The sequence below is a fragment of the Anas platyrhynchos genome, chromosome 13, assembly GCF_047663525.1.
Source record: "Anas platyrhynchos isolate ZD024472 breed Pekin duck chromosome 13, IASCAAS_PekinDuck_T2T, whole genome shotgun sequence".
In the NCBI taxonomy this organism is placed as follows: domain Eukaryota; kingdom Metazoa; phylum Chordata; class Aves; order Anseriformes; family Anatidae; genus Anas; species Anas platyrhynchos.
Window position 1 is genome coordinate 624610 of NC_092599.1, and position 109194 is coordinate 733803.

The following is a 109194-nucleotide window of genomic DNA, read 5'->3' on the forward strand; positions in this document are numbered from 1 at the left end:
GGGAGCTGCCACATCTGGTCAAGCAGCTGCGCCACTGAAGTCCCCTCAGTCTCAGCACCGGGTTGGCTGCACCAGACAAAAACTGGAGGGCAGGTCCATCTCCTCTCACCTCTCCACTGTGCTTCCCACGGCTCTGGGCCAGAACAACGCTACGGAGCACTGCTCGGAAACACGGCGCTAGCGCATCGCCTCTGCCAGGGAGCACAGCGCGGCGGTCACCGGAGCTGTGCCAGCTCAGCCAGGTGCCAAACCACAAAGGTGCACTGCCAGCACAGCAGCCCCCAGAGCTGACAGGATGCCCGCAGTCCTGGGAGCTATCCCACCAGCTTAGTAACAAAGCAACTTGCAGCACCTACAATTTTCTTCTCGGCAGATGAAGAACTCTCCTACCCTTAGGTACAGAGGAGGAACTGTGAGAAAACAGTGGCTGACTGTGAGCCCCCGGCTGCTTTGGTGTTCCTCCCTGTCAACCCGACGTATTTACAAGCACACAAACACATTCCGTTTAGCCCATCAGGTCAGTGGTTTTTCCTTCATTAAAGGCAAACATGCTAAAGTTACCAGAAACACACGGGCTGCAGCAGACAGATGAGGAACTTACATCTGGGCGTTTTTGTTACCATGAAATGGACACTTCCATACAGAACCTGTCATGTGGGTTTTAACAGGCATGAATTCTACATAGGTTAAAAGGAGATTCTGAGACAAACAGTACTGAAAAATAGTCCCATTTATTTGAAGTTCTGACAATAACAGGTACATATTAAGGAACAAATTAAGTCCTAACACAAGTTGGAGTAAAAACAATTACTTCTAGTCTGAACTTGACCCTAGGAACCTTCCTGTAAAAATCCGTGGCACTTCAGCTGCTTGTCTGGGAAATGTAGGGGACAGACATTCTTATTTAAAAAAGGTAAATTTCTTCAACTCAGTTCCACTCACATACAAAAGAGAACAAGATGACAACTAAGTTGTTAGGAAAACCATGAATCTAATGAGTACTTTGCCAAGTCAATAGGGAAGTCTCTCAGTTGAGGTATCGGATTGTTCTTCTTCATTGGTTTGACTCATCTATTCTCCTTCGGCAGAATGGACAACAGTTATGCTGGAGCACGAGAAGCTCATAGTCTTCTGTGTGGAACATCTAAGAATTAGGAACAAATTGAGGGACAAATTAGCCTGTGACTAGATCAAAGAAAATGCAAACTGAGCTCAATGGATTTTCTGACACATTCTGAAGCTATTACACAAGAATTGGCCCTCTTACCTTCAACTGCCTGTGAGAGCTATAACCTACAACAGAGCAGCATTTTGCAGATCACTGCCAGTGTAGCTGAAGATGCACAAAACAATGAATTACTTTTAGGAAGGATGAAAATTAGAGTTTGTGTAATCTACTGTGACTGAGTTCCAGTATTCCAAAAAGCCATTCCTGAGAAGGGAAGAAGGAAAAGAGGGACTGAACCACAAGCTAACTTAGTTTACTGACTGATTTTCCGTGCTAGAACAGGCTGAATGTCAGAGAGGCAGACCAAAAAGGAATAAGTACAAATCAGCATTTGTTGTTCAGCTGAGGTTTGCTCCACAGGTTCTGACTATGATTACTGTCAGTGCAGCTTCTCAAAGTTTTCTTCCCAAACTCAGCTACGTCAAGGTTTTCAGAAGACAGCTGTTCCTCTGTGCATCACAGTGCTTATTGTTTCATTGCTTCTCTGTCTCTACATCATTCAGGAATTTACTGAATATATCTTACAGTATAAAGTTATCAATGATTTGAATTGCTTCAGATAATTTCTCAGTATTTTCTTAAACCTCTCTATGAAAACACTACCTGAAAACACGATGGACACATGGTAATGGAGGCATCTGGTAGCAGGGAACGGTAGTACTGCCATCGCAACGGCTTTGGCCAGCGTTTAATCAGAACGTCCCTCCGACTCAGTGACTGGAGAACAGCACGATTCACAACCACTGGAACAAATTCTGAGCCTCCTTGCTGCAGGTGAGCAGATTTAGAAAGAAATTGTTACCAACTGCAAAGTCCTCTGAGGATTAATAAGATCTTGTAAAATGCAAAGTACAATTCAGCAGGAAAAGACAATATACAACTGGCCTGAGTCTGATCCCACCAAACTCACTGTCAGTTTTATCAACGTTACCAGTGACAACAGCATCCAGCTACATCTTTATCTTCTTCTCAGTGAGTTTCTATTACAGATGTTAACACAGCTCTTTGTAAAGAATACCCATGCCCACAGGCACGTATTAAAACCTCACAGTAATGACTGTTTTATAGTAATACCCACAGAAGACAACCCCACTGCATGATGATAAAACCAAATTCCAGAAACAGTTACTTTAAGATCTTTTTATATACCTTGGGGTTTTGTTTGTTTGTTTTTTATGATTTTCCCAGCAAACTTTTTTTTTAATTATTATTTTTTTTATTTTTATTTTTATTTTTTAAGAGAGGAGTTATTATCTGGTAAACCCCTTTCCCTCCCTAGTTCCATCTCTCTCAGCCCCCTGATCTGTATCTCTCTTGTAGTAGTCTACATAACACATTCACACTAGCAGAGCAGCATGAGCTGCAAGTCAAGATTTTCTATTGATTTTTATTGGGAGCAAGAAAGAAGCCATGGGAAGGCACTGGTAAGGCTCTTACCTCAAAGCTCAGTTTTGCTGTAAAGGGATCATCTTCAATAATGTCTGCATTGTCATCAAGCCTCAAACTCTGTGCATCTAAAGACATTTCTTAAGGAAGAACCAGAGTTTCTATAAAATTGGCTGTTCTCACTGTAGCTAGCACTCACAGAATAAATATAAAAACCATTCTAGCAGGACTGGTATTCTTGTTGCTCCAGAGGGTTAAGGTATTCTACAGTGCCTAGGTTATTACAGAAAGTACTAGAGAAGGGGTTACTCTGAGTACAGTAACTGGGGAACTTTACACTTGCAGCAGCTGTAGGCCAGCAAAACTGACTACAACCAAATATGACATCAGCGCTGCCTGATTTCCTGTCTGTCCACATCTGACATTGCAAAAAGCAAGTGAAGCCAACCCTTTAAATTACGTTTAAGTAGTTATAATCAGAGATTATGTTTTCTTATGCATTACTCTGCACCTAGCATTATGTGGCCCCCACAGCAACTGGGAGCTCTGGGTGCCAAAACATTACAAAAGAGATTCCAACAGGAATGGTCATGAAGAAAGTCCGTGCTGGTTTCCCTTGCTTTAGAAGAAAGCAGCCTCTAAAGCAAGCTGTTACTGGAAGTGAGTAGCACACTTCAGATTCTCCCCACTCTTTACTGAAAGCAGTTACAACAGAATAGGTACAGCATGGCATTCCACTGTTAAAATGAACAGATAATTAGAAACAAGGTTTTGTGATGAGAAATCTTTATAAACGTATTAGGTTTAACTAATATATCACTGTTTGTTATACTAACTTGAAAAGGAAACAAAATCATACTTGCATCAGTCGTATGACAAAAAAAATTAAACCTATAAAAAAATCAAAATTGCTTATTTATTCCTAAGAAAGGGACTGGAAACAGTATTTGATCAACAGGATACTGTCACTCATCATCTCTTGCCATTTATTCTCTCTCTTATTCAATCTTGGAGCTTCAAGATCAATGAGAGCTACAGCTTCTTCATCTGTGATGCCGTCTTCCAAATAGAACTCAACCAGATGCAGCACTTCTAAAGGGGTGTGAAAAACAAGGAGCATGACCTACAGGATCTCAGAAAAGGCCTTCTAGAAAATACTTTGCCCTTTAAGAAGTGAACATCCTCTGGCTTCTCCCCACACGTTCTCATGAAGGAGAAAACAAAGCAAAACAAAAGCAACCAAACAAAAAAATGCCTCAGCTTCTCAAAGGCTGACATCTGTGTTCACTGAACACTTTATACACTTGTGTTTCATAATAAAGCAATGCTTTGCTGCTGCTGTCCTGCAGTGAAATCCAACCATGCCTGGGACAAGAAGCAGCCTCTTAGGCAAATGTAACAACACTGAAAGGGAAGATTTGCTTGTCCAAGTAACATAGCAAAGGGAACACAGCAAGTGCTAAGGTATTCTGTCCAGTTTAACATTTATCTACATGAAAAGTACAACAAAGGATGATATTCCAACGCACCATAGGAGGACGCGGAGAAGACGAAAGGTTGTCTGCAATTAATGCAGACATTCCCCAAGTTATTTAGCAAAGGGTTGTTGGTAGAGCACCTGTAACACAAGGGTACAAGCTCCTGCAAAGACACATACAGAGCACAGTAACCATAAACAGGCCAGCATATCTGGTACACTTTGGTTTCAATTAAACAGGGGTTCCTTAGGTTTACGCCACTGATATTATATCAGCCCTAATCGGAAGAAATATTGCTGTGAAATCAGACCCTTAAACATCTGAAAACGCTTTTCTTTTTTAATAAAACAGCACGCTTTCACATTAAAAAATAGCTGTCTTCACCATGCCAGCAATGATATTTTCACCTTGCCTTCACAGTAACAGAAGCAAAATTTTGAATCAAATACATAGTACTAAAAGAAGTTGAAGGGAAGTTTACTGAGATTTTTTTTTTTTTACTGAGAATTTTTTTTCTTTGCAGGTTTGGTCAAATTCAAGTTTTCCAATTAATTCATTTCTCTTCTTTTCAAGAGCACAGTTATTTTAGGCAGTTCTTAAGACTGTGTTTCTATTATTTCAGGTAGCCAGGTGCTTGTTCAGTGCACAATACAATTTATTTTTAGTGAGTACTCCATGAGACGTGGCTTTATAGAGCACTGCAGAAATTCAGGCTTCAGTTAAAGAAGAAAAGGTGATAAAATAAGACTTAAGGAAGGAAGGTCATTCAAGGGATAGGGGGAGGAGGGAAGGAGTGCTAGGAGTTGGGACAAATGAAAGTGACCTCCAGCTGCAGAAAGTCATAAAGACCATGGTGTAATTGCATGTGGATCAGAGAGAAAAAGGCTTGAAGGAATTAATAGGCAGAGAAGAAGGTAGACACAAGACAGGAGAGGGAGGACAGAAGCTGCCTATCAAGAAAGAACTGATTTTAGTTTGTTCTCAGGAGCAAATGGAAGCCTGACGTGAAGAATAACAATAAAAGGACTGCTTCCAGTGGAAATATAATTTTACCACAGACCTAGCAGAATGTATTTCAGACTTTTATGCGTAAGGCAACTCAGATTCGTGGATTAGACTACTTATTAATGATTAAAAGGAAACAATGCAACTTACTTCACTGTCATGAAATGGCTTGGATCGGATTGTCAGGCTGCCCAACTCAATTGATTTCTGGAACCTAGCTGGAATCTGCAGTCCCTGTAACTTGTCATAGGCATGACGAGCCAGTTTATATGCACCAAGAGCTTTACTCTGTTTTGCCAGGGCAAATAATGTATTACTACAATTAAATTAAGGAATAAAAATACATATGGCATTTAGTAAAAACTACAGTGCTTTTTCCAGTCACAGAAAGTGTGCAACGAGGCATATTCTACAACAGCAGTTCAAATAGGCCTTAACAAAATACATATATATATATACACATAACTATATACTTAACTCCATTTAAATAAACAAATCTGAAAGGACTATCGAAGTGGCTGGGGGCAATTTTTAGTGAGGTAAGGAACTGCCCCTTGTCCTGGTTTGGCTAGGACAGAGCTCCTTTCCTCCTAGCAGCTGGTAGAGTGCTGTGTTTTGGCTTAGGATGGGAAGAGTGCTGATACCACCCCGATGTTTTAATTGTTGCAGAGCAAGCCAAGGACATCTCAGCTTCTCACTCTGTCCTGCCAGCAGGAGGGGACAGATCCAGGAGAGCTGACCCAAACTGGCCACAGGGGTGTTCCATCCCATCTGGGGTCACGCTGAACAATAAATAGGGGGGCTAGCCAGGATGGGGGGCGGCTGCTTGGGGATAGACTGGGCATTGGTCAGCGGGTGGTGAGCAACTGCATTGGGCATCACTTGTTCGTGCACGTTCTTAGTAGTAGTACTGTTAGCATTATTATTATTTTCCTTTCTTTTCTGTCCTAATAAACTGTCTTTATCTCAACCCACAGACTTTCATTTCTTTCTGACTCTCTCCCCCAACCCAGAGAGGGAGGGTGAGCAAACGGCTGTGAGGTGCGTGGCTGCCGGGTGGGTCAAACCACAACAACCCTACATTAATATTGCTTGGGTTAAATTTTCTGACTCTGTTTTGAAGTTAGTTTTGGAGTGAATGGATTTTCCCGTCCAAACTTTACATATATGGAGAGACAGACAGCTATGAACACCAGGCAATGCACTGCCACCTACTAAATGTACATCATCTTACTGGAAAGAACTCAGCGCATGCTGTGGCAGTGACCAAGGGGTGTCTCTTTCATGAGCATGTAACAATGACTGCTGTTTAGAAAGCTACCAATCCTCATGGGCACAAGGAATGTTACGAAAGACTTTTTGAAAGATCATTCCTTTGTAAGTGAGGAAGTTACTAAAAGGAAAGCAAACATCCCACCCAGAGCCACAACGGAAGCAAACCCAAGAATGTCACGCTTTCCCTAGGGCACCTGCTGACCCTTTTTGTTATTTTTTACGGACAGGTGCATTTCTACAGTGTTCACACAGGCCATTTATGAAGTATTTCCAGAAGATGCAATATGCACTAACAAAGCTGTGCAAACGTTATCTTGATAGACACTACACAGCTATACCAGCCTCATATGAAGCAAAAGCGCCTGTTTCTCCCCTCCCTCCACCACCTCCTGTCTCAGTTCAGTCTCCTTGCAGCAACACTGTCAAGATTCAGAGCCAACATCCTGTTTCGATGACTGGTATCCTAGAACTTGCTTCCCTGACAAAGGCGATGCATCAGACTGGGTGGGTGGCTGAGAATTACATGTTGGTTGATTTTTACAGCTCCCAAAGACTGGAGGGGGAAGGTAGTGCAGTTAAACACAATGGTTTGAAGGTGCTGATTATTTCCTTAGGGACACAAGTCAATTTCCATTAACTGTAACCAACAGCTGAAACTGAACATACCCTACAGTGGATCTCTGCATTGTGGGTCAGCTTCAATTATTCTTTTCATGCATTTCAGCCTCTAGATTCTGTGCTGTATTGGAAGGATACACTTTTGAGATCCCCAAAGGAGTCTCCTTTGTTAAGCTGTGAAGCAGAAACCTGGAAATATTGAAGAGTGTTTCGGGCAAGTGGAAACTGAAAGGCTCCTCCTGCAGTATTAAAAATAAACAGACATTTCTAAGCTGGCAAACTAACAATCTCTATCACTAAGCATCACAACACTAGGCATCTCAAGTACTGTGTCTCTTACATACAGTTGCAAAAAGAAGAGGTGCTGACAGAATATACCAAGTAGGTTTTACATGTGTAACACTGATGTTCATGCCTGCTACACACAGAAAGACAAAAAGAGATCCAATCTTTAACAGGCTATCTAAAAACAGGACCACTATTGGTGTGAAGTCTCCACCATTTATGGGCTGAAGTAGTCTGACCAGCACAGACCTCAACTGCAGAGAGTCTTCTTTTGCATAAGGGCATGGATCGAGGGTTCTCGAATGTTTTACAGAAGATGTTTTCACCAACAGTGGTGGTAACATTACTGTAACTGCTGGAAGCAGAGGGAGCTCCCTCCTCAAGACTGTCTATCATTCTGGAGTAATTTATAAATATCATTACTGATACAAGTACCACACTGTGGGAATCTCTAAGCTCGTTGCCTTCTGTTCAGAACTGTTTTCCATGATTAAAGAGCCTACCACAGCCAGCGCAGGACTAGAGACCCAGTCACTGGAACCAAGTCAATACAGCTAGCAAAAGAAGGACTGGGGGAGGAAATTCAACCGTTGTCATATCCTTCTGCCCACATTGAGACAAACACAGATCTGCTAAAATTGCACTGCAGCTTTTAGGAACTAAGACAACAGAAGTTCTTGTGCAGTACAATGGAAGGCAAAGAAATAAATTACTATACAGTATAATTGGTAAGTCATTAAATACCTCTAGTTATTCCTGCACTCCTAAAAGAAAAATGCTCATAAAGCATAAATACACAACTTCTAAGGTAAATACCTTACCGTGTATCTTTGAATATAGTGATAGACATGGTAAACTTCTGCCAAATGCTGGAAGTGATGAAACTTCTGTAACATTTCAGTCTTCTGTTGTTCATTCTCTGTGGGATGTAAAGGCATAAGTCTAAGTCTCCAAGATGAGTTTACGAGACTCAGTGGGGAGAAAACGATGTATTATGATACTAGTGCCAGCATTTCCAAAAGAAGTGCATGTCAGTCCAGGTGTGTCCCATCTACTTGTGCAAAACACAGGTTAAATAGACTTGCTGATTTTGTGAGCAAGTTTCTGCTTTAAAAAAGCATGGTAAAACACAACAGATAAAGCAATAGTTTTAACATAGCTAGAGGCTATGGCAGACTTAAAGGCAGAAAACAGTAGCTGTGCATCACTGGGAACTTCATTCATAACTTCAGAGTTTACAAGTAAAATGAGTTTTGAAACATTTGTTTCACAGATATTAAATACACCACTAAAAATGTGGAACAATTTGCATTCCCATACAATAACTCAGGGGTAATATGTCAGCACTATCAAGCAACAGCTGAACTAAAAAATGTACTTACAGCACCAGGCATAAGACAGCATTATCAATCTTTGTATTCGTTACCAAGCTACATCTCTTAACCACTGGCTCCGCCCCTCTCCCACTGCAGAAGAGATTATAGCTAATAACCAGGTTTTTATTTGTTGTCAAAAATAGTTTGTAAAGCATCTCCCCCAGCCACATTCAAGTACTAGGCAGATCTTATGCTCCAAGGCCACCTTTTAGTTACTAGTACTTTAACCTGCCACTCAGTTCTCTAGCTGAAGTGTGTTGAGGGAAGGTACGTGAGGATACAGGATCCCAGGAGACACTATTTCAATTCTAGCCAGATTTCAGAACGAGGCCTACACATGCCGATGTTGTTGTTTTGCTCATCTGTTTTAAATAAGCACATGGGAAAAACAGGGGACTACAAAAATAGCACAAGCCAGAGCTGCATACAGCACAAAAGAAGAAAAAAACATCAGTGAAGTAGTTACAGCAATTCTATCACAATTCACTAGTTGTTTACATGCACAAGAAGGTAACAAACACGAACTTCCTTTCAGTTACTTACCTTGGGCTATATCTAAACACTGCATGGAAAGCATCCAATAATAATAGGCTGCATCATTAAATCGGCTTTCAACCACAGCATTGTGTGTTAGCTGCTCCAGCACTCTAACAGCTTCACTCTGCCTGCCAGCCTTGTGGAATGCTATGAAGAAGGCCAAAACAAAGAGGATTTTACAGTGTGATTATATCAATTAACTGAAATTAATGTTTTTAAATTAAGAGCAGCCTATTCAGCCAATATCAAATCATCTACTCAGAGAGGATGAAAAGGATTATACACTCGTATTTTTCTCCTTGAAAGCAGCAATACTAATGGAACATGAGATGGATCTGTAGGTATTTTATGGCTTTTGCACTGTCTCAGGGGCTCTTGAGCTGACAGACATTGTACAATGCCGGGTGTTCCGTTTTTTTATTTAAATACAGAAAAGAGTAAAACCACAATGATCTTTTAGATTCATATACAAGCAAACTCTAAACACCACAAATCACACTTGCATTCAAAACTACAATAAATTGAAGTTAGTGCTCTAGTTTGCAATGCTGATTTTTTTTAAAAGATTATACCATTTACTATATCATTCTAGCATTTATTAAAAGCATTTCTTTAACTGAACCTCAGAAACCAGTATAAAGTTAGATCCTGAATTCTCACTTGATAAAAATGCATTTGGCAAACACTGCCTTCATATAGAGTAATAAAGGGAAAAAAATAAATAAAGATAGCACAATTGCCTCCTGACTTTAGGTAGTTTCGATATAACCAAATTCTCATATATACATACACAATGATCTCTAGCTCACCCCATTTGGGGGAATTTATATCAGCCAAGAAACTTCAGCAGTCCTCTGTGGAACTAACTGTGAACAATACACCTGTATGTGCAGAGCTCTATGTGCAAACTACTAAGCTGCCCTAAAAGCAGATGCTCAAAGGTTTACTGCTGAGACATATAAACTAGTTTTGTACAGACAGCTCACGTCTGGCATGTTCACTAGCTTGGCCCTTATATGCAAATGCAGTTATACTCTTAGATCCGAGCTGGCTCTGGAAACAGCAGATGCAACAGTCACATGGAGCTGCACCTGAGAAAAGGAAGTATACTAAAAACATGCTGGCTCCACATGGAGCTTGCTTCAAATCTCTTCTTATCCCTGGAACAATTTACGAATAAAATTTTGAAGCCTGTCCACATGATGGAAGGTTGACAGTTCTCTTTAAAGGTAATTTTATAAGCCTAACAAAAATCTAGAAAATTCTTAAAGAAACATGAAGATTTTACTTGTACAAAACTAACATTATCTAAACATAAGGAAAACAGGTCTTTCCACTCTGATCTGCAAAGTACTTGCTACACTTTGAATCTTATTGTGATGAAAATATTAATTAGAACAGTTCAGATTATATGCCAAATACCTGTAGCCACGTGTCAATCTCAGCTATGCAATGAGATGGAAAAATCTGGAACTATATTTGGATGCTATCGCTTCTGACAGATCCATAACATCTTCTAATTAATAGAGAGCTCCAGCTACTTTTCTTTAAGACTGGTCTGAAAACATGGTTTCTATTTGGTTTTGAATCTCACTGATAAGAAACCCTCGAGGGCAAAGACTGCATACTCTGTGTTGGAAAAGTACAGAGGACATTTTGAGTGTCCAGTGGTCTGTCTGCAAGTCTTACCTTTTTGGGCTTCTTCAAATCTATCGTTCTCTGCTAGCCACTGAGCATAAGGGACATAGACATCATCTTTGAATTCAGGATGCTTTTCACTCAAAGCAAATGCCTGAGGTACATAATAAATTCATTTTTAGCATACTGCGCGATTTAAACAGTTAAAAGGTTTAGCATACTCCACGGGATCAATCTTTTATTTCCGAGTAAATTCACAATGAAAATACATACACATAATACAGATTATATCCATCTTTTCTCCAGTATGAAACTAATGTATTTTAAAATAAAAAGCAATCACCAACAAAAGAAAAGCTAAGCATAGCAGCAGTCTGGATTATGAGTTAGGGAAACGTGAAAGTGTATCTAGGAAATTTAGTAAATTTCACAGCAGGAAACATGAAATGTTTTCATTTTTTTACTGAATGTATCTTCTAAAGAGACTGAAGCAACACTGTAAACAGGGTTTGCTTCCTAAACTCACTAACTGGTCAACAGAAGAATAAACATACAATTTTCAAAAGCACCTATATAATTTACAGGGGGGGGTAAGTGTCAGTTCTAGTGGCACTTCGAAAACCCTGAAGTTACACCTATCAAAATCTCAATTTGAAGAAATATGAACAGGTAACCCCAGCTTTGAAGTATGCGATACTGGCAGACTCATGCTTCCATGGAAAAACCCACTGAAGACAGCAAAACTTTACCTAATCATAAGCATAAATCTAGCTTATAAAGTGGGGTTCACACAGCATACATTCATCAGATCTACATCATACATATGCTATTCTCACTCACACATGTCCAAGTTATAAAAATAATGCAGCTCAAAACAGAATTTCCCTGATATTTCCCCTGATATATTTTATATTTATTCTAATGGGCTAGAAGCATCTTAAGGATTTGCATAGGAAATGGGCAACTATACCTCAACACGCAAAAAAGGTGTTCAGAAATGAGACCAAGAAATGTTCAGCTAGGACACTTAAGAAAACAAAAAAACACACTACACCAAAAAAAACACCAAAATCACCCATACACAAAATCAAAGAAAGAGCAATGAGCATACAAAATTAACCTGAGTACTCAGAATCACATTCTGTGGAAGCCTTCACCCTCCCTGCTTCCCCCTTCCCTCCAGTGGTGGAGGAACCAGACATTTATCTCCCTCCTTCAACCAGAGATAACAAGTAGCAGCAATTTTGAACAAAGGAACCAAAAGCATGCTTACTTCTTCCCAGCGAAGAGTCTCCACGTAGAGATGGACCAATGCTTTCAGGTCACCGACCTTCATGTATGTTTCTGCTGCATAGCCAGGGTTATCAAGTTTCTTAAAATAGAAGGCACATTTTAACAAAGGCTCACGCTCAGCTTTATCCAGTTTCCGAGCAACTTCTATTAACCTAGACACCATAAAAAGATGACAAACATTCCAGGTTCAGCTGCTATTTAACTATTGTAAGAACTTCACTGTTAATCGGCTATTATTTAATACTGTAACAGTAGTATCACGTGACCCACTGTTTGAACACTTACTGAAAGCTGTTTAAAACTCTTTTTATCTTTTACAAGCTCAAAACCTGTTCCTACAATCCTTACTAATGCACACAATTCCGTATCACAACAAACTGTCCTCAGAGGGTTTGCTCAGTCATGGACAGAGGGAAGCAGTAGGTCCTCCATCACTAAGTCACATGGGACACGATTCCTTAACTCTGACCTAAAAAAACCCAAACTCATGAATAAACATTACTCCATTTGCCACAAGGGAAACTGAGTCAAGGGAATGCGGAGTCACTTGTCCAAGTTTTTATGTTAACTCAGCAGAAGACCCGAAGTATGAATTACTGTGAATCAAGAAGTATTTGACCAGCAGAAGAGTTGCCCAAGAATTTATGTCTAGCAATTCCGTGCTCCAGTTCTCAGTTGCAACAGTTTAAAACATAAACAGGCTACCAAATACAGTCACTGCTGTGACAATTACTCTGAAATGTTTAAGGCATGCATATTTTAGAAGACAGCCCCATAATACTGAGGAACCCAATTTATTACTGTAACACAGTTATTTTCATAGCATAATGCCCCTATGCTCTTAACATTTAATGCAACTTTTGAAACATATTAAATTGTAGATGTGCTTCAAATACAGCTTATGCACCTTTGTTTATATCATACTGAGTGTATCAAACGGGTTTTGTCCTATTTTAAAGTTATGCAGAATTCACTCAAGTTTCTGTTATACAGTAACTCTGAGATGGAATTAAAACCTACGTATCAACCCAGCCATGGTCCCCGCTGATTTCTATGGCTTTCATGTGCTCGCCTGCAGAAAGGTACATCTCCACTGCTGCTTTGGGCTCATTGATATTCTTGGCCCAATCTGCTTGCTTTTTGATTAGCATCTTTGTGTCTTTGGGATCTCCAGACCTGAGAAAATCCTGAAATAGCACAGTACAAAAAAAGTTGGCATTACTTTCTGGTCACAAACACTGTTACATTCTGAATTCTAAAATACATAAGGGCTTTTTTGATTAATATTGTTATGCCTTCTAAGAAAAAAAACAGTGCATACAGAGCAACAGAAATCGATCCAGCTTTCAGCAACTAATCAAAGGCCAATGTTCAGTAGGAAACAATGGCAAGTCTCCCCTCTACACAGGTAAATTAAAAAACAGATAAATGAAAGTGAGAGATTCTGTGAGGGCTATGAGCAGAATGACAAAGATGCCTCAGAGGTTATCAGTAGCTTTCCAAGGAATCAAGCTGGGAGGTTTCCCCTGTTGAACCTGTTTAAGTAGATATAAACTACTTTTGTAGTTTTGTGTTTTGTCTTTTTTTTTTTCATAGATTTCTGCATGCCATCTAGGAACACAGCTTTCTAAAACAAAATGGTATTAATCTTAAAAGGAGAGAGAGAGAGAGAGAGAGAAATACCAATTTTAAGTTTTTTTTTAAGAAAGTGCTCTTTCATTCTCAAAGATGACTCAACCCTGTGCTTAGGTAACACCAGTACATCCACTTAAATTATACATAAGCATCAGGATGCCCCAAAAATCAATTAAAGACTGAAATCTCATTTTCTGCAAATACCCTTGATAATTGTCCTACCATATATCAAAGAAGTTCTGTAAGGATGGAATGACAGCTGCTCAAGAGAGCTACAACTACTGGCTGGACTTCTGCACAGTAAGGCAAACTGCAAGTCTGGATGCTGCAATGATGACCGTTTTGAAACTATTTTTAATAGTTTGTTCAGCTTCTGCCAATACCAAAGCCCTGGCACCATATGGTTCACATCTGTGACATCATGCAGCAGGAAAAAAATTGTACTTCAAAACTGGAAGATCAATTAAAGGCAATTTTGGCTGTTAAGAGAACAGACTACTGTTCTTTAAAACAGCTTTTACCAAATGAAAAATTGGAACAGAGGAGGAATGGAAAACTACGTAGATAGGAAAGATACCTGATCCTCAAGGTTTCTATTAAATTCTGTTTCAGATTAAAAAACAAACAAGACCCACAACACAAAAAACACACATAGCAGAACTGTTCCAGTATCACAGCTCACCACTTTCCCTGATGCAGATAGTCAGCAGGTACAGAACTACAACCAGATGTCAGCTCTTAACACCAGAACAAAATCCTATGTCAAGTTCATTTAACTACTGCAACACAGCCCTGATTCAGGAGACTAACTGTACAGATGTTGTGATAATCTTCTAACATGAAAAACTGAAGACAAGGAATCAAGTTGAACAACCTTTGATACAACTTCTGTTTGCCAGCATAGGTCATCAGAGATAAGTCCAAAATCAAAAGCTCAGCTTCTTCAAGTATAAAGAGGGTTTTATTTTGTGAGTTCTCAGTAATTTGTGATCTGGTACTGTGATAATGAGCCTATGACCACATATCAAAGGACTTCCTGACCTCTGCCTTTAGTCTGGTCTCTCTAGCTGGAACTAATCAAAGTTAACCTCAAACACAAGAAATCAGACTCTGAAAGGGTCTCTTTGCTTAATTCTGGCAACATTAACCCCCTCCTCCCCCCTCCATCTATCTCTCCTTGGAAAAAATACCTGGCACGCAAGGGTGTTTCCCATGTTCTTCCATGCATCATGCACTCCCTGCACAAGAGGCTTCCTTCAAATGCTAATAAGTACCTTTAGTTTCTTCTGCATGGAATTACTCTCAAGGATAGGAGGCACAAGACCTTTTGCTCTCCACTAAATATAAATGTGACTACTGCCAAGAATTAAAAGATTCTAATGAAGGCTTATGGGAAAATTTTCATCCATGAATTACTTTATGTTCAAGAAGAGCCAAAACACTGAAGCTAACGAAGACTCATCAGCCAAAAATAGCAGCAGTCCAACTTACATCAGCCAAGTCCCAAAGTATTTATATATTAAGCACTTGGAAGAAAAAGCTCTCTGTAGCATAATTCAGGAATCTATGCTAAAACAGTTCATATGCATGTCATGGTAAAGTCTTTGTCCAGTACTGGTCAGAATAAGGCTCTGACAAGCGATGAACAACACTGAACACTGCATACGTTCTCAGTGATATTCAGATGAAAACACCATAGAAGACAAAAGGTAAATGATGCTTTCTTATCACCATATAAAAACATCACTTGTTAAAACGGTATTCAATTTATTTCTACTTGGGGACAGAGTTAAGAAAAAATGCCAAGACAGATTGATTCTTGGGAAGCAAAATCTCTAAGGAACAAAAATATACTAGTTCAGTATATTACACAGTTTATAAAATATATTAATACAGACTTAAATGTTTAAGTTCAAACTATGAAAGAAAAATATTTTTGTTGCAATAGGGAAGTGAATTAAACACATGGCGCACATACCTCACACCTCCACTTCAGAAGCCAGTAAATAAATAAAAAGGATTCTTGAGCAACCAGTGGGAAAGAAACCACTATGAAAACTAGATTTTTAGTTTTTGAAGAAGGGAAATGACTATGGATGACACTCTATAACCAAAATCCCAAAGTCACCCCTGGTAGTGCCTATTAAAAAGTTCACTGAAAAGCCACGAGCCACATGGATACGCTTGGGACTACACAATACACAATCTGCTACCTTGGTTACAGGCTCTGAAGAAAAATGCCACCATTGCTTATAGAAACAGAAGACAGACGTTTTCCACACCTGTAAGCCTAAATGGACTTCAGCCAACTAAAAGAGAAAGTTGGAATGCAAAACCCGCTCTTCATCCTGTCCTTTTACAGAATCACAGTTTGAAAACATTTACAGGTACCTGTTAGTATTTCTGCATTTAAATTCTCAGTTGCAAACTATTACCTTTGCATAGTCAAACATGCGTAAATCAGAGTACATATCCAGAGCTAGGTTCTCATGCCCACTCTTTTTGTACAGCTTCGCTGCCTCGTGGAATTTTCCCTGGTAGGCATAAACATCTGCTAGGAACAGTTCATTGACATTTTCTCCATGCTTCTTCCGCTCCTGGAAAAAAGAAACAACAAGATGTAGAACATTCTAGATGATCAAGACCCAGGTGAGAAACAGGCATTGACGGAGCTGGATTTTCAAGCTCAGATTTTAGCTGTTAATAAAATCCTGTAACATGATACGATGATTATGCTTCTCCTACATTTTTGGTGAATTTATAATTAAACGATTCAATCTCTTTATTAAAATTAGGAAGAGCAAAATTAAATGTCACTACACAAGCCAAACTGTTGAAAAAAATCACTTCTCTTGATTTCATATAGGAAAATGAACAGACACTATCATTATGCTATTTAAAAAGAAAGTATCTGACGGGTTCCTTATTTTCTCCCATCAAAACTCACTAGCATATAGTTCAGCTAAATTAACAATATGTGAGGGTGGGGAGAAAAACAAACATGAAAATAACTGTTAGCAATAAGCAGAGTCACAAAGTCATCAAGCACAGTGCCACTGACTCTGTCACCACATACAAGAGCTCGGGAGGCATTCAGAGCGCCTGCACATGTTCTCCTGCAACCTGGAGGGGCTTGTTCCGTGCAGGAAGCTACCACACGTGCCAAGCATGTGCAGTGCCACAGCCGCCTTTCTGCAGATCAGGCAGTGCAGCAATGCCATACACACTGCACGCAGACAGGCGTTTGTTTTACCCCGTATCTCAGACATGCATCAGTGCCCGGCTTTGGATAGAATTGTTACTGGTCTACCCCATATGAAAATACGTAGCTATGAACTAAATTCAACAAAAACTGCACTAAAGAGGCAAAAGCATTCCACATGCACACACATTTGAATCTCTGCTGCCAAAGGAGACCCTCACCACCACTGCTTCCAGTCCCATTTATTGGTAAGGGCTGTTGAAAGTTCCCTTTTAGAATTTCATTAAAATAACAATCAGAGGAATTGTTACGCCATTTTTGAAAGATTTCACATAATCTTGCCAGATAAAAAGATCTGGCAGCTATGTTTCCTACTGTCATCAATTAGAAAAAAAGTGTCATTACCAAGAGAAAACAGTCATATTAATGAAATGTGTGCTTAATTACACCCTTACAAGCCTGAAAAGGAATCCAATATACCACAAGCAACAGTAAGCAACGATGCAGAACTCTCAATTCAGAAGAAGCATCTTCAAGAAGTCTGAAAGTTTCTGCTGATTTACAAGGGGAATCTTAATAATTAAACAGACTACAACATTATAGTAGCAGAATATTCTCAGCAGATGCAGATCTGGAGAAGCATGGGTAAAAAAGAAAGGTTATTATTGGTGAGAGAATGCTCCCATCTACTTATTTACCCTTTAAGAAAAAAAAGGTGGGGTGGGGGGTGCTCCTAGCACAGAGCTTGTCCCATGTTAGACACCAAGAAAAAAGTTAACTGCAACCAACAAATGGCTGACATTTTGACAGAACCAGGACGGCTTTGCAAGGAATGGAAGGCAAGGGACGTGTTCTTGCAGAGAAGGTGCAAATCTATTTAGCATGAGATAGAGGAATCCCCTTTATGCCACCTCAACACAGATCTTCAAACCAAGCATTATCATCAAGTGGTCTCTGTAAAAGGACAAGAGAGCATGTCTTTTAATGTGCTCATGACAGACAGTTATTGTCAAGTGAAATTCTATCAAGAAGTGTGAAAAGAATGAGAAGTAGTGATTAGAACACAGCATGGAAGTAAGGAATCCTAAATTCTATTTCCAGTTGTCACAGACTTGTCATGAGACCTTGAGTTTGTCATTTTATTTCTCTGGGCCTGTTTCTGGTTCTGCAAAGAGAAGATAGTAGTAATTATCTACCTCCAGGGGGTAAGGAAAGGCTTAATTAACTCATGTTTATGAAGTATTCTGTACTAAGATCTATTAGCACAGTAGTATTCTACCAACTATTAGTTGAATATTTTTCCAGTTTTCCTGAATGCTTCTAAGTTCTCATACAGTGCACTGTCCCACAACTGCATTTTTCTCCCAGTTAAGTTTCAGCCCCATGACCAGAATTAGAGTCATCCCTGCTAATCAGGATTTCTCACTCTGAACACAAATCCAACAGGCAGAAGCACTGACTGAACAGACATCTCTCCAACACAGAAGGCACGTATTTCAGCACAGCGTGTTTTCTTACACTATCTTTAACATTCTCTTACCTCAATACTGCTGATCAATTCTAGATATCTAAGGTCTCTTATTCTGGTAAATGCCTATTGAAAAGAAAAAGAATAAAAGGAGTTTACTTGAAAAGCCAGGAAACCAACAAAATGTTGTTACACATAAATCAAGCTGTCTTTGTGCATGTAGGACAAACAGCAACACGCCGATTTTTGTGTCTGGGCAGCACCCAACCTGGTGGGCTCTTACCACAACCAGGGCCCCTCAGCCACTACAATAAATATGACAAGGGGACAGCTCAAATGGCTGAGCACTGAAAACAAGCGGTGAAGGTAGGGACTAGTAGTTGTATGCATGTCAGTCTCACAGGAAATGCAAAATACCTTGTAAAATGTTACATGCTTTTATTCTGGCTATTTTACAGCATTTCTACTTTTCTGTTAGACGTGGTACACACTAAAATTTAAGGAGACTATTACAAGTATAACATATAAATGACTGTATTGCTGAAACAATACACATATGCTTATGGTTTTTATACCATTCTTAAAATTCAGTATAGAAGCAGCCCAGGGAGAAGACAGCAAGAAGGCAAGACAGAAGTACTGGGAGACGGGGTAGTATCTTTGGCGAATGGAGATAAATGCACAACCCAAAGTCCCAAGTGGCAAAGTCACGTGCAAGTTACAGCAGCTTAGCACTTCTTCTTGACAGGCATCAAAAAATAGAAATTTAACTCTTTAGACTGAATGTTCAAGACGTGCAGCCAAACTAGTGCTTAAGAGGGCATAGAATATTCTGCTTACACCAGATCGGACTAGGAACTACGAGAGCCTTTAATGTCAAGAAGCTGCTTTTGTTCACATTAATCCGCTCTAATTCTAAGAGGGCACTACTTTAAAATTCCAAGGAGGCACTGAAAACTTCTTTTTAAGAGTATCTATTTGCATAAAACCATATATGAAACTGGAATTATTCTGATGCTTCCACCTCATGAAAAAAAGAGAAAAATAAAGCATTTAACGTCCTAAAAAAAAATAAAAAACCCCTGTTATTAAAAGATGCCTATCATTGCAGGCCATTCCCTGCATATTTTTAGAATGCTTTGTCTTTCATACAATATTTATGGCATTGAACTCAGTTTGCCCTCTCTTATTTGAAAAAAGATGCTGAAGGAAAAATAGGGAAAGTATTTTATGCCAGAGAAAACTGTGTTCTTTGGTATATGCCCACCTACATAATACTCCCCAAAATGAGACATCCCTGATAGAAGGTGACTAAAATGATGACATGCCACCATCACCATCCTCAAAGAAAACTAACATGTAAGTAAAAAACAATGAAATCTACACATTTAAACTGAGGTTCTGAAACACTTGGGGTGGAGGACACAAAGAATAGATTTATAGGCTGGGGGGAGGCTTAGCTGGGAAATTCTTTGCTGCCACCTGGTGGTGAGCAGCACCACTGAACAACTTCCCAGTTCGATTTCTCAAACTCATCAGCTCATTTTCCAGCAGATGTAAGAAGCTTTTCTTTATATTTAGCACTTATTTAGAACATGGCATTTATCTAGAAGAAAAAAAATGGATCCCTGTTTAAAATCTCATCTCCAGATCTTGTATATAACACAGACCACGCCTAGGACAAGTCAGATAGTAACAGAAACACCACTTCATGTTCCAGCAATTAAGAAGAAACAATGACAGCAAAATAAATAAATAAATAAATAAATAAATAAATAAATAAATAAATAAATAAATAAATAAATAAATAAATCTGCTAATCAAGCTAATAACTACTTTACCTTTTTAGCTGTTTCAAACTCCAGTCCTTCTAAGGCTTCCATGGCCAGTTCTTTCCAGTCAGCATCTGTCACTCCTAAACATGCAATTTGATACGCTTCTTTAAACATTTTCCGTTCCAGATATTGATACATGGGCGCAGACTGAGGATTTCCATTGGAAAAATGTGTATTAGAAAGCATAATACTGAGGTACATTTGTGAAATTCTCTATACAGTCAGAAAAAAATTACATTCCAATCACAACTTTTATGAAATTCCACAGGGAATAAATGTGTGTTTTTGTACAATGTGTAGAATAACATTCTGGGGGAATTATCAGTGTATCTTCAGAGCAGCTTGGTTAATTATATTCCAAACACATCCACCTTGAAGTCTTCACTTCCCAGCACATTAGGAAGTAGTTAATGAATTCTTCTGATTCCTCTGAGCACTGTACATGCTAGATATTATGTATGAAGGTTTTTTGTTGTTCTGTTTGTTTTTAAAGAAAATACTATGAAGACAGAGCAAAGGAGGGAGTAGTTTGTTCTCGGAGGCTCCCAGCATGGCAGGTTACCCAACAGACCAGGACAGAGCATCCCTAGAAATATTTAAACCAACAGCAAGGGGCATCGTGAGGAAGTAACTCCACTGTGCCAACCTGATGATAAAGCTGTTTTACCAAGACTGAAACTATTAAGCCCAGAAGATGCTGACTCTCCTAAGGACCTGCCCTAAAAGCAAATTAAGGAGAAACGCTGTCAACTGCTGCAGGCTGATGCAAACAGAACAAGGCTCAGGGACCTGCAGCTACAGTTCAAACCCTCTGAATGAGCACAGGGTGCTGCTGCTTCCTTAATTCTGGGTTTGCAAGTAAAGAAAGGATGCATATTGACCTCCATGTTACTTTTACCAATTTATCTCAAAACCTTATACTTTTTGATCCTCTCTCCCACCAAAGTACACTTTTGAATAACCTGCCTAAAGCATTCCAAAGAAGCACACTAGGCTTGGTATATCTCACAGCTACCAACCGTACTGGACAATCCAGACTTCAATTAAGGGGTCTAATTACTTAATCAGCGTAACATCTACAGAGTAGGCAGGGATCTAACACAGGATATCCATTAGTTCAACAAAAGCACATAGCACATTTGCCTTCTTCGTTGACCTTGAATTGCAAATCTTGCACAAAAATGTGGGTCAGAAGTGAGTCACAAACCGTTTTTTTTCCTTTTTTGTTTGTTTCTTAGACTGCTTTGTACTCTTCCATTGCTTCCCATAATATAGAAAATAGCATTTTGTGGATGGCAATTTATAAACTTGGCATATAAAGACTACGCGTACATGATACAGTCAAACTAAAGCATGCAGCTTAAATATTACCTAAATACACTTAGATGATGCAGTATTTGTTGTACTCATAAGGAAAATAAAATGAAAACTTGAAGAAAGATACACAAACTACATTAAGAATACAGGAAGAGGTAACACCCGCACCATAAATTTAAAAGCAAAGGTGACTATAAGTACATTTGCAAGTAGGGAAGTAGGAAGAATCAACAGCAAAAAGGAAATTAGATTCATTATGATCAAATAAAAATAAAATAGATCATGCAATGTATCTTATATGGCAATAAAGAAGATTTGTAATTGCAATCACTACGGTAACAGAATACTGGTATATTTCAGAAAAGCTTCTTCACTTCTTAAACACTGGTGTTTACGAAATGTAAAGCAACACTTAATGAGATAAAAGGATTACCTGCGGAACTTCAACAGCTGACATAGAAAAAACATGAAGACAGAAGATCTTGGAGCCGTTGTAACCCACAACAAAGCCTTGAAGTTTTTGTTGATGGACAGGGAAGTTACTAGCTTTGATATTGAGGTAACCCCCTCCAGAAAAGCAAAGCATGTCCTCACACTGTGTATTCCATGCCACGCTGTTAGCATTGGGTTCCTAATGAACAAAATAACTGATGATTACAACAGATACAACCACATAATCTTTCCTAAGAAATATGCATCCTTCAGATAGAACATTTCATCTATTATAGCCTGGCATGTGCACACACACACACACACACATGTATTTATTATTTACATTTGCAATAATCTAAAGCCTCATATATTACTAAACGGATTTACAGAGCCATATTTTACATTTCAACAGCTATAATTGTCTTTTTTTTGTTTTGCATTTGGTAATTATCTATACTAGCAAACTGTAGAACGTACTATTCCGCAATAATAAACTGTTTGCTAGCTACCGCACTGAACTGATCATTTTTGTGCCTGTAACTCAAAGAAAGACCTTGTCTTTGTAGCACTTCATACTTTCTATACAGTATTCTCTGAAAATACTTCAAATGAGTGAACGCTCAGAGGGACTGTTAAGCTTTCAATAAAGAGAGAATTATTATTCATGTTATAGTCTGGGAATACATAACAAACAAGTTTAGGCTTTGTGTTCATATTATGATAAAGCCAAAATTCTTGTTAACATTAATACTTGAAAAGGAACCAGGACAGAGCTCTGAATTAACCCGAAAGGGTCACTTGTTACAGTGTTCTTCATTCAGCTGTTGCTCACACATCTCCTGTCTTCTAATTCCTCATCTACCAACCCTAAAACAGTAGTTTTCACTGAGATATAGTTACTTTCTATAAACAGAAATTAATGGTTTAAATAAGTTACTCAAACTTAAAACTTTTGTTATGTTCTGTGTTCTCAATCTCTTCCTGCCCCACCCCTCCCTTTTTTTTTAGGGATTGAGAACAAGACTAAGTTTTACCTGAAACAGCAACTCTTTGGTATGAATATCATACACTAAGCAGGTATCATTTTCATCAACCACTGCGAGCTTGTTTCGAGATGCACTCATATCCAGACAGCGCACAGCTGTGGATTGCTTCAACAGGACGATCGCAAAGACATTATCAACAAATATCTTCAGAATCTAGACATATTTGAAACCAAAGTCAGTCAAGTTTTTGTTCCTAGAACTAGAAATCACACTGAGTACAAATGCTAATGCTGTATAAAGCACGCAATTGCATTTTTTTTTCTCAGAGAAATTGTAAAATAAAATTAAAAAAAGGCTTCCAGTCTGAGGTATCTTGAAATTCAAGACTTGTTTCCAGACATACTCTAGCTTGCAAGCCCACACAAATAGGACATTTGCTAAGCATCCTGAAATTTTTAATCCTCCGCTTTAACAATTACATTAATATATGACTAAAGGAAAGTATAACATTGATACAGAAGACACTAAGGATCTCAAATTCCTTTCTACTTCTGTCCTTAACATCAGTATCTGTGGGCTCCAGTTTGCAGCTCTCTGAGGACACACACACACACACCACCACCCCTCCAATGACAAATGTTCTCCCAGTTCACCAAGACCTCTGTTTTTGTCAGTTGTTCTAGCAACATATGGGCTTAAAAGTCAAGCAAGTTTGCATAAATTTTGTATCCAGAGAAAATGAAAGAAAGAAGCAAGCATTTTTAAACACAAGATGAGATTCAGTCAAATAAAATTTTAGGTTATGAGAAAACATGCTGCTCTTAAAGGTCTCCCCCAAAGAGCATGAAACAGGTTTTATTTTCAGTGAAAAGACACATACCAGACGTTATGTGTTACCTGACCATTCTTTAGACCAACTAAGAGGCCTTCTCTTCCTGGAGGTCCTCCAATTACTTTAATGTAACGAATAAGAGATTCCATCAGCCATTCCCGTTCTTTAACGCCACTAAATGAGAGGCACTGCAATCTTTTCTCCTAAAGACACAGTAATGTACACAATACTGCATAAAGAAAAAAACTTTGTGCCTCTGAGGTTTTGCATTTTTACCTATACTGGGTGTGCCTATTTCACAAACAAAAAAATCAGAATGTCAGCCAATTTAACAGAGTGAATTCTTTAGGGCTTCTTAGTGCTATGAACAAACAAACACGCAAAAACAACAAAAAAAAAAACACCTGGTTTTGCAGCTCACCTTTGCCCAAAGGTTTCCCTGCATTGGGTGCTACAGTTCTCTATGGCAACTGTTTTACTAAAGCAGAGCTGCCTGCGGCATGCCACAGGCATAGCTGACGATGTGGGCGCTGTACATGGTAACAGCACTACACGTTGTATTGTCTAAGAGTGCAAACCCGTACAGTTCTTCCCCTTAAGATATCAAACTTTTCCTACCAGCTCTTTGGAAAGCTACCTTCAAGTCTGAATATACCCCAAAACTACTTTTAATTTTAAGGCACATACCTGGCATAAAATTATGTGATCTGAACATACAACCAGCAAGTTGCATTCAAATTTCTTTACTATTTTTTCCTTCACCCGATAATACATATCTGAAGAATCATCTGAGTATAGCTCATAAATCAAGATTTTCTCTGGCATCTGGATGGCTAATCTGTTTTTGTAGATTGCAATTTTCTTTACAAGCTCTCTGCCTTTTATTCTAACTAGAGGGAAAGAAAAACAAAGAAAACATAGTATAGGCTGACATGAAATAACAGACTAAGTCAGAAAAAATCATTATGAAGATAAAATTTATTTTTTCTGAAGCACCTACATTTAACAGCAGATTGCTGCTAGGATATGTTTGTTTTTCTGCATCTATATAAATTGTTATGTGGATAGAAGGTCATCTTCCTCCACTTTTTTTTTTTCAACTGCACATTCCTGACCAGTATTTGATCCCTTCCCATAAAAAGCCAAATTAGCACAAAAATAAAAATCAGCACAAACTGTTGAGGTTGCAAGTAAAAACAAAACAAAACAAAACACAATATAAATATATATATATATAGGTATTTTTATCTCATTTGCACAGATTAAAATCTTATCTTAAAAGCTTCTGCCCCCTCCCATCATCCTTTCAAATCCCCATATCTTTCATTAAGCTTGTCAGCACTAATCCTCCAGAACCCAAGTTTGCACTCTCATCCTGCAAAAAGGATCCTCAATTTTACTGTGAAAATGCCAACAATCTAACTGGTAGATGAAGCATGTATTCCAAGTGTTCTGATGGATATTAAAAAAAAAAAAAGTAACGAGATTGAAGCTTTGGCCTGGAAGTGTGAAATTACCTTTTTGTTCAGTGATGAGGTGTTGGACAATAACATCAGTCATGCTGTCTCTGTAAGCATAGCGATCTTTATAAAGTCCATGAACAGTGCTGAAAATCAACTGATAAAAGGATATTGTTCCATCCTGGCACCCTACTGCCTGAACACGAGGAGAAAATAATTTTAGTTAATTGGTACATGTAGGTAAGAATTGGCAAAACTTGCAGTATTTATGAGCATTATGTTCCTTTTCCTGCATAATGTATAGACTGAAAGCAATTACAGGTTACTTGTACTAAAACAGTGTCAGAAACGCTGTTGACCTTTGTAGTGCAAAGCAAGGACTGATGCTATCATAGACTTGATTTATGTTTTGGGTTGTTGTTTTTGTTTGTTTTCTTATGGTGGTGGTTTTAGTGTTTTTTGTTTGTTTGTTTTAAATCTTCTCTGCATCTCTTAACATTTGTGTATTAGCAGACTGCAGCATTTATGACTAACAGTTGCCCTGCTGGTATTTTCCACAAGGTATAAAGCTAGAAACTCTAAATAGAAACAGAACTCAAACATTTTCTTCCCATCATAGAACTAGATTTGGTCGACTTAGAAGTCATTATCATTTTTTTCCCCTCCTCCTTCTCCTCCATTCCCAAACCCTCCTCTTTGTAAATCAAAATGCAGCAAATGCTTACCATCTGAAAGCAAGAATGACACTCATTTACTGCCATACTGCAGCCCATGTTTTACTTCTGCAGGATATTTTTAATTTCAGTGTGAGCTGAAATATTTTAGGAGCTCACTAAACAGTGTTTAGGTTCTGTTGTCTCACTAGGGACATACAGAGTAGACAAATGAATTTGAAAATGTATGGCCTTGCCTTATGGCTCACTGTCTGTGGAAATACCAGTAAAATGTACCTACTCACCACATAGTTGGAGTCTGGTTTAGCTTTGCACGTCCACACCCAGCTACTTTGCTCTCCTATGGTTCCAAGACGCACACCATCCTTCGTGAAGAGTGAAACTTGTTTATCGGAACCTCCCAGTAAAATATACTCTCCCTTAGTAAAATAGCTGACACAGCAAGGGTCAAAATTGAGCACTCTGTCCTTCCCAATCTAGGAGGGAAAATAAAAATACATAAGTAAAAAATATTAACAAAAGGATCGTTTCGTATCTTCCCAAGGCAGCAATAACAGGTGAATATCAACGCAAGGATCTTTTTCTTAGTGGCAACTGCTGTCTAAGACCGTTCTCCTCATCTCTCCAGCCACGCACAACTTTTCAATACTTATTGTCTATCTTAATATTCCAAAAGGCAGTTCTAAATTACATCCAAAAGTCACACAAGCTGTAAAGGCATTAATACAAGAATTTTAAGACAGTAGCTGAGTTGCCACAGGAGACACAAGAGCTAGAGAAAAATCTGGTTGGGGGCGGGGGGGGTGAGGTGGTGGGGAATGACAGATTCATTATAGGCCTGGAGAGCAGAAAACATTTAATGCAGCTAATAAAGCTTTAATACAAGTATTTTGTATACAGTACACAAAGCAGAATCAGAAATACCATACCACCTTCCAAAAACATACCTGTTTGCCACTAAGTTGATAAAAGGAAAGCTTTTGACCCCAATCGGCTACAGCTAAAGTATCATTGCGTTCATCTCTAAGGACAACAAAAAAAGTTAATGGCAATTTTTATCATAACTTACTTGTAAATTTCTTAGAGCAACAGAACCAAGTAATAGGATAGCAGAATATATTTCAAATTACTCAAAACAAACAAACAAAGCAGTAACAAAAACCTACAACCACCAAATGAAAGTACAGCAGAGAAATCTTACCATTTAAAACTGAGGAAGACAGCTTAGAGACAAAGGAGAAATCAGTCTCCTTTACAGGAATAACTGAAAAGCTTGATTCTGCTATGTAAGTAGCAGGTACAGTGAAACTAGTGGTCCTTTTAAACAAATGAAGCACCTGGGCCCAGATTCTGACCTTAGCTACAGTAGTGTAAAGTCACCATAACGTCAAAAACAATACAGCTTAGCAAAACAACTACAGCTATGAGAACACAAGGCAGAAAAGGAAATTGTTCCTGCCAGACCAGCAGCATAGTGAGGAAAGGGTTCAGTACCAAATTTGTTAACTTTGGTACTCTGACACGATCTGTGCAGCTTGGAACAAAACGTTAGAGTCACCTTCTCTACAGTCTTGCTTAGGAAGAAGGGAGATGGAAATCTGAGCATTCTGCTGCAAATAATGCTTCTAACCCTAAGCTGAAAAAAAAAAAGAAAACAAAAAAGCTCCTGAAAAGCTAATGTTCGGTAAGCCTTCCCTTTGCTCAATGCGCAAGGTATGCATTTGTGAGAAAAAACAATCTGCTATCACACGCTTAAGAAGTATCTCACAATGAACACGTACTGGCAGAATAAATTAGTACTGTACCAGCAACTCGTAATCCTGGATTTCCTAACTTTTGAATACCTGGTTTGCAACCTGCATAAATACTCTTTGCCTTTGCTGCTTTTTGTAAATCACTCTACTGGGTAATACAGATGGATGTATCTGTATGTATGTATGTATGTGCCTTTGTAATTTCACTCACAAGCTGAAATCCACAATGTAATTTCACTCACAAGCTGAAATCCACTTCTTCCTGCTGGTCTTCTACCTGTGTCTCACTACAGTGTCTATTGCCAGGCCTGGATTTCAATTCTGGTATCTCCTCTACATGGCTGTTATCTGACTCCTCTTGTTGATCTGCTCTGCTCCAAAATCTCTCCCACCTACTGCAATAGCAATTGTTTATTCACATATATGTCACAGCATTGCCTCTGAATTGAAGTGCAAACAGGTTCTCCCCTCCCTCCCCCAATCCAAGCAACAAAGACAAAAGAAATGTTTATGATACCTAAGCAGAATTTGTTCCCAGTTTATCCATGTAATTAAACACTGGCAAAGACAAACCCCAATACACAATCACTAAAAAATAAAAGAAGTAACATATTTGCCATTAATCTGTTCCAGCAGGTTGAAAGTCAAGCCTTCCTGCCATCAGTCTACCTGCTATCAAGAATTAGCTGGTCAGCATGAAAAAACAGGAAGAATTAAATTATTTACCTGGATGGATTCCAACAAATTGACCATATTGGAGATGAAACGCCCCCTGTTCGCTCTATTTTAACTTTCTCTTCACCATTTTTATTCCGTATGCTGACAATGCCATTGAACATCCCCAAAGCAAGGTACTGGCCATCATTTGTCCAGCTGATAAAACATACACATACAGAAGAGCAAACTACTAAAAACAAGCATCAGGAAGGTAACATGGTACAGCATACTCAAATAGGGACAATAGATTGAAATATATTTCTAAAAGGGAGATCTGGGATATAGCCAGTAATCCTTACAATTTGTTTATGCACCTAAATCCCCATTTACGGCACCAGCACGCAGTTCACAGCAAGAACATTTTATTACACACACAAATAAAGCAGAAAAAAAATAAAGATACCATCTGCTTGCCATACTTCTATGGTGCTAATTAACACATACATTTTTGAGAATGAGATCGTTGACGGTAGACCAGACTTTTAAAAGCTACATTTAGAACACGGAAACTGCATGGTGCTGGGTTACAGGAGACCTGCTTCTATGCTTGTCTCTACTGTAGTAAGCTGGATGACTTTACACAAATTAGTATAGCCTTGCTTCTGGTTCCCCACGAAAGTAGTATCACCTTCTGCAAATACCAACAACACGGAAGACGAACAGCTCTGCAAAAAAGTGTGTAATTATCTTTCCTCCAACTTCCTTGTGCTGTTACTGCACAAGTTGGCTAAACAGATGGAGAGAGAAATTAAGACACCAGCTCAAAACCAGAGCACCTCCCTGGTACTTTCTGACAGGGTTTGTTTTAACAGTACCAAATAAACCTCCCAGACCATTTACTATTTAAAGTGAAATAAACAAACAAAAAAAGCAGCTCTCTGAGAAGACAACACAAGAAAGAACAACTCATCTTTGGTGAGTATTAGTCTTATTTCTACTGGAGCATTCTACATACCATTAAAATATTTTAATAATGAAAATGGCAGAGCAGCATAAAATACGCAATGCTACTACTCAGCAAGCTGGGAGAGCCCCTCTCATACTGGGTGCTCTGTCTTGACAAACATTGAACTACTTTGCTTGAACTTTTTTCCTTTAAGCTTGCAGATTATTTGAACCATTTGTACTGAAACTAATGCAAATGATACAGGTAATTATTAAAACTTACCTACAGCAAGTAATCTTACTGCTAGCTTTATGTTTAGAGACCGACTTCTGTTCAGGAGACCACAAACCTTGATAAAAACAAACAAGAAGCCAAAGTAAATTATAGGTAAGCTTTTACCAGTCTTCAGATTAGAAAATACTATTGTCAGAAAATTCAGTTTGGACTTCAAAGTCATCAAAGTCTCAATCACTGTTAGAAGGACATTTAAATACACATTATATAATCAGTAAAGGGGGAAATACCTAATAGAGGAAGGGTTTCTCTGGAAAAATCACAGTAAAAGTACATTTTATTCTAGGACATGTTACTACATAGTCCTCTCCAACTGATTTTAAATGATATAATTAAGAATCTAACGTTACTTAACTTTAGCTAACATATCTCTCCTGGACAGAAAGAGCCATACATATCTGTGGTTAGCTTAGTTATACAGCTTTTATGGAATTCAGTGACTTAATGGAAAAGTGAGAAGACATACCAAAATCACTGGAAGAGCAGGATGCCAACTGATGAGTAAGAGGATTGTATGAAACGCACTGTATAGAGTCATTATGCCTAGAATGAAGTTACAATCGCATTTCAGTAAGTCACTCTTAAGTGCCTTTTTCTGACTTTCAGCGAGATAGCAGCAAGGCTCACCAGATGGCAGAAATAACTTGATCAGCTTGTATTACATCAAATTAATCTGCAATTACTGTAAACTAAATCCATAATAAAACCTGAAAAAATTGTCTCTGCATGGCACGATTCACTGCGTTTCATCGAGATCAGCTAAAAACGTATGTAGGTGGTGGTTTGTGAGATGTGATTAAAGGTTATATCCAAACCCTAAGCATGCTTGGGTATGCTCCGAACTAGTGCAGTCGCTCGTGTATAATAACTAGTAATAATTGTACACACACATTCAGAAACAGAATTTGAAGATGTAGCTTAAAAGAGACAGCATATTAAACATAGCAAGAGAAATATGGAAGTACACTGAGAAAAAAAGTACCAAACCTTACCTTCAGTTTGGTCTTTGACCTAGTTCTGTATTAAGTTGGTTTATTACACAGATCAGTTATATTCCATTTCATTTCATCTCAACCTACAAAGTTTCCCTAGTTCTTTGCCAGCTCTCTAAATTGAGAGATTAATCTAAGCCTTCCCGCCCTCTATAATGCCTTTAATTGCTTTCCTGCCTCATTCAGGTACTTTGACTATTCTTTTCCTCTTCCCTCTCCCATTAGCCACTGGCATTTTCTCTGACCTTAGTTAACCTTCTTCCAACTCTCTCATCACTTACTCTTTGACACCAGGGTGCATAATCAGAGGCTGTATTTGAGGCGCACAGAATTAAAAGGCATCACTTACGTGTATTTCAGAATTCCTTCTAACTTTGAAGTCCAAATTATCACACTTTTATCAGCTGAGCCAGACGCAAAACGTTTGCCTAGGAATTAAATATAATTTAAATCGCATACACAAGAATCCTTTGCACTCCGAGTATTCAACCAAATAGAGAGCAAGATGTTCTTGAACTGGACAAGGCTCAAATAATAACGGACCTAACACTGTAAGTGTCTTGATGTGGCTGCACTTCTCTATGTGAAATTCCAGTGGCTTTATTTTGATACTCCTTCGGAGACTGCCTCATTAAAGCCCAGTAATGCAAGCAAGGAGATGGCCTTTCCAACGCTGCCAGTCACACATTGAAGATTTGTTACCAGTGTCAAGAGAAATGTGACATATTTTCAAAGGCATTGGCTCTAACTTAAATATTAGTATTTGAGAGTAAGTCCTTCGAATCCACACGCAGTACTTCCTCACGGAATGAGCACCAGAAGCAATGAACAAACTAGAAGCGTAAGGTGACCTGTACTGAGCATGCTAACATACGAAGGATCAGAAGATTGGGAAGCTTTGGGAGAGGAACTGCTGGAACAAAAATTCAAGGCAAGTGGAGTACTAGAAAGGGGGATCTCTAGGGTAAGCCTTCTACTGACATTACCTCAGGAGGTGTCATGGGAGGGGAGGTGGGGACTACAGCTCCTGGATTAACAGGTAGCCTTACATGTAAAAAAAGAATCGTTCCTTCTGCATGTAGCATTTGTGAGGCATTTCAAACTCCCGATTAAAAACAAAGAAACAAAACGAAACACCACATGCACACATGTTCAAAACGCTGTTACTAGAACAACCCTGAATTCGTTACCAATTTGCGGTAAGAAATGGGAGATAATATGCACTTTACAAAACGAACTAATGCTATCCTAAAAAAGGGGTATTTACCATCTTTAGCATAAGCCACACAGTATACCGTGTCCTTATGACCTTTCAAAGGTTGAATTAAGGTTCCATCAGAAGTATCATATACCTGTATAAACAACAGGAAAAAAAGTTACCTTCCAAATGAGGACTATGGCACTAAATTACCTAAGATCAACAAAATTGTATCTGCTTTTGTTTTTTTTTTTTTTTGCATGCAATACAATTCACACAAAACCAGGCATTTTAAAGTGGAAAAGCAGTTTTCCTTAATGTAATGCTTCTCTTCCAACATTTTGAAAGAAAAAACACTAAGCATTAGGAAAACACACGCACAAATGAAATTTCCAAACGAGTCGTTTGTCCTGTCCACCTTACTTCGTCCCCTTCCTTCCTCACATTAGGAATGTTTAAGCACAGTAAGCTGCTGGGAGGACCATCGCTAAGTGCACTGTTCTGTGAGTGCTGGGGATTCAGGAGCCTGCCTTCCTTCAGCTCCAGCCACCTCTCGGCAGCTGTGCAATCCATCCCGCCACCCCGGCCGGTCTCACACCCATCCCACCCGAAAGCTTTGGGGGAGACGGTGAGCAGGTCTCGCTGAGGGGCGAGCGGCAGGCACGCTGAGCCAGGGAGCGTGCTGGGAGCCCTGCTTGAGGCCGCTCTCAAGGCACGGACATAAATTTGCGTTTCAGAGATTTTCACGTGGGAGCAGAGCCTGCACGGCACACTGCCCGGGTCAGCGGGTCGCCAGCTGCTCCGTGAGGTGTGAGCACCAGATGCCATGAGCAACACGGGTCCGTTACTGTGCGAAACCGAGCCTGCAGCCGGGCAAGACACGGTAAGGAGCCTCGGGACGCTCTGCAGAGCCCGGTTAATGCACTGCAGGCCCCGGGCTGCAGCACCAGGGGGCAGGGGGTGTGGGGGGGCGGAATCCTCGGGTGCCGTGTGAGGGATCGCGCTCGTGCAGCCCTGACTGCGGGGAACGGGGCCGCAGCCGCTGCCCTACCAGGAGCCTGTTCCCAGCAGCGATTATCAGCTGAGTGCCGTCGGGCTTGAAGGCCAGGTCATAAATGCTGCGGGAGAGACAAACAGCGCGGGGTGAGCAAGGGGCGGCCGGAACGGGCCCGGGGCCACGGCCCGGCCCGGCAGCACCACCCCAGCGGGCCGTGGCCGCGGGGCCGCTCACCAGTGCTCCGCCTGGTCGCGCCAGGTCAGCGCGGCCCGCATGGCCGGGAGGGATCGGGCCGGGCCGTGCCGGGCCGCCGCCCGGTGCCCTGGCAACGCGCATGCGCAGTGAGGCCCGGCGGGCGGCAGGGGGCTGCCGGCGGCCGGGCCGCAGCGCGCAGGCGCGGCGAGAGCGGGGCCGCGGCGGGAGGGGGCGTGGCGGCGGGGTCACGTGACCGCGGTGCCGAGGATTTCCCGCCGCCGCGCGAGGGCGGGGCCCGCATGGCGACGGGCGGCGGCGGCGTGACGTCACAGCGCGCGGAGGCTGCGAGCGGCGCGGGCCCGGGAGCTGGGGCCGGGGCCGGGGTCTCGGTGCGCGCCGCCTCCGTGCCGGGCCCACGCCGAGGCGCGCCCGCGGCTGTCCCGGGAGCGGCGGGGAGCGGCCGCGGGGCGCGCTGCGATGAGGCCGGTGGCGCCGAGCCCCAGGGAGGAGCGGCGGGGCCGGGCGGAGGCGGGCGGAAGAGGAGCCGGGCCCGCAGCCGCGCTGCAGCGGGGAGCCCCGCCCGGGCCGCGGGGACGCGGAGCCTGAGGCCCCGGGGGCGGCCGGGCGCGGAGCACGGCCCTGGCGGGGAGCCCTCTGCAGAGCCCAACACGGGGAGCGGCCCCGCAGCGCCGCCAGGTACGGGCATGGCCCTGCCCCCTGCCCCGGGGGGCTCCGGGGCCGCGCAGAGCTGCCCGCAGTGACCCCGAGCTGCTCCTGCACCTGCACCCGGCCCACCTCTGGCCCCCGCAGGGAGCACAGCCGGGCCCGCTGCCGGCCCCCCCGGCTGCACGGGGCGCTCCCGTCCCCCCCTGCACCGACCCCTTGGTGCCCCTGCCCCGCTGCCCGGTTTGCTCCGTGGAAGCGGCTGCTCACAGCCGGGCTGGTGCCGCAGCGTGCGGGCAGTGCTTGATTCTTGGCTGTAGTCTGAGCCTGGCTTCCCAGGCTGCAGCAGGGCGGTGTTTATTGCTGCAAGGCTTTTCTCACACCTGCAGCACGGGAGCGCTGCGGGGAGCCTGCAGCACGCTGCTCTTGTGCACCCCTGCCTGAAACCCTCACGTTCCCATCACAACTGAAAGGAAATGTTTTGTGAGGCATGATAGCAAAAGAGGTGCTTTTCTTTCCCATGGTAATGCTGAGGCATTATTTCTTTCCAGAAGAGCCTATCCCCCGAACACAGGTGGAGAGGAGGAAAACAAGCCCGTATTTCTCAAGTAAATACAGTAAGGAAGGTACGGTGCTCCCCAGGGAAACAGACCCTGCTCTGGGGGGAGGGACAGGCTGGCTCAGGACGCGGTGTGTCAGGAAATGTTCCCAGTTTCAGGCTGGCCACACGCAGTGGCAGCAGGGCTCTGCTTTCGTGATAGAGGGAGGGCCTCTTCCAAGGGAGCATACACAGCACGGCACACGGGGCCGTGTGGGCAGCCCCGGTGCTGTGCCAGCGCTGCAGTGCGTGTGTTCCCGCACAGTTCTGCAAAAGGGAGCGTGAGAGTCACCCTGCTGCACCCGCACGCACTGCCCCACTGTGCTGAACCTGCTGCACAAGTGCATTTTTGTAATTATTTTCCTTCCAGTGGGTAATTCCATCCTTTACTGCCCAACACATTTTCTTCTGTTGCCTTTGTGCGCAGCTCCAAGCCCGCCTCGAAGGAAGGCGCTCAGAAAATGGACTCCTCCCCGTTCTCCTTTTAACTTGGTCCAAGAAACGCTTTTCCACGATCCGTGGAAGCTGCTCATTGCAACCATATTTCTCAATAAGACGTCAGGTAAATGGAGTAAAATGGTTTCGTGTTGTATAAATGTTGGGTGGTGTTATCATAGGATCGGGACAGCTGCCAATTTTTTGTGGCATTAATGAAAGAATAAATATAGATTAGCTTGTGTTGAGGTTAAAAGCAATCTTTAATATGCGTCTCCTGCCTCAGCAGAAGCTCACTTCAAGAAATGAGCCTAGATAATCAAAGGAGACGATTTCTTTGGGTAGGTAAAATGGCGATCCCTGTGCTCTGGGAGTTCCTTGAGAAGTACCCTTCTCCCGAAGTAGCCAGAACCGCGGACTGGAAGGAAATGGCAGAGCTGTTGAAACCTCTCGGCCTCTACGCACTCAGAGCGAAAACCATAATCAAATTTTCAGGTATATTCCTAGAGAAGTCTGTGGAATGGTGAAAATCAGACTAGCAAGAAAACCAGCGTTATTCTCAAACTGTGCCTTGTGATGTTTCTCCTTGCTGAGTGTGGGTGGTGCTTTATCTCAGGCAGCCTTGGGGTGTTTTGGTTGTATGTGCAGAGCTGTAATCGTATTGTCTTAACTGAGTGACTTGTACTGCTAACCTAGCCATGGTTTTTATTTAAAATATTGCAGAATGGATGTGGGGTAATAGCCCATTTTGTTTAGACCTGCTCTCTAGGATCTGTGTGCACGTGGTGAGCTGTGTGGCTGTGTTCTAGATGAGTACCTGACCAAGCAGTGGAAGTACCCCATTGAGCTGCACGGAATTGGGAAATACGGGAACGATTCCTACAGGATCTTCTGCGTCAACGAATGGAAAGAGGTGCGTGGTGCTGCTGTTCTGCTGGGGCTTGGGCTGGGGTGTGCTGCAGGTGGGGGGAGTCTGTCCTGTCTGTGGGACTTTTACCTATGTACTCGCTTGGATTGAAAAATCAGAGAGCGATTTTTCTTCTGAAGAGAATTGGTTGAACTCCCATGAATGTACTCTTTACAAGTCTGAGACTTTAAGTCAAGGCTGGTATCACCTTCATTTTTTTTCTGTAATTCCCTGTTTTTGCTGTTTTATTTCCACACGGTGGGGGTGAGGTGCAGCTCCCTGCTGCAGGGTCGGGTTCTTACACTTAACGCCAGCAGGGTCCTGCCACCCCTCTGAGGCTTTGCTGTGGGGATGCTGTTGTTGGGGGTGTTGAGGGGAGGGAGCGTTCTGCTCTCTGTCACGGCCTTTCTGCAGTCCCTGCAGGCTGTCCCGGCCGGCCAGGCCGCGTGTTGGGCAGCAGGACCGGTTACCCGGAGGCCTGCTGCCGTGCCGGGGCTGCCTCGTGCGGTGGGTGGGAGCGGGGCGGGGGCTGGCCCAGGCCCTGTCTCAGGCCGTTGCGTGCCGCAGGTGCAGCCGCAGGACCAGAAGCTGAACGTGTACCACGCCTGGCTCCGGGACAACCGCCAGCAGCTCGGCGTGGGCTGAGCGGGGGCACCCCGTGGTGGTGAGGCGCCCGGCAGTGAACGTTTTAATAATAAAAACATCAATAAATCAATCAATAAATCAATCAGTGACCGCCGCTCTCGCTGTTGTTTTTGTTGTTGCCGCCCCCGGGGCCCTGCGGCCGCCACCCCCCGGCGGTTCCCTGAGCCGGAAGTGGAGCCGCGCTACGTCACTTCCGGCGTGCCTCACGCGGCAGAGCCGGCACGCGGCGGGGGGGGGGGGGGGGGCGGGCTCCAGCTGCGGCCACGCGTATGCGCCGCTAGGGGGCGCTCCCGGGGCAGGGCACGGGCGGGAGCGGCTCGGGGCAGGTCCTGGCAGCTTCACAACCCGCGGGCAGGCGGCGGGGGGCGCGGGGCGGCGCCGAGCCCCTCTCCGCGGGCGTCTCCCCCCGGAGCGAGCCCCCCGTTGGCCCCTCCCGGCGGCGGCGCTGAGCTTTGCGTGGCCCCGCGAGGGGGCGGTGCCCGCCCCGTGCACGCGCGTGGCGGTACCGCCCTGCCAGGACCTCCCCCCCCGCCCCATAAGGCCCCGCGGCGGCGCCGCCTCCCTCTCTCGGCGGGCCCGGCCGCGGCAGCGCGCACGGTGAGGCCCGGCCGGGGCCATCCGCGCCCATCCCCCGCGGCCCGGGGCCCCCGGGCCCCCCGCCCGCCGCCAACGGGACCGGGGCGCCCCGAGCGGGGCCGGGAGCTCCCCGGCGGCACCGGGCGGCGGGGACGGGGCTCGGCCGTGAGGTGGCGGGGGACGGGGGGTGGTTGGGGGGTGTCCGGCGGTGCTGGCGGTGCTGGCGGCGGGGGGAGCCCGGGCGGGGGCGGGGGCGCGGGGCCCTCCCCGGACCGCAGCTGGGGAGCTGCCCGTGCTCCGCCGGCCTCGGAAACGGGAGGCAGAGCGACGGCAGCGCCGCGCCCATTCCCCCGCGGGCCTCGCGGTGGCCGGCGGGGGAAGACGGCCCTGCCACAGCCACACGCGGCACCACGCGGGCGGCGCCTCCGCGCTGAGGCCCTGCTCAGCCGCCTCCCTCTGCCCCTGCCCCAGGCACCATGCCGGCCCTCAGGCCTCTCGTGAAGCCCAAGATCGTCAAGAAGAGGACCAAGAAGTTCATCCGGCACCAGTCTGACCGCTATGTCAAGATCAAGGTAAAAGCTCGCGGCAGCTCCGTTTGCTGAATGGCTTCGGGGAAATCGGCTGGGGCTGCTCTCAGGGCTGGGGAGGGTTAGGGCCGGGTGTTGGTGCTGTGGGTCGTGCTGTGGGGTCGGTAGCTTTGGAGGCCCATTTTGGCTAAAGCTGCTATTCCCGTGTGGGTGCTTCCAGACTGATTTGGTTTCTGAGCATCATTTTTTTCCCTATTCCTTCAGCGCAACTGGCGGAAACCAAGAGGTATCGATAACCGAGTTCGCAGGAGGTTCAAGGGTCAGATTCTGATGCCCAACATCGGTTATGGGAGCAACAAGAAGACGAAGCACATGCTGCCCACGGGATTCAGAAAGTTCCTGGTCCACAACGTCAAGGAGCTGGAAGTGCTCATGATGAGCAACAAGTAAGTCTGCGGTGCCACCCCGTAACGGTGCTGGGGGGAGGCAGAGGGGAGCACGGTCAGGGGCAGATGTACAGGGGAGACCTGGGAGGCTGCAGCTCCCAGAGCACAGGGGCTGCCTCAGTTTCCTAAGGGCTGCCATGCACTGGTGGGAGGCGTACAGAAAGCTGCTCGGGGCTGGCACGTTCACACCTGGTGAAAACACCACGTTAAAGTGGTGCTGACAGCACTGGTTTGGTAAAACAGCATCAGCTGTGGCTTTGCATCTGTTAGGACACCAGCCGAAATGTCCTGCAGCCATCTACTTGGAGCACTGCTCCAAAGCAAAGTACCAGGTAATGCCGTTAGATCGCAGTGACTCCATTCAAGGCTAACGAGGCTGCTCCGCTCCCTGCAGGTCATACTGCGCAGAGATCGCTCACAATGTGTCTTCAAAGAACCGCAAGGTGATTGTGGAGAGAGCAGCGCAGCTTGCCATCAAGATCACTAATCCAAACGCCAGACTGCGCAGCGAGGAGAATGAGTAAACAGCCTCCTGCAGCTGGGATGTATTTAATAAAGTGTGAACACAAACTCTGCTGAATGTTGTCAATGCTGCAAGGGGAGGCTTTGGTTTGCCAGCTCCTGGGGGCTTGGCCAGCAGAGCTGTGGCCCCGCTCACACCCACAGTTGGTGCCCGCCTGGCAGTGGGGTGGCAGCAGTGCACGCTGCGCAGCTCTTGCTTTAAGGTACGGGGGCACTTGTACCTCAGGTGGGCTGGGGCCAGCTCCCCTTTCTGAGCATGGCCAAGGGGAAGGAACGGAATTCCTTTTGGAGCCTAAGGAAAAGTCACGTAGTGCTTTTTTTCCTTGTGCTTTAGGCTCCTGGTAGAATTGGTCAGAACGCATTGTCACTATGGCTAACAAACTGAGGAATGCACACAGCTCCACAGCTACATTTTTATTTTCAGATACCACTCAAACAGAAGGGATGTTCTTTCACACTGCACTATAAATACTTTTCAAATCACCCACTGCCAGAAATGGAGAAATGAAAGCTTGTTACAACTCCATGGCTTCAAGAAATGTGTCGTGGTAGTTTTGTTCTCTAATTTTCTGTTACATCCTTTCTGCCTCTTAAAGCTTTTTCCCTGTGCAAAGCTGCATTTGAACAAAACAGCCACTTTAGAGAAGGCTTTCAAATGACAGAAGAGTTGCTGTGACCATGTTCTGGAACCTGGCAACTGGTCTTCATCTCTTCTGCGATACGAGAATACTTCTGTGAACTTTGCTGTGAATGCTTCTGCTGCTGTGTCGTTTCGTGACCAGCGTTCACAGTAGATCGGTGCTTTGGTGGCTGTCAGGTGAGAGAAACACCGAGCTGCTCCACGGGGGAAGAGGTCGGTGTTTCAAGTAAAGAAAAGCTCAGTGGGTGATTTATTGTAATACAATCAAGTAGTCTCTTTTTGGAAGACAGCTCGTTGAGGTATTGTACAGTCAAAACCAAGAAAACATAAGCAAGGTAGTTTCATATCACAAAAACACTGCAGAAATACTTAACTATCAGTACATATTTTACAAATTTAGCCCTGTGTGGGAAAGCTACAGCGCGATGATCAACTGCAGCTCGTGCAGCTCAGCTAATGCAGATCTCCTGCCTCTTTTTCAAGCAGGCCCTACCTCTGCTTGATGCTCATCAATTAGACATCTAGTTTTTAGCCAGCTTACTTAGTGAAACAATACAAATACATTCTTCAGGCAACTGGGGAGTAAAAAGTGCATATGCAGTGGTTTAAAAAATAAAAACAACAAAGGCTTTATTTCTCTGTACTGCAGTAGGGAAATACTGCAGGAAGTGGTTTCCATTTTTCATGGAACCATTCTGAATTCAGGTTGCTTCATAAGCCCTCTAAAAGCTTGCTGAAGACGTAACGTAGGTGTCTTCTCCCTCCCCTCCATACGGACACGCTTCCCTTGCTCTCCCACACACAAATTCAGCCAGATGTCCCATGCTTTCAGCTATTTTCTCCCATCAGCACTCAATGACTTCCAAGGAAGGGGCTGTTGCAGAAGCTGACGTTCTCAGCCCCGTGTGGTGTATCTGCTGGGTTACTGCATGGTGAGGACAGGAAGGTGACGGAGCAGATGAGCAAAACCTTAGCTCGTGTCCATCGATTCTGTGGCGGGTAGAGAAGCAGAATCCTTCTGAATACTTTCAAAAAGTGATGCCATTTCTGGATTGGATCTGATTTGAGATGAAAATTCAGCCATGGCTGGACTTTTCTCTACTTCGGGGATGGTCAGGAGTGCAGCCACTGCTCTCATTGCTGATCTCTTCAGTTCATCCTGCTTTTCAAACTCCTGTTTCACTGAACCAGCTTTTACCTAAAAATCCAAGGCCCCATTTTTAGCTGGGATTTAGAACAGGCACAGATACAGGCACAAAATTGAACACCAGCAGGGACAGGGACAGGGTTTTCTGACCAAAGGAACGTGGGACGAGGCTGCTCGGAAGCAGTGACAGTAACAGCACAGGTGGCAGAACCCACCCCTAGTGCGTCACTCTCTGATCTTACCTTTGTGGAGCACGTCGCTCGGAGCGGTTCGATCAGTCGCTCGAGCCTTTGCAGGACTGCATTAGGACAGAGTGTGGAGAGCCGAGCCAGCATGATGAAAGTCAGCATCTAGACAGAGGAGGGAGAAGAGGTGCTGCTTCACTACGCCCTCCAGTCCCCGACACAGCAGTGAACGTGCATCTGCTTCACCTGGGGTGTCACGCTGCCTGCTGCTTCCAGGGGTTTTAACAAGCTTTTGGGCATTACTAGAAACGCACCTCTGAGCAGCCAGTGCACAACAGTAACCAGTTAGACTCTGGTCTCAGTTGTCCTCCTCTCAGGTGTCTGTAGAGCACTGACAGCTTTTGAGAGGCATTCACCACAGGGATTGTGCCACTGCTGCACCTCCTTAAGTGGAGGTAAATTAAATAGAATGAAAGGATATAGTGCTTCCTATATGCAACCATCAACAACACCTCTATTTTTTTGTATAGTATCACTGGCTGCACTAAGTAAATGCCAATTCCTGATATTCTAGACTTGGGTAGATTTCCTGTAAAGCCAGCTACAGCAGGGTTGCATTTTCAAGGCCACGACAGTGAAACTAGGGCTGGAAGATATCCAGATGAAAGCTGCAGCAGACATGGCAGGCACACTCCATGCCATGGTGACACATCAGCTCAATTTAGGCCCCAGTTCCCAGGAACTACCATCATTTCCTTTGCTGTCCTCCAGCAGTTCTGGCAAAGCCTCTACCCACCCGAATGTCATAGTGATCCTTCAGTCCATCCTCCACGTGGTTCAGATACTCGTAGATATCCAGCCGGTCAAGACAACTTTCCAGCAGCGTGTACATGCATTCAAAAGCAGCTTTCCTCACGTCAAGGCCATCGTCCACTGTGTGCTTGAATGGCCCCATTTCTACCTTAAACAAGAAAACAAAATACAGCTGTAACCTAACAGCAGACTGTGACAGCTCCATCTCAGCTGCACGTGCACCGAGTCGCTGCCGTATCGCACTCACGCCGCACTAAGGACATACCTCACGGATAAGTTCCCTTCTGACCTTTGTTTCACTATACAGGCTGGGGAGAACTGCATTTAGTAATTCCCGTATTAAAGAAGGTTTGTTGTGAGCAGCAGAATTAAACATGGCTAAAGCCACGCGTCGAACGTTCAGGTCTGAATCCTCAAGAGTTTTCAAGAAGTCCCCTGGGGGATACAAACACACCAGTTAGTCCTGCTGCAGTGTTTGAGAAGCGCTCGCAACTGACCCAAAGCCACGACAACGTGTTTTTGATGGAGCCTGGATATGACACATCTACGCCAAATAACTCTAGGGGCACAGTCTAACAAAGACATTAGAGATGCTTTCATCTGGGATATAGTAAAGGAAAGAAACAAGACGTTTCTGTATTTGGGCATAAAAGCAACCAGTATGATTCTAGCTACCACAGACCTCATCCTAAAGTCAAACCAGAAGCTTCAATATTCACAGAAGGTGTTCCTTCTTTCTTGCCCAGATCTAACTTGCTCAAATTAGACTTCTCTGAAACCCAGGGCCCAGTTTTATAAAACAGATCCAAGATCCAGGCTCCCTAGCTATAAGGCCGTTTTAATGTAGGTTACACTTCACAAGATCCCTGTCTGCATGATGCTGGAACCCTAAGTTTGAAAGTGTGGGGATCCTATGTTCCCTGAAAATGTCACCAATGGAACATGCCCAAGAGCGTTTAACAAGGATCCATGACAGTCCTGAATGCCAAAAGCAGAGAAACACAGAGGAAAATTAACTGGATTAGACGAGGTTCAGATAGATGGGAAAAATCCCTGAGCTGCTACACAAAACCAGCACCTGTTTCCAGATTACACTGTGCTTTGCACTAGCCTACCTATGCAGCTTTTCAGGAGAGCATCAATGGGCTGAGGCTGATCTGCAATTGTGAATTTCACTGCAGTTACCACTGTGCTCCGGGCATGTGGAGAGCCTGTGATGAAGATGGAAAGAGAAAGACTGTGACAGGTCAATGGACAAAAATCACTACTGTAATTTTGTAGCATACTCTACTCTCAGTCTCATTACAAGCACACTGAAAACAGAAGAGAACAGAGGATTTGCCTTAACAACCCCTTTACTTAAAACCAGTCCCAGCACAATCTCCATGTGCAGTCCCTGTTGCCAACACCCTCCTGCATCCCATGCAACCCAGTGTTCCCTTTGATCTCCCTCGCCAAGATCCCTCATTTCCTCCTCACCTCTACAGACTGGCTTTGCTCCCTGTTGTACCCACCAGCAGTTTACAAAAGAACTTTACAGGAAAAAAAAGGTATTTCCCTACTCTCAGCAGTGCTCCTCGTCACACTACCTGATGACAGCTGTTTTTTCAGCCGGGGCAGCAGCTCAGAAGGATTCACCAGAGTCAGCTTCCCCAAGCATTCAGCCACCACGTTGCGCGTCCCTTCTTCCGTGCACTCACAGTGCTTGAAGAGCAGAGCCCAAATGTCCTCCACGTATGGTTTGAGGCCGTCGGCTGGAGAGGAGCTGATGACTTCCTTTAGAGAGTGCAGCAGGAGGTACTGCCTCTTGGGCTGGCTTCCAATCTCTTTCAGCATGAAGGGAAGATACTCCTTCAGATTCCCAACGCTGATGTTCCCCAGCGCGTAGGAAGCTGCAGATTTCACCTCTTCGCTGGGAGAAGTGAATGCCTCCAGGATGACAGTTTTGAGCTCTTTCTGAGCACTAAGGTTCATCGTGCGCCCCATCTCTGCCAGGGCAAGGAAGGCTAGCACTTTTACAGCAGGGCTGGACTTGGGGCTTTTTACATCCTGGATAAACTGGTTCAGTATCCCAGGGGCTTCTTTGGGGCAGGCTGAGGAAAGGGCTGCCACACACTTCGCGACAGAGTAATACGCCTGCTTGTGTAACGTCACTGACGCCCCAGCTGACCCCGAGGAGTAAATTGGTGCAGTCAGCTGCTTCATCAGCTCCGAGCAGCCCATGGCGGCTGTCTTTGTCAGCACCAGCGCCTGGAAGAAGTCTATGATAGCGTTCAGAGCCCCTCCTTGAAGCAAAGGTGAGTGAACAAGCTGAAGGATTTCAGTAAGAATGGAACCACTGATCTTAGAGATACAGGATGGATAGACTTTAGCTAAAGTAGTAAGGAATGTGATTGCCACCTGGGAAACATGCATGTCGTTCTCACTAATTAAAGCGGGGAGCTCCATTAGCACAGACTCTATCATGGCAGGCTTGAGGCTGTCACTGTAGTTCTTCACCAGGATATCCAGAGCAGTCAGAGTGCTCAGTTTCAAGGCACGTTGATTCTTTCTCAAAAAGGAAGCTAAAATGGGGAAACCGTCCCCTAAAATAGGTCTCAAGTCTATTTTAAGTGGAGAACTGGCAATTAGGGTTAATGCTTTGACTGTTGTCAATCGGGTAATTTCATTTTTGAGCCTCTCCAGAAATATCTTCAAAGTTGGCTGGAGATCAGTGCTTAAATGATCTCCCAGATTGTAAATGATTTGTCCCATGCACGAGATGGCGCGCTCCTTCACCTCCTGGTCAATGTCAGCTGCCTTCAGTCGCTTCAGAGTACCAGGGAAAAGGTCCTTCACATATGGCTTGGCATCAAAAGTGCAAGATTTGCCCAAAGGCCTGATAACTTTCACAAGTTGCTGAGTAACCAGCAGAGCCTCTGAAGTGATCTTATAGAAGGAGTCTCCAATACAGGCCACAACTGGAGGTAACAGGCTTTTGATATGAGGATGAAATACCTCTGGCTGGTGGTTGCAAAGAAGAACATGAAGGAAAGATAGCGTATCAATTCTCATGTTGGAGGAGCTGGATTTATCAGCCAATGAGAAAACAATACCTGTGCAGAAGAGACAAGAAAGAATGCTGCCTTATTTCATTAAGTGCTCTCAATCAGAACAAATAAACAAGCAAACAGGAAAGGAACACAATTGGAATCTGTTTTCCTTCCTTCCTCTGCTCACACAAAAGGTATGTACCATTAAAGAGAGCTACTATCCTTACAGTCCTTTTTCTTTCAGGGAAGTGGCAATTCAGACATAAATATTCTTTGTAGCAGCCATGGAGAGCTGGCTACACAACCATTTAAAATTCTGTTAGAAAAGTTATCCTGGGCTGAGATGAGGAGGGGTTGCTAGTAAGGTACAAATAAACAGGAGAAAAGTGGCATGAAATTAAGACTGGGAAAATCTAACTTCAACAGGCACTCCATACAGCTGTAATGTCCTTTCATGTTTCTTTCCTTTACTTTTCTGTGGGAAGTGTTTTGATTTTTTTTTCTTTTTTTTTTTTTAAGGAAAAAAAAGAGGCAGGGACTTTTACTTTTCTCTGGTTCAATAGATCGACTGCCTCTGCAGAAGTGACATACTTGCAAGTCCATTTTCTATGGCCCGTATTTATGTTTCCTTAAAGACTTAATCAGGAATGTTTACAACAGCACTGTTTGCCATCCCAGAAGTTATGCTTGACTCTTGGTTTGAATGCTTTTTGCAATCTATTAATTCATGAGAGAGGTGCATGGCTTGGGCCCAGGAACAATCACAAGAGACCTTTTCCATATTTACTAACACAGACAGTCCAAAAGCCAAGACAAAACCTCGGTATTGTGCGCCTTTCAGCAGCCTGGGTTGCTCCATGAATCTATGGGAAAGGAAAGCTCTGTGGAAAATACGGGGGTGCACATAAAAGCTTCAGTCAATACATTTTTTTTAACGCCACTCTATTTTGTAAAAGAAAATGGCACGTGTTACTGATTTCAGCATGCTAGCAGTGTAATCCCAGCTACTTTCAAAGGAGGCTGGAACAGGCCCTCCTAAAGGTGTCTCTTCTGGGGACTGTGGCAGTGAACCTGATATCCTGTCTGTCAGCAGTCAACAGAAACAAGAATTTATCTGGAAACTGTTTAGTGTATCAACAAGGAGCAGAACTTGATGTGTATGCCTTGAAACTGAACAGAGACAACAGCGAGGAACAAAACACGCACCTAAGAAGAATACAGGTTACACTATGAACTAACAGAACCAACCCCACTCCTCCACCCACAAACCACAGATAAGCTTTACCAGGCACCAGTGCAGGGATGTGATCCGCCAAGCAACCAGGAAGAACATTGGCCAGTTCTGTCAGCAGGCTGAAACAACCCTGTCTTGACTTGATGCTCTTTTCTTTAAGCTGCTTATGCAAGGCCTTGACAATGTTGGGGACCTGCAATTTGGAAAAGTAAACCAGAAAGAAGCACATCAGTCATCCCAGCTGCCAGGGCACAGAGCTACGCCGTCAGAGCAGCTTGCTCAGCTGAGCCAGGGGCACTAAAAGCAACAGAACTGAACAGAGACAGCAAGAAACAACGCAATTGCTCGTTAGAGGAGAATGGACTAGGTAGGGAAAGATTACAAGACAGTTCATGTGGACTAGAGATACATGAAGTAATGAGCAGGAGGGACTTTATTCTACTCTTCCACATTCTACAAACTGAATCATGAAGTTGGTGTTATCCCCTAACAGAGAAGATTGAAGAAATACAATAAGATCATCATTTTACCGCAAGATTAATGTGTCACACAGTCTGCAAATGTGTCAGAGGCTACCCGGGGGGGGATCATGGAGATTATACCTCAGTGCTCCTGCACTGGCTCAATGCTCTCTCCCCAGGAACAGTGGGAAAAACCATGAACTATTCACCCCTGGGATCTGGTCCCCTCTGGTTGTGTGCCAAAGGGCTCCTTCAGCTGTGCTCTACAACTTGCCTGCTAGGCATACTCATCAGTGGCACAGTATCTACTTCTCTTTATTGCTTTCTGATTTAATGCAGCCCACCACCTCCTCACGCACCTGGTTCTGAAGCATCGTCAGGGGAACATCGTCTTTGCCAGAGGCATCTGCAGCATGCCGCCAGCTCTGGGTGGGCAGCGTTTGTTTCAGCAAGGCGATATAAGCACTGAAGATGTCAGCTTTGACATTCTCCTCCCTCTCCTTGAACCTGCTTATCAAAACTGGGGAAAGCGTTTTGTAGAAATCCTGAAGCAGATCGTGCCTGCTGCTGACAATGGCCTCCAGGCACTTGGCTGCAGCCCTGCGGACCTTCCAGCTGATGTCATCATCATCGCTGTACTCGTCGTCGCTTTCTGGAAAGAACACAAGGGAGAACAGGATGCACCATGAGGAGAAAATCAGAGCTAGAGGGTCACTTGGTGCCTCCAAGCTTCCCTCTCCAGCCATCAGATACCAGTAACTCACACATATCTGGGAACACGGAACTGTCCAGAGTTGCCTGCCCATACAAACATTACAGACAGCAGGTAGGACTCGGGACTGCCCTGTGCTGGTGTCAGGTTCTTCTGTCCCAAGTAAGAGCTGACAAAGAGCAAACCTCAATATCACTGCACTTACTGGTGAAGCCACTCCGGCTCAGGCATCAGGGCTTTTGTTCTGAAGGAAGAACGAGGTTCCCACATTTTTAAAGCCAGAAATACATAAATATTTGTCTTAGCAATCCCTGAATGGCACAGAGCGGCATAACAATTTACAGTGCAATTGGCAGAACACTCTCCAGGCAGACAGCCAAGACTGTGCCCAATTAGCATGAAAGTAAACAAAAATGCCTCTCTTCCAGGGAACTGGTTCTAGCTGTTGCCCTTAGCTGTCACACTTTATGCAGCTATAAATAGCAACATGAAATGCTCTCTCCAGCTAACAGGCTTTAAACACAGACCTCTCATCTCACCAAGTCTGGATATCCACCTCAAACTGAACAGTCTGAAAATAAGCAAAAGACCCCTTTTAAGACGGTTATCAGAGTGCTTTCGCTGATGAGTGATGTTTTTAAAGGTGACACCTTCAAGAGTTCAGGACTGTAGCTTTGCTTTTTTCTGCTACAAAGTAGTACAAAACAGTTACCTTATAGTACAAACAGAATTGTGTGGCTAAAATATTTGTAGGCTGAGTTACTGCACTGAAACTCTTAGATTGAAATTGCAAATAGCTCTGTATCTCTTCTTGCCAAAAAAAAAAAAAAAAAAAAAAAAACACACCAAAAAACAGTCTCACAAAGAACAGAGCTTCTGTAGCCTCCAGCTGACTGCAAAGTGAAGCGTTGGCTGCCCGCTGTTTTCAGGAGCAGCGTGTATGTGCTGAAAGCAGCCTAGCAGATGCAGAAGCAAGAGGAAGCAACCCAGAAACCAAGTAAAAGCTCCACATTGACAAACCTGGCAGGGGTGTCGGCTGCAACAGCCTGGGAGCAAGGAATGCTTGCCTGACCTCCCCTGTGATCAGGGAAAACAGGAGTTTGTCCAGCCTTGTAAATAAGTGAGACTGCACCAAAGACACCCAATGCCTTTTGGAACTCAAGTAAGCTGCAAACGCTGGCTGGTGCCTGGTTAAAAGGGCTGCAGCTGAACTTGGTGCCACCAGCGGAAGCTCAGAACCAGAGAGCCTTCAAGAAGGACAGCCCCTGCAGGTCACACAGCAGCCTGGAGCAGCAGCCCGAGGCTGCCACCTCGCAGGGCACGAGGAGTGCCTCCAACGGTCAGGATGGCCGAGCTGCTCCTCGGGATCGCCGGGCACCAAACCTGGCTGCTTGCTGTGCGAGCTCTGAGACTGCTGCAGCCAGCAGGGACAGGAAAGGCAAAGCTCCCTCCACCTAGCTCTCCACTAAGCTAGTTCAGAGCACTGGTTTCAGAGCTTTCCCTGTTTCCTAACACAGGTGAAGACCTGAGGTGCTTGGCAGAAAAAAAAAAACAAACTATCAAGTTCAGAATTGTTGTTGGAACTTTGCACCTACAGCTATGTTATCCCCATTGGTAAACTGAAATAACCCATTCAGCACAACTGCCTGGACACAGATCTTAAAGGAAACATCAGAGAGGGGGACAGCACACAGGAAGGGGAGAAATGTTAACCAGTGTTCTGCTGAGCACAGCCATCCTCACAAGCAGGCACCTTGCTCTTCATCCTCCCCATTTTCAGTTTCCATCCTCTCTTCCTCTTCCTCCTCCTCATTATCGTAGTTGTAGTTTGGGTCAAAGGTGATGTACTTCAAACATAACCCCATCACACTGGGGATGTGAGGGTCAATCTCCTTTGGGCACCTATCACAACAAATAAAAATCCTAAGAGTTAATAAATCAAATAATAAGCAATTTTAAATACCCAAATAACACAACCCATCTCAAAAGGATGCCAAAATGTTTCATGGACTATTTAAGCATTTTGCTAACACGAGTTAAAGCAGAGCTGCTCTCCCTGCACACAAAGCAAGGCCGCATTCTCCCGGGAAGGATGCAATAATTTCTATAAGGGAAAAAAAAATAGCTTTCACCACCTGATTTAGTCCTCCCTTATGAGAGGAAACCTCAGGAGCTCTGAAGGGCTCCTTCTCCAAGACAAGCACTGAACTTTTGACCAAACATCAGGAAAGCTGCAGCTCAGCAGCTCCTCTCCTTGAGCCCCTTTCCTGCCTCCCACTCTCTCCACACACCAGGAACGAGGCAATTCCCTCTTCCTGAGGAATCCCCCAAGGACAAGGAAAACTTGTCCTGCTCCTGCAAAGCCAATACAGAAACATGCTCTCGCGTGTGGAAGTAAAATGGCTCGTAACTCATGTCCAACTCTGCATGTGAAGAAGAGATTTCATTTGTGAACTCCTTCCCCGCAGGAAGGGAGGCACTCAGCCCTGGATGCTGAAGTACAGATGTTCACACCAGGAGGACACCGATGCACAGGACGGTGCACGGCTGTTCCCCCAGGGCACACACCTTCTTACAAAGGACTCGAAGGCCTGGAAGCAGTACTCCCTCAACTCATCATCTTCCACGTTACAGTACTGAACAATTAGAGGAATTATCTTCTCCAGATGTTCTCCTGGGAAAGACAAAGCAAGCAGCAATAAAACACATCACAGCGGACACGTATCCAAGCTGCCCACAGCTCAGCCATCTGCCACTTCCTTCACATGCCTGGCAGAGCATTCCTCCTCTGCATCTCTGGGGAAAGGAACCAGCAGCCCACCAAAAACCAGCCTGAAAGGAATTTTTAGCAGGTGACCCTGCTCGCTGTCTCCGGTTCTTTGTTGGCATTTCAGTCACGGAAAGAGCTGTGCCTAGAAATCTTCTAGGGCTGAATGTCGCTTCTGGCAGATCTTTTAGACAAGCAATCAAATATGCTGCCTTCCATTCAGCCTCTTATTTAAAGCGGGATGCATCCACTGACCTAATTCACAGAGGCATTAATTCAGACCAGGAAAGTGCTGAAGACCTTGGGATGAAATGCACTACGGAAGGGCAGCCACAGAGCTACTTTGGTGTCTCCTCTCCAAGTGGAGGTCAAAGCCAGATGAGAACCACAGAGGGAACCACAAAGCACAACCCCCTAACACCTCAGGAACAGCGAACACGCTTCTTTTACCTCTAAAAAGAGCTGCTCTACAATACATGCACATTGCCCGGTACCACTTCAAGCTACTTGTCCTACCGATGCGGTGTCCAGCCTGCCTACTGATGCCAGCGATGCACTGGATGTATGTCCTGGTAGTCGAGGTGGACTCATTCTTCTTCAGCTCAGCGAGGAGATGCTCTGTGAGCTCCGAGAAGATGTTCCCACTGCAGGTCAAGACAAGATGACCCAAGGCAACGATGGCCCTCTTACGCACGGCCAGCCGGGGGCTCGTCAGCTGAGGCAGGAGGCAGCTCAGGATGGAAGAATGGAAAGAGTAGAGAGTTCCCCCTAGCCTGCAAGCAACAGAACAAGACAGAAGCTGAAAGTCAACGTGTCAGAGGAAAAGCTTCCTTGCCAGCAAAAAATGTAAAAAACTCTTCAGCCATAAAGATTTCACAGAGCAGGAAGGAGAGGAAAAGGGTGGTTTTGGTGTTCTGCACAACACGGGGAGGGGTTATTTGCATTCATCATGGAGTATTTTGATTTTGGCTGTGTCCTTCTGGGTGACCTGGGGGCTTGTCAATAATTTCCTGCATGCAGTTGACATATGACACTGCCACTCTGACTTATATAACAAGAGAGAGAGGCAGCCAGGAAAAAAAATGCATGAGCAATCAGATCACAGGGCTAAAATAAACTTCCCTGGCTTGCCCTCTCCCTCCTGACACTTGCTTAAACTTAAACTGAGTCTCTGTGGGATCCCTCACCACTGTTACTGCTATTCCCAAGCACAGTAGGGCTCAAAATGTTGTCTCTCATCCCCGCTGAGGAATCTGCTCTGCTGAGACATTCCCCTGTGGCAGGCAACCAAATCCTTTAAGTCCTCGTAGTAAGATTAGGGAAATTCAGAAATCAAAAGCAAACACATACAGAGCAGCCCCCTGCCGTACACAGCTGCCAAAGGAAATCCTTTGGTACCTGCTCAACATATCTGACAGGATGTCAAGAGCCTCCAACTGCACGGATATATCCTCCTGCTTGCCAATGGCTCCTGTCAGCTGGGCCGTGATCTTTTTGCATACATTTGCTGTCATGGTGGAGCCTGCAAGAGAGAGATTTTTCCCCACTGACAGTTAAAAAGAAATTTTTATGCTGTTAAGAACCATTCAACCCTTCCTACATTTACGAACAATAAAAAAGCAACAAATTAGGGTGAAGGAAGCACACAGGGAGATGTCCAACCCTCTATTTTGCAGCAAACCAACACTGCTGTTGCTGCCTTCTACCCACACAGTGTCAATCCCAGCCCCTAAGGAGATGATTTATCTGTCGCTACCCTGCAAGTTTCAGTTCATGTGATGTATGTTAAATAAAGGCTTCTGAAAAGATGCCTCTCAAGAGCTTCACATTTTTGCAGAATCTGAGAGAGGGGTTCAGCAAGTATTTACACACTAATTCTCATTCTCCTCCCAACTTCCAAAGCAGGCCAGCAGCACTGCCACAGCCACAGCCACGTGAGATGGCTGCAGAGGAAACTTAATTCTTTGGAAGCCTTGGGTATCTCCTGAAAAGCTGCTGGATTTTTGGAATACTTGGTTCCAAGTGCAGGAGAAGCAGACAGGGCAGCTGTGGCAGCCAGAAAACCTGGTCCTGCAGGGCTGCAGACAGGAGGCGGTGCAGTGCTGGCACTGCTGATGTCGAGACCAAACAGCCCTGCCAGGCTGCCTGAGCAGCGGTACCCTGACACACCCCGTGCTTTAGGATTGCCATGAACAAGAATGATTTTCTCCAAGAACTCTGCTGTGCTTTCAGACACAGGCATCCTGCAGGGGACCAGTTCAAGAGTCCTCATTTCATCCAATCTTTATCACATTTCTAACCCAACTTCTGCTGTCCTTCCTCCTTACGGTATTCCTTGCCCTCCAGCAGGTGAGTGAAGGATTTGGCACTTTCAGGCTCCGAACTACCCGTTCTCCTGTCTCCCAAGGGCTGGGGCTCCCTGCTGCCTTGTCTTACCTGTAGCAGCTGGTGGCAGCTCGGAGATGACTGTTTTCAGCCCGATGCTGGAGATGTCCCGCAGCTGCTCCTTGTCTGACAACATGTTGGTACACAGCGTGTCCACAATGGTTTCCACCTGGTACTCCTTCACCTTGCCAACCAGCGGGCCCAGGCTGCAGGAGGAGAGGCCAGTCAGAACGAGCAGGAAGAAGGCTGCTTCCAGCACCACCAAGTGATGCTCGGGCACACTCTTCCTTACGGGCATCTCAGTCCCAAGTGCAAATATTCCCGTAATATCTGCACTGAGTACTGATATCCCAGAGCCCACGTCACGTCCCTAGGCTTACGCACCCTGTGCTGTTGCCTCAGTTAACTCAGCCTAAGACTTCAGTGGATTTTAGATCAGATTTGTAGGATAATTCACATAACTACTGCAAACATAAAGCCAATTAAGATCTTAGCAGCAAGATCTTAGGCGAAATTGTACACAGGGAGTTTGACAGCATTTGTTTGCATCTCTTTATTTTAATTAGCTTGTAAATGGGTGCAAATAACCTAAAGCAGAAAGTATTAACTGTATCTCGGTGAGTTGCGTGTTACGGCTTTCCTTCTCTAGCTGGCTGTCGTTAACTCTTTGAGCTAACCAAAGGAACACAAAAAGCATTGCTTCCCCTGGATGTTCTGCTCCCCTCGCTAAGGAGTTGCTGTTGCACGACCAACAAAGCCGGCTGCCAGAATTTTCATGACAGGCCAGCACCGATGAGCGGGAGCATCGCAGAGCACAGATGCCCCCTCTCCCAGTATACTGTCCACACGGCCAGGTTAAAATGGAAAACAGAGCAAAGGAAAGGATTAATCTGCCTTTTGGGAGTTTTGCTTTTCCTTTTTTTTTTTAACACACTGCACAGAAAAGTGGGACTAGAGCACCCCACCATTACCACGTCAATGCCTGGCAAGCACTACACGCACAGCGCTTCCCAGGGCACACAACCACAGCCTGCTTTGTGTAAGGCTGTTCTTACATGGACAAACCAGGACAGGAATAGCTTTTTAGAGTCTGAGTAGCTTCTCTGAAATACAATAATTAGAAAATAAGAACTTCATAATAGGACTTTGTGCAAGCGCAAATGGTGTTCACCTTTATGCCTCCAAGTACAGACCAGAACAGACGGGGACCCTGAAAGCACAGAGAAGCTGAGGAACTCACCTCAACTGAAACAAAACACAACACAGAACTAGAATCAGGTTTTCAGATGGATTTCAAATTTGTTAATCTACTGGATGCAAAGTGTGATTTCAGATTTCCTCTGAAAGTTTTACATAACAGAATCAACTGCCAGCATCCTGCAGAATGTCGCATTTCTCCTCCTGGCTGGGTATAACTAACTGCATGTGACTGTTACAAGCACTTCCTTAGGTATAAAAAGGAAATATATCTGGTTTAATTTTGATGTTTACTTTCTAATGATCACATTCTAGATGAATATGGACTTATTCCTGATGCAACCACAGATAAATAGGCAAATAAATTTATCTTCTGTTTAGTGCCCAACCGTTTTGCTTTACAAAACAAAAGAACCAAACCCGAAGCTGGTAGAGACATGAAGAAGGCCAAGAAAGTTGGGGAAAAAGTCAGGACAGTCGGAATCAAAAAGAAACAGCCAAAGGTCACAGGGAAAGTACAGGGATAGAAGTAGCATGACAGAAAAGAAGGGAGTATGACTAAGATCCACAGTTGGAAAAAATACAGGAACCCAAAGTTGTCTTTAAATGGCCCACCTTTCTGGAGCCCTGTGCGTGAACTGACCCATTCAATTTCATTTCTAGAATGAACACTCCCATTTAGACATGCTGGGGGAAAGAGACAGGAGAGAACATGTCAGCACTAGGATCACTTCACCAGATGATTGATTAATAATGGAACCTCCTGCCTTTTCCATTTGGGTTGAAAAGATATATCCAAATGGTCCAAAGCAAAGAAACAGCACAGACTACTCGAGTCAAAGTAGGGAAAAAACAAAAAAAAAAAAACAAGCAGTGCTTTGTAAACTTTAATGAAAATGCCCTTGAAGGACAGGATTGGGACCTGGGATTCTGCCATTTCTGAAGGGCCACACACGTCATCAGCTTAGTACCATCTCTAACAAAGACAGGACCACCAGGCAATTCAGCACTGGATCTCAAAGCCCAGAAAAGGAGGGGAGGGGGAGCCTGATGTCTGATATTTTAGGCTGAGCTTGTCTCTGCAGAAATAAAATTTTAGTCATAATATTTTCAAGATGGTAAGATTCATAATACGAACACTGAACGACTTCCAAAGTTGCCTACTGCTTGTGCACAGGTATCTGTGTGCTCACCCTTTCTGAATCCTGACAGAGAAAGTGACTGCCGTGCCTGCAAGCACAGCGAGGGGAAGCCCCTACAAAGGGAGGCTGGAGCAAGGTGCCAACGCTGCAGGACGAGGCTGCGCTCCAACACACCCTCTGGAGTCTGTGACGGCTTTGTTATTGCCAAGGAACACGGTAACTGATGCCAAGGCACTTACCACTTCACAGCGAGGTTCTGTACTTCCCCATTTTTGTCCTCCAGCAATTTCAGAAGCATTTTCACAACTTTTTTCTCGCTGTCTTCATCTAGTTTTATAGAATCTTTCTGCAGTTCCATCATCAGGTCATTGGTGGCCATAAACCTGAAGGAACACAGGACAAGTGGATCAGCTGGGAGGCACAAACGCACCTCCTTCACGTGACAGCGACCAAACAAACATTTCTGATTGCACTTTTGTCTCCCGTGAGCAAAACCAAGCAAGTATCTATCGTTCCAGCTCTGAACTAAAAACAAAATCTCAGCTGGCTGTTAGTCGATATAGTTTTCTAACAGGCACAAAGTGAAAATGGATGTTGAGGAGTTCTGGTAAGTGTCTGTTTTCCTGGGAGCAAGGAAATGTAAGAGGAGCTAGCACAGAAGCCGGGGTTCTGAGAGACGTCAGTCCGGTTACCGCACATTAACTGTGCTAACGTTGGGCTCGGCGCAGGGCTGGGTATCTCAGAGGAGCCAAAGCGCAGCTCTCCCCTCTCATTTCCCAAAGGACACATCCACTTTAAATCAGGCGTTGATGTAACCCATTCAGCACCTAAGAACAAACGCTGCCCTGGTGTACGAGGCCACCTTCAGCGCCCAACGAGGCTGTCCCGGAGCGGCAGCCGAGGACAGGGAGCGAGGGCTTCTGCGGTACCGACCCGCCAGAAACCCTGAGGAGAAATCCTGCGGGGCGCTGCCCTGCACCCGCCGCGGCTCCGGGGCCGCCGGGGGAACCCCCCGCCCGCTGACCCAGCGGGGCACAGCCCGCCCCGCACAGCCCCGCACGGCCCCGTCCCGCACCTGAAGTCCTTGTCGCTGGAGGCCATCTTCTCCAGCAGCCCGGCGATGTGGAACGAGGCGCTGCACATGGCGCCGGCCGCGAAGATGGCGCCGGGCCCGGCCGCGCCGCGACCCCCGCCGCCCGCTCGGCCCCGCAGCCCCGCGGCGCTGCCCGCGGCACCCGCCCGGGAGGGACCCGCGCCTCAGCGGGACGGGACGGGACGGGACGGGGCGGGACGGGCGCTCCCGGGGCCGTGCCCTCCGTCACCCGCCGCCCCCCGCCGTTAGCGGCAGCCCCGGGCAGCGCCGTGCCCGCGGGGCCGTGCCCGTGCCCGGCCGCTGGGGGAGCGAGAGCGGCGCGGGGGGGGGGGGCGGGGCCTGGGCGCGGGCGGAACCCGGCGGCGGGGAGCGGGGAGCGGCGGCGCCGTTTGGGGGCCGGACCGGAGCCCGGCGCTGTGCAGCGCCCCGCGCCCTGCCACGTCGGAGCTGCGCGGCCGCCGGGCGGGCTGCCCGCTGCCAACAACAACATGGTACCGCCGGGACGGGACGGGACGGGGCCGGGACCTCGGGCGGGATAGGGGAGAGGAGGGGAGGGCGGCGGGGTGAGCCGCGGCCGGGGCCGGGCCGGGCCTGGGCCTCTGCGGGCTGCCGGCACCGCGCCCCGAGCCCCGAGGCCCGGGCGTTGTCTGAGCGCGTCCCTTCCCCGCAGGTCTCCGTGATCAACACCGTGGACACCTCGCACGAGGACATGATCGTGAGTGCGGCCCTGCTGCCCCCACCGCCGGGAGGCGCGGCCCGGGGCCTGGGGCCTGCCCCTGCCCTGCTGAGCGCGGCTGGGAGCGGAGCTGGCGGGGCGCGGAGGGCTCCAGCGCTGAACGCCTCCGTGCCCGGCCCCGCTCGTGTGAAGCGAAACGCACGGGGAGCGGGCGGGGCAAACCCCGGGGGGGGGGGTTCGGGGGGGTGGGCAGCCGCTGTGCCTGTGCCCAGGTGTGGCTGGGAGCGGACACACGTGTGTGAGAGGGAGGATTTCAAAGCAACTTGTAAACGCAAGCACTGCGCTTAAATAATGGCATTTCAAGCCTAAATAAGGGTGCAGCATTTTTACACCAACGTTACACGACTAGAAACAAAGGTACGGTAGGTGATGGGGGCCTTAGGCCCAGAGGCCCCACGGCCCTGTCCTGGGGTGCTGTGTGTGCCCACCGCCTCCATGGGCTCTGGCCACGTAACGATTGTGTAGTGAGAACAGCGGCTGGGGGAGAAAAGACCCGTGCTTCACATAGATTGCTTACAAGCTATCCTCTTTAACCTGTCGTGCTGAGACTTGGTGTTCTTTTCACAATTCGTAGAGCTACTTTTAAAATGTAGGAATACTCATTAAGAAAGCAGAAGCCGGGTGTGCTGACAGCACCTCTCATTGCCTTACAGCACGATGCTCAGATGGATTACTATGGCACCCGGTTAGCAACCTGCTCTTCAGACAGATCCGTAAAAATCTTTGATGTTCGGAACGGAGGGCAAATCCTCATCGCTGACCTAAGAGGGTAAAGTGTCTTAAAAAGAAGTGGAAGCAGAAGTTTTTAGCGTTTTGTCACTTTCCCTTTTGGTAGCATCAGATGCACGGTAAATCCCTCTGGGGTAGTTCTTCCTGTTGCTGAATAACTGTTGGGAGCTGTGAGAGGGAACAGAGAGCCAGTTAAAAGTACAACTGCTTTTCTGATTCATTGCCAGCTTAAGACTTGTAATTTTCTACAAGTAAGCTCACCATCTTAATTGCTAGCATAAGGATAAATGGTTGGAGTTGTTTTCCATGGTAGTGGCTTTGCCCGCAGCCTTACATGCTATTTTTCATCTTGGTGTTACTCGTGTTCTTTGTGTCACTGTCCCAGCCATGTGCAGAGCACCAGTTCACGGTACGATGGCTGTCAAACAGCCACAACTGGAATTCGTTTCTCTCAGCTTTGTCCAAACAATGCTGTTTCTTGCAGGCATGAAGGTCCAGTGTGGCAAGTTGCATGGGCTCATCCGATGTATGGAAATATCTTGGCTTCCTGTTCCTATGACAGGAAGGTCATTATCTGGAAGGAAGAAAATGGCACGTGGGAAAAGACATACGAGTACACAGGGCACGACTCGTCAGGTGCGTGGTGTCTGGAGCTGGGACGTGAAACTGGGGTTATGAGGAGGGTTGGGGTTGGAATAAATCCATCGTTGTTAAGGAAGAAAGCCTCTTTCAGACAGACTGGTAGATTAATGGAGAGGCAGTAAGTCTACTCAGCACGGGGAAACATTGATGTAGTGGCATACTGCAGGATAAGCTGCCTTGATTCATACAGTGTGTGTATAGGAGTTGTTTTTACAAGGAAATCTGTTTCAAATAAGACAGGGTAGTGAATTGTTGAGGCAGTATCGTATGCACTGTGGGAAGGAAGGAAGGAGGGAAGGACTAAGCTGAGTTTTAGCATGCTGTGTTTTGTTTTCCAAGAGAGACTGTCTTGTTGAAATCATCGGTCTTACTGCAGGCAAACTTGAGAAGTCTCCACGTTTCTTAGTATTCCAAAGCCCACTGATACTGGCCACCTGACAAGGGAAAGAGACATGTCTTGCTCAGTATTATCCTCAAAGGCATTGACTAGAATGCTTTTAATCCATGCTTCTGAGGCCAGGCCTGGATTAAAAATGAGAAAAGGGCTTTTTCTTTGATACACACCTTTTGTTTGGTTACAAAACTAGACTTCCAATACTATGCTAGGCTATCAGCTTTTGCTCTAGAGCCAGTGATACTCTTGATATTCTTGCAGAGGATAGGCAGAGTTTTTTATCTCATTAAAAGTGCTGCATTGATGGTCTCTTTCAAAAATGGGGCCAAAATCAAAGGCAGTTTTCCATTATTCACTAATATTAGCCAGTGATTTGGTTAATCTTAGTCACTGTGTTACAACCCAGTCTGTCTCACCCCTCAGTGAACTCCGTCTGCTGGGCGCCACACGACTACGGATTGATACTGGCCTGCGGGAGCTCTGACGGAGCCATTTCGTTGTTGAGCTACACAGGTGATGGGCAATGGGAAGTCAAAAAGATCAGCAACGCACATACTGTAAGTCTGCGTCTTCGGAGCAGTGCAGAGTTCTTGGAGCTACGGATGATGTGTAGGCTGGATAAATACTGAAATACAATGAAATGTGAAACGTTCTCCAAAATCAAAACCAACTCGTTTTAAATAAATCCAGTGTAGGAAGGTATGATTTGTAGTAAGTAAAATAAGGTAGAAAAGACGTGAAAGCCATTCAATAGCACTGCTAATATGCCTTTATTAAACATTAGTGCTGTTCTGAAAGTACTTTGATACTAAGAACACGTCCTGCAATCTGGCTGTGAATAAACTGAAGCTGGAAAAACTTGTGATTTCCCCAAGCAGTGGGGATTTTTGCTTAAGTGCAACTTGATAAGCATCTAAGCCATTAATGACAGTGGCTTGCAATAACAGGAAATTGGGCTGTGGACCCGCGGATTCCTTCTGCTGCATTCCTAAATCTTAGCAACTGCATGTGTCTTGCATCTTTTCCTTTTTTAATCTGTCTCTGCTGTTTACGTATCTAAGATGATATTTGCCCAGTTACTTAGTTACCTAAGGCTTTCTGAATAAATGCCCTGTTGAGACTAGACTGTATCTGGAATTCTTATTCATCCAGTATCCATCCAGCATTGCACAAGAATTCTAGTTTCCTAAACAGGGCTTATTTCTCCTCCTCCCACCCCAAAATAGCCAGTATGCTAGGTGTCCTCTGCCCCCTCAGCAGCTTTCTATTTATTTAAAGCAAGCAACTTTTAGTAATGACTTTTTTTTTTCCCCTTAACTAGATTGGATGTAACGCAGTTAGCTGGGCTCCTGCTGTTGTACCAGGCAGCCTTATAGAACAACCATCTGGTCAAAAACCAAACTACATCAAAAGGTTTGCATCTGGTGGCTGTGACAACCTTGTGAAGATCTGGAAGTAAGTGCTCAGTTGCCAGTTCTCAGAACCTTTAAAATGTGTTCTTCTTTATAGTCTCTGAACATCCCTGTTGGCATCTCTATGCTTTCATTTTAAATTATTATTCTTTCTAGAGAAATACTTCAAAACTAGAAACAACTTGGTGACTTCCAAATAGTTACAGCAATTCATGTCAGACCTGCTTAATCTTGTCTTGAAAAGTGGCTTTTTAATCATTGTTGATTACATTTGTTATTTGGAAAATAGCAGATCTTTGCACAGCAACTGAAGACCAGTTACTCTTGTCCTGTGCTGCATTCTGTCCTCTTGACTGGATTCTGTGTAAGCCATAGAGTCTTTTTTGGAGAAGAGTAGGAAACGGTTGTGCTTTGTATTGGTTGGATGAACCAGGAGTCTGAAAGCTACGAAAACCATCTTCCAGAACAGGAGCTGGAAAGTATGACTGTCTGCTGCTGCCGCCACCCTTCTAACTGTATAAATGTGTTTTCAGAGAAGAAGACGGTCAGTGGAAAGAAGAGCAGAAGCTGGAGGCTCACAGTGACTGGGTTCGAGACGTAGCCTGGGCTCCATCCATAGGTTTGCCAACAAGCACCATTGCTAGCTGCTCACAGGTGAGGCTTCCTTTGGAGTGGCAGGGGCAGGCTCTCATTGCTTCCATTGCCATTTACAAGAGAAAAGGGGAAGGAAGTAAAGGAATAGTAAAGGTAGAACTGTTGTAACAGGTCCTCTTGGTAATCCTCTTCTGTATCTGGGCCTGTGCTTGAAGGCCTTTGAGTCCTGTTCCCAGCAAACTCAGAGGCCCAAGGGAAGTATTTCTGGACAAAGGTTTGTGTGGGTGTGGCTCTGTGCCAAGTACTACCTTTGGGTTTGAGAAGTGTGAGCAGAAGGGGCTCACTGTAAGGAAGGGCTTCACACTGAAGTTTGTATTTTAATGTCTCTAGACCAAACTCACTGCGCTTCTAGCAAAAACTACTGTTTTCTAGTAACTTGCATTCTTAATCATTGTCAGCTCTGATGTCCTCATGCTTCATATTGACTCTAGTGTTTCTGCTGCTTATAGGAATTCTGGAACTGCTTGATTTTATAGCAAGAGGGCGACTCAGTAAGCTGCTAACTTGCTGTCATGAGATTAGAAAAGAAAATACCAGCAGATACATATGTATTTTGAGAGTATTCCCCTGGTCTTTGCAAGTTGTCTCTTGTGTGCAGTTTTCCTCATCAGAGCTGTGCTTACATCTTGCCTTTGCCTGTAGTAAGAACAAAGCCCCTTTGCTTTTGTGTTGAGCAAAAATCGATGTAAACACATCTAGAGCTCCTAGCAGAGCTGGGACGTGCAAGTACGGTCATAACTGGAAATGCAAGCAAGCTTGGTTTTTCTGTTAAAACTAGTGGTCCAACCAACTCAGCGTTCTTGCTTTTACAGGATGGCAGAGTGTTTATCTGGACGTGTGATGATGCCTCTGGAAATTCGTGGTCCCCAAAACTGCTGCACAAGTTCAATGATGTTGTCTGGCATGTGAGTTGGTCCATTACTGCAAATATTCTTGCAGTGTCCGGAGGAGACAATAAAGTGAGTACTGCTGCCTCAGCTTTTACTCTTGCATGTGCTATTTTCAGAACAGCTGGGATGAGACAGGGTATTCTCGCTTCTGTTGTTTGAATCAAGACTGTTAAAGATACTGCTTTGCTGCAAGTGTTGTTTTTGTGTTTTTTTTTTCTTTTGGATTACCAAAAGGGGAGGAAAGACCCTAACCTCTGGCAAACTGCTCTCACTGCATTCTTACTCCTTAATGGAGACTGGAAATGCAGGCTTAATTTCATTTTGTAGGATACTGCCACCAGATTTCACTCTCCCCCTCTATCAGTGGATAATTTAGTACACAGTGATAACTAGTTGATAACTTAGACATCCCTGCAGTGCCTGACTTCTGTAGTTTGGTGATGGGCTACAACTACAGGTGTGATCATTACAAGGAAACGAGAAACTGAGAATATGTTACAGCTGAAACTTCTTTCTGCTCTGTTTTCAAGGTCACGCTATGGAAAGAATCAGTAGATGGACTGTGGGCATGCATCAGTGATGTCAACAAGGGCCAAGGAGGAGTGTCTGCCGTTACAGAGGGGCAGCAGAATGAGCAGTGATGCAGGAGTGAGCAGTCCAGCAGCAGGAAGTGATCACTAATACCTGATTTGCAATGTTTCTTGACTCAGATGAGAACTGGTTTTATCTAAACTGGATGTGAACTTGGGAAATAATTATCCAATTTTATGAGCACTCTATAACCAATGCTGGGAGGCTACAATGTGTTGATAATCAGCCTTAATTGACATTCCCTTAAATTAAAGGTGAATATCAGAGCAAAGTACTGTGCCTTGTGCTACTCCTTGGTGCTGTAAAAGTTGTACCCTGCCTTCTGGTTTAGGGATCAGATTTAATTGGATATGCTGGGGTCAGACTTCCTGCACTTGAGTAGGAGCAGGAGGAGGCAGGCTGTCACGGTGCCGATGCCTGAACCCTTCTGTGCATGGGGACAAGTGTTCTGGCCATTCAAGTGGGGGGGAGGGCTGGTGGAGTTACCAACAGGAGGTGATGTCCTGGCAGTAGTGAAGTGGTGCTTAGATCCTCCCCCAAAAAACATGCTTTATGTGGGTACATGAAAGTCTCCATGTTTTCCTGAAGATTAAAGGAGTAGTGGAATGCATATGTATTTTGCTTTACAGTAATCTCAAACCTGGTTATTTAACCAACATCAACAAATCAAAATACAATTTGGAGGTTGTTGTTTGTTTTTTTTTTTGGCCATACATACCACACTTCTGTACTGTACCTCAGGTTTTTGTTTAGATACCAACGGAATAAAATCTTATTGCTTAAAGCCTGGTTTGCTGCATTTGGTAATCTTTCACGGGGGCCTTATCAGGTTTGTCTACAGCCTACCTTTAAACACGCAGCAGTGTGGTGGTCTCTCATCTATGGTACTAGCTTTGTAGCAGATGGGAAGTTAGTAGTCCACTGGAGTCTAACGGTACACACTGTAAGAAGGAAGAAAATGAAAACATGTTTGAATACAGCTGTGAAGGCAAGTGATACCCCCTCCTGGAATAGGTCTTACTGAGGGCAGAACTTTATTCTCTTGCCTGAATTGCAGTGGCATGTAACAGGTGTGTAAGGCTCAAACAAACCAGTTTTCAGCATGTTATCAGCTAAAAGCTGAAGCACTCTTCACACCCCACAAAAGGGGAAGCACTTAACTAAAAGGTCCCATTTTTCCTTGATGCTTCATACCTGTTCTCTAAAGTAGTGGTTCCAATGCATGCTCTTCATTTTCACTTAGTTGAGGATGGTGTTCTCCTCTAGAAGAACCTTATTTCTGAAGCTATCTATAATAGCTAAATAACATCCTAGTTTCTCCAACAAAACCACAAATTAATTACCTCCCTATATACCAAAGCAGCATGCAATGTTCCTGTTCTTGCTTAAACGCATGGTAGCCTTCACACACACACACAAAGTTGTCTAACAGTTTTACATTCAGACTTGCTTTGAAATCACGCAGCAAAGTAGTGTGTTCTTTCATTTTTCATTTCTATTAAGATCTTAACTGCTAAACTGAAAAGGCTGCCTTACATTCCCAGGATCTTACCCCTTCTCCATTTTTCAGCATGCAATATCTGATCAATGTAACATTTTGTTTTTAAAGTAATGGAAGCAATGTTTCCTAGGTACCATCTTCAGTTCCAGTCTTTCAGTAAAAGACAACAAAATTTGATAAAACAGAACCCAGTTACACCATTTCAGATAACAATAAAAATGCTTTGAGGCATTTCCTTTTTGAAAAATACACATTACAGCCATTAATTTTTAAAAAGAACAATGTTAACGCCATGGGAAGAAAAACAAAAACAAAACCTCTCACTCCAGTCCCTACACCATTTCATTATAAATAAAAACAAACGCAGCAACGGATGTATGCAGTTTGCACCTTTCTGTTGATTTTGTTATCTTACAAGCTGACCGAGTTTCCAAGGAATGTGAGTACATATCAGGCTGCATTTCCAGAAATGTCATGGCACAGAACAAATATTCCTCTCTCTATAAAATGCTTCGGAAAGCAGCAGCTTGGTGTAGCTACAAAACTACCCAAGTGACGTGTTGGAGGATCTCTGGCTTCTGCTGGTTTTCCCGTGTAATTCCTCTCTGCTAACCCATCGGCTCCATCAGTTGCAGTTATTACAATTTAGTTACAGAAGAAATCACTGTAAGTAGTAATCTCTTTTTGTCCTTTTGCATGGAACAAATGTGTTTTCACATTCATTTTTAGAAATGACTTCAAGTCATTCAAGTCAGGAGAAACATTTTCACTGGATCGGGAATCAATTAAATACAGAGATTATAAAATGAGTTTAATTTTTCATTCTGTTTTTAGGTTTGACACACCACCTAATGAAGCAAATCATGTTTCTCAGAGGTACTCTGCTGGGAATTCTCCTTTTTAGCATCCTCCGGACAGAAACTGCTTTGGCTGGCTCTAGTTTTTTAAGCCCTGAATTTAAAAAAATACAGGTAAAATTTGTGAATAATACTTTTTCAAAATTGTCCTCCTCCATAATTCCTTAAAGCCCAGATTCTTTACAACATTCAGTGTAGGTTTTAGAAGATAGTTTCTGGAGGAGGAAGGAGTTATTCCAGAGAACTACCGTAACAAACCATTAGTGTAGAATCCATGCTCTGAGAATACACTAATCTCACTCACTAAGAATGAATCAATTAAAAAAAAAGAACAACTGAAGACAGAGCAGCCATTTAAATAATTTGTTAAACCACATAATTTTGTTAAACCCAATCCCCGTTAAAGTGAACGCAGCGATAGCAGTGCTGTTGTTCTATACCTACACAGCCACCTAACTTTAAAAGAAGCCTCTGATGCCCTTACCCAATTGGCAGTATCTGTGTTAATTACAGGTTCTGATTCCCCACGACAGAGTAGTTTGAGCATGGAAAGACTACATGGATGTTATTTTGCTTGCTTTCTAGCAACAAAATGATCCAACAAAAACAACAGCAAAAATACATCGCCGAGGCACAGAAGGCTTCTGGGATACAGATAAAGCAGGGGCAGAAGATGGCAATGACAGTATTGAACTCAAGGTTCGTATTTGTGCCCACATACAAGTTCAGGAGATGGGCTTGGGGTGGGAATACTCCTTCTCTCACAGGAGGTAGTACATCTGAAAGCCACTATCAGGTTTAATTTGAAAGTCAAGTAGAAGACACATGAAATCTGCTAGCACTGATGGTATGAAATAATTTAAAATTATCTGCACTAAGATCCCAATCTGCTGTTAAGGATTCACTTACATTTCAGAGCTAACATATAACAATACGAGTTCCTTGCTGTTTTCTCTCCTCCGGTTTGCTGTGCAGTTTGGCCTGCAGCAGCTAGATGCTGTGTTTGTCAGGTACTGATCACACGCCTCAGCACCATTAAAGGAACAGATAACATTCGTATACCTTTTGTGCATCATCACGCACATGCATGAAGTTAACCTGCAGGGTCCTGGTCCAAAAATTGTCCATTAAACTCTGTCTTTTAATGTTTTTACAGTTTCATGTTCCCTTTGAAATTGGTGTCAAGATAACAGAAGAGGAGTATCAAGAGTATGGACAAACACTGGAGAAGATGCTACAAGACATTCTCAAAGACAATGCTAAAGGTACTTTCAACCAAATCATAGCAGCAGAGATTTATATATATACATACATGTATATGTGATATATTTATCATCTAAGTTGTTATGTAAAGCAATCATAGCAGCATTTTAGAAGTGATTGGGTAGAAGTTACCACTATGAGAACTGCTAAAATATCTGATGTTCAGAAAATGCAGAAAATGCTAATTGAACTTTGAACAACCACATCAGAGTACCTTAGGAAGCAGGGGAAGGCTTCCTTTCCTTACACTGCCCATCTTTTTTCTTTTTTTTTTTTTTCTTTTTTTCTTTTTTTTTTTTTTTCCCAATGCCCTCAGTTCCCAGCATTTCCATATCTTCTCAGCTATGTCCTTCATATTTTTCATGCCAAAACGTGTCAAAATCAGTATCTTATTGTTAACTAGAATGGCTCTAGCTGTTTCACTGATAAAGTTCTAATGACTAACTCCTACCACAAACTGATTTTTTATTTATTTATTTATTTTTTACTTTTACAGCCTTTCTCTCTGTATTTGCATTCATCTATATTAAGATCTCCTTTCCAAATCTTTTAACGTGTATGTCAGTCTCCGTATCTGTATTACACATTCCAACTACAAATCACCTCAGGCTTCCTCTTTCACCTTGCTTTTCAGGATCCCAAGATTCTGCCCCAAGCTCTTCTCTGTTCTTCTCTAAAGTCCTTCTGAAAGGCTACTTCTATGGCCATTACACAGACAAGACAGCGTTATGCATTCCTGCCCATGTAGAATGTAACTATGTGAAAGGCTTCTGCCTTCTGTCTTCTTTTGAGTGCTTGTGGCACTTCTGGACAGATTATCAAAACAGGATTTTCAGAAGAATACTACAATTTTCAAAATAATCTCTCTTTTGCCTTTTTAGAAACTCCAGTGAAAAGCTGAGGCAAGCTGAAGGACAACCACAGCACTTGATGAGCTGATTTAAGTTCTACTTTAAAATGCAATTATTACTGATTTCACAGCTGTTAAGAAGGAAGTACATGCACCTGTGTAGTTTGCCCTGACAAAAAGACATCATACAGATGGACTTTTAAGTAAAAATACAAGATCTACAACCAAAAATAGTACAGGGCAATGTTCATTGCAGGTGGATGTGTAGGCTTATTTCCTCTTTTCCTTAGTAACTACTGTGATTATTCTAAATGACATGCTTGAAATCTATATGAAACTCGTCTAGAACTGATGGAAACATCTTCTTACGCTTCTGTACACATCTATAATAGAAAATAAAGCTAATGCTGAAACTGCAATTACTTGTTATTTTTAAGAGTATCTCAAATTAGACAGTTCATGTAATAAACTGCAAACTAGATGCACATGGAATCAACTTTCAGTTGCCAAATTGTCAATGGAGGTGTTAACATGGATATTATCAGAGAAATTATCCAATATCTCTTCCAGTTAAAAAAAAATAATCCAGTTAACTTACTTGAATTCAGAACTATCTCCATACTAATACTGAGTATCAGAGGGAAACAAGGTAATTTTGGTGCTACACACGCATACACCACTGTGCTCCACTGTAGCACATATTCTCTTCTGTACCTAAGCATTTGCATGCTTCCAAAAAGGCTAAATGAATGCCCCTATGGAGATCGATGAATCCGTGAAGGTTTTTTGGACTTCACTCCTCAAGACATTCTGTAAAGTACTCTTGAACAAGCTAATGTGATATGGGTAAACACAACTGCAACAGACAGTTCTTAGCTGTGTTTCGTTTTCCTGACACAGAATTAATTGCCCAGCTGAAGTGATCCCTCTGCACGGCACACAACAAGCACGGCTTGTGTTACATACTCCACCCGAAGACAAACCAGAATTGGGCATCTTGTTGAGCAGAACATTCTAAGGTTGCCAAACAACAAAACAAACAAACAAAAAAAACCCTTTTTACCTAAATGTGTGCAGTATTTTCTATTTTGCAAATACAACATCAACCTCAAGAGGGTAGCATAGCCTAGTAACGCACTGCTTTCTTACGGACAAAATGGGTCCGATGTGCTTATCTGCCTAGAAGGCAGAGGAAGCATCAGATTCTACAAATAATCTGTTCAAACGAATTTTTCTTACAGTCTCTCTTCCTTTGTAGGCAGAAGAATAAGTAAGCAAAGCAGTGAATCCCGCAGAGAGGTCCTAGAAGTGCTCAGGAATGGTTCCACATCGCTGCAGATGGCAGTAAAGCGATGGCTAAAGATAAGAACGAAGCACTGGATGGGAATTGTTACTGCCTGATTTGGAGAATAGAGACTAAACTTAGTGAGAGGTCCAAGACAGCACCTCTCTCTTTTGAGTTAACTACTTTTGAGCTCTCTAGCTAACTGTGAAGAATAATGGAAATTCAACTAGCAGGTTAAAAGCTTAAAAGCTAAGGGAAATTCTCTTAAATAGCATCACCTGTGACCTGTTTCCACACGAAAAGGGGCTAATAATCACTGGAACCATTTTTTGGTTTGTTTTTAATGCAAGATGTTCACTTTGTATACTATCAGTTTCAAAACACTTTGTCACCGTCAGATTCCCTACAGTTTTGCTCTCATCACGCTTAACCTCAGAGTAAAACACATCAGAATTTGTCTATTTATATGGTAGCATTAGCTGATAGTTAGACATCACGGGATATTCAATGAGATTCAGACAACGTTACCGAGTTATACGAACAAAGCTAGGGTAAATAGTTAAAGAGCTTGCGACTGGTTTTGACAACAAAATACTTGATGTACGTTATGGTTTCATGGCCTCACTTCAGATAAAAATTTGCCTTTTCATAAGCCTGATGGTCTACAGGAAGCAGCCAAATACAGTAAGCAAAGCAAAAAAGAAAGTAATTCTGTTGCAACAAAGGATTTTTACACCAGCTTCCTATGTAAAGAGAAGTCCTTTCACAATCCATGATGTTTTTCATTGCAGTTTGTTGCAAGACCAGTGAGTGAAGATTTGAAAGACTTCCAGGGAGAGGTATTACTTCGTGACTAGAGTCGGAGCGCTGGGAACAGCACCAGAAGTCACAGATGACGTTAGATTGCCCTCCCAAGAGTCATTAACAGCAGAAAAAGGAAATGATGAGTAAAACCTGAAGGATGAATTTACACTTGCATTTACCATAGCATCATAGAATCATTCAGGTTGGAAAAGCCCTGTAAGATCATCAGGTCCAACCTTTAACCTAGTTCTGAAGTCCGCCACTAAAGCACATCGCTAAGCTCAACATCTGCACATTTCTTGAAGACCTCCAGGGACGGTGCCTCAGCCACTTCCCTGGGCAGCCTGTTCCAACACCTCACAACCGTCTCAGTGAAGGAATTTCCCCTAATATCCAACCTAAACTTCCCCTGGTTCAACCTGAGGCCATTTCCCTTCATTTTACCGCTTGGTGCTCGGGAGAAGAGCCCAATCCCCACATCACCCCAACCTCCTTTAAGGCGAAGTACAGCAAGGGCTGCCCTGAGCCTCCTCTGCAGGCCGAACACCCCCAGCTCCCCCAGCCGCAGACCCACAGAGCCTTTCCGGGCTTGTTTTCGGTGACTGAACCAAATACTGGCTGGAAAATGCTGTTGGCAGAAGCTTTGTGGGACTGACTGGTGATGAGCAGTGACACCACATCATTTTATTGTGTGTGTGTTTTTATATGACTACGACTATGGCTTTGTGCTTTCAGACACAGGCAGCTCCCCTCAGGCAGCCCGGGGAGGCGCCCCCAGCCCCACTCCACGCCCCGCAGGCCGCCTCCACAGCGGAGCCTCAGGGGACAGCCCGGGGGCGGGACCTGCGGCCGGGCCCCGGCGCCGATTGGCTGTCCCGGGGCGGCTCCTGGCACCGATTGGCCGGGCCGGGCCGGGCGGGAAGCGCTGTGAGGAAGCAGGCACGTGGTAATTAGCGCCAGGCACGTGACTCGTTAATGAAGCGCGAACTCATGATGAGGTGCGAACAAAGATGTTGAGGCGCTTCCCCGTGAACACGTTACTTCAGGAGGCTGGACTAGGGCAGTTGTCTGTGCTATGACTCACAAAAAAGCAGGATGCAGAGACAGGGCTTTTTTTTTTTTTTTTTTTTTTTTTTAATTTATTATTCTCCAAAATAGTATTGAGAGTACAAACTTGCCAAGTCGAGGCTAAAACCTACATCGTTTTGAATAGCCAGCAGCTGTGTAACAGAGCATCATTACTGTAAGACTACACAGTACATTACATACGTTACATTACGCTTATGTAACCCTACAAGATACATATTACCTCAGAGTATTTTAAAATTCACATAGAATAACAGCTGGATTCTGTCACTATTTTTACAGCTCCAGTATTTTTGCTCCGCAGTATAAGGGGAACAAAACCTTTAAAGTATTTTAGACATGCATGTCAAAATTCACTGTCTGTTCAGAGGAGTCAGGTCTCCCGTCCAGCTCTGGTGCTCTCCTCCCTGCAGAGACCCAAGGTGCTACCTCCAGAGCTCCCAAAACGTATCCACAAAAAAACAATATTAAATGTTCATCCTTGTGCAGAATCTCTCTTATACCTCACACAGAATTAAGCAGTTACCGACCAATCCAAATCTATTCATTGTTTCTTGTCAGTACCAGCCTTATCTTCTCTTTTATATGGCAAAATAAATAAAAGCCAACAACTGGCACTGGAAAATATACAGACAGCATCAGTGAAACTTAAATATAAAGATTGTAGTAGTTTTTAGTGTAGAAATCCACTTGATAAACGTGTAGACAATTCTAATACTCATTGTTAGTTAAAACACTCTTATCATAGTAGTACCTCCAGCAAAGTAGGTACTGTACAAATACAGAAAGAATGAAGCCTTACTCAGAGACCTTCATGTAAAGATAAGAAAACACTTGTGTTTTTTTTTTTTGTTTGTTTTGTTTTGTTTTTTTTGCTTTTTAAGAAAATATTCCATGAATTCTGATACAAGTTTTTAAGACATTTCTGTACCCCAGGCCTTATTGGCTGTGCTGAGGCAGCAGCAGCGATGTGTGTCAGTATGCTGAGCTATACGGTCTGATAGTTCTTTTTGCTAATCATAAACCTGTATTTTCCTAGACTGCTAAAGAGTAAAAATGCAAGCAGTAATACAAATGAACAGTCATTAAAGTGACAGTCTCTTCAGTGCATTTTTACTTGATAGTAAGTATGTCAGCAGACAAGACTGTTTTTTTGTTTTTCCTTCTCTTTTCAGAGTGATCGCTGAGCTTGACCTCAAGGCTGCAGTAGCTGGGTAAGCCAAGAGACACAAAATGATTCTTCTCTGAGAATACTTAGTGAGTATGGGTACATGAATAGGTCCCCTTACTAGCTCATCTTTCACTGGTTGTTTTACCCATTGCCAAAATAAATACATCAGACTTCAACTGACCTATGACAAAATAAAGATATTTTAAATTAAAATTTTGTTCCTTATCCAAAATACACAAGTCACCGATTCACAATTTCACAATTGTGAAACAATAAGAAACCTCAATAATGTTTTAAAGAATGCTTAGGTAACGTAACTTTGAAAAATACCCTTATGAAGTACTAAGCACTGTCTTCTATCTCCTGACAGTGAAACTCAGACTTCCAATGGTGTCACATATATATATTAGAGCAGCCCATAGAGCAGACTAACACAACTTTAATTATTTACTTATAACTATTTCCAGTGCAATTCAAATTGAGATTGGGTCATACAGAATACATCTGAGAACTATTCCCTTCTCTGATAATGCAGTGTTTTTCAGTATGTGGAACTGTAATTATATGAAGTAGATCATTTGATAACTGAAAGCTTTTTCAATCTCTTCAAAGATTTCTGTAACCCTGTATAAATGGGATAACAATGAGTATTGTGAAATGATTGCTGATCAATACTTGCCCTGTCAATTTGAGGGCTCCAATTTTTTTAATAAGACATATGTGGATGCTTTCTGAAATACACTGCAAAAGGACCTTAAATTATGTTGGCAATTGTGTTTGCCGTATCTTTGTGTAATGCAAACAAGAAGAAAGAAGGCTTTTCTGTTTACAGAGTAGCTTTGTGCTTAGATCTGCTTTAGAAAAGATATTTTTGTATTCTTCTCGGTGGGTTCACTTTTGTTTCCTTTGGAGAGGACTAATGTTTCCGATCCAAACGTGCTACTTAATCTTACATGAAAGGTATACTTTTACCATCTTTGTAATGAAGAGGCAGTCCTTGTTTCTTCTTCAAAGTTGGTCACTGCTAATAAATCCATCCAGTTTAAGATTCGAAAAGTTCAGAACTGTTTAATTTGTCTTCTTCATACAGTAAGATATTTTCCATTAACTTCTTTTTTTGGTCATTTATCTTTATTTTCCACGATGTCTCTCTGGCTATTGCTGAAATACAAAACAGCCCAGATGTTGAGAAAATAATGCATCTAAGTCTAAGGAATAGACAGTAATTTTAAATAAAAAAAAATCTGGCTTAGAACAATGATAGAGAAACAGAGAACAGTTTGAAGATTTATGGGTAAAATCATAATCAAGTAGTTGGTTATAACAAAAGTAGTACTGAAAGGTTTTTATAAATGGGAAGAAAAGCAATTCTGGAGAAGAGAGAGTAAGTTGTTCCTGCTACTATATTACAGAGCACTTTTACAAAGACTTGGCTTATCACAACAGGAGCATGGTCAGTTTTGACAAAACAGCTTGAGGATCGTATGCTTGAATGTTCTGCACCCACCCTTCAGATTTAGCTAGATTTACCTTGTGAAGAACATGAAGGCTCAAGGTCTGCATTTTTTTGTTGAAAGGTGCTCTGTGCAGCAGAAGCTATTTCTAAGTTGTCATCACTTCTGATGCATGCCACGCTTCTTTCCCGGAGTCCATTTGCAGTTTTTTTCTCCTTTATCCTGGCATCAGAGGTTGCGATATTTTCTGAATTGTTACAGCTGTTGTTAGACAGCTCGTCTGTCGATTTGTCTTTAGGATTCCACATAAAATTCATTGATTCATCTGATTCACAAGGGATCCTTGACATTGGTCCGCAGTAAATGTCAAGTGACACAGCTCCTACTGAAGGCGTGCACTGGCTGGCACTTGTCAGGACTGTTGGCTGCACACTGTCCTCTTTATTCTGCCCCGCAGAAGGCACGTCCATGCTGAGATTAGTTGTCTCGTCATCAGTTTCTTCTGGAGTGTTCGTGGAAAATCCAGAAGTACTGCCTCCACAGATGTAATGCTCACTTAATTTATTTTCGGCCGTTTCCATAATTTCAAGCACCTGTTTTTAACAACAAAATCTACGAATGGAGAATAATCCCTGTACCCCTGCTTACACAGATTCTTATCTGAATAAGGATCTCAAAAATAGCTTGGGCATGAATGTTGTATCTTTAGACCTTTCTGTCAAGAAGATTAATCTCTGTGTCATGTTTTAAACATAATTACCTCTGCTATGTTGGAATTCTTCTTTCTCAGACAAAGGCAGATGGCTGAGGCAAAATCAATAGCAACCTCTTCCAGCAAGTCTCCTGCTTTCCTGTCTAGATATTTACAGCATATTTCCTTGGCAGCTAGCTGTTCAAAATTCTTGACTTTTGGGTATGAGGCTTCTTTTGCTGTTTTAATTTCATCTGCAATCATATCTTTCTGTTCAAAGGAAAGAGACATGTTACTGACACATTACATATCCGCATCACGGGGAATATGAGTTGTCCCTTTTGTTTGTTATTATTGCTTCTTAATGGCTGGTTTACAGATCTAAAAGCTTTATTAGTCTGCATTTAAGCAAGTGACAGGAATATTTGTTTTCATGGGAGAGAAAAGGCCAATGGTTTTCTTTGCATGTGTCTGATGTCAAATTCACTAAAAGAGACCCAGCTGCTCTATGCTTATGCCAATCTAGAAGAAGGAAAAATAATCAGCACTGTATATAGCAGCATTTTTGGACAACTTTTTCAAATATTTGTTAAAGAAATCAGAAACCTAAGATCCTTTGTTTTCTGAGATTGTTTGAACATTACTAAACTCTTTGGAAATTCTAAGTAAGAATACTACTGTTTTCCCCTCATGTAACAAGATGGTAAACCAGGAGTGTCTGCTTAGCCTTACCAGGTAAATAGGATGTCTTCCTTCATCCAGTGCCTTAATCCCTGTCAGTATCTCTGCTAAAACCTAGAAAATATATTTGACAGGTAAAACAATTTGTTCAGAATAAATTCTGTCTGTACAAGGGAGTTCTGTAAGTACAGAAATACTGAACTGCCAGAGCACTTGGAAATTACTGGTCTCACTTCACATGGCTTAATAATGCCAGATTTGGGCAATATTTATGACAGTTTAGATCTACCTCTAAAGCCAACAGTTGGTAGTAGCTGATGTGGCAAATCTGTAAGACTTCTGAGAATTTAACTAAAATCTTTATTTATTTATTTATTTTTAACTACCAGCCGTAATTTTTTTTCGCAACCTATAACGATTTTGTTGTTCAAAAGATTCACCTCACTTTGCCACATACTCAAGTACATTTGGAATGTGAACAGAATTAAAAACATAATTTCAACACATTATATAGTTAGCAACGATGATAGGAAGTTGCAGGAAAAACCAACTATATGGGGAGCATGCTCACACATCTGTTTTCCTGTCTATAAACATCAAAAAAACACAACAGAACATGATGAAAGGCAACATACCACACCACAGGCAAATATGTCAACTTTTTCTGTTAACTGCCCGTGCCTGATAAAATCTTCTGGCAGATAAGTAAGAGAAGCTTGTAGGACTTTGGTTTTCATCATAGTACACTCTGATTTTTTATCAGCAGAATACAATCGCAGACCTGAATGTCCAAGCTTTGGTGTATAGTTTTCATCCAACAAGACATTTGAGCTGTGATTAAGACAAACAAATAACAACACTGGTCAAGTAATTGCGTTAACTTCATGTCAGAAATTACAATTTTACACTTTTAAATTTAAGGCAAGCCCTGAGGGGGAAAATTCCCAGCATTTGGCCTGCTGTGTAATAATGAAAGGATAAAGGCTGCAGAAAGGGAGAAGAGAAGAAAAAACACTCAGAAAATTATTTCAAAAGAATAGACTTCCATCATTTAGATAAGACAAATTAAACACCCTACAGAACAAGAGGGAGCATTGCAAATGGATTGCAAAATTACATAAGCTTTCAGCCACTATTGTCAAAGAAATCCTGGTGAACAAGGATGTGCTGGTATGTCAACCCCCACCTCTTGATGTTGCCATGCAGAATTCCAAAATTGTGTAAATACTCTACGGCTCGGATGAGTCCTCTGGAAATACGAATTCGCATCTCCCAGGTCAGGGGAGAAGAATCATCCTGCAAAGAGAGGAAAAAAAAAAAGTATTTTTATTTTGTTTAGAATGACAACCTACAAAGCAGTAGTAGCTTTGCAAGCCAAAGACTGTTTTAGTCCCACTGCAATCATAAGCAGATCTGCTGCTGACCTACATTAGAAGTTTCATCCAATGCAGAAACTGGTGATTCTAGGCCCAGGAAGGAACCTACTCTTTCACACTGTGCTGCACATTTTGTCTGCCATGTGACATGATGAGACAGAGATACAGCAACAATGATGCTTCTGCAAAATGCATCCAGTACTGCCCGCTATGGAGGCACAGTACTGGTTTTGGTGGATTGTTTTCCTGATGTTTCTGTGTCTTATGATCTCTGCAAATGCGCTTTCAATATGTATGAACATCTCAAACTTAAGGCCTTGTAAAACATTGTAGAACGTTATGTCAGTGAAAATGAGAGTGGAATCTACAGGACGATACTGATATTACAATGTAGATAGGCACACTTGGCAGATTAGGTATTAGTTCAAAAATCTGAAGGCTGCAAAGCAGAAGCTTTCCATTGACCTGATCTACTATGCTGTAGAAAAACTAAAAAAGAGCCTTTTCATACTCACAGGCAACTTCTCTGGGTACGTTTTGGCTGGTTCTTAGAAGTGAAAGAGATTTAATTGCTTTTCATACAGTAACAGGACAGGACTTGTAACAACAGACAGATAACAGACCCATGTTATTGCTTACTTGGCACTGAAGCTGGTTTTGTAGTGATCCATTAGGCAGGTATGGATATATCAGACAGTGCAAATCAGATTCTACTGAGAAACCCAGCAGCTGCAAAATGTTGACGTGACAGCACCTGCAGGCACAGACCAACAACGATTTGCAAACAACAACAAAAAATACATTCATGAGCTGCAATAAATTCCTGAATTCAAGGCCATTGAAAATTACATTTTGTCTTGCTGCTGGAAGCACAGAATGGCCATGAGTGGGCCTTGCAGAAGGCTAACCCAGCAGCAGAGGAGAGGATGATAGCACAGCTCTGTTCTGAGCAACCAGAGGGCACCAGGAGACACCATCCCTCACAGTCTCAAGGACTGGCAAGGGACTGGTTACTCAGCAGGGAACTGCAGCATCACTGGCAGGCGTGCCGTTTCCCCAGGGCTCCCACAAAGGCAGTGCAGAACTCCGCTGTCCCCAGCAGAGGCCAGCAGTGCCTGGGAGATACACGCATGAAGTCAGGCCAAACATCCCAGCAACACACCACATGCAGACTGCCTGTGAAAGTCAACCACTCACCGAAAGCAAATCTGTACTTCTGTATGAAAGAACCTTTGGGTGGAATTTGGGCTTGTGCATTCCATCTGAAAAATGGAAACATGCAATAGAATCTTGATGGTAATTATTAAGGTGCTGCATTTATACAGGTCTTTTAATCTCTACATGACAAACTACTTTAGAAAACAGGTAGAACACTGATGACAATTTTGTGTCACAGTCAATAATAGAAAATTAGCACAAAAACTGATGTAAAGACACCTTTAATCTAAATAATGATGAAGGTAGCTACAGCAGATGAAGTGAAGAGATCTACCCACGTGAGTAGAATCTCTCTTGCACGTGCTTGCTGCATCTAGGTTTACTCCTTTACTTCTCTTGCATAGCAGTTCTTGTTCCCTGCCCATACGATGTTAAGACAACTGCTAATATTCAAGAACTTCTCATAAGATATCTCCTTCAAAGGGAGAAAATAAAAAGTGAAGTACTTGCCTCTTTCAGTCTTTTGATGACATATACCATGTTGTGCCTCTGACCTTTGTAGACATCTGCAAAAGTACCTTCACAAATTCTACTCTTGTCACTGAAACCGTTTGTGGCATTAGTAACTTCCCTCTGGGTCCACAGCAGACTCCCGCTGGGGAGATCAGTCATCGTCTCCTGCTGAGGACTTGAAGAGCTGCAGGGCTACAGATTTGAAGAAGAAACAAGTTCATATTATGAAAATTTGTATGCTTTTTCCTTCTTGTTCACACATCATATTTTCTTTTCCATGGTCTAAGTGAGCACTGTGATTGTTGAAAGAAATCGTGAAAGGCACTGTGCAACCCCTCAATAGTTTCCCTTCGTAGTATCTGTGTTGATTTGTTTTGCTGATGGAAATATTTTGCACAGTAGAAGAGACTTGAGAACAGTTACCAGTTTGCATTTCCACCTTTCCAAAAAAAAACAACACATATTTAGCTTTGTTTAAAAGTCCACGTGTTTATCTGAAATGACATCAGTTTAAGCTGCAGAAAACATTAATCTTTCTGGCTGCGCATATATAAAGAAATGACTGGATCAGGAAGGAGGGTCCCTCACGCTGTAATGCATTTTGTTCTGGTAGGAAGTTCACAACTATACCTGAAGCATCTGGCATCAGCTGCAAAATGCTCAGTTGCTTCCAGTACGATCAGTCCTGACGCCATTTATTACTAGAACTCCACTATAGCCTACATATAACCATACAGCTTTCACAGACTTCATGTCTTGTTTTCTGAAGTCTGGAGACCTGAATTCCCTTCTCAAGGAACTGAAACTACTGCGTTCTTTGTAGCAGTTTTCTCCTCTGTCTGGCACTCACTCTTAAACCATGTTATTTTGGAAGTTAGAAGTCTTAAAGCAGAATCTTTTTTTGTTGTTGTTTGTTTCTTTTATTTTTTAAAAAAGTCAAACAAAATGACACAAAAAAAGAAGCCAACACAGAGCCAGGATGGGGCCAAAGTGTGCACATGGATCTGGGAAACACTCTGAGAGCTCACGGGACAGATCTAGCTAGACTGCCTTAAAGATGAGAGCTGCAGGGAGAAAGAACAGGAGGCTGTATGCTGAAATCTGGAACAGGACCTCAGAGAAACAGTAGAATCCTTCTTTCATTTTTCAGCTGGACAAGGCTCTGGACAACCCGACCTAAATTTGACACTAGCCCAGTTTTGAGCAGAAACCGCATTTTAGGCATAAACTTAAACTAAAAGTATGGCTTTCTGACTAGTCAGTTGCTTATACTGCACTGTCCTATGATCACACCAGAAATGTTATGTCTGCCATAAAATCTATATGGGAAATTCCTTCAGAATTGCTATTTGTGGGCACGTTATCCACGCTCAGCTATGCAGTACTCTTAATTTTAATCCCTCACTGGCAAAAAATAAAAATATAAAGTGAGGTAAACAGTAAGTAATCCAACTGAAGCATTAGTATTATATTCAGTCTAAACATGCTGTAATAAGGACCCACTTTTTCAGTAGATCTGTATTTTATACAAGTTGAGGAATAAACTTTGACTTGAAAAAAACAACATCATAAAGGGAATTGGCATAATTGTAAGCAACGTGTATTGAAGGGATTTACCTTCACGCTTGATGAGACGGGAGGATTTGACTGTAAGGATCTCAAAAGATCTCTTGGGGGAGGTGGCGGAGAAGGAAGTGAATACAAGGCTCCTTCAGAAACAGCATCTGAAATTGAATCACCAGCATTGAAAATACACATTTGGGTAATACCGCAGCCTGTGACTAATTATGAGGGTGTGGGATATTTTGTTGAATTTCATAACCAGGTATAATCTGTGACAAGCTGTTGAAACTTGAAATCTTGTGTGAATATACGGAACTATTTTCCTGGTTCCTCTTTGTGAGATGACCACGAAGCTCTCTCCAGTCCTGGCTCAGGGACGTGGAGCTTCCAGAGCCGTTGTCTATACTGCCAGGTAGATGCTCTTGTCAGCATATTGCGTGGTTCTGCTCCCTCTCCCAGGCAGGGCGGCCTGTTGACACGTGCAGGGCTCTCTTCTGGCCCAGATTTGTTTTGCATCAAGAGGGGCACAGGGCACGAAGCGTATGCATAGATCTAGTCTGAGCATGGAGTCAGGATGGGACGAGACACGTGCCTGGGAAATGCACTCTTGAGATCCCACAGAATAGATATAGCCAGCATCTCTCAAAGCCAGGAGAGCTAAAGGAAGGAAGAACAGGAGGCCATGTGCTAAAGTTAGGAATAGACAGCTCAGCAGCAGCAGGCAAAAGGCAAATATTCAAAAGCATGACGACTTTGATCAGCAATATATTCGTCTGGACTATACTGAAAGCGAAAGGAAAGCAGTCTTGTGTGTATGGTCATTCCAGTGTCAAAGCAAATCAGTCTATTACTTCACTTACCACGTGCTGGAGATATTCCCAGCTGTGAAGAGTCTGGTGATGGCAACAAGCTTATCTCATTTTCTCTCTCTTTATTTTTGCTTTCTGTAGGAGTTAAAGATATGTTCTCCTGCTTAGGTGGCTCTATCAGCTCTTCTTTCTCGGAGTTGGTAGTACCGGAGGGTGATATCCCTGCAAAGGAGAACAGACAGGTGAAGAGTAGCAGGGAGAATAAAGTCTGTCTCTACTCAGTTACCGGAAAATAATCCTCATTAGGAGAATGGTTTATAAATTCCAATTAACATTATAAACCTTGCATTTATTGTTAAATTGCTTCAATAGTATTGGCATTTCAATTCAGACCATATTCGTGACATTAACTACTCCTACTAAAAATTAACCAGTGATAACTTGAAATATACATCAGTGATGAATATGCAAAATAGCTCTTAGAATAAGGAATTACCAAGAGCATATTTATTCTGTCATTTTCCACGTAACACCCTTCAGCCAGTGATCTCTGACCACAGCTATCCCACAGCCTAAAGAAGACATCTGGGTCTTTGCTAATTGTCACGGTACTGAGACTTTGACAAATTGCATCGGTTTTAGTCAGTTAAACATTTTGGGACTATTTTCAGTTGTGTGGTTTTAATGTCATGAACAAGCTCATTCTTAGAAAACACCTACACAGAATTTATTTCAGGAAAGAAATAAATCAGTTTTTCACTTATGAACAGAAAGAAACAAACTGTATACAACTGAGGGACAACAAAAACAATCAAAGGTCAAAACTAGTTGATACATAAGGAAAAATTAACCACGAAATTATTGACTCACTACAGCTCTAGAAGATCCTATGCTGTATAAAGGTTGGCCAAATCTCAGAATCAGGCCTAAAAAGGCAACCTTGAAATCTCATTAAGAGAAATACAAGGATGCTTTCATCTTACAGGTACTTGAAGAACATGCACATCTAAGAGAAATTATTAAAATTAAATTAGGCTACAGTTAGAACAAGAGCAAAATAAAAGTAAAAAAAATTCAAGATGCTCTGATATACAAAGCTGTCAAAATCTCCTGAAGAAGGATCTGAATTCCTACCCAGGAAGACATTTAAAACTAAAGTGGAAAAGGAGTTTGGGAATGCTGAGTGCGCACTAGAGGTGATACAAGAACTTTCTACTGCCTAATGACCATATTTTCCTGGTTATAATTCTAAACTCATTTCTACCTGGATTTTTTTTTTTTTTTATCAGCAATACATTTATCTTTTACTTGAAAAGTTAATGTTTTCTCTTGATAAGAGAGAGAATAAGCACAAGTATTAATACAAGTTTTTTTGTTTTTTTTTTTGTCATGCTGTTCTATCAACATTTTATCTTGAGCATAGTATATATGGGAAGCAAAAACCGCAGTCTTTGTTTGCATTTGAAATCAAGCAATAGCTTGTTGTTCTTTTTTTAAATGTCCAAACAAAGCATTAGGAATATCTGAAACAAGAAGGAAGGAAGCAGTGTTTCATTTACTATTTGTGCTTCTCATACACAGGTTTCAGTAGAAGCGAAGTTTAGGAAAAGGCGAGGCGTGACAGCTGCAGTGTGCTGAAGTTTGAGCAGTCGTGGAGTATGAAGAGCAACTACAGGAGAAGTGGGCATGTTTTTGTCAGGCAAGCATTTTTCTTTAACTTCTGTCTGGAGTTTGCATCGTTGTTCTTCCATGTCACCTATGAACAGAGGTTTGAATGAAAGGAGGTAGCCAAACTGACGCTCGAGAAAAGTCAGTGATGGGTCTCTGTTCCTGTGCCAGAAAGCTATGAGATCACAGACTCTGGGGGCTTTTGAAATTATTAATATCAACCAGCCCACAGGCCTTTAGTTCAAACTGGCAGTCCCTGTATTCTGAAATCGCTTTTTTCCCCCAGTATTTTCACCTAGAAGTCTCTACAATTAAAAATCACTTCCCTCTTTGAACCTATTTTTCAGGGTTTTTCATGAATTTTGCAACTTCCTTTACATCAAACAGGTTGCCACTGAAACTAAAGAACTAAGATAGGAAAAAATTATTATGGACATCCAGAAGTGGGACATCCAGAAGCGGTGCAAGAAATTGTCGAAGGGAGGGAGAACTCTTCTGCTAATAATCTGCCAGCAAAACTTCTACCTGGGTGGCGTGTCTGAATCTTGCAAGTCAGACTGAACAGTTACGGTGACATAAGAACTGCTGGAGTTGGGACCAATTTGTTTTCTGAAGTGCCCAAAAGAACAAGCAGTGAGTACTGCATCACCGCTGCTTGAGAGGCACTGCCTGAGCAAGAATATTCAGATACAGACATAAAAGCAGAAGTCAAGAGTAAAGACAAAAGATTTGGCTGAACCTGAGAAGATGCCAGTACTGAGAGCTTCTGTATGACTCAGTGCAGGAGAATGTCAATATCAGGTTAAAACCAGGAAACACTAGCTACTTCCACACGGTAGAACAACCAAGTTAATTTAAGTGGCAGAAAGCCTGGGTAATATGAAGTTTTGCGATGGACATCAACGTAAGAGAACACTGAATTGTTAAAAAAACAAAACAAAAAAAGTTAATTTCATTGTAGTTTTGTAATGCATTGCAGTTTAACTGATTTTGGACAAAAGCAAATCTTGATCATCCAGAAACATAACTAAAAATGGATCAGTCCAGAAGATTCGTCTCCTCCACTTTCCTAACCCTCTTTATGTAACCTTCATATTGCCCTACGGAATTCAGGAGCAAACCAAAGCCCTTTCTAGCTCCTTGCAGTGTCCTGGCTGGAACAGTCCAATTTTGTAGTTCATCCATTGTCACAGAAGGAATCAGAAAAGCGAAGGGATGTCAGATGCCTGTTTTATCAGCTCAGTGTCTTAATGAGTGAGATTGGATACGTCCATTTCTTACCATAACTTCGTAATACTTGCTTTCCTGCAGTCCTAGCTAGCCCACAGAGATAATGATAAAGACCCCTGATTATTTCCATCAGACAACTACAGTTTTTAGAAAGCAAGCTTTCCTGGAGAAGTCACAACGTGTACTCCTCCAGCCTGGAGGAAGTTGATCGGGTTTTACTTTTAACAGGGAGAAACCCCTCCGTTTTTGCTGCCTGTGTAAAGTGAAGTCCAAAAAGTCTCAGAAATATTTTTAAGAAAGCTTAAAAGTGGGGAGAGAGGGATAGGGTGGGAGATGGATGGACAGACAAATTAGAAGTAAATCACAGCAGCACAGGAGAAAGCAGATAAACCCTTCCTCTACCAGGTGCTGAGGTCAGGTGCATATTGTGCAAGCCACTGTGGTATTTACATAGCACTTAAAAGAAAAGCCAGTCAGACAAACAGAAGGATGATGAACGTTTCTCTGCAGTTACAACGATTACTTCTGTTTGCACTGTATCCGTATCTTTAAAGGTGGTGTTACTGGAAGCTGCTCCTGGCTTGGGAGCCTGATTCTTTGCACTTTACATAACTACAGAGAAAATCTTACTTGGTTCTTGTGTAAGCAGTGGGCAATGTGCTGAACTAATCTCAGTCTGAAACCTGCTCATGGGGTCTTACTTTAAAGGTCTGTAAAAGAAGAGAAAACCCACTGTACCTTGGGTAAAACCAGCATCTTGTTCTTTGTTTTTCCCCCAATGGGCAAAATTAACCCACGTGGGAAAGTGTAGCATCATACCTAACTGAGCAAAAGCAGACTTCCCATGACATAATTTCTATCGTGAGAGTTGTTACTGCTATAATCTAGTGATAAAAACTGAAACTTAAAAACTGCTGACTGTTTTATGTTTCTCAGGAGGTGAATACACACTTTTTTTTTTAATTTAGCCACGACACACAAAGTGGGATTACAGAAGTATCAATGGACTCTGCTGAGGAACACACTGAAATAAGCCAGCTGTAAACACAGGTGAGCCCCAGAACGTGCTCTGCAGGGCAGGAGGCTGAGGGCTGTAACTGATGAGCATCTGAAGTGTGGTTGGTTACGCCGCATTATGTAAGAGCCCCCGGAAACTCTCTTTCTAGACTAGGAACTGACTGCATGAAACACTCGACAGGCACAGAGCAAAAGAAGTTACCACATCACAGAGGACACTGGCTACTCCAGAGCACCCACAGAAATGGTGGGAGCCAGGCTTACTGCTTTGGTGATATCTAGATCAAATTTATTCGGTGTAAATAGATAAAAATAAAAAACAGATGAAAAATATGTTTACAGTCCTGTCCATTCAGACTGGACCCTCAAAGTCACAGTCACTGTGACTAAATTAACAGTTGGATTACTGACATACTAATTAAAGCAGATGAAAATTCACTTTCCTGTAGCTCTGGGTTGCTCTGCAGAAGAGCAAGGAGGAACTGTTCCCGTCTCCTGAACTGAATGATGTGACTGAATTCAGTCAGAGGTGGGTCTGCTGAATCAAAAGGCTGACAGGTATGACACCAGACTCAGCTCTAATAACCAAGCATCACCGTGGTAGCTCTTTGATTTATACAGAGAATTTACTTGAAGCACGCTTGTGCTGTAGTATTTAACACTCCTCTTCAAGAAACAGAAATTTAGAATACCCTTGTTAAAGTTAATTCTTGCTGTCCCAAACTGAAGGTTAGAAGTCACGCTAATGCCAGAAGCCTACAGAAAACCAGCAATGATATATAAAGAAATGCTGAGGCAAGAAAACCACAACACATTACCGGAATTTCCATGAGAAATGCCTCTAGCTGCTGTGCAGCCAGTGCCAGCTGTGGCGCTGACTGTTGGTGGCCCTGCCCTGGGGAGCAGGCTGCTATTGCGAAACAGCTGCCGGTGATGCAACCCCTGCAGCCAGGAGCTGGCAGCCTCCCTGTCACACAAGGCCAGAAGCAGGCAGTGCTCCACACGTCTTCTGTCTTGTTCAGGTGAAGTGCCCGCACTCACAAGCTTTGTCCTTTTCCCACAGCATCTCTCTAAGCATTTTTGGCCACCTAACAAAAAATCTTATTTTTCTTCCTAATAATTCTCTCTGGAGCACAGGCGAAACCCACACAAACATCTGATTCCCAAGAAGGTGGATCTGGAGTAGGAATGTGCATGAAGTGGGGAGCACGGTCTGCTCAGCACAGGAAGGCTGAGTGTGTCACCCAGGGTCTAACAGACTTCGTGGCAGAACTGAATTACGGTACAATTTGGTTTATGCACAAGGATAGCTGCAATTTAAACATAACTCTCAATGGAGAAAAATGGAAAGGGAGAATATATTTAAAAGCGCCTTGATTTCTACATAGCAATGGTTTACCCTAATTAGGCATTCTGTGTTCAAACTCTGATCATCCTACTTCAGGAAAGGTAAGTCTGAAATACAGCAAGCTGGGGAGAGGTGAGAAGAATAGCAAATTAGCTGATCGATAAGCCTTTTTGTAACTATTCTTCTCATGCAGGAAAGCAGGCTGATGATACATTTTTCTACCCTGACTTTGTTGATTGCGTATAATGACTAAATTTCACTGGGAAACAAGAACGTATGAAAAATTAACACATTCATAATTAAGCTCTGTTGTAAAGCCCTGTCTGATGCATTAAAGAGCTGCCCTTCATTCAGGGCACAGCCAGGCTCCCTCTCGCAACTCTTGAAGCATCCAAGAGGGATGCTTCAAAGGCGGGATGATGAGCTAGGGGAACCAGCGATTCCTCCTCTGTGTCATCTCTTGCTCGCCCACCTCAAGTTTTATTTGCAAGAGTAGAAATTAAGAATCAGCACAGAAACTTTAGAATCTGAGTATGAGGCTTCCAGCAAAAGCTTCTTCAGCTAGCGAGAGGTGGGCACTGGGCTGTGTCTGTGCGCGGTGGCACAACGCGCGGGGCCCTACTCACAGTCCAGGATGACCTGCGCCGCCCGGTAGAGCTGCAGGCCCTGCAGCAGGTCCAGCAGCTGCTGCACCGTGGCCAGCCGCACGCCCCACCACCACATCAGCTCGCGGGTGATGCTGATCCCCGTCTTCTCCATGCACTTGATCTTCCGTAGCTCCGTCTGGTCGGTGATCACGTAGGAAGCTGGCGGGAGGGGAGGTGTTTGCTTCAGAACGGGGAGAAAACACCAAGTGCAGACAGAGCGGCGAGGCGCGATACACACATACGGTTTTTTTTTCCCAATTTCGCACTTTTAAAAGCATGGCCGGCAGGTAGCTATGGGGCTGAGGGCGACCCCCTCCCTGGGAGGGAGATGCTGCCTTCATTCCTTTGAGTGGTACCGGAAAAAAAAACACCGGCAGCGGCGGAGCCCCGGCCCCCCCCCGGCCCCCCGGCCTCCCCCCGCGGCCTCCCCCCGGCCGGCTCCGGGTCCCGGCTCCCCCCGCCCCGCGCGGCCCCGGGCGCTGAGGGGACCCCGGCCGGGCGGGCCCGGGGCCGGCTCCGGCTCCGGCTCCGCGGGCGGCGGCGCTCACCGAAGCGCATCCAGTCGTGGTCGCCCAGGCAGTCCATCTTGTGGCAGAAGTCCTCCAGCACCCACGCGGGCATGCTGTGCACGTAGGGCGACGGCGGGGCCCGGGCCGCCCGCCGCGGGGACATGGCCTGAGGGCCCCTCGCGCCGCACTCCGCCATCGGCGGCCGGGGGGGACCGGGGACACCGGGAGGGGACCGGGAGCAGCCGGGGGGGGACCGGGAGCGGCCGGGGGCGGCTTTTCTGGGCGCTTCCTCCCGCGGCCGCCCGCCCCCGCTGCTGACGTGCCGGGAGGAGCCGCACGGGGAGGGGCGGCTTTTCCGCGCTCCTATCGACCTACTTTCGTTATTTATTTATTTATTTATTTGCCTATTTATTTATTTATTATTGTGTCCCCTCAGCGGCTGCAGCCCCGGTGCCGGGGTTACGAGGGCCGGGGGAGCGCCAGGCTGGGGGCTGCTTACCGGGAAAGGCGAGCAGTGAGGCACGAAGGCAGGGACAGCCCCGCCAGGCAAACACACACCCCAGGTGTGCTGTCATTGACAATACCACAACGTGAAGGTAATACCTTGTTACCGACCCGCTTCGGCAGCACTAGCATCCCACCGCTGCCTGCCCCTCTCCCTCCCACAGCCGGTCCCCGCAGCAGGGTCCCTGCTGAGGCGTGGGCCGGGGCAAGCCGTGCTGCAGGGAGCCGGGCACCAGCAGGAGGTGACAGCACTGCTGCTTCTGGCCCCCGGGTACCGGGGGGAAAAAGGAAAAAAACTGAAATCTTCTGCCTTGTCACGTTGGGAAACGAGGGTGGAAAAAAAGGTATAAGATTTGCGTACTTTTGTTTAAAACTCATTTAACAGTGTTTATGGCTTCTTTTTGGCTCTAATCATCACTTGCAGCAAAACGTTTCACAAGGGAACTGAAAATTATCTTCTCAAACTGAGACAAGCACAACTATTATCCACTGAGACAAGCATGACCTACTCCCATTTTGTAGCCTTCCCTCCCAAACAGCAAGCCTGTCCGTACTGCTGTGTGCTCTCCCTGAACTCTTGAACACTAAACAAGCGTCAGATTACTTTGTTATTTCTCCAGCATTTTCCACCTTCACCTGTGACCCGTGCTTCCTGCAGCACCTGCAGTATCGTTTTCCCACTGCACTGCATTTGGCACTTGCCTTGAGCTGGAACTTTCAGTTCTGATCCTCACTTCCCCCAGATTGCTGCTGCTCTGGTGACTCAAGTGAAACAATGCTGTGAATCGGAACAAAAACCACCCGAGTTTCTCATGTCATTATGAGAAGTAAATGCAACTTTCACTCATTGCTACTCTAGCTGAGTTACTCTGGGAGGCTCCGCTCGTGTGCCCACCCACGGGTTGTAGCCAGCAGGGGTCTCCTCTGGTCTTCTTTATTCTGTCCTACAGGACTCCAAAACAGAAGAAAAACACTTCCTTGCATACAGTGAGCATTTCTCCAGTTTGTCTATAACATGCTTACTGTTTTTAATGGACTTTTTCAATAAGAGCTCTTTAATGACCCCAAATTCTCAATACAGCATTTATGCACCTGCTTTAGACTAGGCTGGAAAAAAAAAAAAGTATTTCCTAGTTTGTCAACAGGAAAATCTCTTACTGATCAACCACGATGACTTTTGGGAGTATTTCAGGAACACGAGTATGTAGTCACAAGCACTGTGAAATTATCTGACAGAATTAGAGTCAAAACATAAATGTACATTTATTTTTTATGACAAACAAAGATCAGTTTATACACTTAAGTAAGAAAAAACAAGTCTACAAGAAGGGGAGACTTTTCATACTTACATAATACACTGATATTCTCAGTCAGTTTCACAGCTGTATTTTTAGAATATGTAACTAAGAAGCAGCTTATGCCACAGAAACGGCCTGCTAGAATCTCATCAGTCTGCTGCGCTGAGCAGCACCCGCACCTGCTGCTTGGTGGGCAGCTTGTATATCTGCTAAAACCGATGCTGCTTTGAATCACGTGCACGTACTTGCACAAACGCACATTAAAATCGAGGTGTGGGGCAACAGAATATAGGCAAAGGATTTTTTAACTACTCATCCAGGCTGCAATAAAAGCACAGATCTGTTTGAGAGGAACTAGCAGTAGGCCTGTGTGAGCTGCTGCAGCCTACCAGCCGCTCCGTGGGAGGCACGAGCAACCCGAACAGCCCGTGCTCCCCAGGGAGGCCTCTCGCTGTGACACAAACTGCCCTGCCATGGGGAAACGCAGGGCTCAAAGCATCTACCTGCTGTGACCGCTACCTGATACACCTATGGGAAGCTGTGGGTGCAGGTATGGTGGTGCAGAAGAAAAAGGGGTCCCAAAACTAAGATCCAGTCTGTGGCTGAGAAGGTTGGATCACCTAGAGAGATAAACTAGGCAAGAATTCAATACTGAAGGACAAATAAGGCATTCAAGGCATTTCGTGTGTAAAAAATTGTCGGCAGCAGTTGACACAACAGGGTTTTATGGAAACCTTTACAAAGGTAAGAGGCAGAGAGTAAAACCCAGGAGTTTACACGTCATCTTTCCACCAACACTGAAGTTTCGGTCAGGCCCTCAGAAGGTGATGGTGGAAGCTCTCACATACACACACCCCACGCTCCGTGATTCAAAGGCAAACTTAACGTAAGTGCAAGAGAGAGAAATTCCACCAAAACCAAAGTGTTCAAGCAAAACTGGTGTTGGTGTGCCACTTTTTAGAGTCCGAATTAAACTAATCCTTGATGCAACTTCCTTTCTAATACAGAGAAAGGTGAGCTGCAGGCGTATTCTCCGAACAGGCGGCCTGATCTCATGCCACTATGGAATGTTCTGAAATAGTCCAAAGCAAACATCTCTGAGCTTTGTGCACGCAAGGCCTCTCGAGTCCTGGGTCTGCAATACGCTCAACTAAGAGCAGAACTGAACCCTCACGAACCCGGCATACTTTTACATCCTGTTTAGTCTTTTGAATCTGACTTACCATCACAGTGAGTTTTCTACAATTTGTCTGAGTTTGTTTCAGAACTTAAAATACGGACGTTTGCTCCTGGCATGTTTCACGGTGACGACTCCTGCTTTAACTCAGTGGTTTGCTGTTTAAATGGTCTAGAGTGAATAACGTCCACTTTATTCTAGAATTTCATTCCTTAACGTTTCGCTTCTCTCCAGAGACAGCCGCTGAAGATCCTTCTTGATGTCTGGGTGATCTTCCAGATCCTCATACAGCGACCGAACGATGTCCAGCTTCCTGTAGTCCACCGGCTTGACCAGGCTGCGAACCACCTGGAGACATCTCTCCTTCAGGGTGAACACTGAGGTAAGAGCAGACAGAACAGAAACAAACAGAGCCCTGTCACTAGGCCTCGGTAGCTGCCCCAAACAGCCGCTACAGACAGACGTTGCTCTTACAAGCGTGTGAACGCAGGAAGCAGAACGGGGTCGTTTTATGCAGCAGTACGGGAGGGGAAGGGGTTTGCTGTTTGCCATCGCGGGGCATTTTGTGAGCGATGTTTAAAAGCAGGGTCTGCCAGCAGCTCTGTTCGGAGCAGAGCCGTGCTGCAGCGCTCCCCGGGAAGCCTCCCGCTCCGTCCCGTCCCCCAGCAGCCCGGACCCCCCCCACCGCACCTGGCAGGGTGATGTCGGCCTTGCTGACGTCGGGCGCGGCCACGAAGAGCTCCTGCTGGTTGACGAGCAGCCCGTCGTTGGTCCCCGCGTCCCGGAACAGCCAGAGGTGCCCTGCGGGACGGGACGGGACGGGACAGCGCTCAGCGGCGCTCAGCGGCCCCCCCTGGCCCCCCCCCCCGTCCCCCCGTCCCCCACACACCGCGGTAGCTGTGCATCACCCGCCCGGTGCGCGGCCGCAGCACGGGGTAGGAGCGCGGCCTGCCCTCGAAGTCCACCCAGACGGGCAGCACGCAGCGGGGGCTGCGGTTGTTGAAGACCACCTCGGACAGCTCGCGCGTGTTGGCGGAGCGCAGCCCCCCCGGCACCCCCCCGGGCACCCCCCCCGCCCCCGGCCCCGGCCCCGGCCCCGTCCCCGGCACCGCCACCGCGCCCGGCATCGCCCCGCCCCGCCGCGGCCCCGCCACGCGCATGCGCGGCGCCAGCAGCGGGCGGGAGGCGCAGGCGCGGGGCGGCGGCGGGGCCGGGGGCGGGCGGGGCGCGGCCCGGCAGGAACAACAAACACAGCCCGGGGGGGGCTGCCCGCAGCGCAGGGATTGAACAGGCCCTGCCGCCACCAGGGCAGCGTGCAGTGCGGGAAGGATGCACCGCCCCTCACGGGGCACAGAGCAGAAGAACACAAGGCAGACTTGGTCCTGTGCCAAACTTCTCGAGCCTTAACCTGCCTCTACACCCATATCGTTAGCGATGAATGCACCTTAAAGAAAACAAACTGGTAACCAGAGGTGTCAGCCTCTGATGAGCACAGATAAAAGCCTGAGAAATCACAGTACCAGCAGAGAAGAAGCGGTATCTGCAACTTGAGTTTATTGAACGGATAATGTACTTTTGTAAATGCGGTGGCATGTCTACAGCAGTTTAAGTCCCCTAATAAATTTATACATACTGCCACCTCGCTGTGTCTACAGTAGACATTGAAAACACAAACTTTTAAATGTAACTCCTAAAAGTATCTCTGTTCTCAAACAGTGACTACAGTTTGCTGAGGCTGCATGTGGTACCTCCCTCACCCACAGCAGTGGTACATGAAAATAGGAATCAGACACCAATAACTAGCACTAGGTTGAAGTAACCAGTATGAACACAAACAGCAGCAGCAGCATACTGTTTAGTAATTAGTATTTTCTTACCAGAATATAAAAAAATCATCTTAGTTTACATTTGGGCAATAGTATAAATTAAAAAACGTTGAATTGGAAACATCCTACAATAAAGCGATGCTACCTCTAAGCCCTTCAAGGTAACAGGCTCAGTAGTGCTGTTGGTCACTTTAAGACACATGTATGATTTCTACAGTTTGAGGAAGAAAAATGAGCCGTTACCTTCAAGGATATCTCAACATATTTTCTACTGTAAGCAAAGAAAATAAATGTTTAATGTAAAAAACACAACAGACACAGTAGAGAAGACTCAGGCAAAGGAAAGCCCTATTAATATACCACTACTGAATTTCATTTTTGGGTGGCAGGGTGGAAAGAGATGATTTAAAAGTGGTTTCAGAACACACAGTACAACTGGCAGTTCTCAAGTTGATCCCTGGTTCAATGTTCATGTTACACAATTTCCGCGTATGTTGTTTTTGTCTTAGGATTTGACAGACAGCCATAGTCTCAGGTGTCTCCTTTACTGAACTGCTATTCAGGATGTTCTGCAGGTGTCTGCTGCCTTCTTCCACACGGGTTACCAGAATGATCTTTTTTCTTCTGCCCTTTCCCAGGTGCGCTTCAGAAGATACACTGCAGCGTGAAGCCCCCCTACATTCACCCACACAGTTTGATTTTTGCGCCAGATGTGTCCCATTCTTGACAAGGCCTACAATCAAAAAAAAAAAAACAAAAAGAGAACAGTGGTGGCTTCTTCAAGACAAGAGAGTAAGGATAAATTTGGTTTAGACATTGTTTTTGATTGTCTTCAGATGTGATTTGGGATAAAGTCAAATTCTTCAGGTCTAAAACTGTGTTGAAATGCTCCTAGTTATCTCTCTAAAAGCGGATTACCTTCCATAGTGAAGTAAGCTTACTTTTTTTTTTCCTCAATAGGCGATCTTGTGCAAGTAGGTTTGATTTACTGGTAAGGTTTGTCACAGAGAACATACCTTGGCAAAGCATTTCTTGTCCTGCGTAAGCAGAGCAGCTCTCCCTGTCCCTGGCGTGCAGATGCGGCCCATCTCCATGAGGCAGGCTGGATAGAGATCCCAGTTCTTCTTCTTTGACCCTATCCTGTAATATAGAGCAGGGTCTCCCTTGTGATTGCTGAAAAATCGTTAACCGCAGCTGGTCCTTCAGACACACATTAGTTCATTTCTGACCACATTTACATTGATTCTAACCTGCCCTTTTAATTTAGAGTAAATCAATACTTCTTAATTAGGTCCAGTTCAGTAACTAGAGAGAACCCTAACTCTGGACACACAAACACATGCCAGCGTGACAGTTACACACAGCGAGTTCAGCCACGACACCTCACCTCTTTCCAAAAGGCATGTCTGTCACGATAACATCCACAGAACCAGTCCGCAAAGGGAGATTGCAAATATCCCACTGAATGATGTCTAAGGGTATGCCCAAGGAAGTACTGCTGCAAGTGCAAAGACATTCATCTCAGACATGGTTTACTGAGAACATTTTTAAAGTGACGTCTGTAATACTAGCTAAAGAATAAATGCAAAAATATGGTCAAGGAAATCAATGCAAAATGGATTTACTCACGAACAATACAGGAAAAGAAAATCACTTGTGCTCTTCTCACCTTTCCTTATTTTCGTTTTTCTTTAGTAAAGAGCAGATGTTGTTTGCTGCTCTCTTTACAGCTTGTGGGTTGTTATCACCAGCAATGTGGTAGCAACTAGGCCACTCCATAGCTCCCTGGAGGAAAATATCGATAAAGAGCAACATCAGAGAGCATCAGCACAGCTCCCTTTTAAAATACATGTATAAAACTAAACTATTGCAGAATATGACCAAGCAGTTTGAAAATGTCAATGATTTTAAGATACTGTAACAGATATTTGTTCTAGGTATCACACACCTTAAAAGCTCAAAACACTTTTGGATTTAGTTTCTTCCTGCTATAGCTTTGGGAAGGAAAATGAAAACATTTACAAAAAGCGTATTTGTAGCTGAAAAGTTGCTGAGATGCTTTTGTAGTTGGCTATTCAGTTATTGCCTATAAAACTTACACACATTATTCAGTCGCAGATAGTGTCTCGAGTTTTACTATGTTAAAAAATAAAGGAAGAATCACCTCGATTGGTATCGCACCCGTACCGCACATGGGATCAACGATGATATCCGTTGGCTGTGGATCACAGAGTCTGAAGAGCAGGAAAAAAAAGGTACTTTGAGAGAAGTCTTAAAAATAGGATTATTTTAGACTGAAGAAAACCTAAACTCTTTTAATCACTCCAGTTCTGCCCTTCTAACAAAACATTTTCTGATTATTATTTCCATTTGATAATTAGCATTATACAGTGAAATACTTTTGAGAATGCTGTGATCTGTATTTACTAAAACTGTCTAATAGATCACAGCAAACATTTACTTTTCTAAGCTGAAAAACAACCAGTGTTTCTGGACTTCTAATTTATTTATTATTTTAAAATAAGAATTAACAGAAATTACATTTGAGGAAGCAGTGGGGAGGAACAAGGTATCTAACTTCTGATACAGAATGACTTAATTAACTGAGACTAATGTAAGACTACGTAATTACACTAACCTAAGCATGCCATAAGCCAGAGTTGAACGAAGAGTTGTGGGTCCAAAATGTGTAATATTTCTTCTGTGAAGACTCTCTTCAGTTAATGCAATGCCCACAACTACTTCATTATTGTGAATATTCAGGAGAACCTAAAGAAAAACTTGAACTAAATATCAGAAGTAACAGAAGCTTCCCATAGCACACCTGGTGACTGTTTAAAGTGGCACCCATGATTTGTATAAAGCTGGGCAATACACACATAACAGCACTCTCGAAAGAAAACCAATCCACTACTTGTAATGAGGACAAAGCACACCACTGAGCATAGCGTAGCTTTTCTCATTCACACAAGACTTCAAAAAGCACTGTAAACATTATGTTGATGTTTTAAAAAAATGTTTTCTAAGTATGGGGGGCAAGTAAGGTAAGTCCTGCAAGTCACAAGGCAGCATTTGGAAGGCAGCAATTAAAAAAAAAAAAATCACACTCCTGGTCCAATCTACGATATGAATTTGGAAGGTGAAAACTATTACAGGAAAGGGGGCCAGCCCTCAGGAAGACTTGCACAACAAGCTTTTATTTTTTCTGCCTCTCAGAACACTGGTGGACCACATCTGCTGGACATCCTTTCCAAATCTCTGCTTTCCCTATAAAGGGAGAGAAACACGGGACAACTGATGTAGTAACCTCCTTCAACCACAAAACTACAGCTTGTAGATGGGATACCTTCTGTTAGCTGATACAGATATAAACCAGCGGATTAAGCAAACGTTTTATGCAGGTGAAAGTAAAGCAGAACGCTGCCTACACTATATTTAACATGAACAGGCACTAACTCTGTAGGAGGAGGCAAAACTCTGTGTTAGAGCTTTTGGTGTAGATGAGGGAGAGGAGAAAGCATTTGAACACCAACTCAACTGCTTTGGGTTTAGCCATGTTCATCAGCTAACTTGAGGATGAGTGAAGTGTTTGCAAAGCAAAGGGGAAGCTGAGGAGGAGAGGTGCCCAAGCAGGGACACAGAAGAGATCGTTACTGTGGATAACCAAAGCAGTAGCAGGCGGTGGGCTGTGAGGACGTGCACAGTGTCAGTGAAATTCATACTTCTGAGGAGGCCAATTCTCTAAAAATGAGAATTCAGAAGGAATCTGTAAAATAGAAGTGTAGCTATTTCCAAGGCACTGGACAATACCTCTACATCGAAGTTGGTCATGTCAGCTTTCCACTGGAAGTGCTCCTGCACAGCTCCGCCGAAGTCTCTTGCAGCCTCGTTAGATGTAAAGCTGTGCTTGTCGCCCGCTCTGTTGCAGGTAACGCGGAACTTCAACACCTTGGCATCTCCTTCGCCTTCCTTGCCATCACCAGCCTTGGTCTCAGCCCCAGAACCATCACATGGTTCATCTTTAGCCTCTGACTGCTCGTTGTCATCATCCCCGTTCTGTGATTCTGCTCCTCCTGTCTCCTCTGGCCCCTGATCACCAGCTGGTTCTGCGGCTTGGGCACAGTCCTCTTGCTCACTCGCGTCTTTTTGATCTGTTCCTTCCTCTTCTCCATCATCCTTCACCTTTTCTTTGCTTGCAGAACTCTGCTGATTATGCTTTTTGCGTTTTGTCTTTTTCTTTTTTAAGCTGTTGTTCAGCTCCCACACTTTCAAAGGATCAGTCCAAGGCAGTTTCTTAACCAAATCTTCCAAATCCTTTAAAGCTTCTTCCTTTAAAAGACAAAAGAAGTTGTACCACGAAGACATTCCCTCCCATAAAAACATCCTTTTTCTAACTCACTCAAATTGGTCTCTTAAACACTTAACCTGTTGCACATTTAAGCAAAGCTTGCAGCTTTTTGTGCTATTTTTGCCACAACTGAACCGGGTTGTATTTGAAGTCAAAGGACCCATAGCATTTTGCCATTTATCTTGTAACACAAGCAGTTAACACGGAATTAGGAAATCCAGGTGATCGTTTATCATCCTCTAAGCACGACAGCACCGCAGCTGCTCTCTTCCCAGGTGCTCCCTTGCAGCTCACCCCTGAAGAAGTGCCGCTAGGTGAGCTGCCTGCGCTCGGCCTTTAAAGCCAACAACGAAAAGCCCCCGTTCCCCAGACACAAAGCTGTCTGGAAGCAGACCAACGCACTGCCCCCGCGCCCCCTGAGTGCTTGAGGCAGGAGCCCACCTTGGTTTCCTTGAACTGGTAATCTCTGAACTCCTGCACCACGACGAACAGGTTGTCCACCGAGCGCAGGCGGTGCACCTGGAAGGGAGGAGAGGCCGGGCTGGGGTGTGAGGCCGCCCCGCCGCGCCCCGGGCTCTCAGCAGGGCTCCGGGGCGGGGGCAGCTGGAGCCGTGCGGGGCGCACGCACCTGCGGCAGGCAGCGGGCCGGCACGGAGAAGTAGATCTTGCCGCGGTCCCTGCTGACCCGCGAGGCCGAGCCCAGCTTCTCCTGCACCTCCGCCGCCGCCGTGGCCTCGAACCCGGTGGGCACGGTGGCGCCGATGACGGCCGCGGCCTCCTCGGACGGGGCCTCCCCGGCCGGGCCCTCCTCAACCGGGCCCGGACCCGGACCCGCCTCCGCCTCCGCCATGCCCGCCGCCGGCACGCGCTGCCCCGCGGGGCCGTTCGCTTCCGCTTCCGCTTCCGCTGCCGGGCCGCGGCGGCAGCGCCCCCTGCTGGGCGGCGGGCAGGGCAGGGCCGGATTTATTTTCATGACTGGATTTCCACATGGGAAAGCTCCGGGGTTCTCATTCTTTGGGTTTATTTCCTCTTGTTGAAGGTGACCTGTTAGACAACCGGATGGGTTCTCTGAGTTTGTACCTAAGTAAGGCAGCGAGGGGGACAAACCTTTAAAAAACGTCGAAGCTTTCAAAAATCCTGTTTGACTGTGGATCATGAAGCAAACAAACGTAACACCAAAACAAAGAGCCTCAAACCACTCAGCCGACTGCTTGCCAGCACTTCTGCTGCTGCTTTCTGGCCACTTTTATACCCCCATGCCCCTGTTTTGCATCAGTTTTTTTCAGACAGTCCCTGGAGTGCTTTGGCGAAGTTCTGATTTCCAGAATAAAACCCAGGCGCACGGCTGCTCGGTTGGCCCCAGGACAGCGTGTGCAGGAGGCTCTGCGTTGTGACGAGACGCACTGCAGCGAGCCTGGTCCTAGCCAAGTGTTGGACGGGAGCTGCGAGCCCCCGCCATGGCCCTCCTGGTGCCTGGCCGTGTCACCAGCCGTGTTCATCATCAGCGGGAGAGAAAGGCGCTGTGCTCAGCGCTGGTGTGCTCAGCGCTGGTGTGCTCAGCGGTGTGTGAACTCAGCGATCCCCAGCCGAAGCACAAAGCGGTGCGAGCCTGAAACCCGGAGCTCAGCAGGGCAAATTGGCAGCTTAGTGCTTACTGCACGGGGAGGGTGAGTCACGGGGTGCTGCAGCACTGTGAGAGCGCCCCGTGCTCCGCTCAGCAGAGAGGTGTGAAGCGAAGCCAGGAGGTGATAAGCCAAGACAAAGAGTTAACGACTTATGGTGAGAAATTGGTGTCTCTGCAGGTATTTTGGTGTTTTGGCACCCAGAGGACCGTCCTGTCTTTCCTTCCCCCTGGCGGCCTTTGCTAAAAAAAACCAGGTAGGTGATGACTGGCAGCTTCCGCAGGGGAAGCGTCCGTGGTTGCGGAGCTGTGTGCTCAGGAAGGTCAGATGGGTGATAAGCTGATAACAGGAGGAGAAGCTCACACAGCTGGTGGCAGGAGATGCACCGACAATGTCTGGTGCAACTGTGCAGCTGCGTACGCCGCTGCCCCAGGTAACTCGTCCTTGAGGTGGGTTGTGTGCAAGCTGCTGGCAGGGCCTCGTCCAGCGAGAGATGTAATGTGCACAGAACTTCTCACCACTAACAGCTCAATGACAGCAGTGAAGGAGATCCAAAGGTCTCACTTCATTTGGACCACAGTGACAAAAAATAACTGCTTGGGCTGGTTTGGTTAATTTGGTAGGGCATGAGTAAATTTAGAGAGGGCACTGAATTTCCAATAGTGAATTGCAAAGGTGTGTCTGTGCCTGCCTTGCCTGGAGAAACTGCCCGTATTGCATCGATTTCAGAGCTGGAGCAGCCCATTTTTGTAAGGAAACACTGAGTGCTGGGCTCCCTGCATTCAAAACCATCACGGACAAGCGGGAGGATAGGAAGGTCTGATGGCCATGGTGAATCAGCCTGAGAGGTCTGCATCAAAGAAAACCTTTAAAGTGAGACAGCCGATCTTTTCAGGCCTGGGTTTTGGTTCAGACCATCTCAACTTTCACTTCGGACTGAGAAGCATCACGATTACCGAACCCTTTGCATCACAGCGAAGTCCCATCTCATCTGGCATTTTTCTTTCCAGATGCTTTGGTCATTCAACCAAGAGAAAACCTCTCTGCAGTAATGAGCAGCCTGCACTTCTCTTGTGTCTCTTGCTCAAAGATTTGCTGGGCTTTATGTCACAGCAGCAGCACGTGGTGGGTCCACGCAGTGAGCTGGGGCTGCTCTGTTTTGTGGCATCTGGGCTCACCTGTCATCGAGTCCCACCAGTGTTTGGGGGTGGAGCTGTTGGGGATGTCAGGATCCAGCCTGGGGGCTCTACGGGCAGAGCCTGGAGTGCCTGGTGGAGAAAAGAAGCGTCCTTGGTGCTGGGCATGCCGTGCCTGCCTTCCACAGTACGGGACCCAGCATCTCTCACTCGTTTGAGGTAGTTACTGGGCACTTGGTGAATTAAACCTCGGGGCCAACTGAGGTGATTACCTGAAACGTCCTTGAATGGAAAGAAACATTTCAACCCTTATGGTAATGATTCTGTGGCAGAGTGGCTGGAAAGAAACCATAGCAACGATGTCACTTAGATAGTGAGAAAGGAAAACACAAACACATAGAAGTACTGACTTGAGTCAGGATCAGGACTCTCAGACAGCACTGTTGTCTTTCTGGAAATCACCGGGTAATTACAGGACTTTTTCTGTATGTAGAAGAAGCACGGTCATCAGCACGGCTGCGGCTGGCACCACGCTGTGTGGCCATTACCTGCAGTCAGTACAAATTTTGGCATCGTTTATTCCCTCCAGCTCAGTGCTATGAGACCCTCTCTGTTCCCGACAGGCCACAGATGCGCTGTTTTCCAGCTGACTCGCTGCCAGAGGGCAGAGGAGAGGACCCTGGAGCTGGGACTTGCCCAGTTTCCTTGCGTGAATCACTTCTCATCTTCCCATTTGTATTCTTTCTGCTGAATCAAGCCGCAGCCTCTTTATGAGAAGGTTTTCATCACTGGCATGGTCCCCACCCCCAGAGGGTTTTAGCTAGTTTGATTTTAATGGTAGTTGGAGTGCTCCTAGAAAGTTACGCCAGCCTCCTACACACAGACGTCCTGGTGCTGATGCTTCTACCAGGAATGGCTGAGGGTGCAGTGGTGGTTTTGTTTTTGTTTTGTTTTTTCCCCTTAGGTGCAGAACTGCTCACCTAGAAAGGAGACCTTGGGACTTACGCATTAGTTACCCCAGGTACGGTGATTGAAGGCTTCGTTATGGCAGCATGAAGGCTCTGCAAAAAGGCCTTGCACATGGGTTTCTGACCTCTGGATCATTTTTATTTTTTCTCTGATTGTTGCTGTTGGAGGTATCCTGAACGACTGTCTTAGGGTTAGAGAACCGAGTCCTGTCCTTACCTCCCTGTCACCGCTTCTCTCCCGGCACTGGATGGCTGTTAACGCACATCTCGGGGGGCTGTCGGGGGCTGTGATTGCCCAGTGACCGAGTGCCTTTAGAAACAAGCTGGCTCTGTCATTGCTCCCGTTCCTGCTGCAGCAGTGCCCAACTGGTCAGGCATCTGCCTCTGGGTTTAAGCATACACACTGAGAGGTGAAATCCACTGTTTGCTCTTCCCAAAGCTTGTGAGCTGTACAGAAAGTGTTTCGGTGAATAATGTGCGTGGGGGTGCTGGGCTCTTCCCTTCTGACACCTCTTGAAGAAAGCACAGCTTTCAGAGGGCCGGGTGATGCTTTTACCACTTCCTCTTCAAATGCTGCTCGTGTGGCACGCGCCTCAGTACCGTTTTTAATCCCTCTCCTGCTGATCTTCACTGCTGCACAGAGAGTTCCCGCGGATTTAACACAGGAGTCAGGGTTGCGTTTCAGGATTTTTGTAGGCAACCTTGTAACCTACAGGCATCTGCTAACTAACCCGCAGGCAGGCTTACTTCAAGATACCTTTGTGAACAGGTGCTTCTTACACGGACATACGGGAATAAAACAAGGCAGGGGTGGAGGAAGCAGTTCACGATTCCAGATTCTTCGGGGTGTGTTAACTTCACCCCGCGCTGGTGGCGGTGCCTGAATGCAGTGCCAGGCAGCCCATGGTGAACGCTGCCGGGCAGCTGGATGGGCCTAAAGGGCTGGAGACCTGCGTGCTGTGTCGGCAGCCCCTGTGGGGAAAGGGAGAGGTGGCGGAGCTCAGGGGCTGCTCCAGCGCGGGGTACAGCTTCGGGGCTGGCAGCCCGCATGGACAGGCAGAAAGTCGAGACCTGTCAGAATGCCTGCTGAGCTGGAGGAGCGGCATGCACAGCCGTGGTCCTCGTGGTAGGACACCCTGTGACAGCGCCTTTGGGTAAACAGGGTCACTCACCTCCCACCTTGCGGAGCCCAAGGCAGGTTTGGGCAATGCTCAGCCCATCTGCTGCTGAAGCTGCCTTCCCTAGAGGTGACGGCTCCCTGCCTGCGCTGAGGCAGCGCGGGAGTCCCTCTGCATAAATTACCATAAAGCAAACCCAGGCTTCAGTCCTGCGAGCAGAGGGGATGGCTGCATCACTGCAGCGCGTCTGCTGTGCCGCTGGCAGGACTTGCCTGTGTCTGTACGATGTTCCTCGTTAACGAGGAGAGCTGGTCTTGTGATGAGATCCCTCCAGCAGGAGCACCCCGGTCGCTGGGCGCGTGCCCCGTGGGGCAGCGAGCTGCAGCGCTCCCCTCCTGCGGTGTCCCAGCTCATGGGGCTGCGTCCCAGCTCGGCCAGTCCTGCCCGTGGCACATGGGGCGCTCCCGCAGCGTGGGCTGTGGGGCCGGGTCCTCGGCGTTATTCTCTGTCCCTCCCCTGATGCACAGCTTGACCACAGCTGCACGGTCTGCGGCGTCCCGCTGCCGCTCCTTTCTGCCGTTCTGCCTCTGTTCAGTGTTTTCATTGATGGGTTGGGTGATGGACCAGAGATAAGGCTTTGTTAGGTCTGCAGATAACACCAAGCTTGGAGGGGCACCAGGAGCACTGGAGGAGAGGGTGGGGATTTGAAATGATCTGAAAACGGGGATGCAATGGTGAGGGGCAGGTTGCTCTTCTGGAGCACAGCGGGAGGGGAGCACAGCGTGGGTCTCAGGCTGGGGGATGTGAAAGAAGGCAAAGCCCACACGGAGATGGACCGACACAGGGAACGACCTGCACGCAGGTGGCAGAGCCTGCCTGCTCCTCTGGGCGCCAGCAGGCCCCCAGCTGCTGCTAGGTCTGGGCATTGCACCTCCAAAAAAAGGGAGAGTACTCAGAGGGACAAAATAGCATCATCTAAAAGGCATGAATTCTAAGAGAATTTCACCCAAAATGTGACTGGAGATTCTTAAAAAAATGGGGAAGTGGTGCAAGGCAAAGACTGTTCCCCACGCTGCAAGCACCCCATGGCACACGGCGCTGCGTTTTCTGTTCGCACCCCGTGTTTGAGCAGTTCCAGAAGGGGACCGGTGCTACAGGGATATACAGCCTCTGTGTGAGACCACGAATGCCGAAGAGCATCTTCATAGCTTGCACCTGTGTCTTACTAATACCTTTCATGTGAATCTTTGTTTTCTTAACAGCTCATTTATTAGCAAGTAAATTGCAGCTTGCATATTAAAAGACCTGCCAAATGTCACCTGGGGGCCAGAATAGACTAATAGATTTATAAAGTCTCTCTCTCTCTCTTCTTTTCTTCAGAAAAATAAAATCTTACAAAGTCTTATGAAGCCCTTTATTTATTCTCCAGGATGGACTCTTATGAGATCCATAACACATCATAATATCAAACAATTCCTATGAACTTACCCGCCGTTAAACTCTCCGTGACCCTGCTCTGGCAGGACAGAGCGAGAAGCTGAGACGTCCTTGGCTTGGTGTAAGCACTGCTCTGCAGCAATTAAAACATCGGGGTGTTATCAGCACTCTTCCCATCCTCAGCCAAAACACAGCACCCTACCAGCTGCTAGGAGGAAAATGAACTCTGTCCCAGCCAAAACCCGGACACACCGGCTGAGTCTCCAGCTCAGCCCCTCTCTGCTTCTGTGTGCATGCTGCACTTTCTGCCGTTTGCTCCTCTTCCAAAGAGCAGCTCTGAGCTCCTGGGACTCGCCCTCGCACACAGCGAGCTGCGGGCAGTGCATGTGCCCCGTTTCTGTGCTGTGCTGACTCCCCTCGTCTAGGGAAAGACGTGAGCCCATACAGCGTGTATGCTGACTGCTGCACCTCTGTGCTGAATCATTTTTAAAAGATCTCAGAGCCATGGAAGCGCCATGCTGTTGGCTGCAAGGGGCCTCATCCCAAACCTACAGCCACCCTGTTTGATTTGGTGCAGAGTAGGTCAGAGCAGAAGCCCTGTGTGGTTGGTGCGGAGTTTTGGGGACCTTTAAAGCCCATTTGCAGTCGAGTGGCTGCAGCGCTCTGCGTGCTGCTCTATGGCCTGGCCCAAGTCTGCTGGTTATGAAACCAGTGACACTGCTGATTTTCTCAGGAAATAGCGCTCCCTCTGTTCTGGCCCGGGCCTGTGCTCATACAGCATATTCTCTATTAGGCTGCAGCAGGCTCTGATGCTGGTGTCAGCTCAATTTCCTCCTCTTAAGTGCATGCCAAGGACTAGCTGCCAAAGGCTGGCAAGGAAACAGCTCAGAAGAACCTAGACCAGGAATGAAAGAGGACATGGGAAGGATACCAAGGCTTAAAGAAATAAGATAATGCAGCCATCGGGATGGTGACTGGGGAAGAAGTGCATCTCCCAGCACCGTTTCCCTTAGCCTTGCAGAAGAGAAAGGAACTGTTAATGCTAGGCACAACTTTTTCTGCACGTATTCGATGGTTCCTTGACTATTTCTGGGCTATCTGCACATCTGTGTGGGGGAAAACAAACAACAACACCAAAACCACTAAAATCCCAGACAAAACCTCTGTGAAAACACCCAGTTCCACGGGTCCTTTTAAGTGAACAAAGACCAGGCTCAGGGTTGGTGATGCCGCGTGATGGCTGCAGGAGGGCAGTGGGGCTGCTCACGGGGTGGCGAGGATGCGCTAAGCACCTGCAGAGCTGGGATCCGTGCTGCCTGCACACAGCTTGCTCAGAGAGCAAAAACACCGGTGCTGTGGAGCAGCTGCCCCATAGCACGGGGCCGTGTCCTTGCTGACAGGAGGTGTGATTTTGCAGAGTGCTGAGCCCTGCGGTGCTGCAACATCCTGGAGCAGAAGGCACCGCTCGCTCCTGAGCTCCCTGCAGGTAGCCAGGGCTGCTCCATATTTCCCAGCAGTGGAATTAATTTAAACATCCACAATATGGATTTAAATAATAGCAAATGGATACGCCACAGTCACTATAAAACAGATTTTTCTTAGTGATTAGGCGGATGGTAGGGAGGAAATATATCACAATAATTGGCACATGAGAAGTGAGTGCCAAATCGGTGCCAACACAAGTTTGTGCAGCTTTTTCTCTGGAAAGCAGTCCTGGCTATACTTAGCACATGCTGGGACTTTCCTGATCTGGGCTAGGATGACAGCCTCGTATGAGCCTCATCGAATGGCACCACCGAGGACCGACCCCTTCTGCGCCCCGGGGCTGCAGCGTGCGCCGCTCCTGGGGGCGATGCAGCTCGCTGCAGGTGACTGCGGGGACAGGCCTGGGCTGACAAACAGGAGCTCAGTTTCTCTGCCCACCTTCGTGTTTCACAGAACTGCAAAAGAAGCACAGTCAGTCGACACATGATGAGTTTAAAAAAAGGGAGAAAAGAAACCAAACATCAGGGTGTAACTGAGCAACAGCGGGGCTGCTATTTCTGACGGGAGGCTTTGAGCCGTCCTGACCCAGTCCCACGCACTTGCAGCATCCCCAGCAAACGCAGCGTGTCCTCTCTGCAGGGTTCAGCTCCCCAACCAGAATAACCTGCTCAAATAAAATTGGTTTGGGGCTATTGCTGTAAGTCCTCTCCATGTCTCAGGGCTGTGAGAGCTTCCTCAGCCCATCGATGGACTATCTGTCGGGTGACACTTGCCTTCACGCTGGAGCCCACCACACCGGGCCTGCCCCTAGCTGCAGTGGGGCAGGATGCTGGGGTTAACTGGGCTGTGTTGGAAGCGGGGCACCCCGGGGACACCTGGGCTTTGCAGTCCTGCCGCAGTGCCATCAGCAGAGGCTGTGACCGAGTGGTGCGGGAACACCAGCAGCGCCTGACGTAGTTTCTCCGTGTGGGGCGAGGGCCTGGCTTTTCTTCAGCCAAACACAGTGCTTGGGGTTGTGAGAGCTTATTGGCTTCTCAAGGGCCCTCCCAAAAATGTGCCTGAAGCTGACCCAAGGCCAGCTGGAGTCAGCGGGAGGTGATCTGTGGACTTCCATGGCTTTGGATCCAGCCTCCAGCGATGCCCTGAAGCGCGTTGTCTCTGCAGGACTGCCCTGCTGCTGCCTGTGAAGGCACCGAGGCACGGCACGGTGCTGGCTGCGCATCCAGCTGCTGCCCGAGCCTTTGCCCAGAACCTCTCCGTGTTTTCCAATCCAGTTTAGCAGCTGCTGGCTCAGGAACAGGAGCTGGAGGAGAATCAGAGGGGTTCTCCGGGGCTCACACAGATCTGGTTTGGGGATGATCAATCCGCAGCTGCCGTTGATCAAGCAATGTAATTACCGCTGCCCAGCCTCCGTTACTCACCGTGTTTCCTTTGTGCTTCTCCACTGGTTCTGGGGGAGTTCCACCTCTCCCGCAGCTTGCTCCTGCTGCCTTCCCTTGTCAGAGCAGCAGCTTCAGCTCTAGGTAACTGGGAAGGGAGCCCATGGTTGGGCAGCACTGAGGAGGGATGGGAACACCACCAAGGGCTGCACCGGCCCTTGCCCAGCCCTCGCTCAGACGCCCCAGAGCAGCCTGCGGAGCTGCTCACGCACGGGTGGCTCGGTGCTGCCTGGTGGGGCTGTGCCACCCCCGAGCAGCCGCATCCCTCGCCACGGGGCAGAGTGTGCCTGCAAGCCCCCCGGGCACCCCAAGGGTTCCAGGTTCCGCTAACCTCGAGATTTCTGCAAACACCCCACTGCACAAAGGCACCTCCGGCACCGCGCTGCCTGCCATGAGCACGAGGAGCGAGTGCAGGCGGACACGGGCACCCCCGTGGTGTGCTGCCCGGTGCCGCAGGGAGTATGCCGGGAGCTGGGGCAGAGCCTCGTGGCACTGCTGGTGGCAGCACGTGTGTGTGTCCCAGCCCGGAGTGGCGCTCATCGGCATGAAGACATGGACATTGCCCATTTTGAGCTCTTTCTTCACTGCACTTTTCTTTCTCATGTTTTCCTCTTTGCGAAGGCTTTTCATTGTCCTAAGCAGCACAGCAAATTTTAACAGGAAGAGAGTCTCCTCTGCCAGGTGAGATTTAGCTTGGATGGGTAAGTGAGATCCTCTGTGATCAACCTTTCTCCGAGAAGAGATTAAAAACAAAAAAAAAAAGAAAGAAAAGGGCAAAAGCCCTGACCGCTTTCCTTCCCCTCCTTTCGCACATTTGGAGCGCTGTGTGGCTGAGCCATGAAAGGGAGGAAGGGCTTCCTCGTCAGGCGTGTTTTACTGAGAAGGGGTGCTTCAAAAAAAACCCAAAGCTTTCCACTCTCATTTCAGGAAATGACACTGTCGTGCTGGAATTTACAATGAAGCTGTGAATGTAGCTGGAGCCCTGGGCTTCGCCGGGAGAAGGCCCCTTTGGCTGGCTGTATTCAGCTCTAATGAGAGCGCCGAATTCTCCCTGAAAGCCGTGCTTTCCATTTGGCCCCTTGCTCCATCAATTGCTGTCACCCTGAACAGAAGGCCCTGCGTGCCGCTTCCCCTCACCGTGCGCCTTGCGGCGCCGCGCTCCGCAGAGGACAGCCCGGCCTCCTGGGGCGCAGCTCTGGGCTCACAATAGCGCTTTGTTGGCCAGAACACTGACCTCGCAGTTTCCCAGGCTTTCCCTTTCTCCTCTCCCGCTGGAAGCCCCCAGCGATGCGGAGCAGCGTGGCTGGGCACTGAACAAAGGGGTGAAGGCTCAGGGAGCCCTGAGCACCGGGGCCCGGCTGTGGGTGCCTGCGGGGCTGCTGTGGGGCCGTGGGGCTGCTGCCGGCCAGGCCTCCAGCCACGGCCATCCCCGCAGCGCTGCCCAGGGTGGCTGGCGAAGCTGGAGCGAGGGGTGATGGGGTGGTTAGAAAAAAAGACAAACGTAGGGCAGCCCCTGTTTCTGTGCACTGCTGGCAGTGCTGCCAAGCACAGTGCTGCGCTGTGCTCCCAGCGGGTTCGGGTGCAGGGAGCAGGAGCGTGGCACCGCGCAGCCCCACCAGCTGCAGGGGGCTGCTCCCGCTGGAGGGGCGCTGGGGGCAGCCTCACCCCGTGGCTGCGGGGGGCACAGGGCTGCGGGGGGCTGTGCTATATGTTATGGATCCCAAGGCGCTTCAAAATACAATAGTAAGTTTGCATTCCAGATGGAAAGATAGAGGTGATGTGGGACTAAATGAATTGCAGTCAATAAACAGCAGTGACCCAGCTGGCAGAAAGCAAGTCAGTGCCCCACAGCCGCTGACACGTGAGAGCATCTCTTTGGCTGCAGCCGGCCTCTGAGGCAAACCATTTTGAGAGGTCTGCTGGCAGAATGAGCCCAGGAGCTGCTGCCGTCTGCCTTCCCCTGCCTTGCTTTCATGAGCTACCATGCTGGCTGCATCAGCCAGAAAGAAAGTGGTAGGAAAAGCTGTTTCTTATTTATAGGATGCATAGTCACAGGCAGCCCTAATCTGCAAGGTGCAGAGCCAGTGGTGATGTAAATGGATCAAGGAATAGCTGCATCTTGCGTGTGCTGAAAACGGGCTCAGTGCTACAAAAGCAAATTGCTATCGTACAACCTGCAGAAAGCAGCTGGAAACACGGCTCTTTGTATGATAGGCTTAATGTCTGCGGGATCTGGCCTTGTATCTGTAGTCATTGATACTGCTAAATTTGATTGATTGTTCATAAACAGTAATTCAGGGATGATAAAAAGACATTGTTAAAAGAGCAGCAAGCTCCTCCTCTCCTGCAAGTTCTTTTTTTGGTCTGTTGCTACAGCAACTCTGTACTAAGAACAAAGATGACAGCAAGATATTAAATTTTGCAGCAACTCAATTGACTCTTGATTTGCCTTCTTTTTTGCCTTCAGTAACTGAATCCTACTCCACTAATTGTGTTAGATTGCAGATAGAAATTGTGCCTTCCTGTGGCAAGAATTCCTCTGTTGCCTTTTCTTCCTTCCCCTTAGAAACCAATTAAACTGAATTAACTTATTTAAATCCAGTGGGTGATTAGAAATGCTAGATTTCTCGGATTTGTTTCTTTTACATGTGGCCATCACGTATTTCAAGCCACAACTCCTATTCTTTACCCAAACCTCCAAAGCCTTACTGTTCTGTACGGAGGGACAAGCAGCTCCTGGCACGCCTGTTTTTGTCAAAGCGCAGCTCACGCCGGTGGCACAGATCACAGCCGTATACTCAAAATTGCTGTAACGGAGCTCATCTGACTTTGTGAATGTTAAAATCGCCTTTAAAAGAATAGCGCGTTTTTGTTCCAGTTCCCTACCCCCCAGTCTCAGTTTCTTTTAGGGCAGACCCTGAGAAGGTCGTTCCCTGTGTGTTCCTGGGTTCGCTCCTGCCCGTGTGAAATCGCCAAATCCTGGTACGAGGCAGTCTGCAGGGGAACTGCTGTCTGCAGAACCCCAGCCCTCAGCTGTCTGAGGCCAAACACCTTAAATGTAACAGGTTTACTTAACTATTAATTAGGTAAATGATTAATAACCATATAGCTCTGGCATCCTCAGATTCGTCGTGCTGTGCAGAGCAGTGGCTGGCGCAGGCAGAGGTCTGTGCCACTGAACATGTGGGGTTAGCACGAGAATAGATGTAAGGAAGCAGAGCAGTAGAATGAACCAGAAACAAGGTTCCTCTGTCTTTTCCTTGAAAGTTGTTGTGCAAAAGCACTTAGTTGTAGGGTTAAATAGTACAGGGAAAGGACTCCAACCTGTCCTATGTGCAGGACCTAAATAGCCTTGCGGATTTCAAGTGCACACCTTGGATATTAATTTGCAAATGACTGCTGGACAGACGATGCCCTTCCTAGAGAGGCCGAGGCAAGCAATGCTCTCATCTTTCACTGGGCCACCTCTGAGCATGCCGCCAGGGAGGGGTGCTGGGCTTGTTCCGAACGCTCCCACGCGAGGGGAGCAGATCTTCGGGCACCTCTCGCTGCCGCCTGTCCCCTCTGCGCTCCGTGCGCCTGCTCCCTGAGGAATAAACTCTGCGAGGCCAGCAGAATCTGCAGAGCGCAGCAGAGAAACGAGGTGCAGCTTTGACCACACGGTCTCTGTAATCTCCCTGAGGAAATGCGAGGTAACAGATCTGCAGGAAACTGTTAGCAAGAGACCTTTCACAACGGCTTAAGCAACATGCAAGGCAACTTTGGCCTTGTAGAGTTACGCCAAATTCTGCGTACAGCCTGACTCAAATACCTCTTACAGGAGAATTGTAGCTACTGGGAAGAATTGCTCTTGGCAAGTTGTTTATCATAACACCTCACGCTTTTAGTCACAAATAAATATTCTTAATTTCTTAGTGGTTTGAATTATTGAGCAGTGCAATGCTAAATTCTACTGTTACTACAAAGGCTTAAAAATGGTAACGGTGAAAAGCACGGGTACACAGACTGGCTCATTTTGGAGCTCTGGTTTGCTTCTCTGGATATTAACGTTTTTGAAGATGCCACACTCATGTATTTGAAGATATCCTTCTACTTCTGATGGAACTGTTGGAAGCCCAAAGGAAAAACGAAACAAAACAAAAACAAAATCAAGCTTCTGGGATGCTTTACCTGAAGAACATACTGGCTCCCAACTTACAACCTCCTCCACAAGCTGTTTGGAAAGCACAGAAGCCCTGCTTAGGGTCCCTAGTATAAACAGGCTTGTTACCAATGCACATTAGTGAAGGTAAAATGCAAATCATCTGGAGAAGAGATGGTGCAGGCTGCTTGCAGTGCTCTGCTGCAAGAAGTCTTGCTTGGTGCTGTCCACAGAAGGGTTCCCGGTGCTGTGTAGGCTCGCGGCTGTCGCAGGGCACAGAACTCCAGCACAGGCCGACCTCTGATGGGACCCCCAGCCCTGTTAGCGTGGCTTGTGCTGAGTGTTGTGCTCAGGACAGCTCGTGGGTCTGTGCTGGAGCAGCTGTAAGAAAGGCCATAGATGGAAATGGCAGCAATTGGCTTCTGGTTCCTGTTTTGTTTTGTTCCCCCCTCATCTGAGCATCTCAAATGGCTGCAGAATGTCTAACGCCTTGCAGCCTCCCGGAGTTTTCAGGTGGAGAACCTAAGGCCTGTAGGAATCGGGATTTTCTGCTTTTTTTTTCTTTTGTACGCAGTTATTTTGGGTGCAAAGGCAGGATACATCCATACAGCTACGTCAGTGCCAAGCTGTGATGGCACTTTACTACACCGATAAGAAAGGGCACGGGGGGAGGACTGGTTCTCTTGTTAACACGACAAGATAACAGAACTTTGCTGGCAGAAAACAGTACATAAGATTCTCAAAACCAAAGGTGATGTCGTGTGGTGCAAACAGCTCCCATGCTGCCTGCCTCCAACTGGTTTATTTTTACACCGGGAAATTTATACGGAATTTTTTCCAGTGCTATTGCCCTGCAGATACACGCGGAGCAGAGAACTGCCAGGGCTGGATTCTGGTTCCCTACTCGACATTTTGTAGATTTTGTTCCACAGAGGTTCCCACTGACACCGTGAGGGCAGCCTGGGCTGCTCTCAAGCACAGGAGCCCAAGGACGAGCCCCAGCTCCTAACCTGGAAGAGCTGTGGCTGCCAAGCTGGGGCCCACGGCAGCCTTCCAGACAGGTCACGAAGGGTCCTGCAGCACATGGGAGGTGGGGGCCGGCCCCTGCCCAAGCTGCCCCACACTGGGGGCGAGGCCATGGCAGCGCGTTCTGCTTCACGGACACCTCAGAGGGCAGGGAGAGCAGGGAAGCCGTGGGGCGACGCAGCGCGGCCGCCACACTCTGGGGCAGAGAGCTGGCAGCAAGGAGCAGCTGTTGGTGTGTGCACAGCACCGGGAGGGCTTCACAGACTCGTTTCTGTCTGATCTGTGTCAGCGCAGGCGTGGCGTGCCCGGCCCGCAGCAGCCTCCTCACGGCCAGCACGGCAGGGCCTTGTCCCGGGGGCAGCCATGGCCTGCGGGCTGAGGCCGCCATGCATGCGGGGAGCGCCTCGCCAAGCACTCGCAGTCCGGAGCTGGAAACAAAGAGTGCAAGGCAGCTTCTGCCTCAGGAATTTTCCTTAAATTAGGAATTGCTTTAAGCCAACATTACCTCTGCTTCCTGAGCACACACAAGGCTACTGCCCTGGAAATAATCTGCATTAGCCCTACTGGAGTGGCCACGTTGCCATAGTTACCGGTGGTTTCTCTGTACCTCCAGCTTGAAGTATTTACTGTGATTAAAGCCCATCCCATTCTGCCTCTAAAAATTGTGCTGAAAGTGTCACAAAGTGGATTATAATCTAACCCTTCCTTTCAGAAAGCTGTTGTAAGGCTTCCATGAACAGCCTCAGGCTGATGTGTGGCAGGGATCACTGACCGCTGGCTGGATTGTCTGTCCTCAGACATTGCTGCTGCTTTATCTTTAGCGATATTTGAATATCAGAAATTCCTGACTAACCTAATTTCAGCTTCGCTTTTTTCCTTGCACCTTTGTGTTGCAGATTACCTAGATGGAAGATGTTTTAGGTCCTCAGTACGGCCATAAGCTTGAACTAACCCGGCCAGAAAACTAGAATCTGCCCGGTGGCACAGCTGGGCGGTGGGAAACGTTGCTGCTTACTCCTG

The 109194-nt window shown here is 45.4% G+C and overlaps 9 protein-coding genes and 1 long non-coding RNA gene across 19 annotated transcripts; 4 read left to right on the forward strand and 6 right to left on the reverse strand.

Moving 5' to 3' along the window:
- Positions 1 to 712: 712 nt before the first annotated feature.
- IFT122 (intraflagellar transport 122) lies at positions 713 to 33185 on the reverse strand. 7 transcript variants are annotated; one of them, XM_027468057.3, is made up of 30 exons: positions 33033 to 33184; positions 32853 to 32919; positions 31871 to 31955; positions 30953 to 31031; positions 30078 to 30154; positions 29600 to 29666; positions 28441 to 28587; positions 27957 to 28109; positions 26908 to 26983; positions 26245 to 26436; positions 25344 to 25482; positions 24514 to 24716; positions 23892 to 24029; positions 23043 to 23207; positions 22010 to 22207; positions 20266 to 20406; positions 18497 to 18550; positions 16190 to 16351; positions 13140 to 13306; positions 12100 to 12271; positions 10878 to 10980; positions 9195 to 9335; positions 8097 to 8194; positions 7129 to 7229; positions 5248 to 5413; positions 4144 to 4255; positions 3578 to 3706; positions 2666 to 2742; positions 1832 to 1996; positions 713 to 1144 (listed from the first exon to the last, which is right to left on the reverse strand). In XM_027468057.3, exons 1-30 carry the CDS (start codon positions 33071 to 33073, stop codon positions 1055 to 1057), a joined length of 3705 nt encoding a protein of 1234 aa, XP_027323858.3. In that variant the 5' UTR covers positions 33074 to 33184; the 3' UTR covers positions 713 to 1054. The 7 variants fall into 7 exon arrangements, 5 of the variants coding, with proteins under 5 accessions (XP_027323858.3, XP_027323859.1, XP_071900295.1 ...); XM_027468058.3 differs by lacking the exon at positions 27957 to 28109; XM_072044194.1 differs by lacking the exons at positions 27957 to 28109; positions 30078 to 30154 and having other exon boundaries at positions 33033 to 33077.
- Positions 33186 to 33277: 92 nt separating this feature from the next.
- Positions 33278 to 36330, forward strand: MBD4 (methyl-CpG binding domain 4, DNA glycosylase). The gene is made up of 6 exons (XM_038185677.2): positions 33278 to 33689; positions 34208 to 34282; positions 34682 to 34816; positions 35035 to 35184; positions 35499 to 35602; positions 36164 to 36330. Exons 1-6 carry the CDS (start codon positions 33293 to 33295, stop codon positions 36239 to 36241), a joined length of 939 nt encoding a protein of 312 aa, XP_038041605.2. The 5' UTR covers positions 33278 to 33292; the 3' UTR covers positions 36242 to 36330.
- A 351-nt stretch (positions 36331 to 36681) lies between these two features.
- RPL32 (ribosomal protein L32) lies at positions 36682 to 38360 on the forward strand. 2 transcript variants are annotated; one of them, XM_027468061.3, is made up of 4 exons: positions 36682 to 36838; positions 37289 to 37389; positions 37609 to 37790; positions 38185 to 38360. In XM_027468061.3, exons 2-4 carry the CDS (start codon positions 37294 to 37296, stop codon positions 38312 to 38314), a joined length of 408 nt encoding a protein of 135 aa, XP_027323862.1. In that variant the 5' UTR covers positions 36682 to 36838; positions 37289 to 37293; the 3' UTR covers positions 38315 to 38360. The 2 variants fall into 2 exon arrangements, with proteins under 2 accessions (XP_027323862.1, XP_071900190.1); XM_072044089.1 differs by lacking the exon at positions 36682 to 36838 and adding an exon at positions 36964 to 36987.
- Positions 38361 to 38711: 351 nt separating this feature from the next.
- On the reverse strand, positions 38712 to 55331 carry LOC101796791 (cullin-associated NEDD8-dissociated protein 1). Of its 2 annotated transcripts, none has more exons than XM_027468060.3 (15): positions 55103 to 55331; positions 54267 to 54410; positions 51740 to 51894; positions 50702 to 50825; positions 49820 to 50076; positions 49105 to 49210; positions 48290 to 48438; positions 46184 to 46476; positions 45415 to 45556; positions 42687 to 44192; positions 42213 to 42308; positions 41363 to 41532; positions 41081 to 41245; positions 40342 to 40449; positions 38712 to 40150 (listed from the first exon to the last, which is right to left on the reverse strand). In XM_027468060.3, exons 1-15 carry the CDS (start codon positions 55168 to 55170, stop codon positions 39923 to 39925), a joined length of 3711 nt encoding a protein of 1236 aa, XP_027323861.3. In that variant the 5' UTR covers positions 55171 to 55331; the 3' UTR covers positions 38712 to 39922. The 2 variants fall into 2 exon arrangements, with proteins under 2 accessions (XP_027323861.3, XP_012948000.4); XM_013092546.5 differs by lacking the exon at positions 55103 to 55331 and adding an exon at positions 53501 to 53572 and having other exon boundaries at positions 54267 to 54407.
- Positions 55332 to 55476: 145 nt separating this feature from the next.
- On the forward strand, positions 55477 to 61957 carry SEC13 (SEC13 homolog, nuclear pore and COPII coat complex component). Its single transcript, XM_038185679.2, has 9 exons — positions 55477 to 55611; positions 55791 to 55835; positions 56510 to 56625; positions 57070 to 57221; positions 58045 to 58178; positions 58943 to 59076; positions 59567 to 59687; positions 60500 to 60646; positions 61108 to 61957. Exons 1-9 carry the CDS (start codon positions 55609 to 55611, stop codon positions 61216 to 61218), a joined length of 963 nt encoding a protein of 320 aa, XP_038041607.1. The 5' UTR covers positions 55477 to 55608; the 3' UTR covers positions 61219 to 61957.
- On the reverse strand, positions 61803 to 68454 carry LOC119718187 (uncharacterized). The gene is made up of 2 exons (XR_005268988.2): positions 68173 to 68454; positions 61803 to 62109 (listed from the first exon to the last, which is right to left on the reverse strand). It is a non-coding gene; the product is annotated as an uncharacterized lncRNA (long non-coding RNA).
- Positions 62696 to 66209, forward strand: GHRL (ghrelin and obestatin prepropeptide). 2 transcript variants are annotated; one of them, XM_072044090.1, is made up of 5 exons: positions 62697 to 63335; positions 63504 to 63640; positions 64112 to 64225; positions 64683 to 64791; positions 65671 to 66209. In XM_072044090.1, exons 2-5 carry the CDS (start codon positions 63521 to 63523, stop codon positions 65688 to 65690), a joined length of 363 nt encoding a protein of 120 aa, XP_071900191.1. In that variant the 5' UTR covers positions 62697 to 63335; positions 63504 to 63520; the 3' UTR covers positions 65691 to 66209. The 2 variants fall into 2 exon arrangements, with proteins under 2 accessions (XP_021122857.4, XP_071900191.1); XM_021267182.4 differs by having other exon boundaries at positions 62696 to 63640.
- Positions 68455 to 69648: 1194 nt separating the features above from the next.
- Positions 69649 to 84977, reverse strand: IRAK2 (interleukin 1 receptor associated kinase 2). The gene is made up of 13 exons (XM_027467409.3): positions 84689 to 84977; positions 84120 to 84299; positions 78282 to 78452; positions 77476 to 77582; positions 75856 to 76050; positions 75385 to 75449; positions 74827 to 74941; positions 73998 to 74107; positions 73447 to 73642; positions 72863 to 72925; positions 72200 to 72400; positions 71516 to 72032; positions 69649 to 71146 (listed from the first exon to the last, which is right to left on the reverse strand). Exons 1-13 carry the CDS (start codon positions 84843 to 84845, stop codon positions 71028 to 71030), a joined length of 2196 nt encoding a protein of 731 aa, XP_027323210.1. The 5' UTR covers positions 84846 to 84977; the 3' UTR covers positions 69649 to 71027.
- Positions 84978 to 86391: 1414 nt separating this feature from the next.
- Positions 86392 to 88770, reverse strand: VHL (von Hippel-Lindau tumor suppressor). The gene is made up of 3 exons (XM_027467845.3): positions 88518 to 88770; positions 88319 to 88429; positions 86392 to 88005 (listed from the first exon to the last, which is right to left on the reverse strand). Exons 1-3 carry the CDS (start codon positions 88753 to 88755, stop codon positions 87821 to 87823), a joined length of 534 nt encoding a protein of 177 aa, XP_027323646.3. The 5' UTR covers positions 88756 to 88770; the 3' UTR covers positions 86392 to 87820.
- Positions 88771 to 89165: 395 nt separating this feature from the next.
- On the reverse strand, positions 89166 to 94691 carry THUMPD3 (THUMP domain 3 tRNA guanosine methyltransferase). Its single transcript, XM_027467676.3, has 9 exons — positions 94431 to 94691; positions 94244 to 94321; positions 93265 to 93783; positions 92093 to 92223; positions 91619 to 91688; positions 91124 to 91239; positions 90842 to 90952; positions 90471 to 90594; positions 89166 to 90187 (listed from the first exon to the last, which is right to left on the reverse strand). Exons 1-9 carry the CDS (start codon positions 94650 to 94652, stop codon positions 90056 to 90058), a joined length of 1503 nt encoding a protein of 500 aa, XP_027323477.3. The 5' UTR covers positions 94653 to 94691; the 3' UTR covers positions 89166 to 90055.
- Between the last annotated feature and the right edge of the window lie 14503 nt (positions 94692 to 109194).

Bases quoted from the DNA above. Each gene is read 5' to 3' on its own strand.
- SEC13 (XM_038185679.2), top strand. The intron at 55,836-56,509 runs GTGAGTGCGGCC...ATTGCCTTACAG, and splicing joins CCTCGCACGAGGACATGATC to CACGATGCTCAGATGGATTA. The intron at 59,077-59,566 runs GTAAGTGCTCAG...ATGTGTTTTCAG, and splicing joins AACCTTGTGAAGATCTGGAA to AGAAGAAGACGGTCAGTGGA.
- MBD4 (XM_038185677.2), top strand. From the start codon at position 33,293: ATGGCGACGGGCGGCGGCGGCGTGACGTCACAGCGCGCGGAGGCTGCG. The intron at 34,283-34,681 runs GTACGGTGCTCC...CTTTGTGCGCAG, and splicing joins AAGTAAATACAGTAAGGAAG to CTCCAAGCCCGCCTCGAAGG. The intron at 35,185-35,498 runs GTATATTCCTAG...GCTGTGTTCTAG, and splicing joins AACCATAATCAAATTTTCAG to ATGAGTACCTGACCAAGCAG.
- LOC101796791 (XM_027468060.3), bottom strand. From the start codon at position 55,170: ATGTGCAGCGCCTCGTTCCACATCGCCGGGCTGCTGGAGAAGATGGCC. The intron at 48,439-49,104 runs GTGTGTGCCCTG...TTGTTGTGATAG, and splicing joins TTCGAGTCCTTTGTAAGAAG to GTGCCCAAAGGAGATTGACC. The intron at 40,151-40,341 runs GTAAGATCAGAG...TTGGATTTTTAG, and splicing joins GAGCGACGTGCTCCACAAAG to GTAAAAGCTGGTTCAGTGAA.
- IRAK2 (XM_027467409.3), bottom strand. From the start codon at position 84,845: ATGGCGGAGTGCGGCGCGAGGGGCCCTCAGGCCATGTCCCCGCGGCGG. The intron at 77,583-78,281 runs GTAAGTGAAGTA...ATTCAATTTCAG, and splicing joins GGGAATATCTCCAGCACGTG to ATGCTGTTTCTGAAGGAGCC. The intron at 72,926-73,446 runs GTATGTTGCCTT...TATATTTTCTAG, and splicing joins ACATATTTGCCTGTGGTGTG to GTTTTAGCAGAGATACTGAC.
- RPL32 (XM_027468061.3), top strand. From the start codon at position 37,294: ATGCCGGCCCTCAGGCCTCTCGTGAAGCCCAAGATCGTCAAGAAGAGG. The intron at 37,390-37,608 runs GTAAAAGCTCGC...CTATTCCTTCAG, and splicing joins ACCGCTATGTCAAGATCAAG to CGCAACTGGCGGAAACCAAG. The intron at 37,791-38,184 runs GTAAGTCTGCGG...CGCTCCCTGCAG, and splicing joins GTGCTCATGATGAGCAACAA to GTCATACTGCGCAGAGATCG.
- IFT122 (XM_027468057.3), bottom strand. From the start codon at position 33,073: ATGCGGGCCGCGCTGACCTGGCGCGACCAGGCGGAGCACTG. The intron at 22,208-23,042 runs GTAAAACTTAGT...TTTGTTCATTAG, and splicing joins CCAAAGAGTTGCTGTTTCAG to GAACCCAATGCTAACAGCGT. The intron at 1,145-1,831 runs GTAGTGTTTTCA...CCTAATTCTTAG, and splicing joins TGTGTCCATCGTGTTTTCAG to ATGTTCCACACAGAAGACTA.
- VHL (XM_027467845.3), bottom strand. From the start codon at position 88,755: ATGCCGGGCGCGGTGGCGGTGCCGGGGACGGGGCCGGGGCCGGGGCCG. The intron at 88,430-88,517 runs GTGTGTGGGGGA...CCCGTCCCGCAG, and splicing joins GGTGATGCACAGCTACCGCG to GGCACCTCTGGCTGTTCCGG. The intron at 88,006-88,318 runs GTGCGGTGGGGG...CTCTTACCTCAG, and splicing joins GGCCGACATCACCCTGCCAG to TGTTCACCCTGAAGGAGAGA.
- THUMPD3 (XM_027467676.3), bottom strand. From the start codon at position 94,652: ATGGCGGAGGCGGAGGCGGGTCCGGGTCCGGGCCCGGTTGAGGAGGGC. The intron at 93,784-94,243 runs GTGGGCTCCTGC...TGTCTTTTAAAG, and splicing joins ACCAGTTCAAGGAAACCAAG to GAAGAAGCTTTAAAGGATTT. The intron at 91,240-91,618 runs GTGATTCTTCCT...ATTTTCCTCCAG, and splicing joins CGGGTGCGATACCAATCGAG to GGAGCTATGGAGTGGCCTAG.
- GHRL (XM_021267182.4), top strand. From the start codon at position 63,521: ATGAAGCAAATCATGTTTCTCAGAGGTACTCTGCTGGGAATTCTCCTT. The intron at 63,641-64,111 runs GTAAAATTTGTG...CTTGCTTTCTAG, and splicing joins CTGAATTTAAAAAAATACAG to CAACAAAATGATCCAACAAA. The intron at 64,226-64,682 runs GTTCGTATTTGT...ATGTTTTTACAG, and splicing joins ATGACAGTATTGAACTCAAG to TTTCATGTTCCCTTTGAAAT.